The 110,066-nt window shown below is 43.0% G+C and overlaps 5 protein-coding genes and 1 long non-coding RNA gene across 10 annotated transcripts; 2 read left to right on the forward strand and 4 right to left on the reverse strand.

Annotated features, from left to right (window-relative positions):
* Positions 1 to 2,459: 2,459 nt before the first annotated feature.
* Positions 2,460 to 16,257, reverse strand: LOC123327482. Its single transcript, XR_006542204.1, has 2 exons — positions 16,124 to 16,257; positions 2,460 to 3,692 (listed from the first exon to the last, which is right to left on the reverse strand). It is a non-coding gene; the product is annotated as an uncharacterized LOC123327482 (long non-coding RNA).
* A 399-nt stretch (positions 16,258 to 16,656) lies between these two features.
* On the forward strand, positions 16,657 to 65,046 carry LOC6730588. 5 transcript variants are annotated; one of them, XM_016179379.3, is made up of 10 exons: positions 16,657 to 16,759; positions 18,099 to 18,462; positions 59,102 to 59,311; positions 59,465 to 60,415; positions 60,825 to 61,166; positions 61,456 to 62,141; positions 62,712 to 62,850; positions 63,292 to 63,416; positions 63,614 to 64,003; positions 64,910 to 65,046. In XM_016179379.3, the coding sequence occupies exons 3-10, from the start codon at positions 59,120 to 59,122 to the stop codon at positions 65,037 to 65,039; spliced, it is 2,955 nt and encodes a 984-aa protein (XP_016023030.1). In that variant the 5' UTR covers positions 16,657 to 16,759; positions 18,099 to 18,462; positions 59,102 to 59,119; the 3' UTR covers positions 65,040 to 65,046. The 5 variants fall into 5 exon arrangements, with proteins under 5 accessions (XP_016023030.1, XP_039154535.1, XP_039154536.1 ...); XM_039298601.2 differs by having other exon boundaries at positions 63,617 to 64,003; XM_016179380.3 differs by having other exon boundaries at positions 16,674 to 16,759; positions 18,380 to 18,462.
* Positions 43,522 to 45,855, reverse strand: LOC6730586 (formin-like protein 16). Its single transcript, XM_002077729.4, has 2 exons — positions 45,473 to 45,855; positions 43,522 to 45,410 (listed from the first exon to the last, which is right to left on the reverse strand). The coding sequence occupies exons 1-2, from the start codon at positions 45,651 to 45,653 to the stop codon at positions 43,615 to 43,617; spliced, it is 1,977 nt and encodes a 658-aa protein (XP_002077765.1). The 5' UTR covers positions 45,654 to 45,855; the 3' UTR covers positions 43,522 to 43,614.
* On the reverse strand, positions 53,356 to 69,717 carry LOC6730587 (rab3 GTPase-activating protein catalytic subunit). Its single transcript, XM_016179205.3, has 5 exons — positions 68,237 to 69,717; positions 67,972 to 68,144; positions 54,403 to 54,932; positions 54,109 to 54,338; positions 53,356 to 54,055 (listed from the first exon to the last, which is right to left on the reverse strand). The coding sequence occupies exons 1-5, from the start codon at positions 69,551 to 69,553 to the stop codon at positions 53,555 to 53,557; spliced, it is 2,751 nt and encodes a 916-aa protein (XP_016023032.1). The 5' UTR covers positions 69,554 to 69,717; the 3' UTR covers positions 53,356 to 53,554.
* A 140-nt stretch (positions 69,718 to 69,857) lies between these two features.
* On the forward strand, positions 69,858 to 71,064 carry LOC6730590 (myb/SANT-like DNA-binding domain-containing protein 4). The gene is made up of 2 exons (XM_002077733.4): positions 69,858 to 70,335; positions 70,497 to 71,064. The coding sequence occupies exons 1-2, from the start codon at positions 69,975 to 69,977 to the stop codon at positions 70,889 to 70,891; spliced, it is 756 nt and encodes a 251-aa protein (XP_002077769.1). The 5' UTR covers positions 69,858 to 69,974; the 3' UTR covers positions 70,892 to 71,064.
* Positions 71,065 to 71,170: 106 nt separating this feature from the next.
* On the reverse strand, positions 71,171 to 72,728 carry LOC6730591 (cytochrome b-c1 complex subunit Rieske, mitochondrial). Its single transcript, XM_016179204.3, has 3 exons — positions 72,530 to 72,728; positions 71,594 to 71,973; positions 71,171 to 71,465 (listed from the first exon to the last, which is right to left on the reverse strand). Exons 1-3 carry the CDS (start codon positions 72,621 to 72,623, stop codon positions 71,247 to 71,249), a joined length of 693 nt encoding a protein of 230 aa, XP_016023035.1. The 5' UTR covers positions 72,624 to 72,728; the 3' UTR covers positions 71,171 to 71,246.
* Positions 72,729 to 110,066: the final 37,338 nt, after the last annotated feature.

Genomic DNA, 110,066 nt, shown 5'->3' on the forward strand with positions numbered 1-110,066 from the left:
TAATTACTAATATTATTAGTTTAATCTTTTTGATAACAATGAGAGGGTTTTCTCATTTCAAGAACCTTGTATTGTTGTACACTTCAGGAGTACTATCCCAAATTCACATGCCATCCCTGGCCCCACAAATCACGCACAATCGCACACCAGCACGCCCAGACAGTCGCAAACACAGTCGGTGTAATCTAATTGCTGACATGGCCAGACGATGCCAGTGAATGGGCCGGCCAGATGACCAGTTGACCAGAAACCAGACCAGAATCGAGATGCCAGAACCCGCTCGAGCCATCAACGCTGCGATGGAGGAGCATTGGGAACGGAACGGGACCGACCGATCAGAACCGGATGATGGGGCTGGAATTATTGTCACCCGACCGCATTGCAATATGCGAAACGTGTTTCGAGCTGGAGGAGTTAGCTTTCGGTTGAAATGGACTCAACTTAATCCGAACGAGAACTGTGTCAATTCTGGATGCAAGAGAATTGAGATGGGTTAGGTTCTAGCTGCACTTTTAATGTTAATTTTAATGCGTGCAGGGAAAAGTTGCCGAGCACTTACCACTCAGCATTTACCACTTGGTAATTGCGAGTGGGTTGCGCTTTTACCGCGTGTGGGCTGCCGTTCATGAGCTGAATTTACTAGACCGCCCGTTCTATTTGTGTAAGGCAGCCCCTCCTCTTTAGCCTCTCCACTTTTAGTTAGTTAGTTAGTTAGCTGCCACAAGCACACACACACTCGCACAAAACGCTTAAATGCACTGCGACCCTGTTGACCTTGCCTGCATGTGGTTGGCATATATATAGGTACACATAGCTGCTGGCTCAACATTATCCGACCAACTCGATTCCAGTTGCCATCATCTCCTGGCTCTGGCTGGGAGGCGGAGGGCAAAGCAAAGTTAGTTACACTAACAGGTAATCATGTCACCACCCCAGGTGAGGAGCAAGTGCCGATGGGGAATTCAATATCAATTCCACTCCAGATCGCGTTATAGTACGATAACGAAAATCCAATTTCTGCTAAACATTCGCAGAATTCATTTACAATCTAATAAACTGTATTGCTGCAGAAATAAAAGAGCTAACTTGTATCATTTAAACTAGATTTTATTACACGCTCTGGGGATTGAATTGATAACCGTTTTAATTTAATTTAACAATCGGTTTTCGCAGCTAAATACGTTTATTAGCGGTTTAGCAGGACAAATAAGGGATTATTGAACAATGTGCTTGTGTTGAAAAATCATGTTGAATGATGCAAATATAATAAAATATGAATGCTGCCCATTAAAATAATAAATAGCTCAGGGTTGACCAAAATATACAGCAGATGCAATCAGCAGCTGATTTAAACTTTTCAACCACACTTTTGTCTGATGTAACCTTTGACTGATTTTGCCACAAATGCTCTCATATTTCTAAAAGTTCCATATATGCTGCCAACTCTCTGCGGAAAGTTTATTCTGGGATTTTGGCAACTAATGAGAAAGCTGCAACTGACTTGAGAGTTAGAGGCGTTACATGAACCACACAGGTTACTTAACAGTGGTAAAATGTTAATAATACTGAACATGTATCTAAACTTTTAAAATTATGCAGAATTTCGTTGGAGATTTGTGGGAAACTTTTCTACGCTTCTAGTAAAATGTCATAAGTGGTACTTGGATATAAATTTCAAGTTAAATCCTAATCGTATTTCTAGTTTGTTTACCTTTTTGAATTTCATTTCATACCAAGAACTCTCGATTCTGCTCCACCGAACCGACAGCCCCCACACTTTTGTCCCCAGTCTGCGGAATGTAACTCCCACACTTGTTTTAATGGCAATGCTTATTGCATTTTGTGCTTTACTTTTGCTTTCTCACTGAGGTAGGGCAGCAGATACAGATACTATATATATCCGAGATGCGAAAGAGCCAAGGCCCCGAGCTCATTACGGCAATGACAAATCAGTTTTCTTGTCAAACGCAACTATGATGTCAAGTGTGTCTGTGGGTTTTCCACTCGCTCGGTGTTTGTTTGTGTGCGGGTGGCGTTTCCAATTTTCCGGGCAAAGTCGCTGGCCAGTAGCGAAGGGCGGATTAGGATCGGGCTTAAGGATTCCAGGGTTGAGGACGTGTCCCAGTTCATTTCGTTTGTCTGGCGACATTTATGACACGCTGCCGGCTGCAGCTGAAGTTCCCAACAAATGCAATTTAAATTGAGGCATACCTCCGGTCAACACAATCAGCGTCGGGAAAGTTGGCATTACTTTCAGGATCAACTCGAGAAAATGCCACAATGCCAAACAGTTCAAAAGAGCAAGAAGTTAGTATTCATTTTCAATTAAGAGAGATGTATATAAATTTAATCACAAGACAACAACAGCTAGACAAAAATTAATGTGGGCAGCAAAAGAACTGGAACTTTGGAAAAATTTCAAAAAAATATGCTTCAGTCCTAATGCAAATTTCGCTTTCATTATATATTTATAAACTTCTCATTATTATAATTTAAATTCACTTGGCTAAGAAGCGCGAGTCTAATTGCACGACCCAGCTTTCCTCTGCTTTCCATTTCATTACAATTTCAATTTACTGGACAAAAGTCTCTGGCTGCCACTTCCAATTTATTTTACTTCTTTGTGGTCGCTCGCAAAATTTTCCATTTGATTTTCCTTCTTATTTACTGTGTTCTTCTTTTCCGCAACTTTTATTCGCATTGAAATGATTTTAATGACAGCAATTTGTGTTTCGAAATCGCGCAACATTAGCTTTGGAGCCCAGATATATGGCCGCGGGGGATGAGCCGGGGACTGGCGTTAAATGAACGTGTTTATAACGCTTAACTTTCAAATTAGGGCCAAAACAGGCCGCCGACATGAGGCGGAAGTTTCGATTTGCCGTCTGCGGCTAGCCGGAGGCCCCAAGAAATTGCGCGACGTCTTCGTTTCCGTCTGAGAGAAGGATAAAGGGCCAGAAAACCCCTCAACCGGGTCATTACGTCAGCAAAGTCTCCACCACTCCGCCATTATCAGCATTCAGCGGAATCCCCATCTAGTTGGCCATTATCCTCAGCCGAATTGTGGGTTAGTGGAACTCCGTCGGTTGAAAGAAATGCTTTGTGATTTCTCCCGCTCGTTATTATCACACTAAGATTTTGATTGATGAGATTTCGCAAAACGCCTGTCAGTCGGGGCACGTGACCCGCCCCGAAAATTTTTATGTGGGCCCCGAATTTGGCCAACGTTGGGGGAGTTGCGGCCAAAAGCCGCGGGCCTTGATTAGTTTTTTCTGGGCTTTTCCCTCTTAGTTTTGTCTGCCGGCAATGGGCGGCGTTTAAAGGCTGAAAGTGACGCGAACTTTTGGGCAGGTCTTTTATTTTCCCCACTTTGTCTTTCAAATGGCTTGGCAAGTGGGGAAAATTGCTTTTGTGGGATTGGGAACTCAAAGTCCATACAGCTTTCCAGCTCAGTTCGATGTTAGTCCCTTTAAGGGCCGGCGAAAAAGGGTTTTTCTTCATTTAGGGAAATATATTTGAGAAAGTTTTATCCAAAATTCGTTTGCTTAATTTTCAATACATTTCCCGAGTAATTTGTAAACAGTGCGGAGTTTAGCCAGCCATAAATTAGTAATGCAATTCTCACCCAGCCACAAATCCAGAAGTTTCCTGTTTGTTTGGCCATCAGTAGTGCTGTCTATTACGTCTGTCGGCTAAAAAACATAAAAACAATAAACAAGTTGCTACAACAGCAACACTTGTTGCCCCATCACGATGCCACACACAAGCCAAAAGGAAAACGAGGCTCGGGACACAGGTAAGTGGCAAAGTCAACACCGAAAAAGAGAGGTGAAAAAACAATTTTGCGATTATATTGTTCACGTGTTGCCAAATCCGCCCTGTTGCCGCCACAAAAATGTGCCCCCCATTTGGGAGTCTCTGCATCTGTTTTCATTTTGCCCACCTGCCTTTTTTGGTCATTTTACAAGCATTTTCCCATATTAAATCATAAAAGTATAAAGGTGAGATGTGCAAGTGGCGCGCGCGGTGCTTGTAATTTATTTGTACTGCTTTTTTATTCACTTTTTACCTCTATTATCATTTGCAGCACTCGTGTCTGTGGAGTACCGAATGTTTGAGTACCCTGTTTGCACTATTATAAAAGTATTATTAGGAAGGGCAATTTAATTTATGGTGTTTTAAAGGAGCCATAAAGGGGATATTTCCTTTCTATTCGAAATGTCAAATCTATAAAGTCTTTTGGGGTGTCCAATCTTCAGTTTATATTGCCGATGGGTGGACCGTTGCAAATTGCGCCAAGTGTTGCAAGAAGCTGAGTGATAATTTGCCATAAGTTGGTATGGCCATAACAATCACACTACCATCTCTCATTTTCCCAGTTTGTAATTTTTGAAGGTGGTGTCTGCCAGAAAAAAGACAAACGAAATATTACCATTTTTAATTCGCGTATGCTGCAATTTCTGTTGAATGCCTGATTTTGCAATCGAGATGCGTGTGAGCTAAATTATGCAGATATAAAAAGGAGAATCACCAGAATGATTAAATATAATTGCTGCATACATTACTGATTGAGGTTTATCATTTAAAGTTTTAAATCACGATTGGAACACAATTAATTGAATTTGTAATTAAATGAGTAACTTCTAAATTTAATTAAAACTCCCCAAAAAACCTATTACTTTACTTTATCTACTTGACACGCTTAAAGCATTTGATTCAAATATTATCGAATTTAATTTGTGAAATTTCTGCTCCTCGAGTGACATATTATCTAGTGCGAGCTTTGCATTTCAAATAGATTTCACTGAGGAAATATTTATTTATTTATTTATGTACACTCCATCGTGGAGCAGATGGCAACTGGAGCCAAGTCAGCTGCCCAACCCATCGGAAGATTTGTCCGGAGACAGGCAACGAGCTCCCAAAAAGGGAATTCAAGTGCCCACCCAACGCAGACTCATCAATGAAATAATTCAGTGGGCTCTTCGGTCAGCCACGCCCCTTTTGCCGTGGCACACTTAAGTTTGCCGAGGCTGTGCGTGGAAAATATACATTTGTTTTGCCTTCGGCGTTTCCCCTGCATTCATTTGTGTAATTGAACACCTTCGCGAATGGAGGAGTGGCCCGAAAGTGTGGGCTCCACAGTGAGATGTAGATGCAGATAGATTCGGATGGAGATTGAGATGGAGATGGCCCAACACTAATTATACAATTGCCGCGCAGAAACGGCGGCTGCTCCTCTTTTTGGCATGCGAATTAATTAAAGCGCTGGCCTTGAAGAATTTTGCATACCAAAGAGCCGGAGCTCTCCGGTTCACGGTGTGTTCTTGGTGGCTTTGAAATTCATCCCGAGTTCCCTGGTAGGCCTGCTCTGCGATTTGTCAAAACTGAAGTTGCCCCAGAGACCATTTCGAGTTTAATGACTTTGACAGCTAATAGCTCGCACTAATTGCTCCGATCTCTGACACGAAATAAACTTTAGCCAGACTTCAGCTTTGTGCAATGCGGCCAAAAATTAAATTACTTTAAGCAAATCGCCGTTTTCGTCACCCAACAAGCTGGAAAGTAAAGCCACGAAATACATAAAATGTTTGTGCAATAGTTAGTGAAATGCTTAGCACATTAGTTTGCTTAGTTTGGGCAGATGCTTTTGTAAGAGATTTCAGATAGTTTCAGATAGAGTTAGCCAGAATTCTCTAGTTCGTATCAATGGCTCAGTATGCCATATTCTCCAGAAATACAATGCACACCATCTATCTTGAAATCAGTATCCCACCGAGCTGCATAACGAAACCGACCAACTTTTATTTTTGGAACGTTTTTCCCCTTGTGGGCGACATTCCGTCTCTGGCTTAAACTGCCGGCTGTCAGTTGGCAGTTAGCAGGCAAATTGCGGTCTGGGCCAAGACGTTTGCTGGCTGGCTCTTGACGGTAATGATGACGCCTGGCTAAGAAAACAAAAAGCCAGACAAAGTAGTCAATGCTGATGTAGGTATACACCGAAAAAAATTCAAAGCAACTTTGACTGAGTACACTCTAATTATTAAATATTTTATATAACTTTAAATAAGTTGATTGAAAGTTAAATACCATAGAAATTTATGGGTTGGAGTAGATTTTTAGAAAAACACCTTGGTGGGTTTTTAGTGCACCAGTAACACACCCAAAATGGGCCCACAAACGACTGCTGCTGCTCCCCCAGAAGCTTCTTTGCTGACCTTTATAGGGGCGGCAGGGCGCGGGGGCGTGGCAGTGGCGCTTACTGCGCGTGCTTAAGTAATGAGACCCAAAAAAAAAAAAAAAGAAGAAGAGAACAAGGCTAACAAGAAGAAGAAGTCAACGACAATTAGAAGAAGACTAAGGCAGTCCGAATGACTCGAATCATTTGCCAGGGGGTGTGGCACTGATTGCGCTGACACGGGCATTACAAGGGGGCGTGGCATCCTGCCCCTAACAGCAGTGTAAGTGCATGTAAAGGTTAAGCTTTCAATTAACTCGAGTGCAGCTGCAAGCAAAAAAAAAAAACGGAAGAAAAGCCAGAAGACGCAAGCGATTCGAACTCAAAACTAACAAGGATAAAAAGGGGGAAGTGGCCAAAGAACTGCGGGAGGGCGAAAAATCATCAAACTGACCAAAGTAATAAAACGAAATGAAATGAAACGGAAATGAAACTTAACGGCTTCCAAGTAAACACACACACAACAGCCGAGAACAAACTTTTCACATACCGTTTCCATGCAACCGTTTCTCACTACCAATTTATGCTGCTGCCGCAAGTCGGAGGTGCTGTCGGGGTTCCTTAAGGTATTAAATCATTAAAAAATAAGTAACAGATTTTCTAGTATTCTATACTTTCAGAACAGTTTTCAAGAAAAGTGCATAATCATATATAGTTTTGTTTTTCAAACGAGTTCTTATTTAAACTCATTTCTTTCATTTTAAAAGTGCATATGCGGTATTAAATACTTTCTAGCCAAATTGGCATACCCGCTCTCGTGGCTTGCATTCCATCAGCTTCTTACCACTTTATGCGCGGGTGTGTGTGTGTGTGTATTGTGTTTGTGTAGGGCGCTAGTTAAACTTTATCGGGTCGAGAGGTCGGGGGAGGGTGAAGATACAGCGCCAAAGTTTGCGCTCAAAACAAGCAAGGATGCCCCTGCAATTGCCCGTCCCCCTCTTCATTTCGCATAAGTCCTCTTTGGGAGTTTTCGACTTCTCAAGTTCAGACTACTTTCCCCGTCTCGCTGGCGTTTAATGCCAAGTTTTATATTAGTAAGAAAAACAGAAGCATACATTGACTCGCTTTTTACTTTCGACTCCATTTTGCCATGTGTCCCCCATCCCCATCCCCTTCCCCTTCCCCTTCGCTACTCGCCTTGTCCAAGAGTCAAGTTAACTTTAGTTTATTTTATTCGATGCAGCACATATTTCGCTTCCTTGTTTTTCTTGCTCATAGTGTCTCTAGTTTGGCAAGAGTGCGTAAATTTGGTTGGCCAGTCCAAGTTGTGCCATATAAAGTTGCTAATGAATTGAAAGGTGCCACAAACTCGGCTGGAACAACATATAGTAAATAAATATACATATCCTAGCCTCGGGCCAAAACGGAACTGGTATTAAAAGTTTGAGAGGCAGTCAGCTCTGGGATAAGTTCACAAAGAACTTAATCGAATAAAGCTGAACGTTTTTAAAGTAAATGTATGTGAAGATTAAATAACTTAATTTCAATAATTTATATTAATCCACTAACGACAGCTAATGCAATAAACTCCCAATTATGGTCTATACTGGCATTTATCTCCGTCTATAAAAATTGATTTTCTCCATTTCATTTTCTATTTTGCATCACACAATCGACGAACCATTGTTAAATATGTGCTACACACAGCTAAAAATCAAATTAAATACATTATTAAATTAATTATTCAGTTTACCGAACAATGGCAATGTCATTTATTATGCAAATCGAATTTGTTGTAGACTGTTAGACAATGAAACTTCAAAGTCAACAAACTGACAAATGAAATTGGTTTTTAGCCCGGTGCATCCGGTTTTTCATCAAGCAAAATACACTGCAGAGGAAATGGGCTTTCGAGAAAATCGAGAAAATAGCGCCGAGTTTCCACAAGTAATAAAATTATTACAATTTGGCTTTAGAGTGTTGTAATGCCTGCAGCTGCCTGAAAAATGCTGGTTATATTTCGGCATTAACTGCTTGCTGACCATGTGTGTGTCTGGCCGAAAGCGAACTGAGAGCAAAAGTCAGTTTATGGCGCTAAATCCAGTGCACAATGCAGCCCCAAAGTACTGGCCATTACTTTGTGACGAGGGGTGTAGCCTTGGTGGCCAAGATTATAGCACACTTTAGAGGGCCGCAAGCTCATATTGCACTTAATAGCACATAAAACTAGAACGTGATAATGCAACGCACCAACCGAAAGTGGCCATAACGAGACCGAGATGAAGGCGAGACCAAAACAAACACTTGATAGGTGAGACAGGGAAGTCGGAGATAAAAATTCATGGGCACCGGAAGGTGTATTCCTGCGCATAATTGGGGTTATTAACATACAAGTTATGGCTTCCACCACCAGCTGTTTGGAGTAGATAAAAAGGAACAAACGCCGAAGGACTCGTTCCGTAAACAAGGACTTATAGAGCAGGATACGTAAGTGGGGATGCTACACTTTTATAAGGAGAACGAACTTTACAACAAAAATAAACCTTTTTTAATAGGTCCAATAACCTTTCGTTCCACTTATCAATGATACTCATCTAGCTTAACCCTTTAAGATTTCACTTACCAGCCATCAAGATATAGTGTTTGAGCTATCAATCCAGTTTTTTACACTCGTTTAATATACTCAAGTCAATCCTTATCAAAGCTCGACTTTGAAGCATCCACTCACTCTGATTAGTTTGCTCACAGTCCTTGGACAACCGGCAGCCACAAACAACATTTCGGAGTCCTTCAGGACATGCTTCTTCACCCAGTTGCGATACGAACCCCAAATATATTTATATCGCCCATCTATCATCGGTCGTAAGCCCTGAACTTTGGCCACAGCAACCACATCATTCATTATTTGGGGCGGACGCACTCGGGGGTGTCCTGTTTTTGCTTAATTGACAACTATTTCGCTTTTTTGCTGCGCCGGTGCTTAAAACTTCCACTGACATGTCGAATGTCAAAGTGTCCGAGCCTGAGTCTTGTGAGGGAAATATCGAAGCATCGGGCAAAAACAAGAGCTGGCAAAACAAATTGTCGGCCAGGAGCAACCGCAAGGAAATCGACGTAAACAAAGGGACGGAAATCCAAGACGCATTGCACACATCAGCAGTTCAAACAGAGCTCAATTGAGCGTGAATTATCGGCTGGAAGGGGCCCCCTATCCGGCCACGCCCACCATCAATCACGCCCACACATGGAGACGGGGGACTGGTAAATACACATACAAATTGGTCGTTTCGATTGAAATTTTTGCCACTTGCCGAGAGCAAAAGTTTTGCAAGCAAACAAAAGTGCCGAAATGACCGAAATCAAATCAATTTACGACTTGAAACCTGGTAAACATTTCACGCCACAACAATAGCCCCTGACCGACCGAGCGACCACCTATCCCCGAAAATTTAAAGAGCTCTGATTGTCAGTTAGTCACTCCATCGCAGTCATTCACTCATTCGTTCATTCACTCCGCCAGTCAGTCAGTCAGTCATTCGAACGATTTCCCCCCGAGCCACAGACACGAAAAGCATTTTACCACCCATGCGAGCACTTGTGTCCATCTTCGATTTTATTCCCTGCACCTCCCCCTGTTGTTCTTTTCGAGTGTCCACTGTGAAAGGGCTATAGCTTTTCCGCATGAGCTAAAAATGGTATAGATTTATGTCTGAAGTGGAGCGATTCTCCTAACTTTCTTTCACTTTCAAAACCATAAAGTTCAGTACAGAGATTACCATTTTCGTCAGATATTCCTTTTCAACGACTATTTAATCTGCTCATAAAATAGAAATCGGATTTTGGAGACCCTCTCAAAATCCAGGGCGCATAGAATGCCAACATCTCGCCAGCCCCCCGTTGCCCCCTCCATTGGGGTTTAATTTTTCAGGTTACAATACAGTTTTGTGGTCTAGCCCTCCATTGTTTCACCCAATTGCTTTTGGGTGCCCGGACTCAATCCCTTCGGAGAAATTTTCCGATGTGTGACAATAAAGTTCGGAGCAGTGGGAAAGTGGGGAAATTGGGGACTGTGTTGGAAATCCTTTAATTGACTTTGGGGTTTTGTCCCGAGCATTCGGAGAGGGAAGATGAGTGGCAACACGGTTTCTTTGTCGAATATCCATCGATGAGTCGTCACATGCTGCTGTTCAAACTTTGCCTTGATTTCATTTTTATTCCTCCACTCTTACTTTGTGCTTTGCCAGCGTTTTACTCAATTCCATTTTGCTTTTGCATAATCGATTAGCGGATCTCAGCCGGGCCCGTCAGCTTCCATGACACATGGAAATCAGCATCATCGAGGAGCTCGGCACCCACAACATCGCACAACAATCATCATTCCGCTCATCATACCATAATGACTGCGGTAAAAATCTATGCAAATTCCGGAATTGGGCAACATTCGTTGACAATTATAGATACGCACAGTGATGGGCTGCATTTGGGGGCTATAAAGATACAGCCTAGCGGAATCCGGCATGAGTGCGCCGAATTTGTATTGCGGGGTGTCGGGTCAAATACTCGTAGAACAATGGCAGCCACAAAATGTTTGATAAATTTGGTTCCTCATTGTTCGCCGGGATGCAAAGTGTGTGAAAATACAGCAAGGCTCGGCTATAATGAACCTAATTCATACGTTATTAACGCTAATTGCTTGTAGTTGAAATTGTTTAAATAAAGCTATGTTTTATGCTTGATTATTAAGTTGCATATATATTGGCTTTATATTTACAATATTTTCCATCCATATACATAACTCACTGTGTCATTTTTTCACCCACATATGCTTGCTTGGATGGGGCTTTCCTTTTCATGCCTTTTGTTTTCCACTCCCCCAACTTTGTTCAGGGTAGCTTTTATTTCTAGTTCAACCTTTTGTTTGGAATATGTGCCAAAGGGTTTCAGCTCTTGGCCCCTTAATTTATGGGGAACCGCCCCACTTTTCATGGCCCAAACGTGGAGAGGGTTTTTTGTTTGGCAAATTGTATGCCGGCCATTAGCCAGTTTGAATTATTGTTAGCTGTAGGGATAGGTAGTTCATTTTTGGTAAAATTGAGCAGACCTCTATATCAAGTCGACTTCACTTAGCGCTCAGATTTTGTCGGACTACTTACTTAAGTAACTTTGAGTTGGCTTCAATTCACAGTGTCTCAACTCAATTTACCGCTCTCTCCACTTAACATTGATTGAAAAATATTACCTAATTAAATTACAATTTAGTTTGAAATTCAAATTGATTCGCACTCCACTTAGTTGGACAGTTGCTTTGCATAATGTATTTATATTGCATCGCAATTGCTCAATTATGTATCCTGTTGGCTTGCAGTTTATTCATAATATTCGCATTAAATGTGACGAGGAAAAGCGAAGAACAAAAAGAAGCGGACCAATAATTTATGAACAAATAAAATACATTACCTGCGACAGGCGTTTCGCTTTCATTTCAATTGACATGAGGCAAAACGAAGTCACTTAAATCGCGTGTCCAACATTTAAATCAATTAAATTAAATGTGAGTGGTACACTGCATATCAGCGATGTAAGGCAAATGTTGCCAGTTTTTTAAACAAATCTGAAATGACAGTCAAAATTATAATGCCATTCAAATGTACATATATTTCCTTTGGCAACCAAACGAAGTGACATAAATTAGGAAATAAATGTGAGATGGTTTTGAAACGCACTGTATTTTCCTTGCAGCTGGAGAGCAGAAAATTGAAATCAAATCGTCCTGTGTCATTTGCAAAAATTAATAAATAAGTCACTTGAAATAATTTATATGTACACGCAAACATAAACACAAGCAGGCACGTGTGCCTACACATTAAATAAATATGCATTTAAATAAATAATTGGACAGGATTTGCGGCAATTTTTTTAAGCCATTTACCGTCCACTTTCTAAATATAATTGGCAAAATGTGTAATTTTAATGGCCAACTACTGTGTGAATATTTTTGCGGTTTGTTTAATTATATTTGCATTTCAACGGAAAATTCCGGACGTCATCTACGCAAATGTCAAATGGTTTTGTGGGCGGGGAAAATGCGAGGTAAATCAGAATTACTGCGAAAATGGCGCTAAAAAGTTGTCTGTTCAAATATGGTTTTACATTTTTATGCTCTCAACTGTGACAACATAGAGTGGAGTAAACAGACGTGAAAGTGCATTTAATAAAGCTGGTTAAGGCAAATAGATTTATAATGTTGAGGGTGCTTCGAATGCACCGAATTCCAAAGTTTTGGGTTTCTGCATCAATCATAATCATCGTGCCTCGCTTTTGTTTTGCGGCCACATAACCACATTAAACGAACGAGTCCTTCACAATGGTCAGCTCCCAAAGGACTCTGGCTGTTTTTCATTTCCACAGTCTTTCCTTTGTGCCCGCTGACAAATGATGCCAGTAAATGCAAGGATCCTGCAACCCAGCGGCAGGACCTTGATGCATGCCACTCAGTTCGCAGTGCGGCGCATGACATCAATATGCCTAATGAAGTGATGCATGCACGTCCTTACATCTGCGTCGGGATACTCCTGTTTTCGGCACTAATCCTACAACGGAGTCGCCAGACCAAAACTCAATCTGGGGCCGCGTGCATACTCGTATTTGTATGCGTTGCAAGCGCCGCCAATCCTTGCGTAATTCCAATAAGCTAAGGCTCGCTGGAACAAGCACACTGGTCACGAAAATAAATTCTACAATTTAAGAAATATTTGCAATTATGCAATTATATTATAAACTTAAAGGGTAAAGGGTAAGCAAAGAATAAACAAAGGTATATTTGCATATTCTTAGGGCTTTCCTAAAGGCTTATATTTGTGAATAGCCTCTCATAGATCCTATGCATTTCTTTCAGTGTAGCTGTGGACATGGTCCAGGATAATGAAATTGACCGCAACATTATTCGGGCGAGTGTTGCACGAGGCAGGTGGCAGTTGAGGGGGTTGAACTGGAATGGAGGGTTTCAGCAGGTGTAAGTGTAAGCTTATTGTGGGCTTCAACGGTGTGAGTGGCAGTGCGGGAAAAGGGGCGTGGCTGGGTAGAATTCCCAGCATGTTAAGTGCACAATGGTTTTCGGGTCCTTTGCGCCCCGCTCGACAGAGTTAACAATTTAATTGTCATGAAATATTCATTTTGCGGGAGTTGCGGACGGCCCCCTAACATGGAAATAGTTTTTGCAAGATATGTCAACCTCCTTCGTAAAATGGGGGGATTCGATTGTATTTCCTAATATACATAAAAATAATACATAAACAGTTGCTAAATGAAAATTTATCTGCATTCCAACAATTAAAATGTGTGGAAAACTTCTTTTCCAGCCGTAAGCTTAATGGTAAGAAAGAAATTCGCCCCAAAAAAGAAGGACCAAAAACCCCGGAACTTCTAAATCTCCCCTCTGGCTGGCATTACTCCCCATTAACTATTTAAGGCGTGACAATGCCATGTCCATAGTTGAATAGCCGAGGAGTCTTTAAAGTGACTTTGGGTCGCCATTTAAAACTTAGGACGGGCATTATCCTCCCCGCCCCCACTTTCCACCATTGTTGTTATTGCTGTTTATGGGGGCATGGGCGTGGGCGGGGGCGTGGCGTCTGCTTTGTTTGTCAAGCGATTAAGTTGTAATTATGCGACGGTACGTGTCCAAAGACTTGGAATGAGCCTTGGTTTCTGAATGTTCTTTCTTCCGACTTTTATTTGATGGTTGGGTTGTCCTTTCGGAAATAAATGGATGGGATTACGGACAGCGGGGCCTAATGAGTTGTCATTAATAGGTGTGGCGCTCGAATTCTGGTCCAGATGAACAGAGAAATGTTGAGTGCAATGAAATGAAGGTTCTCTAGAGTTCCTCAAGAGCCGAAGAGTGTAGAATGAGTACAGGGACAAAGAAAGACTTGTTAAATGCCAATTAAAATGGATGGAAAGAGAGAAAAGAGGGAAAATGGAAAATGCCACTGTCGACATGCATAAGTCAAAAATGGAAGGTAGGAACAAAAAACTGAAGGACAAGATACATGAAATCGAGCCAAGTTAGACAAAGGAAGGGTTCGGTAAAAAGAAGCCCAAAAAAAAAAATATAATAACGAAGAAAAACGAACTAAAACCGTTGGATCCAAAAAGTCAACGATAAGGAGACAAGAATAGTATCCAAACTAACCAAAGTGCCAAGTAAAAATGTAACCATCAATACAAACACAGAACTTACGTTAAACTTTATTTTCAGATTTTAAGGCTAAGCTGAAACTAAAAGTTCCAATTAAAAGTATAAATCAAAAGCATGTCAACAAATTAATTCAAAAAGGACTAAACAAAAGCGTAAGAGAGAAAAATAAACTTCCACAGCAACCTTGCAAATTAATGACAATTAAAATCATAGCATATCGTTTGGGTCTTTTGCAGATTGCTGTAAATTTCGTTTCCCATTTCCACCAAATAATGAATTATCTAACTAAAAGCCTTGGTGTAAATATTTAATATTTAAATCAACGCTGAAATCCGATTATCAATTATCCAAATTATTCACCTTTTAAACGACAAAATGCCGACTAAATAAATACGAGTATTTGCACCTAAATCAAATCAACCTGTCTCCTGTGCTTTAGATTATATGCTAAATAAATAATCCACCGGCTAATTAACATATGAAAATTTCCCTGATTATAGCAAGTATGATGATAATTTTAATGGCAGAATGAGAGCTGACCGGCTTTAAATTTCGAGTAAACAATTTGCGCAATTAAATATGAAATGTAAATACGAAATCAGCTTTATGTTGGCAGATTAGGAAAATTATTTAGGTCTTTGGGAGTGAGTGTTTTGGTCCCCGTCACGTTTGCCATATTAAGATATCGCTCCAGTCGTTTACATACATATTTAATGCGCTAATTTTTCAGCCATAATTTCCCAGAAAGAGAGGGGGCGACCGAGCACAACAGAGACGGCAACACACGTGCTGTTGGCATTTCCTGCCGGCGCTGCTCCTTCAGGCGGATATCCTTTTGTTGTCGAGCGCCTCCGACTTTTATCGCTGCTAATAGGCCACGTCACCTGCGAGGGAGCGGAAAGCAAAGATGAGCCCGAAAAGCGAGCAGAGGCCAAAAAAGACAATAAAAAGCGAAATGCAGCCTTGAGGCCTCCACTCAACAGCAGCCACAACTCACTCAGGCCAAAATAAGATAATCCCAGGCATAACAGCAGCAAAAGAGGAGAAAAGCCCCAAAGAAGCATAGTGACTACTCTATTTCGAAATGTAACGAAGATATATTTGTTTCCAAATAAAATAAGTATCTTTCTTCAATAATGCAGCATGTTAAGGATATGTTGGCATATAAAAAATCGCTGTATGCATGAAAACTGCGAGTTATGATTGGCATATTTGAAAAGTTTGCGAGTAAGAAAGTGTAAAGGAGGCAGTAAGGTGGTGGGCTTTAGTTTATGGAGAAACGCATTCGCATAACTTGCACATTCTCCGAAACTTGCTAAATCTTTGAAGCCCAACTCGAGCTGGCTGGTAACTGGAATCTGGTAACTGGGAACTGGGGGATTATTTCAGGTATTTCTGGGACTTTTCTTAACACTCAACTATTTAAAGCTGCAGAGATGCTCGTATATTGCCCCCACATAATTAGTTGCGCTTAAAGTTTGGTGCGTCGTTCCTGTTTTTTGTTGCCTTTTTAGTGGGTGCTCATTCCCCGAGAGGATGAGCATGTTTGGCATACATATATATAGGTCAGGGGGTAAGTTACGGTCTGCTTTTGATTTTACTTTTTATCTCGTTTCTGCGGTGCGTGGTCTCTGTTAACTGTCGGGCTTAGCAGCGCTGCAAACGTAAGCCGGTTGTTGCAGTGCCTGTTACGCCTACGATATTGGTTTGTGGTCTATGTTAGTTAACAGTGTTACGTTACTTACGATATTTGACAAAATAAGGAAGTCTATTATGTTACAGCTCACAAGCAGCATCAATAATTACTTGTTAAGGAATATTAAATAATACATTGTTTTTTTTAAATATTCTGTTCATAAGTTAACACTTGATGAGACACATTATTTTTTACAAATGACATTTATATCAAAAATTGCTGAGTAAACCGTACAGTTATTTGCTAATGACAGTGCTTGCGTTCGCTTTGCACAGTTTTGCTTCCTCTGGCCAAACTATTACCACTTGGGTAATTTAGTTAGCTAATTGGAAGCCAATAAATTGGCCTGCATGTCTGGCCAGTGAAGCAAGGCGAAAACGGAGTTTAAGCAAGGGTTTAATGCACCCCCGAAAAAAGCCGAAAATAACTAAACATTAACTTGGCATGCAAGCAATGCCAGTTAGCCAAGTTAGCAGAGGGTTAAAAGCCGGTTAACACTCCAAAAGCCGAAGTTTCTCTGCTGCGTCGCTGCTTTCGCTTCGTTCGGCGTCGCTGTTAAGCGCTAACATGGGCTGGAGCTCGATTTCAGAGCCCCGATTCTTGGCATTCAGTCACCTGTTAAGGCCCAAGCGCTACGAACGTCGACGGAGTTTTTCCGGGAAATCGCCAGAGGAAAATCACGAGAGTGCGTGTGTGTGATCTTATGTGTTGCTTGTGTTTGTGTTGATTTCTGCATGCTTTTCCGCTTATCATTTGCACTTGCGAGCATGCATTCTATGCCACCAAGAAAAAGAAAACACATCATTCCTGTTCGAAAACCAGTTCTGTATTATTTTGGCTTTGATTTGGCGGCGACGGCGAACAACGGTTTCCAGCTGGTCCAGAATTCCTGAACGCGCGCCGTGACGTCGCCGCGCTATATGTACTCCATACTGCACGGTGTGGATTTGGCCAAGAAGCGACTTTGGCCAAGTGGCTCGCCTCTATCAATAGAGCTTTTCATTTGGTTTACCGTTAGGCGGCGGGTCTAGCTGGTTGCTGTTGTTGTTGTTGCTCTCGAGTGGGCAGCGCCAGCGGAGCGTGGATCTTTGGGGTTTAGTTTAGAAAGCCGGAGAACCCAAGGCATCGCACCTCGTCTCTCCATCTTTGGATCTCGAGTAAATCGAGAAAAGTCGGGGGAGCCAGAAGCGGGAAAGAAAACCAAACCAGTAGGCAGTAAGACGGCAGAAGGCTTAATTAAATTTAAGGCGCACACTTATGGCCAGACTTCAGAGATTGACCGACTTCTGATGCCAACAAAAGTGTATGAAAGCCGTTAATTGATTTGTTTATTTGCTGTTTAAATTGTTGCGCAAAATTGGATAAATACTTCTGCCCGAAACGTAAATAAATCGAAATAACTTTGGCGGCTTGTTTGCATATAATTATGTGGCACAAACGGTTTTATACTCCTTCGTAATTGAATGTAAATTGGAAAAATGATTTGCAGCGTGGAAACAGTAAAAACTTTTCAAGAACACATATTTAAAAATTAACTTTGAAATTGTATATCGAATAGGTGAAATCCAAAATCAATTTAGCTTGTGGTGCAGTAATAAAAACATTTTATCAATTCACCTTTTCATATGAACTTAAATAATTGAGGTCGCTTTGCGTTTAAAATTTTCCCCATGACCAAGGAATTTCCTTTGATTAGATAAATTCGAGCCAAAAAAAATAATTGTGTTCACAAATAAAAGGCCAAAAAACTGGGCCGGAAATTACAAAGATTTTCGAATGCAATCATAATTATTACTCGTGGCATTCCAGCCGAATTTTCATTCTTTGGGAAAACCACACGAAAACATTCCAATGGCAAACAGGTTGCCACAAAGCCGAGAGCAGCAACAACATGGCCAAGAGGGAAAATCAAACACGTGCACAGAACGGAAAAGGTTAACAACACAACAAAAGTAAAAACAGCAAACAGCAGCGGTAACAGCATTACGTTTTTCCTTCTTTTTTCTTATTTTGACCAAACACAGGGAAATAAACCAAATTTTAAAACCGCGCGCTAACTTAAAAAAAGATTCGAATACAAAACGGGGGAAAATAAAAACGGATATAAAGGAATTTCAAGCGTTTGGCGTTTTGTCAACCAGTAAAGGGCCAAGTGACGAGCAAAAAAAAAACGAAAATATCGAGGGAGAGGCGCACAAGTGGCTGCAACAAAGGGCCCAAACCACCGAACCCGCGACCTCTGACACCCCAAAAAACAACAAAATATAAGAATATCTACCTTTTGGCCGGAAAACGCTTGTTTCAGCACGCGAGCAAGGGAGACGGGACGACTGCGAGGGAGGGAGACAGGGCCAGGAACAACAGCAACAAAAACAACAAAACAAACAGGTGAGAAGGAGACTTGCACGAATGAATGAATGAATGAATGAATGCCTGGGTGAGGGAATGAAGAATTGCAGGGGGGCGAGTCTGGCGAAGTGAATGAATAAAGGCCACAACTGAAAAACGGAGGCCAGTACAGTGATACCTCAACAAACACCAATTATATATTATTTTAGTTATAAAAAACATTGTATTAAGTAAATTTGAATGGTTAAAAAATATATCCAGTTATTTGTCACATATTAATTAAGATTTTATTTTCCAAAACTATAAAACTTTCCTTTGCTGTTGTACAAAACCAATATCAGCAAACCAAATCATCACATCGGTGCATTAACTTTCTAGCCACAAATTTAACTTAGCGAGTGCCCACTGTTTGTTAGTGCCAGTTGCGATACAGTGATTGAAACTGATAAAGAATAATAAAAAAGGCTTTCCTCATGCGCGAGGATTTTCCCAAACAATTCTTTCCCGCGGCGGTGGTTTTTCGTTTCACTTCGGAAGGCAGAGAAGCCTGCTCAATAAGCAATTAATATGCACAAGTGTCTGCCCGGCGAGTTTCCACCAAAATCTCCGAGAGGAAATGGGCCCGAGTCTCGACTGTGTGAAAATGGGGAAAGAAAGAAAAGCCGAGCCCAGCGTGGCACATTGTTTCGATTTCCACGCAGTGTTAAGAGCTTAATTTAATTCCGAAAAGGTTTTTCCACTTGATGAAAATTGAGTTTGGTTTTGTCGATGAAAAAAATCGGGCAAAGAAAAATCTTGGTAATGAAAATACAACACTGCCCTCTGATTCAATAATTAAATATATATTTTTAGTAATTTTATTAGTTCGTGTGTGTCGTCAAATTAACAAACATTTCTCCCTCAATTTGGGGAAATGGTTTACATGCTGCCTTCTACAATTCATTTTAATGCAAATCAGGTTCTATTATCTCAATTGAAAGTTGCCTTTGAGTAATTTGAGACCAAATTTGATTCTATGCTCGCCGGAGTCTTCCATTTTCGGCTTACCCCAGTCACGATTGCAACTTTAATCTACGGCAATTTATATTTGCTTTTGTTGGTACTAAACAAATTCAACCTGAAACACACACAGAACTATTTTGGCACAAAGGGACGTAGACGGTGGTTTTTCGGGGGGTTTCCTTAGAATCAACCATAAAAGTATGAAATAAATCAGAATATGCACAGAGCAATGATTTATCATTATTTGGATTCTGCAAATGCAATTTGACCCCCCTGCTCAACGAGCCCCTGACCTTGGTGAAAACTCTGCGTGAAGTTGCAAAGTAAAAATAACCGGGAAAAGTTGCAAAAAGCATCAGAAGGAATGCCAAAAATACGCAAAACAAAAGAACAACGAGCTCCCAAAAAGAAAAACACTCCTTCAGAAGTACAACGTATTGTTGTAGTCAACTCGATTCCGGCGAGACTCTTGTGAAATATCGCACTTTGCTTATAGAAATGGTTATCTGCGCTCGAAAAAGAAGTGAAGGAAAAGTACGAGTAAACAAAAACACAAACAGCGAGTAACAAAACGCATGGCAAACAAACTCGCACAGACAAAAGTAATGTGAAACACAATAAAAGTGTCTAACTGTAGGAAGAAATGAAAGTCAAAGAAGGGGACTAATATATATATATGTATGTATGTATATATATACCTTATATTGAAGAGAGGCAAGGCCCCCATTTCCGCCTTACTTCTCACAGCATCTTCGGCGGCTCTATTAGCGGCAATCGAGTTTGTATTCTCTTTCGTTGATCTTGATCGTGAACTCGAAAATATTAAGAAAATGTGTTAGAGCCGCGGCCAAGAATTCGAGAAAGGCGTGCGGGGAGCGGGGGATTTGGAGACTCGTGTCTGGGTTTTGAGAAGAAAGCGTGCAAATTATGGTTTCTAGGAAACTGGGTGCCTGACTGATGAAGACGGCCTAACACCACCTGTACCACCATATTCCGCAGGTACAGTGGTTGATATAGCAATTAATGGTTGAATTATTTTTTGATTGCTCGGTAATTATTTTACTGCTTTACAAAGTCTATAGATCAGTTCTTTACGCTTGGTTTGGATGGCTGGTTGAGCGAAAAATCAATTATTCGCACACACTTGCTCCTTGAATCTTATTCTATAATTTTGTAGGTGATGATGTTTCAAGAATCATAGTTTATTGGTAATAACTCACTTACGCCGGAAATTGATCCCACAATAGCATGTTCCTTATATACTGTTGAATCAGTAGTAATTTATAGTTGTAACTTACGCAGTGTAATAGCTTTCTTTATTTTCTTTGAACACTTTAATTTCCAACCATCCATCATATGGCTCCCCAGCACTCCAAGAACCTAACAATCCACCTATCTGCGAGTCAAGCTGTTTCCCCCAAAAGTCGTAAACCATTTCCTTTGGCCAACTTGGTGTTTGGGCCATCAAAGCCGCACAACCACTTCCTCGGATTCTTCCCACTGTCGGAGGGGTTCCCTCGCAGATAATTGAATTATGATCGAGGAGTGGGGCTTACTGGGCTAATGAACACAAGCTGAAGGGTAGTCGAGTGAGCCGAGAAGACAGGGCCCACATTGAGGTGATAATGATCCAAGTGTTCATTATGATAATAATGACTGTGCTGCCACTCAGAAGCGAATGGAAAATGTTTGAGAGAGATGAACGTGGAGAAGAAAATAAGAATGAGTCGCGGCAATGAACTCGAAAGCAGAAATGCAGACAAACTAACAAAAAGATGTGGTAGAAGAGGCATGCATAACTAAGTAACTGCCACAAACAGAGAAAGAGACGGCGAGCGGCTGAGTGAAAAAGAGGGCAACTGGGCGAGCGACTGAGATGGCAGGACACGCAGCATGCAGTTGCAGTTGTCAGTGCATCATTATCCAGCTGAGATTTTTGTTGGCCTATTAGAAGGATGGCCAGTGGCAAAAACTTTTCGAGTCTGCAGCTGCATAATAATGCTGGTCTACACTGGGCGAAATTTATATTGAAGTAATGTAAATACTATAAATACTAACTATTACTTGTTTCCTTGTCTCTGAGAGGCCATCTCAAACCATTAGTTTCTTTTATATAAGACTTCACTTGAAGATGCGGATGATAAGATAGCTATACATTTTCCCTCTGTGTGCCTTTAAGATCCATCGCCGTCATCTGTTTTTGACTCAAATGTAGTTGGCAGGAGGAAAAAAAGAGGAGTGCTATATAAAGAGAGAGGTCATTCATCCAGCGTTTATCACGTTATGCTATGCCTAACCCCCACCCCCCAGAGTTTATTAACATATTTTTCTTTCCCTTTCTAACCACCTGTTTTTTTGTTTGTTTGTTACCAAGTGTGGCTTTGGCCTTAGCTGTTGTGTATTTCTACTGTTTGTGTCTCTATCATATCTACCTTTTTCTGAGACTGTTTTTTCAGATTTTAGGCAATTATTTAAAGCACTTATGTTAGTTAAGAACCCAGAGATTTAAATGTTTCTTTTACTTCTTTATTATAATTGTTACTTGGAATCTTTGAACTTGCAGGGAAAGACTTTCCTATCAGTAGTTGCTTTGTCACTGTAAAGGGTATTCCCTTGGCCATTCCAGCAGTTGTCCTCCTTTATTCTGCGCCTTTTTTGTGCCCTCATTTCCTGGATGCGCCCACCACTTGGTGGCGGTTTGGAAAGTGGAAAAGTGGCAGGAGAGGTGGAAGCTGTCGGGAAAAGACCCCAACTTGGGTCCAGAATATCCCTGACCAAACTTCTCACTGTCGTTCCACGCTTCTTTTACTGCTGCCGGTGACGCTTGCTTTTATGCATGCCTGTTTTTCCTGCCGTTTCCTATTATTTCGCCTTTTTTGGCCTACGGTTTTGGCCAACAGGAAATAGCCGACATTAGACTGGGCTGGCACGTGTTTATGTTGCTTTGCTGTTATTTTATGCTCCACGCTGGGGCAGGAAATGCGACAGAAAAATGCATTTTCAGTCGCCATGGAATTTTCGCTCTTTTATTCGGGAAAAACTGTTGGCAGTTTCGCATCTGCTTCTGCTCCTAGTTCTCTAGATGGTTTTTTTCAGCACCCAGGGTTTTTTAAGCGATCTGTGTTTGGGTTGCTTTAGATTTCATTTCAATTTCGGTTTAATCCGGTGCAGAAATATATCTTTTATATGTGAACAGAACCGGAGGAAATTACGTTTTTATGCCTGAACTATAAAGCCAAAACAAACGAACGATTTAACTTATTTTTTTATTATTTTTCGAGCGAAATTGAAACTTTTATTGCCACTTCCACTATAATGCCGAACTAAACGATAATTTTACCCAAATAAATCTACTAAATAGTCTACTTAAACCCATTAAAGTCGAATAAGCAATGAATTTTTATATGAACTAAAAGTAAAATATCATCAGTGTCTCACATTTGAAGGAAAGCTTAATAAACGTTTTATAGTGGAGTAAGCTAAAACTAAATTTGTTTCCTGTTTTAATATCCAAAAAAACATTGTTATGTTTCGCCCTCACCCAAAATTTTGTCCAATCTTTTTATCATATTTCAAACCTCTCCACTCCTCCACTCATTAAAAGAAAACTCTGTCGCCGCTGGCTACTTCAAAAGTCACTCTTCCCGAAAAGTGCAGCTGCAGTCCATTTATCCGACCATCCATCTAGAATGCTGCAGGGCATTTTCCTTCATCGAGGTGAAGAAACGAAACGAAATGTGGAAACACGAAGAGCCAAATGAAAAACTTTGTAGCTTTGTTATCTGGTATCTGCCTTCTGGTTTCCAGCCACACTGTTTGTATTGTGGCTCATTTGCATTATTTTAATTCATTCCATTCGGGTAATCCCCAAAAGAAACTAAATAAAAGCTAAAATTGATGTTCTGTATCAATAGATCAGAATGAAAATGAAAATGGGGAAATGGTTACGGTTCTTGGGAGCAACCGTTATGCTGACTGCATACACTTAATTAATTTCCAAATAAAACGAGAAACGAGAAGAAAACCCACAAATTGAAGAGGGGCCAGCAGCAATCCATATGGCAAAACTTTCAACTTACAATTCAATTTATTTTTCAACAGGAATACAAGAAAGCCGAAAAAAGAACTAAAAGTAGAACAAGAAATAAGGAAGTGCAACAAAGGCGGCGATAGAGCAAAGGTAAAAAGACAAATTGCAACTTTTTGAGGCACAAAAATCACAGTTAGCAGATAGTTTTACCCTCAGTTTGCCCACCCACTTCCTCCAAGGACACACAAAAGCATAAGGAGAAACTTTGTCCTGCCGCCAGGACACTTGAAACAAATTGCAATTTGTGCCTTTGCCTACGAAGCGGGGTTAAATGGTTTTCCCTTAGCTTTTTGCGGCGTAGGATGACGTAGGATGTTCGCCGGGGTCTCCAGTGTTGCCTATAAATTAAGTGCAGCAATTAATAATTAAAAAAGCGTGTTAATTAGAGAGCCACACACAGAGTAGAACGCCAAAGGGGGCGGATGGTGGGGAAAGACACCACCGATGGAGCTCAAAATGTTTCGGCTAATTGCGATTTCAATTAGCCGTATTACGAAAATCCTTTTGGTCCACTCCATACAAACCAAATCGAATTTTAATGGTGGAAAATCGAGGTTAACAGTGCGTTATTACGTTAAGCTCTATAAATTAAAGATTTAAATTCGTTTACTAATAAATTAAACAAGTAAGCAAAGCAAACCTTAACTAACCCTCTAAGCCATAGTAAGTCAACCGTCTTGGTATGAAAATCGTGTGAATAAATTGAGCTTGTCACATCAGCAGAACTAACTGCCTTTGTTATGCTTACTTATCCATGTTCATCGCTTTGTCTACCCGCAAACAGTCCGTGGAATAAGTCCACCGTCACTGCCAATGCGCTCCAGCATTGGTTGAAGTTGGCTGGTAACTTTTGGCCAGCACTGTGCTGGGTGTTCTGTCATTAAGGTGGCCGTTGTGCTTCCGTTCGGTTAGTTCCCCCCACCCCCTCCCCTCTCTTGCACACCATTTCATCTCCAAAAACATTTTTCGCTGACAATTCGCTTGGCCAAGTTAACTGGGGAAATCCCCGCGCTCATATTTCATTTCATTGTGCGCCATTTCTCTGGATATGAATGCACCCAGACAGGAATGGCGACTGCTGACTGCTTAATATATCACCGGACTTTGCCAAATCTTTTATTACATAACTCGACTTAGATGTGGTCGGCAGCGGAAGAGAACCATTCCCCTATATATCTGATATCTAGAATGCCCCTCACGTTCGCGGCGTTGCCTAATTTAGTTATGCATCCAGGCACTACATCTATGTCCGCCCCCCGATTCATAACCATCCATCCACCCATTGATTATTCACAATCAATCAGCGTATTGAGTCGGCCAATTCCCGTTACGATCCCATTTCCCGTTGCGCCTCCGATTCTATTTCCATAGCCATATATATTGGAGACCTCAATTAGTCGGCCACGGATATTCTGTTCTTCGATTCGCCGAATTGCAATTGAATTTGGCTGTGCCAATTAGTTAATTAGCAGATAAGTGAAATAGAGGAGCCAAGTGATGAGAATGGCCAATGAATAAAAGGGGGGCTTATAAACTAACCCACAACTAAGAGGGGGTTCTGAGATAAAAGATTCAATAATGAATAAATATATATACTCTGTTCTGTTGATCAACTTTACAAATCATTAATATCAATATGAATGCACTTGCACATATTAAAAAGAGGCTCCTAATTAAATTGGTCAGAATTGGTTTAAGTAAGAATTGGCTTAAACTAATCTGCTTAGGCAAATAATTATTTTCAATTATGATGTGCGAAAGTGCTCGGCAAATTGCAGATTTGTTCGACAACCGTGTAGACCTGAATACAACTCAAACTGCATGCTGTGTTCATAAATCGAACCAACGACATTTAATCGAGAGCCAGAACACAACAATGCCCAAGGCAAATCGAAACAATCCCAACTGAATCGACGACTCAAACCGATTTCGATTCACAGACCGACACGCAAAATAAAACAAAGGCTAAGCGGCTTTGGCTGAACCCCAACCTGAAGTGCCTTGTGCAACGCTGCGTATGCGCAACAATTAAGTCAGCAATTCTCTGTGGCTTTTCGCATTTAATTTATTTCCTGGCTCACCTTGCCACATACTAGAGTCGAGCAAAAACCGACCGATTTTAATGAAGTACACATACCGAAAAGTTAGCAAATAAAACAACGCAGTCTCAGAACTAAACCAATTTAAATGGGTTTCGAAAAAAAGCCAACTGCCAGGAAAAATATGCGAGTCCAAATGACCCAAATGGAAAATCGCTGAAGGCAGCAGCAGCAGCAGCGAAAAGCCACAAAACATAGTTTCTAATGAGCCAAATTAAGCAAACGTCAAACAATTAAAGCGAGCCCAGCGAATGAGCGTGTAATTATTTTATAATTAAATTCCATTTAGCCAAGACTCGTGTCTCCGCGACCACGACAGTTGGCCCATGTTGGCCTGAAAATTTGTGTAAGCTCCTGTGTGTGTTAAGCGTTTGCAGCAGGTGCAACAGGTGTAAATTACGACAGAGGCGAAAATAAAAAAAAAGGGTGACAGCCAGTAATCGCTGCAATCAGATCGCAAAACAACAGCGAAAACAAAAGCAACTCCGAATCCGTTTCCGGCACTCAAAATTAGTGAATTTGTCAGCGGCAGTGGGTCAACAAAACGCCTTTTGGCCAGCACGTCAGACAAGGGTCACTAACTGGAAAAACTGCCAACGAGTTAGCTGGTTTTAGCAGGATATAGAAATAATATGGAAAATATTTAAAATTAACTTTAACTTTAATATTTAAAATTAAATTTAAATGGATTTTAACGTAAGCTCAGTCGTGCATGTCATATTCACGATACAAAAAAATAAACTTAAGAAGACCACATCTTAAAGTCAGGGATCATAGACGATCGATCGTGTCTCCAAAGACTGCCACGAATCGATGGGAAAATAGAAAATTTAAAATCAAAGTACTCTCCCCGGAAAGAGTAGAGAAATTAGTAGGCAGCCCGATACACTTGTTGTTTTCCCTCCGCCGTGTTTATTCTGAGTTGGCAAGACAAAGTTATAATTTGTGGTATTGTTATTCGCCGACTGGTTGGTGGTTGCCTGTATTGTTGCAATCGAAGCTGGCTAAAATTGGAGAAAGTCAGTCGAGTAATTTGGTCTTTTCGCAGTCGTTCGCATGCGTGCAGCGATTTTAGTTTTATTTTATTTCAGATATTTGCCGGCAGTTTTATTTGCACAGTTTTTTCGCTTTGGCTTGTGCCTTGTGGGAGGTGCTGGCACTCGATTGAGCCTTCTAGAGTGGAGTGAACTAGTTTCCATTTAATAGTTATAGCCCAAGAGCCACTGGCAAAGAGAGCATGAAATGTGCAACGAATTGTGGCAGCCGCACAAAAGATTTATTGAAGCCGCTGCTGCTGGTGCAGCTATTAACAAAATTACTTAACAAGCGGCCGAAAAACTGGAGGAAAATACCATATCCAGCAGCAGGAACTCCCTGAGTTATTGCCAGTCGGCTGAGTTTCGGTTTCGGCTTTGGCCAGTCCAAAAGGCCCAAAGGGTGGGCATTCTGCAACCGCAGGAAACGGGCGACAGGCAGCAGGCGACCTTGTGAGGCGGCGATATATTCTATTTAATTGCATTCGCGGTCCAGACCAAAGAAGCCCGCAAAGTCGGAGTCTCTAAGCCGCTGTCAGCATTTTGGGGGCTGGCAACTCGGATTCGCCTCCACATGTGCCCGAATTGCCAACTGCGGATGGAGAACTGCAAGGCACAACTCCCAGCACAATGTGGAGAATGTTAAGCCCCGGATTACAACGGACATCAAAAGTGGGCGGTGACCGGGCGCCTTGATTTATGATTGCGCAATAGAAAGATGGAGCGGCGCGCTCACATGTAGTGGGGCCCAAAGAAAAGTGTATTTAAGCCCTTTATGGAGTGCAATCCGGGGAGCTGCAAGTGGGGGGCTGGCCAAAAGAGGCCCTTAAAGGCCCGATGAATTCACAGATTAGATCTTGTAGTGCTGGCGAAATAACACGCAGTGGCTGATGGTTAGAAGGAATATGGATTTTACAGGACTGACACTTAAGAAGTAATAGTTGCGCATACCTAAATAAAACTCGGATTCCAATGCAACCTGTAACGTTAAGTGTCCCAAATCGACTTAAGTAGACCGGAAGCCCACAATTAAGCTCGTGCTTCTTCCTATTCCAAATTGAATACCCCCACCAATCTGTAAGTTCAATCGAATCCCCAGCAGATGGCCGGGCAAGGAACCCATTTCCTGCACCTTCATTGACCATTGATTGGAACTCAGCCGTCCATCGAATCCTCGACAGTCAGCCGCAGAATTGGTATCGCTAGCTCGCCTTTTCTATGTTATAAATTTTCGCTAACGACGCCCCTGGCACCGGGAGAAGTTGCTTTGTTTCGTGGCCATTTGCCACGTTTATCCCCCTCCCCCCTTTGGTTTTTCGGGATGGAGGCCACTATCGTCCAGTCGCAGCTTTGGACAGCAGCAGCAGCATTTAGCAGCAGATCCAATTGCGGTTGCCGCCTGCCAATCGGCAAAAGTTGACGACCGCAGCGCAGCTATTGAAAGGCAATGAAAACAACAAAATCACATCGGATGGATGCAGTGGAAAGGGGGGGATGCGCTGGCGAAGGACACTGGCTAGCAATGCAATTTGTTATTTTGAATTTAGCAATTTTGAGTCGCAACAATTTTTGTGCAGCAAAAGCAATCGGAAGCGGGGCACAAAGCCATGAATGCGCGCATCCAGTTTTCCCTTCTCTCTGTTTGCTGTTATTTAATTAAATGTTCCGCGAATTTTCGAGATCGAGCTGCGGAGGCTGGCAGTCGTGGGAATGGGCGTGGCAGCGGGTTTGGCAGCTCTATTATTAGCCACAAACAGCCGGGAATTCTTGTGATTATTGGTTCGATGGAAATGCAGAAATCATCATGCATTTCGCCCAACTATTTTTAGTGCCCATCATCATATTGCCTTCGCTTCACCGCCCCATTGCCACTCACCACTCACCTTTCCGAGTGTCCTTTTTCACTTCGTACTCCTTCAAGGACGAGGAGGCTGGAAAAATTTGAAAAATTCCCAAGTCAAGGGCTAAATAAACTTTGTCGCTCGGGTGAAAAGAGCAAAAGTGTTTGACAATCGGACACTGGGAAAAAAATATGAAACCATTTAGTTGGGTATTTCTCAGCCCTGAGGGTATTTACTATAAATTTAAAGCGCACTTAAACTTTTTATTTCGAATTTTATACGGCAGTTATCCGGACAATCATCTTGTGAAATGGATATCTTAAGTACCCAATTCTTGATTTTTACTCCCTGTGCAGTCGCATCTATCGCCTTTCCTGGCTCGCTATATATATAAATGTCTATCAATTTGAGCTGTTATCCTTGTGCATATCCTTTAGCCAAAGCTCACTGTCGGCAGCTTGTCTGCCCCGCCCCGTTTACCGCCCACTTACTGGCTGTCGTCTGTGCAGGAAATTTATTGAATTTAATATGCATATTGCACGAAAAATGTATGCATTTTCTTTTTTTTGTTTTTGCCATATGCCGGTAGCTCTCTTCTGGCAAGCACACTCTTACCCTTTTGTCATTAAGTGTTATGCAACGTCAAATTGTTTTTATTGTTGTTGTCATTTTGAGCCCAAGATGGAAATTTCAATTTGGATTTTTGATGGCAGAATTTTCAAGTGGAAAATGCTTCAATGGCTGGGTCCATTTTCATGCAGATTTCGGGACTATTCGAAAACTGAAAAAGTGAACAATGGAACTTTAGCATGTTTTTTTAGGAAAATTATCGAATATTTGAGATTCAATAATATCTATTTTAGTAACTAATATTTGGTATATGTATGTGTTTGAACATGCATTAATTTTCCTTTCATTTCTTTCTTTCTAGGTAAGCGCCTTTAAACAGACAGCACCACGTAAAAAACACAACAGGTAAACCCTCTAAGCAAGTCCATTAAATTTGAACCAAAATTTGGAGCCAATCTCCACACTGACCCCAACGTTGACCCACTGCGCTCCCAAAGAGATTTCAGCTAATTACGAGTGTGTGTCACTTTTACGAACGTCTCTCAAATGACCCATTAAGCTGGGCCATTAATTTTTAGCCCAATGACCCCGCTAAGACGGCGAAAAAATCGAGAAACCGAAGAGGAAAAACAAATTAAAATTACAAATATTCGAGCTACACACTAGAGAAACACTAAAATTGCGCATAAAACAAAATAAATAACCAATTAAGGAGCCGACGACGGGATGTCGGGAAAAGCGCCCCGGAAAATCGAGTGCGAAATTCATTAATTAGCCATAATGGTCGCCCAGCCGCAGGGGGCGTGGCATTTCAAGGGGCGAAAAATGGGGGGCGGACATGTCCATTCGCTATTGGCATATCAGAAACACATGTCGCTTGTCATGTGTGCCAAATGTGGCATGCAACATTTAACTGCAGAACAACAACAGAACAACAGAAGCTGCGTCAACGGCAACTGGCAAAATGGCAAATGGTAAAGTGGCAACAAAACAGAGCCATAAACGCGGCTAATTGCCAGAGGAATGCCGCCAGAAGGTCAGGTCATGTCACTGCGGAATGGCACTTGGGGATTCTGACTCGAATGCCGGGCGGCCAGTTACACTGGCAAAATAAAGTTATACACTACAATGAACTCTTTAACGATAAATACCTATAACTGGCCATAGCATATGGTTTCCAGCAAAATGGCTCCAATTGATCACTTAACACAAAGGTCTACAAAGTTAATCCATTTGAAATGCTTTTGATTTTCGCCCCATTTCGGCTACCTTTCCCCTCTTTTGTCGAGTGTAAAGCGGCCCGCTCATAAGTAATGTAGTTTGGTATGTGACACGGATTGGCAGATTCGACCGGCGTATGGCGCGTAAATTGGTGAAGAGCCCAGATTAACCGTTAATGGCCACGAGTGTTGGATGCCACGCTTTTTGATTTTGGGTATTTTGGGCATTTAGTTACGCTCAGCAACTTGATTGTTGGTCAGTTGCTCGTAGCTCTGGACCCAAACACATACGTGCACACCTAAATACAATGCCCCAACTCGATTGACTCGTTTTTTTCGGGTTTTCTTCAGTTCGAGTTGGCCAAGACATAATAACGATGTTTGATGATGCGGTAACTGAGATGAGGATGCCGTGCCGCCGTTTACTCCATTGGCAATTTGCCGATGTTTATATGCCTATTTGAGGCCGTTTTTCAACTTGGCTTCATTCTCCGATTCCGATTTCAATTGACTTGTTCAGCTTGCCATTGGAAATGCGAGTCGAATGTATAAACACAGTTGCTCCGTCTGCCTGGGGAAGATTGGCATTTGGAACTTGCAAGCCGACTGCACTTATTCCTGTGTATTTGGGACGCCAGGGACCCCAGAGGCCAACATATTCCGGAACGAAATGAGCTGGGGGAATGCAATTTATATGGACCTCATTAAGCAGCAATTGATATGGACAGCAGCAGAGGAATAAACAATTAGAATTAGAGGAACGTGGTCTAGAAATGAACGTCTCCTGGACATATTTAGTGCCTGGTAAATAAATAAATTGCAATAAACTTGGCTATAATGGTAGCTTGCACAACTACTATGCCTCGAAATGAAAATAGTAACCCCATGGTTAATTTCATTAAGATTGCAGACATTTCAACTTATAAATATCATATATGCCACTTTTTGTTGGCCACAAAGAACCTTAAAATAGCACAATAATATAAAGAACTTGTAGACATGCATAGCATTCCTTTTGCTCCTAACTGAAGTGAACAACGATTGATAAAGTGAATTATTCAGCTATATGCTGCTGATTTAATTTAGCCAGCTTGCCAACAACTTCGCTTACATCATCCAATCGATAGCCAAAAAGGGTTTCCAACACTTAATACAGACGCGACAGGAGTTACAACATACTCGTAAATAAATAACAAAGCCAAAGCAACGAAAATCCAAGCTGAAGTCATGCGTATTAAATACCATGGAAATCGAGAAAAAATCAACCAAAATCAAATGCAAGGGGAGCCAACAAAAAGGCTGAAATCGACCAGCACGAACTAAATTGCAGGCAATCATTTGGAAATTCAAAAGCAAGGCACTGAAAAGCTGAAATACTGAAAATTCCCGAAACAAACCAGTGTGTGCAGTCACGATTAAATGTTTATGTGTATGCACGACTATAACTAAGCGTAAACGGTTTCAGTTAGTGATTCATGTGGCTAAATAGAGCCATATTAAAGCCGACACATTTATCGCCATCGATATCTTTCACCGGCGAAATGGGGAAAAAAACTGTGCCACTTGTGTAATTATTCCATTTGACATGAGCCATTCGGCGGGGGACACTCTTTGATTTACGGCGATCAGCCATCGAACGAAATCAGTGCAGCTAACAGTGCAACCTGTTTGCGCCACGGAAAACAAGTCCCCAACTGCAGCGCAGCCTGAAAATTGGCCTGCAAATTGCCCCAGAACTCCCTCCTTGCCCCTCAAAATGTTTTTACTTCTTATGTGCCTGCACAGAAAGAAAAAAAAACATTATAAGTGCAAGCCTTTAATGTTTAAATAACATTTGACATACAAATGTTTCTTTGTGAATTATAAGTCAGCATCTGAACTCTCAAAAAGATAATAATCTGGTCATAACTGAACTTAAACGAGATACTTTAGATGGATTTTCTTCCGGTGCTCTCTTCCTGAACTTCCACAGCTGCCGACGGCGAACGGCACACTCGACGTTTTGGGCCATTGACAACGATTAAAAACAAGTTTCCCCCACCGGCCACGCCCTCTTGCGGCCGCCGCCCCCTTTTCGGGACCATGGGCACTGGCACTTGTCCACCCAAGTTCCACTCACTTGTTTGCTTAACCGTTCTCGGCCTCAGTCGACGTCGGCTGCATTACTGACCCACATACAAAAGACATTCAATCGAACTGTTTTCTTTTTATCCCTCTCTTTCTGCTCCAGCCTCTCCCCTTCCCGCTCGCACACTGCCCTCTCTCTCTTTTGATGGCCTTGAGTGGCCGGAGTATTATGGTTTTGATGGAGAGCTGAGCTCAAGTGGACCCAAAGAAGCACTTGGAGGGGCAGCTAAGGCACTCAAAAGATAACTTTATCTTTCCACAATTTAAAGTTTCTTGGGAAAATATCACTATTTTATGGAATTTATTCAGCTAATATAAGAGAGCAGAGGCAGAGGTTATGACCTCTCTTTATACTCAAATGCAGCTATGGACACACCACTTATTATTTAAGATTCAATTAATAGCCTCATGACCTTAGTGTTCTACAAATGTTAAATTGGTTTAATTACTCCTGAGTATTAAACGCTGTATAAGAGTATTTCCTATTCGTGTTACCTACATCACATCCTTTTTTCCTTTTACTCGTATAAATACACATTGAACTGTGCCGAACAGCATGTAAAAGGTGATGGGGATAGTCGGTGGCGACTGGCGAGTTTTGTCGTCATCAAACCGCGAGGTTTGCGTGTGTTTGTTAGTTGAGTGCATCTCCTCTGTGTGCGTTGCGAGTGTCCGTGATGATTTACCGTTGTGGCCTTCTCTATGCACACACATACACATCCATACACATGGCAATTCTGCCGCTGAAATAGAGCCAACTGCACAAGGGGTTTTGGCCAAAAGTGGGAGTCTGAGTCTGGTACCCATCCTGATTCCGATTCCGCTGACATTGCTGTTGTTGGCTGTGTGTGCCCATTTGAACGTTAGCTACACATAGTTGGCTTGTTAGCCAGTTGCAAAGAGTACGGTACTCGGGCTCTCGCTCAGGTGAGGAAAAAAGAGATCTAGCAAAAAAAGCGAGGAAAACCCGAACTCTCTGTAAAAGCAAGTGCAGAAATGTTTCAATTTGCAGCCGGAAAAAGAGTTCAAGGCATAATGGCTTAACTAGGGGGATATGTTCACCTTTATTCGTTTCAGACGCTTGCCGAGAGTGTTGATTCTTAAAAACATTAAATCTTGGTAACACGATTCTTAAAAGCTACCGGTTTGAACAAGCTTTTGAAACATTTATTTCAATATATATCCCTTATACCGAATTATGCATACCAAGTCCCAGTTGCTTACCATTTTAATACTCAGCTTGTAGCTTCTAGTCGGCCTCTGGTCACTCTAACTACTCCCTTATCCCACCTGAGACTCCCCTTTGGTCATTAGCTCATGTGAAAAATGCGCGTTGGCTTCCTCGAAATGATGGCGTTGGACCGTTTGGAGGCTGGAAACGACCGCAAGGGGAGCAGCCGCCCCTCTCTCAAAAGAGCAAGCTAGCGAAATGAATAAAATGGGAACACGCACAAACAAAACAAACACACACACACTTTAGCCGGGCCGTTGGATTCTCATGTGTTTGCCACGCCCACACAATACACCGGAGGGCGTAAACAATAGGTGAAAAGCCAAATGAAAAAAGTATGATGTGGATGATGATGTGAAGCCCGCAAGTCATCGCAGGTGAGGGATATATGCGAAAGTGGGGGCGTGGAAGGGGTCGGAGTGGCCCTAGTTGCAACTTGCAACATAAGTATTAGCTTCATTTTTGCAGCATTTAACTTGGCCCCCCGTCGCTCCCCACTCGTTGCCCCTGCGCCTTTGTAACTTTGTTTGCTGTTTTCTTCTTCTGCTGCTGCTACTGAACATTTTTTTGTGTGTGCTCTGCCGAGCCTCAAATGAATTGAATGTGAAAAATTTAAATGCAAACAGCCGCAGTCGACGCAGCAAAAAGAAGAAGCAGACGCAGCACTGAGAAAAAATTGAGTTCATTATTTGAAGTTTCAAATATAAAATAACTTATTTTATTCTGAGCGTTGTCAAGTGATAGTCGGGTCACACTGTAATCATTAATAAATTAATTATTTCTGATTGCAATTAGTTATTTGTTATCAATGAAATATTTTTCTATGGGTGGATGATAAGGAGTTCTATTTCTCACAGTGCAGCCTTCCCCTGTTTGCGTTTTCGCGGGGTAACCCCTTTTTTTCTGTGCTGTTTCTGCTTGCCTTGCATTACACACAAGTCGACAAGCCTTACCGCTCCTGCCAACCCCACTAAATCTCCCACTCAGCTCGGTCTAGCAAAGTTCATTGTACCATCTCGCTTAGTTGAAGAGTCTATGAGTCCAAAACAAACGATGCTTTTGATTGCCAACCAGTGGGTGGACTGAAGAGGGGCGGTGCTGTTTGCCAACGCCGCCAGAGATCGGGTCAAAGACTCGACTTTAGGCCTAAGTTGGGCCCTTTGGTTGCGAGCCAACGCAGTGCTCTGCATTTCGTGTTCCCATATTTGTTATGACTCTTTTATCTCTACGGAGGCAGGTGAGAAAACAGTGGGTAAAGTGATATTTAACCAACAGCACATAAAAAGATTTTATAAATTAATATCTAATAGTCCCAAGACAAAGTCGAAAGTATTATCTAAACACTTTCCTTGAGCGGCCCTTCATTTGCCAATCAAATTAGAGAAATCATTTTGAAGAAATCTTGTCTCCTCGTTGACAACTAAAGGTCTTTTCAAAGATCTTTTTCTGTGTTGCTCATTAAGAAGACATTTTTACGCTGAATAGATTTCATCTCGTTTCACCGCGCGAATCTGCAGAGCAAACATTTCAGGGCGAAGCTTTAGCACCTTCACAACGATATGCTTTTGAAAGATTTTTGCGAGACTTTCTCAAAGAATTGTGAGTGGGCAAACAGTTGGCCACGAAAATTAGCACTTGACGATGTCGACAAACAGCACAGAAGATCTGCAAATTAGCAAGTCGCATTCCACCCACTCAGCGGCAAGTGCGTAGCGTAATTACACATTTGTAGTTTACAAATGCGATTTCGCAAGGTTAAATGCAAGGATCCTATTTTGCATTTAAGCTACCTCTGCATGAGTGTGCTCCTATTTAGACTGACAACTGTTGGCAAATAATTCCCCCACCCAGTTAACGCAGCATCCCCCTTAGCCCACTAACCATATCCTCGAAACTCTGTTCATTATTCCGAGCACGCGTTCGCCATGAGTTTTGTGGCTGGGTTATCTGGGTGTCGTGCTCTAGTCCTCCCAGATAAGGACCCTCTTTCAGCCGCGTCCCTTTTGGCATATTTACTTTATTACAATGTGTGACCCCAGTGAAAACGCGACAGGATTCTTTTATGGGTCGCCAGTAGGCTATTCATAACTATTAAGGCAAATGCTGGCTTTTGAAAACTAAAAGATTTAGTGAAATCCCTGCGAAGTAAGAGCTACTTTGGTTTTTATTATGAATTCAGATTGATTTAGAAATTTAAATCTGAACTATATTTAGAAGTCTCCTTAAATGATGCTATTTTGTCTCGATATTTCTCAATTTCACAATGTACTTGTTAGTTTGCAGCTACGCTTGCATAACGCCATTTCCCTCTGCAGTTTTTTACGCAGGACATAAATAACGTATACGCCGCATTGGACAGTAACCTGCCTCTGCCTTTCTCCACCGCCACTCTCTACCCATCTGCTCCCCCTTCTCCACCATCTGCCGGCATGTTCCTTCAGTCATTTATCATTTTCCATGGCGTTGACACTTTCACTTGTTTCACACAATGAACTGAACCACAACAAGAAAACGAAACATGGAAAATAAAAACCAAAATGAACCATTGACAAGTCAATTTCGGTATGGGTCTCCGCCCAACCTGGAGCTCGTTATGGCCTGTCAAATTTATTAGTTTCAATATAATTTGACAAAGAGTAAATTTGTACGGTTACATTTACCCAGCTTGGCCCCAAAGGCAAACATTTATCAACGGTTTGGACCTCTTCTCGACTTGCTTTTGTTTCTGATGCTCTCTGCTGTACTATTTTCATTTTTAAAGGCTGGCTCTTTGCAGAAATTTATGTTTATTGCGCGATGGCCTTGGCCAGAAATTATCATAAATTGCACTGTCATTACAGCGGAAGCAACGAAAAAACGAGGCAAAATGGTACCATAAATATGAAAATACTGTTATTCTGCGTAATTGCGGCTTACTTTGGTTCATTTTCGGTTCACGGCAGTTCACCGCCGGATCACTGCGGTTCATTCCCAGTTCACTCCAGTTCATTTCACTGACACTCAGTGAAATTTTGATTTCATCTGCGAGCCGCGGCGGTAGAAAAACAAAAGTGTAGCAAAAAGATAGCAAAAGTGAAGTGAAGTCCATCTGCTCCGCTTTGTGTTTCTGCTATTTTCACTGCCTTCGCATCTTTTTTTTTACTTTGCTGTTACATTTTTGTAATGCTTTTTGATGTCTTCATTGTGCGAGCCCGCTCGCTTTTTTTATTGGGTTATTATTTTTATGTTACTGCTGAACTTAATTAACATTTGGCACGACTTTCAATGTCAATGGCAATCTCACTCGGCGCTGCCGCACAAATGCCAGCAAATTAGTTAATTTCTTTGATCGCCAGATAAAAGAAATACTTTGCACTAATGATCCGACATAAGTGCGGCAAATGATGAGAGAGTTGCAGGTTGAAGAAAGTGATTTGGGACATGCAGATACAAATTGCAGCAGCTTTTTCATCCCAAACTGCACAGGTGTGAATGAAGAGAGCTTGTGAGTGTGTTGAAATAGTTGTACATGTTAAATGTTCAAATAAAAGAATCAAGAAATAACGTTTTTTGTTTATTTATAAACAGCTGTTATTCTTGTGAATAGAATCATTAATTCAATTTCCTTGTCTTTGCATTAACTCAATTTGTTTCCTTGCTCCCTTCGCCCAATTTGTGTGTCACCGATGACACTTACATCAATGTACTTCAACGCATTTCAGAACCAATTTAGAAGCTGCTAGGCAGCCCGAAATCCTACAGCTTCCCCAACAAATGAACCCGAACGCATTTCCGACTCTAAAATATCTACGAACATACATGCTTTACATTTAACAAGCACTCAAGTCGAGCTGAAGCTTACGAGCCAATGCACTTAAGTTTATTTGCTTGGGGACAGCAGCCAGACCGAGAAGGAATAAAAAAAGAGTTGGGCTGTCGGATGAATAGATGGCGGGAAACCCCAAAATAGCAGCATCTGGAACATAACCCATTGGGCAACATCAGTCCGACTTGGCTACTTGTCATAAACACAAGCGGCAAGGTGCGGCCATTTGCTTACAACTCACTTGGCTGGTCACACTTCACACAGCTCGCATCTATAACCCTTTCTATCCGTATCTTCATCGTCTTGGCCCTTGAAGATACACGAGAGTCGCTTGAGTTCTCCCTCAAGGGATTTCACTCAACGGGCCGCATAATTTATAAGCCTTTTTTGCCGATGACTCGCATGATATTGATTAGTTGTCATTTGGCTTATTACCTGGGATGCTGACCTTGGCTCGTCTGCTGAGCCAATCGATAAAAAATCCAACACTCACGTTCCAAGCACTTCCTCAAACTATTTTGGCTACAGTCAGTGGCGATAACAATATTTCATTTCTATGAGCCATAAAGTGTGAATTTAAAATTAGCGGATAAGCATATGACTATCTTGTTAACAATACGACCATCTGTAACATTTCTCGATTTCCCATTTTTACATAGGATACTTCACTATTTCACCTTAACAGTCTGAAACGCACTGTACAAACATGTATATTGTGATCTGCCCACATATTTTCGGTTCGTCATCGAAACTGACCAGCATCACAGGTCTTCAAAGCCCCATCTTATTTATAAGCATGAACATCACATACCGGAATACGTGCCATATTTTAGTTGTCTGTTATTTATTTATTTTTTTTTTTTTTGGGCCTTTGGCATTTGGTCAACTTTTTAATCGGTTTTTGCGGCTTAATTAAATCAGGTTTTTTTCTCAGCTTCGGATACGTTATACGCTTCATTGTGAATGCTTTTCCATTAGCATATTTTTGTTTGTTTGCGACTTGCTCAACTCTTCGACATTAAAAGTTTCTGCGATTGCTGGCAAGTTTTTCCTTCGCCTTTTTATTAGAACTCCATGAGTTCCGATTGGGAAAAACTTTGTTGGCTTCGTTGCATAAACAGGAAATCGAATGCCGGAATGTCGATTCGATTGTTGGTAAACATAACAGTCTGTTATGATTATTTATCATTGCCTGATTTGCTGGAACAACATTTGTATTGTAATATTCTGATGCGGGTTTCTGGCTCTGCTGGTTAGATGTTCGCTTTATTTATAGACGCAGATGATTATGATTGTATTATGCATAATTTGGCACGGAACTGGTTAAATAAAGGAAATCGGACATCAAACAGTGATTGGCTCTAGATGTCTGAGGCCATCAAATGGCTTGCTCTGAAATGAAACTTAAACTTTTTGGGGGAACCTTAGCTTTTTATGGTTCCTTGTTGATTACTTTACTGTTATTTATGAGCGGCTATTCCATTGTAAGATTTTATTTGCATAAACTTTTACTTTTTTACAGACTACACAAATTGGGTCAGGTTTTAAACGGGTCGTTTCAAACTTGTTTCTATATTGTTCGTTCTGTTGTCATTAGTTATATATGCAAGCATATGCAATTAAGCAAATGATAGAATACATTCAGATGACTCTTTTATGTGGTGTAAAAACTATTTATTGTAAGTTGTTAATTTCCATGCATTTGAAATATTCGAGGCTCGATTTCCCCTGGAATCTAATTAGAGCAGCAGCAAAGTGCATCATCAATATATTATTCATTTATTCCGTTTTGGACAAAAGCTCTCTGGCGGAGCAAAAATAATACATCTTCTGTCACATACTGTATATCAATATAAATCATCTTCGGCTGTCCATGGCTGACATCAAATCTCTTAATGTATACAAATCATATTTTCCAATTCTATCGCTTGTAACCTTCAACTCCACCCAAAAATCAGAAATAACCCATTTTCCCCAGATCCCAATGGCATCGCCCAATTCACGTAGCAAATCACTTTACAACTGTCAGACAAACAATGCCAAGAGCTGATGGCCAAGAGAGGATTGAGCGGAAAGTGTTGGCCAAAATGGGCGAACGGGCTAGTTGGGGCAAGGGGCGTGGCAGATGAAAGATATCCTTCACCGGATGCTGTTCGGCATTTGACTTTATCACGCAAATTGATTGCTTTGACCCGAAACGATTGACGAAATTTGATTGATAACTTATTAAGTTGGCCATTGTCTGTGCGAGATGTGGGCGTGGCCCGCCCCTATCTAATTTTTGCATGCTGGCAAAAGTTTATGTGTTAGTCCGGCTCATTTTTTGAGTCACGCATCGGTGAATGGCTAATAAAGATAAATATACAAGATCCCAGATGGCAAAGGCAAAAGGCAGTCTCCCCCAATTCGCCACACTTTTATCTGCACTTGCCCAGCAGCAGGTTGCGGGCTGAAAAAATAACAAAAACACAGATTTAAATCCACGAATATATCACTTTTGTGCCGCCTCACATAAAAATATGTAAAAAAGTAAGACATGCAAGTTGGCTCGCTGAAATATTTTGTAAAAACAGCCCAAGGGCCAGACAAAACACCAGAGATGAGTGGCCTGAAGCCAATGAAATTATTGGCCGGTCCTGAACACCCAAAAAAGAAAAATAAACATCAGCGTCAACAGCAAAAAATGCTAATTCAAAACAAGCAGATTTTGCGGTTTATGCAAATGCATCTCAGACCAGAATAATACCCAAACAAGTCATAACAGCCACACAGATTCCACTCGTTTGTACAACTTTGTGTTTGAAGAATAAAAATAAATAAAGATTTGAAGTTCCTTGGGAGAAGTGCAGTCAAAATTGTATAAGCTGGCGTGCAGGTTTCCCAAAGTGCAGGCACTTTATGGTTACTCCTCAAAGTAAAGGTGGGTTTGGGCATTTAATTAAAGATTATATCCACATGCGTTTGCAATAAATCATACAGCTATCCTTTGTGTTAGGTAAGAGCTGTAAAAAATATACATATATTGGCAAGCAAATATAACAACATTTTGTAGAAAATACAAGAAACACAAACACACCGAAATCTATGATGCTCAGCTGCGTCAAACTGTGCAGTTCAAGGCTATTTCGTCTTAGCCCCAAGTCATTTTACTCTGGGCCAGAAAAAGTTGAAAATAGCAGGCCGAGATAATGCCGAAAATGCCTTTCTTTTCAACTACGACTTCTTCCACGTCTGCTGTTGGCCCTCTTATGTTTATTTAACACACTCGCACACACGCACATAAGGGCCAAAATGAGTTTGGGCCAAGAGCAATAATTCATTTTGACTTCCATTCTCGGCTGACTCTGATGGAAAACCTTTCTCCTCGTTCTATCGCCTCCAAATTGAATTCCAACTTAAACATCATTTGGCTATTTTGGAATGGAAACGATTTCGCACATGCCGGAGTGTTTGTGTTTGCTTATGTAAGCTGCCCTGCTGCGCTGCGATATTGATTACATTTTTCACCAGCTTTGAATATCTGTTCATTAGACTGGATTGATTTTTGGTAACATCTCACAATTTTTGTACACATTTATATTTTTTCCGATCTAATATTGTACATATACCAACGCTTAAAGTTAAGGATACAGAGATACTTAGTTATAACACTTTTATGTTGCTCTTTGACAGTTAGAATAGCAGTTCTCTTTTGGCCCTATGATATTTAACTTATCGACCAGTCAATTGTAAACTTTCCCCTTACCAATATTTGTACTTTTTTCTACTTTGCTCAACACACAATTGCTCAAATTATTTGTCTTTTTTATTTGTTTATCGCCATTTAGTTACAAAATAAGTTTTCTAAAATGCTGGAATTTTGTCACAAAACTTTTCCTACCATAGTTTAGTTGGTTTATGGGTGAGAAAAACCCGCAGAATGGAAATGCGGGTTGACTAGTATCAAAGTTCTTCTAAAGCTATTTGCCTGTAGAGCGTATGATAATCAATAAATTACAGGAACCCACCACCAATATTAATCACTAAAATCACTTACTTTAATCACTTACTTTATTTTCAGGTGAGACTGCAAACTTTTAAGCTGACAAGTCATTGGATCTTGGGAATACGCACAGAGATAACAGACTGCCGCAATCAAAGTTGGTTATGGGGTAAGTGAGACGTGGAAATTGGCTCAACAATTTGGCTCAAGCTCAACACTTTCCCGCCGCCACCCCCATTTTCCGCCCACTCCAAGTGTGACCTTCAAAGAGCGACAACAATGGCGCATCTTCTCCCATGTGCTTTTTACCCGGCGCGGTGTCTGCCTGCCTTTTTTTGGGTCATTTCCGCGATTTGGTTTTTAGCTTTTGCTTTCCACGATGTCGAGATCGAGAGACTTCCGTCTTAGCCTTGCACTCAGACCCCAATCTGAAGTGTTTACTGTTTACACTCGTTTTCGTTTAAATTTGCATTTTAATTTATTTGCCCGATGTCTTTGTTTTCCTCTCTGGTTGCCTGCACCTTTTCCTTTCTCGCCATCTCAGTTGACCATTGCACAATTCATGAAATTCCATTTGACGTTTTTGGAACTCTGCTTAAAACTTGGCTTAGAAGCACAGAGTGAGCATGCACCGCAACGGAATTTCCGTCACTGTGCAAGGTCATACTGTTTTCACAATCAAAATCGATGTCGCTTGCTTATAAGTATTTTTCAAAATTGTTTTCCATTGCTATATCTTAAACTCTGTAACTCCTAGTTTCTTTCTGTGTAATGCTTCTGTTACACTTAGTTATAACTATTTGCTGTTATTGCAGCCATTTGCCAACTGAGTCCATTTCTGTTTACATTTGGCCTTTTTCTGTCTTCCGGCTTCGCCCGTTTTACTTGCAATTTATGCACTGACCTGTTTCCATTAAAATTTCGTTGGCGTGGTGTCTCTTTTTCATTCTGCTCACATTGCTGTCTCTAATTAATTTCCACGTTCACTTATGAGGCTTTAATGGCGAGCACTTGTTTTTACCTTTTAAGGGAACTGAAAACATCAAACGAAAGTTGTTTGCTGTAGTTTGCTGGTATGCTAATATATACAGCTTATAAAATTATTTTTAGTATTTTTCATTGGGCGAAATAATATGACATGGAAAAAGTGTCAAAATCAACTCCCATTCGAATTTAAAAAAGTGATATGTAATTCGTTGTAATGATGCTTAAATATTACCAGTTTAATTGTTAATGTTCAGCATGTAAATGGCATCTGACTAATATGCTGAATAATTTAAAATTTATGCCGAAGGAAGTCCGCCCTTATTGTTAACATTTGAATAAAGGGTAAATGACAGTTCTGCCATATCTGCGGCACCATTTTTTTTTTTTTTTTTTGCATTTCTGTGATAGCCTTCGAACGAGCACTAAAAGCAATTTATTTATATTTATTCCTGGCCTGTTTTGCCACTGTTAGCTTGTTTCAATTTATGGCGAATTTATGCTTTTAATCGTTAGCCTATTAAACGCGCCCTGACAGTCCATTCAAATCATGCACTTAAAGCCCAGATCCAGGTTCAGAATGAACTTGCCCCGATGCGGGCAATAAAAAATGTTTATCAATCGCTGCCACAAGCACGCCTCGAATGCTGCAATGCGAAGCCAAATTTAAATGAGCCGCAAAGCGAAAATAAATGTTTAAAAATATATATCCCTGCCATGCACTTGCTGTAGGTAACTGCGTCAATTAAAAGCGGGCAGTTAAAAGTGCAATCAATGATTATTTCAAAGTGTCGCACACAGCCATGGAAACTTGGAAATTAATGCTCGTGGCCAAAAAGTCCATTAACATAAATCGCTTACAGTCAACATATTTTATTTAATTCTCTTATGGAATTATACGGTGATGCAATGAATATTAAAGTGAAGTGTTCTTGTGTATTCTGAGATTAAAATATGTGGACATGCGATCTAGAGCAAGGGAATCTGTGCATATTAATTATTTTTCCAGGCCGAGCCTTTGTAGCCAATATGGCAAGTACGTAGCGTGTCATTGTCAGAAGTACTTGTAGTTCATAAAGCTTATTGGTATTTCCAAAGAAAAATACAGATTGATAACATACAGAAAATCTATAATTTTGTCTAGTAGCCCAAAACAACGATCATATAATTACAATAGCTACAATCTATTAGGTGCAGTAGTCCCTCCTATGTCCAACCGCTGGTCTTCTTGGACAGAATGACCTTCTGCATGTGCTCATCCGCGGTGTGGGTGGTGTGGCTTCCGCCCGCGTGACGCGGAGTGCACTTGACCATGGGAACACCGGAGGCTCCTTTGGTCCACGCACTGGTGGAGTGCGGGAACTCGTCTTTGCGATAGTATCCCATGATGCCCGACTTGCGGATCTGACCCAGTTCGTAGGTGACAATGGGACCCAGGCCGGTGGAACCCTTCGCATTAGGCAGCGAGGGCACCTTGGATCGCTCCACAGTTCGCATTACGCAGGTGGTGTCGCAGGCCAAGCAGGCCAGATCCTGCATGACCTTGACTCTTCCGGCAGCTGCGGCACAGTCATCGTTGGTCATCTCCATGTACTTCTGGAGTGCCTCGGCTATGATCTGCACCCGCCGCTCGATCATCTCCCGGAAGTCCTTGAGACTCAGCTCCAATGCATCGATGCCCAGCGTCATTCGCAGATTGTCGATGATCTGCAGGACGTTTTTCTCGTTCAAACTGACAATGTGGCGCACTTCGCAGAACATCTGCTCCAACCTGGCCTTGTACTCCTCCAGTTGCTCCAGGGATACTTTCGTGGCCAACTGCTGGAAGTCCACCTTCTCGGCCAACAAAAGCTCCACCTCGGTCTTGTCAATCTTCACCTCATCCAAATGGGATGCCGATTTCTTCAGGACTTGTATCTGGTATACGCAGTCATTGAGGCGAGTCGACATGCTATTGGTAGCCTCCTTGTTGCTGGCCATGTAGAGCTTAATATCCCGCACTGTTTCCGATAGATCCTTCATCTGGTCCATCAGTCTCTGGGAGTCCTGTTTCAGCAAGGCTGCAGCGAGTTCATTAACTTTGTTGGTCAGCGCACAGAATTGCGACTTGAGGTCTAGAAGCTCAGTAAGCATTTTCTCCGGCGAATAGCAAAGGGGCTGTTCCAATTCAAGTTCCTCCTCTTCCTCAGGCTTCTCCACCTCTGTGGGCGCACTAGACTCCACTGGGACCTCCTCCTCTGACAGGCCCTCCTCTTCGACACCGTCCACTATGTCCCCACTCGACCAACTCACAGAAACCTCATCACCAGTCGTCACCATCAGGACCCTCAACTGCTTGGCTATGTGACGGAGTAACTTAAACCTCTGCGGGTTCGGCTTGCGATCGATCAGCAAGTGGGTCATATTGTTCACCTGCTCCATCGTGATCTTCAGCTGGCTGGTGAGATTGCTCACAAACTGCTGAACCTCCATGGTGGCCTGCTCCTTCTGCAGTTCAATCTTGGAGAGGCGTCTTTCGAGACGCAATAGATTATTGGTAAGAGATCCGTCCGTTTGACTGTGCGACTTGTCGCGACCGGAGGATCTCGAGGAGACCCGTGAGGCCTGCGGAGCCAGCTCCTCTCCCTTGGCCTCGGCAGGCACATCCATTGGTGCTTTTGAGGTATCTGCCTCGGGCTCAGAAGGAGGATGCTCCTCGGGAGCCGGAGTTGCAGATGGAGTTGGTTCGTGGTTGGAACCCACCGGTTCTGGAGTTGGTGCAGCAGCCTCCACAGGAGTTGCTTCTTCTGGGGCTGGCTCCTGTGGGGCAGGTTCCTCTGGAGCAGGCTCTGGAGCAGGTTCTGGAGCAGGCTCTGGTGCTGGCTCCGCTGCGGGAGGCTCTTCGACTGGCGCAGGTGGTGCCTCTGCCTCCTCGGCTGGTGGCTCTGCCGCCGGCTCGGCTGCTCCCTCCTCGGCATCCGCACCGGCGAAAAGACGGAACTTCGAGGTGTTACCCAAGGTCACTATTTAGGAAAACAAATACTAGTATCTCAGGTTCACTTAACAGGTTAACATTCCCACTCACGTAAACTGCTTTGCAAGCGCACATTGGCCACCATGTAGTCTTCCTGCTCGACAACCTCATCGAGGACCTCCAATCGCTGGGCAAAGCACGTGAGCAGGACATGCAAAGCGTAAAAGTTAACGTGTCCTGATTCCGGGGACCCAATGGCAACATCTATGAGTTCCTTATACGTAAAAGTCATTTCGTGTAAAAGTGCTCGAATTTAGTGGCAGTTCCTGCGAAATATTTGATAAATTTTTGTGCCACAAATGTAAAGCAATATCGAAAATGCAGAGTAAACCAAATGTGAACTGAACCGAACGAGCTTGTTTTGTGAATTAGAAAAGGAATTCAAAGTCTTGATGGAAAATTCACAGCCTCGTGTTTCGGACCAGTTACTCAAGGGAATTTAATGAAAAACATGACTGACTTCCGTCAAGTTAAGTGACACAAAAAACCAAATTAATATTTTAGCGAACCATTTTCCCATATCCAATCCATTAAGCAAAATGTTATAGCAGCGGTTATGGTAAACCGAAATTACTTGAATATTAAAGGAAATTTTGTTATTAATTATATTCGCTTAAATTGAGTTACTCAACTCCCTCAAACTGCGCACAAACGATTTAAATTATTCCTCATTGGCTCGGTGCGGGTAAATACAAAATCTGTTTTGCTCGAGCTCCGTTTTGTGGCTGCGAAAAATGCTCCACAGCTATTAGGGCTTAATTAATTTTTACACCATTTTGTGTTTAATATTTTCTTCCCTGGCAGTTATTATGATTGCGTTCGGTTAATGAACATCATCAACACCATTAAGTTTAATTTTATGAAGCGGCTTCTTCGCTTTTATTTTGATCCAGCAGCAACCGAGATGCAAAATGATTGCGGACTCCGAGTGAGGATGATGCAATTAAGTGGAATCGACGAGAAGTGTCTTTCGAGTCGTGATTGTTCGCAATCCGATTGAGAGACTTGGCCATTATTAATGTTTCAATTAGTATCCGAGGAGCCGAGAACGAACGGCTTCATACTAGCGAAGTCTGAGCACATTGGCTACCTTTCCAAGGACACCAGAAACCCGCAGACTTTGTGAGATAGTCAGGAGTGAAATCCCATTTGTCATGCTCGCATTGCAATCCACTCGACTTTTGCGATGTGCGGGGCAATCGGCGGCCCTCAAATTGGATGGTAGTCAATGTTTGTGGCCTCGTAAAATCTAATTTAAATGCAAACGCAAATGTCAAAATTGTAGAATTAAAAATCACATTCGGTTTGATTCGGGCAGACAGACGAACCAGCATCCAGCTCAACTATTGCTCATGGGGACTGTCTGTAGCAGCAAGCGGTAGACGGGGCGTATACGCAACATATTTTCAGCAAACTGTCACATCGCGTATACGCAATCAGTCGGCAGTCAGTCAACAGGATGCCACATATTGGTAAAAATTCACACGGATAGTAAAGTCTAAAAAAAAAATAAGAAGGCATGAAGGGAAATCTAAAAAGCGTCGCTGGAAGAGATACCCTTCAGTAAAACTTAGGTAAAAACTAAATAGGCTTCAGTATTACATTGTATTACAAGTTGGTCTGAGCATTGATTTGATAAATTTATGACATGCTCTTTAAGCATTCATTAACTCCTGCATACCCGCCGTCCAGCAGGGTATTGTAAAAAAAATAACGCAAATCCCTGGTTATCTGCGAGATGCGTTTGAAAGGTTTTTACATCAAACGTCAACTATGTTGATTGAACTGCCTGAAAGCTGTACACCTCTCATTCTCATCCCCTGATCCAGGATACATGTACCCGGTAACCCATTTGGGTGGCCATCAAAAATAACAAATTTTCACCAATGGCAAGCTAAATTTCATCAATATCAAATGCTGAGCGACCAAAAAAGTCTCAGACAAATATTGAAAAATACTAAAAAGTGTCAGGTTTTGGGTGTCATCGGATTATAAGCTTCATGATGTCGGACAACCGGTTTAAAGTTGAGAAGTTATAAATAAATTTTTAAGCGAATATCTCATGGTTACTGCAAATATTTCATTACAAATTGAAATTCGAAAAGTTTCATTTATGTGCCATGCGGTTTGTGTGCTTAAAATGTATACCTTTAATTTATGCGCAGACATCGAGCGACAGGAAGGCAGCCAAAATTGCAGCTCGGGTCGCAAAAAGAGTTGGCAAAGAGTCCAGACAGACATTCTCATTCTCATACACACACACACACGCACGCCGTTGCACAGGAAACGGAAACGGAAATATGCGCAATTTCTCAACAAGACAGTGTCTGCAGCTAAAACAAAAAGGGAGCTAAAGCGCCAGAACAGGAACTTCTCCTTGTCATTTTCATTTCTTCAACTTTCCTCAGAAACGGCAGAAGTTTTCCTCACTGTTTGAGTTCGCCTCAAATGTTTCTTTGTCTTGAGCGCATTTTTAATATCAAACAGGATTTGCCGAATGGAAAGTAAGTCATAGAGAAACTTTATATAATTATGCAAGTGTCTGATAAAACTGTTGGAAGTGTGTGCCGGCAATTTATGCATAATTAAAACTTGAATTTGCGGTTTTCGAGCTGGCGCTGCGTTGGAGTGTACTTTTCGAATACTTTTTTAAATGAGTTCGGAAACTGTTTTGTTGACTCTGATTAAGATTTAAAATTTTCCATTAGCTTCATTCAATTTAACCATCAATTGCATCGCATGGAAAGTCTTTTCGTAAATCGCTCTCAATTGTTTGCCCTTCCACTTGAGCAAATTAATTGGATTTGTCAATGGCACTTGGCCGGGGTGTGTGATTTTATGCTTTTGTCAGCCAAGTAAAATTTTGCCTTTTAAGCATTTGTGCAATAAATAAACTGAGAATCATATCTTGTCAATTATTGTGCAGCCAAGACTTTTCTTCGGCAAAGCGATGAGCAATTAGAGATGATTTGCCAACATTTGCATTTGGCACTTGGGTCAAATGCACAATGAAGAAGTTAATTCCCGCTCTGCCTCCACGTTTTCCCCAGCTTCTTCCATCCATACAATGGGTCATAAAGCCAAGTCAAGCGATTTGCTCGCAGCAAGTAGCCAAAAGCAGAAGCACAGCGAAACCAAGAGCAAAAGCAACTCCAAGCTGCCGGGAATCTCAGTTGGTGGCGAACAATGGACGGCGATAAATGGCAAGTCGCAATAACATTAACCGTTAGCCAGGCCCTCCCCCCATTTCCTCCTCTTCTTCTTCTACTTCGAGCCAAAAATGCCCAGCTGACCCAATTCGAATCGAGGCGCGTTCCCAGCTAACTCTCGACTTCAACTCTTTCAAACGGATCGGATTCAATCGCCGCAGCAACAACAGCGCCTATTCCATTTTGTCTCTGCTCCCATATTTGGAGCAGGCGCACACACACACACTCTCAGAATGTTGGGGAGACAGTACACTGAGAGAAACTATAGGAGGATATGAAGAAAAGATTAGAGCATGTTATATTACTATGCTCTCAGCTTAAGCAACTCAGCGCATATCAATGAAAATAAAATATATTTAAGAGTACTTTTGGCCACATTAAATTTTTTTGAATCTGAATCAGTTTTCTCCTTGTGTAGTGTTGTATGCCCATGCTGGCACTTATTCCACATTGTCTGCCCCCCACACACTCCCCTCGTCCCCTTGCCCACTGTTTGTGTGGCAAGCCGCTGACGTAATTTACTTGAACATCGCCAAATGCATTTCCTATTAGAGATGGCCAAGTGTCTCTGGCAAACTGGCAGTAAGGTGCGTTCGTCGTTACGCAAAAACTCAAATGGCAAAACTGAAAATGGGTCAGTGATGGAACGAGTTATGATGAGCTCGTTTTGCGGTAAGTGGGTTACACTACTGTCTTACTGTGATTAATTGGATGATTTAATCTTAGTGTGCTGTTTCATCTAATAAAATATCGTAGTATCAGAATATCTATATGCATAATGTAATATAAATAATATGTTAATGACTTCTATTTGATTCCCATCGCTGTTGCAGAGCAGCAATGTTCAAGTAGCCGAAAATCTGACCGCAGTTAACTTGGCGCAAATGTTTGCCCCGTTCCTTCGGCCAACAGTGCGTATGTGTGATGTTGAGCAAGTACATACGTATCTATATTTGTCCACTGCCTTTGCGGTTGTTGTTGCTGTTCGGCTCTTCCAATTGGATTTCCAATTCCGTTGACCAACTTTTTCGTTGAGTTCTAGGCCCGGGCCGTTTTAGCCTTAACTTCTGCTTTCTGCTTGCCAATTTAATTAGCCATTAAAAATGAAGATGTCGTGCGTTTAAGCGGCAGCGAAATCAACGGCCACGCGCCGTATATTTTCCATAAATATTTTGTCTGTTCCGCCGGCACACATTTACAATATTTTTATCATTAAAAAAGAGATGCCCGTCGTGGCGGATAATTTATATTTATGCCGCATCGGTCGGATGGCAGCGAAATTTACGCAGATTTCTTTGTGCCTCCGCTCGACACTTAAATTTATTTATGCTGATATGTGAGATTCGCTTCATCATCATTTCTCCGCCTCCCGAGTATCTGCCACTTAACACCTTTCTGGCAGCATCTGCCGCCGCACCCAGCCACGTTAATAAATGTCGGCCCCTCAGCCTCCGGACTTCTGGTGCTGGCCCCATCATCCAGCACCCATCTTCATCCCATTTTCCTGCCATGGCAACCTCCTGACAGATGGGTTGATCTGCGTGGCCTTAACTTCGCCCTCGGTCTGTCTGCCAAGGAACTGGCGAAACTGGAGGCGATATTACAAAGTTTTTAAAGCTTTAAGCCGGGCGAACGGTGCCCATCCAAATTGCAAATATTTGCTCCGGGCGGGGGAGGGAGAGGAAGAGCAACCAAACAAACAAGGTTTACAAGACTCATATCAATAATCCCATTTTGGCAGATTCTCTGGGTTTCACTTGAGAAACTGGAAAATCGGCTGAGCGAGGAAGAAGTAATGTTTCGCCAGCAGTCAAGCCAAATTAAATTTGTTTGCCACTTGCACCGACATGACAGCAGGATAATTCAGCGCAAGATTGAAAGGCCTCGAAGTTTTCATTAATAAATTTATATTTAATAAACTGTATAAATACAATTACTACGAAATAATATCCAAAGCAGTCCGTCAAATGAAAAAATTTTGGTTAAACTACAAGTCATTTAAGTTAAGGTCACCTAATGAAGCGGATGTTGCTTTAAAAATATTAGCAGTCAATATGTACATTTTTGATAGCCCAACCCTGATTTACATATTCCCATATAAAGAAATGATTTCATTGGAGCCACAAAAAATGTACGAAGGCGTCTCCATCAGCAACCCACACAGAAAATTTCCATTGTTCAGCATACATCATTACGTTATATGGTATATACAAAGATCCATCAGAGTGGCTAATTGCTGGCAAACAATTGGCATCTTCAATTACAATTATTTGCCATCACTTTGCAGGGCTCAAGTGGCAATAGTCTGGCTGAAAACGTGAAAATACGGGTGCAGGTGGGCCACTTGAGTCTGCCTACGAGTATTCATAATTTAAGCCCATCTCCTTACTTATGCATACGACAACAGGTAAATTTGTAATAAGCCGCTTAAGACGCGTGCTCCCCCAGATTGCAGTCACATATTCACGAATTTACATACTACATATGAGTATAAACAGGTGAGATGACAGAAAAATATGAAAGAAGACTTCTTGTAATCCCAACCGCCTTCACCAGAATTCGCCTGATTTAAGCGTAATTTTCCATTTAATATGAGATTTTCCTGCAGTTCCTATGGGGCTTATGAGGTAAGATGCTCTCGTTTGGGGAAAAGGATATCTGTGGAAAACGAGAGCTCCCACTCAACATAATACTCAGATAAAATCCATTTAATGAGTCTTTAATTATTTGCATCTTCAGAAATTCCAATATAAGAGTATTTGGAGTTCCCGCAGTTGGTGTCTCCTATATTTTCCAATGCGCTTTTCTTTTTATTACTTACTTTTAATTATTGAGTGGTGAAACTTATAATCCCCCTCAGTTTTTCGGTTTTTTCCGTTCGTTTTCGTTTTCAGCAATGAATATGCAAATTTGTGCAGCTTAGCGGCCTCGTGGATGGTGGATGGGGCTGGGCTTACTTTGCTGGCTTCCCATGGATATCCCACTATGCCCTATTATTATTTAAGGTCTCTGGCACTTGGCAAGGCCTTTGCATATTTTATTATGAATTTAAGAGGGAATTTCGAGCTGAATTACGGACTGTGGGCGGGGCAGTGGACGAGTGCTTATCACTGCAGTTTGTTGGCTGAATAATTCATGTACCGGAGGGCAGTGCAATCGCCCCTTTCTGGGAAAAGGACTTTTATGATTTTTATACTCCGATTTCCTCCATTTCATTCCGTTTCCCAGTAGAAGTTCAATGGAAAATTGAAAATCTCAACGAGCGACTGAGTGTGTGTGTGTGTGTGGGCTGCTATAATTCAATTTGCTGAGCAAAATAGTAAAAAAGTGGAAAATAGAAAAAGTTTCATTAAAATTCAACTGCATCAGCAAGATTGTAACATCCACACAGACAAACGAAGGTGGACCACAAAACCGCCAGCAAATCAATTGGAAGCGAACTCCACTTTTCACTCGCCCTTCGAATTCGACCATTTCATGCCAAATTGAATGCAAGAATTTAATTAAGCTCGCTCTGCCTTTTTTTCCCATATTATTTTATTGCACATAAACAGAGCACATATCCATATCCCGGCTGCCTGTATGAATATCATTTGCAATATGTTTGCCTTACTTTTGTATGCACAATTTGTTCTTTGATTTATTGAATGGCCACTAGCTATGAATCCGCAAAAGCAGCCAACAATAAATTCATCGAGTTGGTCCTTCGGCGGTTCGACTAATGGCGTCATAAAACCATTTGCAAGGTGTCACTGCCACAAATAGCGAAATGGATCCAAGCGATTCTGTTGGCCAAGGGAATCTGATGTATCCACAAAAGGCAAGAATAGCTTTCACCTTGATATCAGATGTTGCTAATAAAAATCAGCCGTCCTTGAAATTACTTCCTGACTTGGCAGTCTTAGGCATTTTCCAGAAATAACTACTTAATCTGCATCCACACTATTCCCAACAAGTCTAAGCCTTTAAATGGAATGTGTGGAAGCCGGTTAGTGTGGCACTAACATCCAGCAGATGCCCTGCATTTGAGCACCGGGCCAAGTGCAGCGAAATGCCTGGCACTCACATAATTCCTGCCCTCAAATGCAGTTAATACAAATTAATTTTACACTCTTACATTTTCGGTTGGCCAAAGAGGCGAGAAATGGTAGTTTTTGCAATGGCAATGGGGGGTAGTGGGTGGGCAGTGGAATAGTGGTGCTGGAAACATTGTTGCCAGCTTTATGAGGCAACAACAGGCACAACAACCGACATGTACACAAAACAATTATTGCCCGTAGGTAATTTAGTGGAGAAAACATTACCAGCAAACCCGAGGAGCAAACGAGCCCGGTAGAGAAATGTTTCATGTCTGCCAGGTCCCTCGATGCCACCTCTTTCTCCAGCGATTTCTGGCCCTCCTCCTATTTCTTCTTGGCTGAAGTGTGCGCTTAAAATAATTCCAGTTAAACATGGCCCACAATTTGCTTATGGCCCCGACCGGCATTTCCTCGCAATTCGGGAATTGCCTGGCCAAAGTTTGCTGGTCTAGGAAAAGTAGCAGAAGAGCTTTCCTCGCTTTCCTGGCCTGTCATTCAAGCGGAGTTTCCATGCGGATTTCTTTTGGCCCCAAGACTTGCGGCTGCAGAAGTGATTATGTGATTATATGAGGCCAAGATCTCAGAGGGCAATTCCCTGAAAAGATGGAGCTAAGAGATTGGTAGGAAATGTTGTTCAACAATGTGCTTGATTTTCTGTACGTTTATTTCTTTACATAGCACCAATAACACCAATTTGAGTAGCATGATTATTACTAAAATATAATATTTTGTGTAGAGTTACAAGATGAAAATGCATGCCCATTTCATCTATTCTGCTTTTTATAATTGTGAGAATGTCTAATTTGATTAGATTTATATAACTTAACTACTTTATATGTTTTGACTTAAACAAACGCCGTACTTTCTGTAAACGCTCCACAAAGTCTCAGCTTCTCCCCGGTTACAATGGCCCTCATGAACTGTGGGCCCAAATATAGACCCTTCTCTGTGGTCTTCGTGTCCCCATCCAACCGAATGATGTAATCCTTGCTTATTAGCCGCTCCGCCATGTCCTCCTCTAGTTTGGGTATGAGTATGTCATACAAAGTGCCATCGCCAGCTGCAGTCAGTCTTCGATTTACAATAGTGCAACAGTTGTCATTGCGAAGGATCTCCTCGAACTGAAGTTTCACTTGCTGAAGGGAGCTTCTTTTCGGATATCCCGATAGCTGTTCGAAGCACTTGAACTGGTAGAACCGACGCTCCAATTCGGCCAGGTCATCCAATAAGGGTTTTACTGACGGAAGTTCATCCGATTGGGATCGTGAGAGACGGCACAGATCGCTGAGAAGTTTCTCGATCTGGGGGCTGAACAAATCTTCCAGTTTGGCATTGCTTAGAATGTCCTGCAAATATTTGCTATTAACAAAGAATCTTTAAAAAGTTCCAAGTTACTTACAGCTAGTTTTAGTATTGCTGAATGCAGTAGGGGAATTATGGTCAGATTGTAAATCTCATGCATTTTTCGGGTCTCCAAATAGTGAAGAACTTTCAGAGCTTCGTTGGTGTCGTCGAATAGCCTTTTTTGCCTGCTAACTGGAACGGCTTGAGCCTGTTCCCAGACCTTCTGCCAGGTGTTGCCCTCAGTGGTCATCCGAATACTAAGTTGATGCTTCACCTGGCCCAGTTCTTTAATAAAATAAGTTATTGAGAATGATAAATGATTCATCCTTATCAAATGTTAATCACGTACCATCAGTGACCTCCTCCCAGTCTTTGGGGCTGTACCAGCGTATAAAGTCCTCCATGATGCCCCTGGGATTGGCGGCCTTGAAGGCTTCCATATCGGACAGCAATGAAGTACACATCATTTGGGTGGTTAGGCCCGAACCGGGTCCCAGCTTAAGCATAACTTCGGCGTCGTCCTGCAGCTGATCCTCGGTCTTTGGGACGGGCTCCTGGGTATCTGGGATATACAGATATTCATCGGGCTCATCCAGCAATCGCTCGTTGTTCAAACGCCTGAGGCGACCCTCGGGTTTCAGACTAAGAACTGCTTTTGTGGGTGAGCCCGCACCGGCAGTCAGATCGTCGCAGTCAAAGAACTCGCCCTCGTCGTCGTCCTCATCCTCTTCCTCCTCGGAACTGGCTTTTCCCACCATTCCCTCGGATTTTCTTTTGCTATTCGCCTCCCGTTGCACGCGACGCTCCACGCAAACGTTGAGCATCTGTAGTTTCTGGTGGAGGAGGCAGGTGCGCGTGTCGGGAAAGCCAGCGGAAATTCTGGGGGAAATCCAGTGAATTCGAAGGTGTTAGCATGTTGAGAACAACAACGGAGGTGTTGATACATTCACTTAATTAATTAGGTTTGTGCCGTTTGGTTTCGTTTATGTGCCTTATTGGATTCTTTCCTTCATAGATATTTAACTTTAAAAAAATTCTTCTTCTGTGATTGCTTTAGTGCGGAATAAAGTGGTGTGCAGCATTTATAATCTTAACTTCGCTTCTTCCTCGAATCACAGTGCTCAAGTTTAAGATTTCATCGTCTTAATTTATGCTCCAACCTTTTCATGGCTGGGCCAAATCTTCCACCGCCTTGTGGGCATATCAGTCACATTCTTGGGGCCAATCTCAGTCGCCGTGACAATAAACCCGACAAAGGCGGCCAAAAGCGAGCTCTCTGGGCCAAGTCGCCACGCATACATCAGGGCAAACTATGGGAGGGTCCCACGTACAGACACATACGAGTATCTATCCCCTCCTGGTAAACCAATTGATATTCACGCTCATCATGGCTGTCAACGCGTGCGTGGCCCTCTGGTCTTGCATAGCCAATAAGCCCGAGAAGTGGAGGTGACTCAGTCCCCAGAGTTCGGTGAACTCTTGGAGCAGAGTAGGTTTGGGCTCGGCAACATGGGTCCCCTTAATGTAGGGGGAAGTGAGTTATTTGGACCAGGACAGTGGCTGCCTGTTGGGCAACCGAAAAAGGGGAGCCCTGCAGCTCATGCAGCTCCTGCACTTGGCATTTGCATAAAAGTTGCCTTATTAGTGGCTGCGTGGACAGCTGCAGCGCAGGAGCAGCTGCTTAAAAGGTTTTTAAAGTGGCTAAAATTGCACTCAACTTGGCAGCAGGCGACCGAGCAAGCTAGCTGACAAATGGCTCTTGGCTTTTATTGACCCAATGTTGGCCACTTGACAATGCCCCGCTCTCTAGGCATTTGGCCACCTCCTCGACACGCTTATTTTGGCTGCACTGAAATAGGAACATCAAGTGTGCTCCAAGTCATTAATTCTATGTCTATTTCTGCCCGGTTCCCCACCATCATCATCGTCCTGGGGGCTGCCCCAATAAACTAGCCCGAGTTACGTTTATTTTTGTGTGGCCAACAGAACAATTCAGTCGGCTTCAATGGCCAAAAGGATAAGCTGCGGTTAAATGGCAATTGTTTTTTGGCCTCAGAGCCAAAATGGAATACTAAAGCCGGAATATTTAAAAGGGGATTTTGTCAGGGGATTTTCGAGGAATTTATGGGATAATTTAAGCGCTCAGAAGTGCGACAACTTAACTGTATCAATTATTTAATAATTTAAAGTGATTTATTATCCTAAACAAATTAGTTGAACTCAAAGCTGCGAGACCTTTTCAAGGGATTGCAACCCTTTCGACGCCGCGGCGAAAGTTAATTCTCTCCTGCAAATGCAAAATTAATATGCCCCGAAACGGCTTCAAACTTCATCGGTTCAAGCTCAAAAAGCAACCCAGTTCATGGGGCTGCTCTCGACTTAATTCCTGTGGCCAAGCTGACCCAAAAAATTATCGGCCCACGCACTCACACCTGGCCAGCACACCAATCCGACCCGAAAACCAGCCGGTGCTATATATAATCCCATCTATATATAAACTTTTCAATTGACAACTTTTTCTGGCGAGAGCACGGAACACAAAAAACAAACTCACTTTTTCCAACCTCAGAAATTCTAATCCACTTAAATGCTTAACAGCATTATGTGACCTTAAGCCCACAGCCGCCCCCGAGCCACGCCCACAAGAAGAATGCCCGGCTTTTGGTGAATAAAACTTCAATTAAAACATTTTTGCGCCTAGAGCTGTGCGATGGGACCAGAAGATTGCCCAACTTGGCCCGAAAGGCAGGTGGATGAAAAAATCTAGCCAAACAGAAACAGAGAGGAAAAAATTAACCGCTCGACCATTGTCTAAAAATGCAAATTTGCCAACCGGCGACCGCCGAAAATAAAAAAGAGTGAATAATTATGCGGTCACAACAAAAGAAACAGCCACCGAGTGAGAGGAATAGGAAAATCATTTGCACCTCTCAAGTTTTTCGGTTGAGCGGACAAAAAGGTGCAATTTCTGAAATACCCTGGACTGGCCTGAGTTAAATCATAAATATATATTTAAACTATAAATATAATAATGATATACAAAGGTTGGAGGAAGTTTTCAATACAAGTTTTAAGTTGAAGTTCTTGTCTTCTGATTAGATTTCATCCGCATTTAAATAGCCCAACCTTTCAATTGTAAAATTTAATTTAAGTTGTCTTTTTTGAGTTGGACTGCAACTGTGCTCCATTCGATTTTCATTTATCCAGTCGCACTGCATTGCCTCCTTTGTTTTCCCGCTGCAATTTTCGCACTTTCCGCGCATTAAAAAATTTAGTGATGCAATTAATACGCAGAAGAAAACAACAAAAGGCGACGCGTCTCTCGAATGAAAGAAAGGGAATAAAATGGTGCAAGAATTTTTTAATTAAATTTGCGGCCAGACAGCTGAGTGAGAAATGAGAAATGGGAAAGAGCCGGACGAGTGGGGCTAGTGCACAGTGGAGCTTGAAATATATTTCAGCCCGCTCCTTTTTTGCGGATTTAGCCACGTAATGCAATTTATAAGTTGAATTAAGGAAGAGACAGAGCCCAGCAAAAACCCCCAATTGCCATGAAAAATGAAGTCAGGCGCAGCGGACAATTGAAACATCAACCTCAAGAGCCGCCGCCGCCCGCGGGGATGTATCTCATGGATTTCGGATTTGGGGGCTCGGGTTTCGGATTCAGGGAGGCGTGACACAGCTGCCGAGATGGAGGAAAAACTATCAATCAAAAGACAAAATGTTGATTATTATTTGGAATGCAGCGGAGCGTGCAGTTTAATTATTACTCTGCGGTTTATCCGCCAGTTGCAGAGGAGCGAAAAGTGGACGGGGTACTTTAATTTGCAATCGAGTAACATCTCCATAAACTTCGGCTTTGATTTGAAATTATACGGGAAATCTGTACTGTAAATCTATTTGATTTGATTGATTAGGGCACGAAAACGATGCACAATTTTTCTGCGTTTCATGATTTCCTCTAATTTGATTAATATATTTTGCATTTTTAAACTCACTCAATCAACATTGATTTGGCCATGGAAGAATGGCAGGCAGTTCATTCACCTGTGCCTGTCCATCTGAAATTTCTGCTTGAAATCACATAATATAACAATGATCTGCGGAATAAAAACTGTCTCAGACAATAACAAGCGAAAGAGGAGAAAACTGTGTGTCATCATAACTCATGATTATGCAAAAAGGTCAACAGCTTCTCTGCTGACCCTTAACTCATCGTCCATTGTTTACTTTTGAGGGGTTCAAAAGGGGTTAAAGGCGAAAAATGCTTGGGTGGTGTTAAGGGGGCAGCATCACGTGCTTGGCTTTTTTATGATGCGGCCAAATTAAATTAAATGGCCAACAAAAAGCTGCGCCGCGCAACACTTTTTTATTTGGAGCGTTTGGCGGCGGTTCCCTTTTTGAAAAGGAGTCCCCAAAGGGATGCAAAGGATTTACTTTCGCTACGTCTTGCTTACCCTGTTTTTTATGCCTATTTTATGGCCGAAAGCGGAGCGGGAAAGGCCAACTGAAGCACCTCGTTTGACAGGCGCAGCCAGGCAGACTGGCAAATTAATCAAAACTAAACAGCCCCAAGGATCAGATCACTGGAATGGGCTGCGATGGGATGGCATAGGATGGGGCTCCTCTTTCACGCACTGTTTGCTGTCTAACGAGCATGAAAATGAAATTGAAAGTAGCCTGCCAAAACTGATTGATTAAGCTTGCCCACTTGCACTTCCCATGCAGTGAGAAAAACATCACAAGTCATTTGTGTGCTAGTAAAATAATGTATGTGCTATCTATATAAATGGTTTGAACATTTATTGAGATTGCTTTGCATTTCTTTCTGTGTACACTTCTACTCGTAGACACTTACCCCAATGCCAATCCTTGACCAACTGACCAGTGAAAGACACTAGAAAAGAGGGGGCGATTTGCCTGCCAGGCGACAGTATTAATTGGGTAATTTATTGCCGGACTGGCCCAGACAACCTTCACTTTTTCACTGAGCCCCAGCAGGATTCAGTCTCTCTAACTGAGCGCCGTCTTCTCCCATTTACTTGCAGCTCTATGCCGGCACCAAGATGAGACCAGGCCGAACGACAACAGCTTTACCAGCAGCGACCACGCCCCTGCTCCTGCTACTCCCACTTATCCTGGGCAGGCTCCACGTGGCCCACGCCCAGTGTCCTTGGCAGCGGGATGTGCCCGACCTGCAGACGAGCTGCATCTGCGCCTACAACCTGGGCAGGGAGCTATCCGTGCAATGCGATCAGGTGAGAGTTGATTTCTCATTCTATACTACAATAGTATGCAAACCTAATCTGGTGCGGAATCCAAGTAGATCTTTAAGTCCGGTTAAATTCCTTCTTTTGGGCCAACAATACTTAAGTGGTTGGTTGTACAACCTTTTAATCCCTCTTATCCAGGTGGACTTTTCGCAACTCCTGGATGCGATGAACACCCACGCCCGCCTGCAACCCGTGGATTTGCTGTACGTGAACAACTCCACGATTTCCGAGCTGCCCAACGCCGTTTTCAGCAATTTGAGCCTGCACAATGTGCAGCTCTCGAGCTGCGGCATCCAGAGAATTGCGACGGGTGCCTTCAAGGGCCAGGAGTCGGTGCTGCGGAATCTCAATCTGCAGGATAATCTGCTGGCCGACGTGCCGGTGGAGGCGCTCAAGGTCCTGGGCAAGCTGAACCTGCTGGATTTGTCAAAAAATCAGCTCAGTCACATTCCCGACGACGCCTTTGTGGGTCTGACAAAGCTCTCCACCCTCAAACTGAACGATAACAATGTCACCCTGGCCAGCAATGCATTTAGGGGGCTGGAGCAGAGCCTGAAGAACCTGAATCTGAAGGGCACGAAGCAGCGGAAGGTGCCGGAAAGTATTAGGGGCCTGAAGAGCCTGGCCTTCCTCGATCTCTCCCAGAATGGCATCAAAGAACTGCCGGGAGCGGGCGGAATCCGGGTCTTTGACGGTCTGGACGCACTGACTGCCCTGAATCTGGAGAGGAATCTCATCCAGAGCATCGGTGAAACGGCATTTGCCGGCGTGCGAAAAACACTAAGCTCGCTGAGTTTGCTCAACAACCTGCTGGCCGAATTTCCCATCGGAGCCGTGCACTCGCTGAAGGAGCTGCGTGTCCTGGACATTGGATTCAATCTGCTGACCAGCCTGCCGGAGGCCGCCTTCCGGGGCAATCCGGGCATCACCCTGCTGGCCCTGGACGGAAATCCACTGAGCAGCGTGCCCGAAGGCGCCTTCGCCCACCTGAATGCCACACTCCGCGGACTCTCCCTCGGAGGCAGGTTCCTCCACTGCGACTGCAAGCTGCGATGGGTGGCCGAGTGGATTCGAAATGGCGACTTGCAGGTGAGTGCATCCTTTTAAAATCGAATGCAATCCGAAATTGTAACTAGATGCCAGACAAATCCTTTCAAATTAACTCCGACCAATCTTCAATTTGCTGAAATACCAAACTCTTGAAAGCTATCAACTTCTGAACAAATATTTAATGGAATATTTTACCGGGCCTTCTTACATAATTCAATGACTTCAACTTGTTTCAATTTGATACAAAAATTTCTTTAATAAATATCAACGACCAATTCCAGCATCCGTAGTTCCCACAGTCCTTTTTTTTTGGTTTCCTCGATAAAACTTGTTGTCAAATGGACCATTTCCGATTGGATCTTTTTGCAAACTTGCCAACGTTCGTTTCATTAACTGTGTTTTGGTCTGGTTTGCTTTGCACACCCAACACCACCCCGCATGGCCTTAGGTTACATCGCGCGAACGGAATCCCCAGTTCTGTGGCACCCCACCTCGCTTCCGGGACCGAGGCTTCTACTCCATTCAGCCGGAGGAGCTGAGCTGCCCGGACATTGCCGATGCGGCCCTACGTGGACCCGTCGGCCTGGCCGATAACCTGAAGCCCACCCTGCCCTCGTCGCCCGACTCCGTGGAATATGAAACGGGCACGGGCACGGGAACGGGTACAGTGGGCACTGGCACCGCTGCCTCTGCTCCGGTGACCAGCAGTGTGAGCACCTCCACCTCGACGACAACACCCACAACAACCACAACGACAACCACAGCGGAGCCAACAACCAGGAGGAGCACGGTGAGTGGGCAGGTGATAAAACCGGGCGGCATCGTTAAGTTAACAATTGCGGGAAAATAAAATGCAAATAAAAGAAAGGGGGTAGTATATCATGGTGGCATAAAGTGTCCGTACATTTGCGGTTCCTCGGCGACACTTTGTCAAATAAATCAAGAGACATTATTCGCACTGGGTTGATGGGTCCAGTGCTTAAAGTACTCTTAAAATAAACATACATATTTGATTGAGCTTTGAACTTTTGAATTCTCACATATGATATCTATACATTTTCCCATACTAACTCCAACAGACTCGTCCTCCGACCAAGTCAACTACAGCGATATCGGCCACCACAGCCTCGCCAGCTTCCAATCCCCCGGTGAATGGAACGGGCACAGTTCAGGCCACCTCCATCACGACGAGCAGCAGCTCCTCCTCCTCATCCTCCACGTCCACGGGTCACGGCAACGGCAAGCAGGCGCCGGGATGGCGCCAAGGAGTGACCAATGGCAATGGCAATAGTGGAGTAGGAGGAGCAGGAGGTCTGCACAAGCCGCAGAGGCCACCACTTGTCCTGGGCTATCCACCGCAGAGGGGCACTCGCATCGACGATGCCAACGAAGTGCAGGTGAAGCACGCCTTCCGCCAGGATAGCTCCGTGATCATCCAGTGGGACTCGGACACGGCGAATATCCTGGGATTCCGCGTGGTCTACCGCCTGTTCGGCGAGAAGGCCTTCAAGCAGGGACCTCCGCTGGAGTCCAGCGAGCGCGAGTTCAAGATCAAGAATGTCCCCGCCCAGGAGTGCATCATCGTGTGCGTCATCTCGCTGGAGGAGCTCCACGTGACCCCGGAAACGGTTCCCTACCAGCAGTGCCGCGAAGTGAGGACTGTCGCCTCGCAGGCCTCCAACATGGACAAGATAACGATAGCGGCCAGTGCGGCCATTTGTGGCACCATCATTGTGGCCGTGATAGTCTTCATCGCTGCCAGCAGGTGGGTTTCCTCTGTACTTTGAATACTCCTTCTCCCCTTGCTTCCCTGCCAACCAAAGAGTTATTACCCAACAACTGAGCCACTTTGCTGTGCAAAGTGGCTGGCTGATTTATCGCAGGTCCTTAAGTCGTTGCCACTTTCCTATACAGTATACAGTGTATTCTTGCTCCATCGCCCTGCGTGGAATTTGTTACGCTCTATATAGTATCTTTGCACTTCATCATCTTTCGGTGCAACCCATTGTACTCTGCCAAAGGTTATTGTAATTAGCTTAGGAAGGTTGTTAAGATTATCATTGGCTTAACTTGCAAGAAAAACAAGGCTTATGTCAAACACACATATGCCCTCATAAATTTGGAGGAACTATGATGGTTTCTTTTGTTTCATATATGTTATCTACACTTTAGTTATGTGAAATGTAGTTTAATATGCCAAATCGCCGTTTAGAACTGTTAAACGCTTCTCAACTAATTCTGCCGAGATAAATGATGCGATTACTTGTTTGGCAGGGTATTTAGGACCCCCACTTCTTGCCGAGACTCATCCTTGCTCCGTTTGTTTCTTTTTCAGACGCTCCCGCAAGCTGCAGAGCAGCCAGCAGAAGAGTCCGCTGCCAATTGGAGGTCTGCCCGTTAATTGCTGCGGTCCGACCGGTTCACCGGGACCACTTGGCTCCATTGCAACGCTATCGGCATTTAACAATCACAAGGTGAGTAGAAACCCCAACCTCCGCCCTCTGGGCCTCCACTTGGCTTAGCTCGAGGAGGAGCTTGCCAAGAAATTGTTGCCACTTCTGGCTCCCGGCTGGCTGGCCAACTAAATAGCTGGCTGGCTGGCTGACTTTCTGTCCGGACTGGCGGGTAGCTCGCTATCTTGGATGGGGAACTTAGTCCATGACTACGGGAAATTGGCAGTAACGCGATTTGATGACTGTTGATTGTGTTTATGGGGGGCAGCACATTAAGTGGAGCGCGGCTCAGATAAATAATGCGAGCGAAAAAGTATTTCAGATTGGCAATCTTCCGTTTTCGCTTTTTGGCAAGGCTGCTTTCAAAATAATTAAGTATGAGAAGGTGGGAAAATCGGTAGATGAGTGGGGAAATGGAAAGTTCTAAAGACTTAAGTCTAAGCTTCGAAATCTGCTTTTCAGGAATGGGACCAAGTGTCGGCGTACAGTGGACGCTCGATACCGCGGCCGCGCATATATCCCGTAGAGCAGCCGGATGACATGAGGAGCCACTTCTCCGGAATGCCCGGCAAGGTGGGCAAGTCAAGGTGAGTCGACTTTTCAACCTTCTGCAATCCGCGGCGAACCAAACATTTGCTTGCCCTGCATTCCGAGCCTGCTGCATTATTTACACTTATTATTTATTTCGTTCGTTCGATTCCATTGTTTCATTGTTTGATTATGCATTACACACATGCCCACGCCCAAAAACCACAACCACACACCCACTCACACGCAACTACAGTAGATCCCTGGCGGACGGACAGTCGCAGCACAGTTTCTCGAACAACTCGCACCGCGGCTACCTGGGCAGCGCCTTCCCCTCGAACCTGGTGAACTCCCGGCCGGAGCTGCGCCAATCCCGCCAGTCCCTGGCCGCCGCCTCGGAGCGCATGTCCCGTGCCTCCTACGCGGGATCCATTCACGGCGGCAACGGAGGAGGCGGTGGCCTGGGCGGAAACGGAGGCGGCGGAGGCAACGGGCTGCCCGTGAGCAGCCTGATGGCCATGAGCGGAATGGTGGGCGGCGGCGGACCGGCCAGCATCGCCTCCAGCGCCCGGCGATCGCGACCGCGCTCCAGATCCCGCGAGCAGCTGAACACCACCCACATACATAACCATCGACCGGGAAGTCGGTAAGTAGAGCACACAGCTCCCAAAGAGTCGAGATAAACAAACTAATTAAATGGAGCTCACACCCACTAAGAGATCGTCGTAAAACGCTAATCACGGATTACAAATCACACACCCCAACAATTCAAACACTTTCAATTCTTTCTTTTATGTTTCTGGTTTGCGACTTTTGCGTTGAAAGTTTCTTAATTCAATGGCTTTCGTTGGTCGTCATTTTAATTAGCTTTTTTATGATTGGGGTGGAACCGTCTCCTAAAATTTCAATGCCAAATTTAATCGCGAGTTTCACAGAAGTCGTGAGAAAAATAGCCAGATATTGATTAATGAGCCAGTTGTTTATCAAACACCTTCGATTCGTGTGCGCTGTTTCACACTTCACCTTGAACTTAGAGGATGACTACATCTAGATACTTTTTGATTGATGAATTCTTCTTGAATTCTCAGTTTTGCTTACTAATAACTTGTTCAGTCTGAGTACAAAATACCCTATGTACTGACTTATTTCACATTGATTAACTTGGCTAACTTTTCCAAGCCCGAACTGAAACACTTTCGAACTGCTTCCTCGCTTTACTTTCAGCCTTGATTGGCAACTATCCATCGCCGCAATCAAATCGCATCAAACTTTCATTGATGTGTACAAAAATTCTGTAACTACAGTGTGTACATGCATTCCTTTCACCACTAACTACTAACCCAAAGGCCCCCTTCCCCCCAGCCCCACTGTATAAATTTCCACTGATTCCATTAATTTTAATTGCGTTTCGCTTCGATTCGAGCATTTTTACTGTTTTGCCGCACAAACGCATTGGGCAATGCGTCAGTGTTGCACGAGTGAATCTCTGATATAATCGATACCAACTACCAACCAACCGTCTGGTTGGCTGGCTCTTTGGATTGCTTTGCAGATACTCGCAGGCGGGATCGACGCACACGCTGAACAACTACTGCGATACATCGGACAACTGGACGGATCACGACATGGACATCTATATGGCCCGCAATCCGACGACGCGCAACGGTTTAGTGCCATTATGAGGGCGACTCACGTTGTCCTGATATTTCAATGTTGTATTAAACTGGGACGGCATCTTCTGACAATATCTGACGCCGACCATTGAGGGGCACGAGGGCAGGGGGCGTGGTCGGCGTCAGCAACAGCAGCAGCAGCAGCAACAACATCAGCAACTGCAACATCAGCAGCATCAATTGCAACAGTTGAGGAACGAGCGACATCAACAACGACACAGAAACAATCAGCAATGGGAGCAGCCATATCAGCCAGCACAGCAGCAACATCAACGATTACAATACTATATGCCGCAGACGGAGCGCTGCACCTCGCCCCCCGACGTGGTGCCCCGAGCAGCCAATTTCCATAATAGCAACACCATCAGTACTGGCCGCAATGACAACAGCAACAGCCACGGCAGCAGCAGCAGCAACACATCCAGCAGCAGCAACATCGCCCAGCAGCAGCAGACGCCGCTGGCTGCGATGACAGCAGCGCTGGGAGATGCAACTGCAGCAGCAACAGCAGCAGCAGCAGCCGCATCAGCCAGTGGCATCGTTGTCGAGAACTATTTTAACGAATATGAACGTCAGGAAATCATCTATCATCATCCCACAAGCAGGCGGAGCAGCAGCAGCAACAGCAGCAGCAGTAGCAACAGTGCGGCTGCAACACGCCACGTTCCCCGCAGCAACGCCTTCCGTTTACAGCTACCCGCAATGGCAACGGCCACGACTAACAATATTTTATATAATATCAGTAATAAGCATGGTGCAACCGGCCACAACGGCAGCATCGGCAATTATAAGGCGCATACGTTTAGTGATAGCTGTAATTGTACATGTAATTGTAGTCTAAGCGAGGAGGAGGAGATAAGCCAGGAGACAGCCGCAGTGACAGCAGCAGCTGGGGAGGATGGGGAGCAGGCGGGCTCATCCTTGGCCAGCACCTCAGTGTCGAGCATAGAGCAAGTGCAGCAGGGGCAGGAAGTGTCCTTGTCTCTGAACTTGACATTGGCTGATGCTGCTGCGGGGGCAGATGCTGCTGTGGATGCGGCAGACGCATCTGCAGACAGGGCCGAGCTGTGAGTGCAGCTCCTTGATGCCGCTGTTGTCACGGGGCCTCTTGGAATTCTAAGATCTGCATAATGCATTATAAGGACACGGCAGACGTGGAGGTGTAGTACAGAGGATAGATATTTTTATACGCTGTTTAGAGTGCAATAACACAACTTTCCCCAGTTCTTTCCGCAGCAATCGAGGAACTATAGTACATCTTAAGTCAATATGGTACTAAACCCCACTTAATAGCTATTAAACTAACTAATGACTAGCGCGTAAGGAGGCGGGGTCGTTGGGCGCTGGGATAGACAGGCATAGAAGTCGCTGAGAGAGCACAAAAGCAATATGTACATAGTCTAGAATGAGCAACAGCCAGTCCTATAAGGTGTAGTTAAGCCGAACGTAATTCAAAGTTTAAAGGTTTTCAAGGTAGTTAAGAGCCAAATAACCAATTGCAGTAGGTCAAATTAACTTTTCACACACTTTCAAGCATTCCCACAACACTCTCTAGTCTCGAACTCTTATCACTTATCATTTCTCTCAATTCATTTACTTTCACACTATGTTCGTCTGTCCCAGCCCCGAGCTAATCACCCATTCCAGTAGTTTTGAAGCAACCAAACCATTTACTGCCTTTAGTTTAACTCACATTGAAGTCAGTTTAGATTCAGCTTCAGTTTCAGTTCGAAATCGATTTTAAGTCTTGTCTTGTTTTTATTTCGTTTGTACAGAAGCTTCAATCGAATATTTGCGTGCTAAGTTCTGTCTTATGTTTATGCTTTCTACTTTCAGTAAGATTTTAATAAAATAATATATTACACTTCTTTGGTTTTATTCACACTTTTTGGTTTGTATTGCTTGCTAGTCGAGCGCCTGTATATGGATGTATATAGAAATTTGTAGGCTTAAGCGTTTGAAACGATTTGGGTTCATCATTATCATAGCCTTACCATTATCATTGTCGTTGGAGGGACGCGTCCGGACAAACAGTCCGGTCCAGTCCGGGCGAAACACAGTTGACAGTTAACAATATTTAGTGCCCGTGGGCGGGGCTCCCGCTGGGAGCCACAACAAGTCCATGTCTGGCACTAGATACTTAGTGCAGTAAGCTAATATCTACTCTATACTCTACACACTAGCCCTAAGGACCAGTTGTAGGCGAGGCTTTGAGCATTAGACCAGTAAGCACAATTTAGGTGGAAAACGGGAGCAATTATTTAGAACAGAAGTAAGCAAATACTCCAATAAACCTAGGCAATAAATTCAGAGAAGAACAAACTAAATATGTTTCCGTTGAATGTTTCACTTTAAAGCAAGCCAATGAGAAGTAGAGGAACCAATATCCGCAATTAGCCTAAGAAACTTTAAATCAAATTAGTGTTAGCAATTACAATTTAATTCAACTGCCTTAGCACACTGAGAAAAATGAAGAACGAAACGGGAGGAGAGCACGTGCTTAAATTTAGTTTAGCTGCACTGGAAGATAAATGGCAACCGAGCGATGAGCAATATTAACGATAATCGGTGACACCAAAACTGCCAGCCACAAAAATATATATGTACATCCTCCAACTAGGAGAACAGTGGAGCACTTCACCCAAAAGGAGATCCTCTCTAGCATAACACTGAAAACGAAGACACCAACCGATTTTGAGGAGATAACACCACCAATTCAACGCAGTTAGAGTTATAGTACACGATCCCATATTAAATGTGCGTTATACTGTTAAATGTAAATCCAATTCAAGTGTTAACTTTGCGGCTTCACAGATTAGCAACTAAATTTACTAGACAATTTACGAAACGTTTCGTTTTTGGTCCTTAGTTCGTACGCATCAAGTTCCGAATAAAGCATATTTTTGTTACTATCTGTCGGCTGACATGGCGTTTTACTTACCCGGGCACTGTGAGCGAGTTATCCCACAGCAAACGGAGCTGGCGGGTGAAGGCCGCCCACACCTGGGCCATGCCCTCGACGCTGCCCAGGTGGGCGTGGCAGGTGGCCAGCAGGCAGCTGAGGCGACAGACCAACGAATCGGGAACAGCACTCTTAATCCGCATGGGGTCGAACTGAAAAATGGCAAAAATGAGGTAAGATGTATAGTTTCTCTACAAAATGATTATTGGATTGCTAGACTAGAATTTCTGGGAGCTACACTCACCTTATCCGTAAAATTCTTTTTGGCGTAGGGGAACAACGCCATCTCGGGATGCATATCGGGGAACAGATACGCCAAGAGCTCACTCAACTCGCTTTCGGTCATGGGACCAGGTAGTCGCTTAGTTAATCCCGCCTGCGCCGGCAACTCAAAGCTGCGTTCCCTACGCTTGGTCAGCTTGTGCTCCGTGATGCGATCCAAGGGATTGGACGCGGCCTCTGCTCCGCTGCTAGTGCCGGAGAAGTTTCTGCCCACAAAGGACTCCAGGGACCTGGTAACCTCTGCCACCGATTGGTAATCCCTCAGGCAGCAGGAGAGATAGGAAGAGGCCTCAACCGAAAGGTAGATCTTACCCAGCGGAGCTTTGGTGGGCACAAAGTCGCTCCTCTGTTCGCTATCGAAGGCCACGTGCTCGGACAATTCTGGCCAGGTGTAGACCAGGTAGATTTCCGTGCGGGACTCTGGCTTATAGCCATGTGGGAGGGCACAGAACTGCTGTATTTCCAGGTGCGACACTTCTCCATCCACTACGATATCCTCGGAGCTGAGGCCGTGGTCGAAGGGCACGTACATGGGCATACGGATGCGCATGGTGTCCAGAGCGTAGGTGGTGCACACTGAGATCATCGCCGCCTGGGAGTAGGAAGTAGGTACCTTTTCCCTGAACAGGGTAAGCAGACCCATCAGAAACCGACATTCTGGCGGGGCTTTCTCTAGTCCAATCAGCCTGAAATTGGTCCTCAGAGCAGGCGCCAGGGCCACGCCCGTGAAGTAATTCCATTTGGGATCGTAGATCTGGACGAAGATGGGCACCACGCTCTGAACTTCGGCAGAAACAACAGCGACGGCGCTCAGGAAGAAGTTGAACTCCGAGGTGGACTTCATGTAGTTGAGAGTGGGATTCACGGGGTGCAGGACAATGAACCTCCTTAGCCCGTAGATCCTGGCCAGAATGTGCAGCTCCTGTGAGCTTCTTATTGGAGGACCAAAGCTATTCCCAGTCGACATGAGATCATGGTGGCAACTGGTGCGTTGCAGGCAGGTGCTCTCCTTGGCCTCCGCTCTGGCGAGTTCCTCATCCTCCAGGATGGCCTGGTGATACTCCACCTCAATGCCATTCCTCAACATGTCCAGCCTTTCCCGCTCCACCTTCCAATTGCAGCTGAAGATTTCTTCGGATTTGAGATTTCTGGTCTCGGAATCCGCCGATACGTCCCATTTCTGGAGGATCTCGCCCAGCTGGGCATTGAACACCTCCCAGTCGGAATCCGCACTAAAGTTCTCCCGGTAAAACTCGTTATCGTCGATTTCTTCGGCCATTTTACAGGAATTTTAACGCGTAAACAAAAGACAACAAACTTAAATCGTAGACAACAATGGACAGCGTTGCCAGAGCGTTGTGGTCGTCCATCAGCTGATTGTAAGGGCTTCCATCGGAAAGAGTGTTGGAAATGAGCCAAGTTATTGTTATTTACTTAAACTTAAAAAAAACTTAACATCTTATTTGATTTAAGTTGCCTGAAATAGGTTTTAAGTTGGTAAGTGTGCTGCAGTGATTCATTAATTATTTTGATGGAGTTAAGTATTTTTCCTAACAGACCGCCGAATTTAAAACTTTTCTTGTCATCCATCCCTGCCTAACATCAAACGATCTGGCAACGCACGACTGGCAACCAAACAGCTTTTTGTTTATCAAACTGTTTATTTTGTCTTTGCGAAGGGAAATTGAATTATTTACGCAATGCTTGCGACCAAGCGAGTAAGGGCCCGTGCGAAGAACTTCACCATCGAGGAGGAGGAGATCCTGGAGAACCTGATCCTGGCGCACCGCGACGTGATCCGCAACAAGCAGAAGGATCCAGCCATTTGGCGAAAGAAATCGGAGGCGTGGAAGCAAATTGAGGCGGACTTCGCCATTCAGACCGGAGTGGAGCGTTCTTGGCAGGCTCTGCGGGAGAAGTACACCAACAACCTGCGGCTGATGCGAAAGAACGGAACACTGAGTGACGAGGAGGCAAAAATTGACAATGCGCCAGATTCGGGGCAGAATTTGTCCATTTCGGGAGTTTCTTCGCTGGCTGCAGGTGCTGACAATGAAGAAAGTGAGTAAAGGATGACCGGATCACATGGTAGTTGACTAGATTATAAGCCTTTTCCACAGATCATCTGTACACGATGACATTTGTACCTCAATAATCTTACCATGATAGGTTCTTCTACAGCGTTGTCTTCATCTTTGATAAACTCTAAAAACATCTTGCAGGTAGTGCCTATTTCGAACCAGAGTTCAGCCGAAAAAGCCTCAGTAGCGACTCTACCGAACATAAGATCGTGCCAAGTAACTCAAGCTATGCAGTTGACAGACCAACCTACTCAGCTCTGAATGCAAATGACGGGTCAGTCGGTGTGAGCTCAGAAGAGGATGCCGCCAATATCCTGCAGGATGAAAAAGTCGCTCTGATCAGGCTGCAGCAGGAGTTCTACCGATGCGAAAACGCCCGGGCAGCCGAGAAGCACAAGCTTGAGATGGAGAAGCAGAAATACGAGCTGGAGCAGCGAAAGGTGGAGCTGGGGAATATGCGCCTGAAAAACGAACTTCTCGAAGCGGAAATACTCGAAAAACAACGTAAAGTCGGGCCAAGCAACGCTTCATCCTAAGGAGTTGCTAGCTAGGATAATTTAATTAATTCCTGTCCTTATAATGTCAGTGCTCTTCAGTAATTACTATAGTTCAGTTAAGGGAAACATAATCGAAAGAAACTCATGATTTCAAACCAGAAGCAAACATTTACATCTTCAAAAGATTTAATAATGTCTGTCACAATTCTAAACATTCGTCTACAATTTAACAAGTAAGCTGGATTTAGGCGGCTGCACTTAAGCCCTTCACATTTATTCCTCCTCAGTTCGAATGAATTGCTCGTTTATGCTCGGTCGTTCTGTTTGGTTGTATTTATTAATTTACATCGATCCATTCACTATGCAGTTGGGGGCTTAAACGATAACAGCTCCTCTAGCCGACCACGAGGAGACCCTCGTTGGGGAACTCGTGGGTGGGCACCTCCAAGTTGAGGGGCGCGGGTCCCTTGCGGATCCTTCCGGAGGCGTCGTAGTGGGAGCCGTGGCAGGGGCAGTAGTAGCCACCCCAGTCGCCGGCGTTCGCGATGGGCACACAGCCCAGATGCGTGCACACTCCGATGACCACCAGCCACTCGGGCTTGATCACACGTTGCTATAGGAGAAATGAAGAAAGGAGCATGAGCGAACTTCCCAAAGGTTATGGAATTTAAATAGAGTGGGCTGACTTCAATGGCTGGCTTAGAGAAAGCCATTCGAGCCGACCCACTCCACGGTACCTACATCATCAGCCTCCGGATCGCGCAGCGTGGATGTGGGCACATTTCGCTCGGTCTCGATTTCCGCGGCCGTGCGGTGGCGGATGAACAGGGGCTTTCCGCGCCACTTGAAGGTAACCGACTTGCCCTCCGGGATGTCGGACAGTTTGATCTCGATCTTGGCCATGGCCAGCACTTCGGCGGAGGCGCTCATCGATCCAATGAAGGTGTTGACCAGGCCCTTGGCCGCATAGGCACCTCCCACGGCTCCGGCGCCGACCATCAAGTAGGAGAAGGCCTTGCGCTCCTCGGCGGTGTCGTTGCGACGACGGCTGTCCTTCACGGAGTCCCGACGGTATGCCGAGAAGTCCGGCACCTGCAGGTCGGTGTGTGCCTGGCGGTTGGCTGGAAGGAAAGAGGGAATCATTAGTTATCCATTGATCGAAGTGCAGAGGTTCTAAAGATCCTTGTGATTGTTTGCAGAGCGGTGTTTCTGGTACGGTAATAGATTTTCTGTGGTGGGCAGTGAAGAGTGTAAACAACATTGTTTTGGGGTTGTCAAGGCTGAAGGTATAGCCTTATAGCCGACACGGGGCATCTTGGGCCAAGTTGGGATAACTTGGCGTCCCTTGAAGACAGAGGTGCCAAACTTCGCATGATGGTATCCCTGGTCCCAGAGGTAGTACATTCCAAGTTTGGCAGGAACCGAAGGACTATATCCACCAGGTCCGATGTAAATTGCAGGTTCGCTTGTGAGCCAGTGATTGTTGTTATTGTACGAGGTTATGTTGAAATTACGTAAGGAAATTTGCCAAATCGCCGTGAAGCCGAGTGCAAATCGTGTCCTGGCGGCATTTCCAAGCTTTTATTCAACTTTTTCCGCCTATTTCCCGATCCATTCATTATGTAATGGTTGTGTTTTCAGCTGGCAGCTCCATGAATTCGCCTCGCAGAGCCTTACCCATCGAGTTGACGGCCACGCCGCTCGCCTTCAATCCCGTGGAGAGGACCTGGGCTCCGCCTCTGACGTAAGCACGCGACACGGCGTTCATCATTTTGTATGTTTTCCTATCAAATTAAATGATCACGAAAATTTCGACGTTTGTCGTTTTCGTCTGAGAACAAGTGTGACCGCACTCAAGTGATCGAAAAATACCATACAGCCTGCAAATAATACCACAATATACCAGTATAGTTCAGAGGATTACCAGGGCTAAGGCATCATTTTAGTGCTGCCAGCTGCATGCATTCTCAGAGTTGCCACTACGACTGCTCAATGTCAGGAGCTGGCTGCTATTACAGCTCAGTAACGGTTTTTCAAATTGGTTTATAAAATATTAAATCATTTTTGGAACAGAGTATTGTAGTTTATTAAACCACCCCGCAGTGCATAAAAGCTCTTATCTTAATTTGAATTGATATGCATTTCACATTGAATGGATAATCCTGCGTCGAATTAAATTGCATTTGTTTCACCTTGCCATTCAATCCTTCATCCCCTTTCGCTTTCCCTCAAAAGGTGAGGAGGCTCAGCTTCCACCCTTCGCATTCAAGTGCAAACTACCTTTCTTTTCAATTGGGAACTGCAGTGGCATAGACTTAGCCCAGATGAAAAGGGGTTTCCATTGCAAACCGGTTGGTCAACGCACCACCGAGTGGAGAACAAAAGACGAGGTCCAACCACCGAACGGACTTTCACTATCCAGTTTTTCCACTGCACTTTTCCATTTTCCCCCGGGCAGCATCATTATGATGTCATTGATTGGACTCGGCTGGATGTTTCCTATTTTATTCGGGGTGGTTTCTCTCAGCCTAATTAATAAGCTGAGCTCCTGAATTGGAGATGTGCCTCGGGTGATCTCATCCAACGCATAAAATGGCAATAAAAACTGCATAAAAAACAGCCGATGTAGGGGAATTTGTTATGCGCATAAAAGTTGGCCGGCCGAAATTTGGCCAAACTTTAAAACCAAAAAAGCGGCCGTGGCAGCGGGGAAAACTCTCCCGCAGCCGGCTGAAATGTAATTCCTCTGGCGCCAGTCCTGTGATTATCGAAAGTAGTTCTTTTTGATGTCGAAACTTTGCTGCCACCCACTCCGCTCCTGTTTTCTCTGGCTAGGTGGCAAGTGAAAGTGGGCCCGAAAGTGCTCCCCTCCTCGCTCCGCTGCGATGTGTTCATCTATTTCCCAGCCGGAGGAGGAAAATCTGCGCACATAACGGCGCCTCTATGTACTTGGCCCAGAACACGCACACATACAAAGTGGGTTCCTACGGAAAAGTGCGTAAAATTTTGCCAAAAACAAACTTCAAAATGTAGTTGGGATATAGACAGGGGGATACTCTATATCTACATCAAAGTTACTGCATTTTTGTGCGGAAATGAGATTTATTTATTTATTGCATTTGAATATCAAGGATACAAACAGTAACCACTTGTTACTGTCCAACATATAGTGTAGAGGCCAATGTTGGCCAACTGACAGTGTAGAGGCCTGAAAAGTTGAAACTATTCCGCGTAGGCGACGTGGCAACGGCATCTGCCCTTTCCCTGAATTTTGCGCATCCACCCACCGAATTTCCTAGCCACCGCAACGCCCCTAACTTCAAAACTCGACCGCATCCCCACTCCGACTTAACTCTTGTCAAGCTTCGACTGCGTTACACTTTTCAGCAACTTTTACATGGGAAACTGGCGCCAACTACAACAGCAGCAGCAGCAGTAGCAACAACAAAGTTTCAACCCTGCCCCAGGGCAGCCCCCTTACTACTCCCTGCCCCGCCCCTTGCCGCTCATCCCCCCACTCTCCACCCCCTTTTCACCCATTTCTGTGCGGCGTGTGCAGCGTTGCGGCTGCGGCAGCAACAACATCAGTATAGCAGTAGCAAGCGGCGAAGTACACTCGAAAAATTATTGTTTAGCTTGAAAAATAAGATATTTACTTTTCCGAAAGTTTAGCTTAGTTATTATTAACTTTTAAGCTGCACCCCATGTGCTATTCTAGAATTATGAATGGTGCGTGTCATATATTGTTTATTTTCAAATACTTTTAGCTGTGTAGGCGACGACATAGCCTGCTTATCGCAACATCAGCCAAGCATAAAGCTGAGCCCACCCAGAGTAGCGCCACCCCTTGGAAAAGTTGAAAGTGGAAAATTGTGCGTGGCAGGCAAAAGTTTCTGAGGTTCCCTGGCTGACTGACAGTCCTTCGCAGATGCGGAGGCGCCGCCACGCCCACTGCTATCCTGCTATCCTGCCATGCCATACCCCTTCCCTGCGCCGACTTTACCCATTTACGAAAACGAAAATTAAATGAACAGAATCATCTGTGCAGCATCAGCGAGGCGAAGGAGCCGCAAGGAGCTCCTGAAATTGCGGAGGACTGCCGCATGTGCAGCGGTGCTTGGATCCGAGAATTTGGCACAGCTGGCGGTCATTTATGGGCCCATCTTGCCGACTTCCTTGCCCGCATCCTCTCCGGCCTGGTTTTGCATTTGAAATGATTACTTTCGAGCCTACGGCTTCCGTTTCTTGGCCAAAAGAGGCTCAAGTCGCCCATTTTTGGCCAGTCGGATTAGGTGACCATGACAATGGGCAGTGCTTTGTTTTCATATTTTATTATTGGCCGTGCCGGCCACGCCATGGCCACGCCATGGCTTTCAGGCGTGGGGGTAATGATCCTTCATCGGATATTTTAAGCAATCCATCACCTTTCTTGGAACACGCCGCTGGTATTAAATAGAAAGGTATTTCCATATTTAAACAGCATAGGTAGATAGATAGATTATTGACTATATTTTTAGTTCAGTTCTGAAATGGTATAACATTTAAAGAAGGAGTTCCTTACTAAGAATTTTAACCCAATTTCCTAGAATTAAGTCAACGCTATAAGTTTATATCCGTATTCACTTCCGATCCCTACCCATATGGCCAGTTCAATCTATATCCTTTTTATCTTCTTCTCGGCTTGAAAGTTTGTCAACAACTCTCGCGTTGCCGCTGGCTAAGTAGAAAGACCAAAGTTCCGAAGGCAGGATACGTTTTTATTGTGGGTTTAAGCGCGAGTGAAACCTGCCCTAAATTCGACCAAGCGGCTTAAATGAAAAAAGCAAGGAAACGCGAGGAGAAGCGGGCCAAGTCGTGTGGCACGCGCAGCAGGAAGCATCCTGGAGGAAAGGCAGGGGAATAAAAAGGAAACGACTACGTTGCGTTTTCCCCAACCGACGGAGGACGCCGTTCCTCTTGCGAAGGCGCAGCACGCATAAATCTACGGGCCCAAATTACATTATTTTGTCATTTTGCTTGGGCGGGCAGGCGGCTCCCTCGGCGTTTTGCTCGGCCCTCGACTGCAGTGTCCTGTTTTGGTGTCCTGCCTGCCATCGCCCGCCAGGCACATAAAACTCTGTCAAAAATAAACTTTCAAGAACGCGCACAGCAACAACAAAATGCAAAAGCTCTGGGGCAAAAGTTTTTCCAAAACAAAAAAGCAAAGGAAGCCGCCAAGTACATTATATGCAAGCAGCAAGTGGGGGCTGGCTTTATAGATGGATGGCGGTGGGGGTCCCGTCCCTCGACTTTTTCGCCTTCGGTGTCGGCGGAAAGTGAAAGTAAGTAAGTAAATGCACGACGCCGACTGCGCTGCTCGCCAGCCCCACCCCCCATGCTTTTCTTTGGCACCCAACTCACCCTGCAGGCAGCCAAGGACATTGTGGCCATTAAAAATGTAGCAGCGAAAGCTTCGGCAGCCAACTTTTCTTGAGACAACTGCAACTTCTCTCGCTCTCTCCCTCACTCGCGCGCTCCGTCTCTCTTGCTCGCTCTTCGCATTTCTGCATTGTTTATAACTATTTCGGGGCAATGCGCCTGCGCTGGCGCTCTCGGCTTTCACTTTCCTCGGTCGCCTTGTCCTTTGCCTTTGACTTCAACTTTCACTTTCACCCTGAAAGTTCGCCGACATGGCTGCCTCTCTTTCTCTGCGCCACGCTCCGTCTCTCTCTCTCTCCCTCTCGCTCTCGCTGTGGCAACTTCCTGTGCGGGCTTCCGGTTTTGTTTTCACAACTGATAAGGCCTCCTGCCGGCGCTTTGGTCCTTCGAGCCGCACCTCCCCGAAAAGTATGCTACGCGCGCTCTCTCTTGATTTTTCCAAGGCGACCAGCAGGCGCCACTCTGCTCCTGCTCCTGCTCCCGCCGCTGCTTCTTCTTCGGGCTGTTATTATGGCTGTGCGTTGCAAGGATCAAGGACGTTCAAGAAAATCCACGGCCAAGAACGAAAACAAAAACAAACCCAAAAAGGAAAAGCAAAGCCAAGGCAAAGTAAATAGAAAAAAATGCAGGGCGCTCGCGTTCGTGCGAATGTTTTTGGAGTTTTCTGGGGAGGATGACTTTGACACGGGTTGCCGGGTTTGAGTGGGGGACTTAGCACACCCCCCACCCCCTCGAGCCCCCACCGAAAATGTTTTTTTCGGCTGCAGCTTTTATGTACTTGGAAATACATATATTTCGGCCAGATGTGCGTGCGCCGGCGCCTATATAAAACTTTCTTTTGGCGGCGGCAAGGAAAGAGGCCATTTTAGGGTGTACTTTTCGGGGGGACATGGAATTTACTGCAGTCCTTTATGGGCGAAAAGCCAGAGGGGGAACGGGGAATGAAGCGGGGAGCGGAAAAGTGGGTGGCAGGATAACTCCCAGCCATTAGCACAGTCGACCACTCGCTGCGTTTGTGATTTTGGCGCCTTTGTGCGTGTGCAGCGGTTGAATTGGGGCTAAGGAATGGGGCAGAAACGGAGATGGGGCAACGGCAAGATGGGCTGCTAGGAAAAGGGAAATGGAAAGTGGGGGGAAATGTGGGTGGATGGGGGGATTGTACAGTGACAGAATGTAATTTGATATATTTTCGTGTAGGCATTTCCGATGCGTAATGGCCTGGGCTATAGTGAAAAAATGTCGGATTACTTAAGGCTTAATCGATAGTTAATAAGCTGAGTGGGAGTCGAGGTGCTTTCCCAATGGCACATTTAAATTTAAATATTTTAGAGTAATTCAGATAATAATCGCAACTGTAAAATTACAATTTTCACTGGGCTAAGATACAAAGTTTCCAAATTGGTTTTCTTTTGCCTGCTAAGTATTATTTTGTAGAAACTTCGCCTGGCAGTAGGCAAGATATTGATCATATTGATCACATATTTTTTTTGCAGTGTATCACGCATATTTTCTTCAGTGCTATGTGAGTGACGTTGCCTCCACTGCGGTTTTTCTTGGTTGGGTTGCTCTATGTGGCACATGCCATGTAGCGCCGGGAGTAGGAGTTGTGGTGGTTGTGGTACATAGAAGTTCGGGTTCCATGGTCCTCCAACTGCCAACTGCCAACTGCCTACACCCACTTCCCTTCCTTTTCTTTTCTTTTCCTTTCCTTTTTCTTGTTCGTGTTGCAGGCCAGCTATTCAACAAAGTGCGTAGTTGGCCGTCTTTGTTGTTTCCTCTGCTGGAAATGCAAGAAAAGCGAAAACATTTTCCCCGGCCCACGGCTTTCTTTTTGTTGGCATTTTCCGCCTTCGGCTGTTTTTCGCCTTTATCAATGTGGGTCGCCTGCTGCTTCTTGCCTGTGTTTTCCTCATCTTCTCAGGCTTTTCCTGCAGTGCATAGTTGAAAGTGTGATTGTGTGCGTTAGTTTAAAGTTTTTCCTGGCTTGGGCTGGAAAATGGGTAGATGTTTGGTGTGTTGAATTTTCCGAGTTGCGGCCGGAGCCTTCTTTTTTTACATCTTTTTCTGGTTTCCGAGAAGCGCTGAAAATTCTCTTTGAGGTTTGAGGTTTTATGTTGTCAGTTCTCCCTCATCTACTTCCGTTTCCTCTGCACCGCCATCTTTGCTTTTTTCCAAACAGTTTCTACGGTTTTCTAATAAAGTGCCTTCCTTGCGGCCAAGCGGAATGAGTTGTAGGCTTGGTTAACTCGAAAATTAATTGCAATTTTAAAGCTTTAATGCTAGCTGAGCTAGGGCAGCTCCACTAAATTGATGTAGGAAATAATGTGATTTTAAAGTTTACTTAAATGTGCCTAAATAGTTAATGGAACATGGTTATGTTCTTTATATAGTGAGTTAAATATTTATGTGCTATACTTTTTAATTAATTTAAATTAATTTAATGGTTCTACTTGTACAACTATGCATTTTGCCTCTGGCATTCCCTGTTACCCCCTTCTGCCAACTGACAACCCGACAGTTCAGCTTTTCCCGACTTTCCACTTTCAGTTTCACGTAAAATGTCAATCACAACGCTGCCTGCTGTCTTTTGCCCCTTTCCCCCTTTTGATCGCAACCCTTCCATCTGCGAAACCGAGGACAATTAAAAAACCGTCAGGATTAAATGTATTTGTAATTATATATTAGCTGAAAACGCTCTGCGAGTTTCCCGCAGTCTTCGCTCTTCCTTTCGCTTTTCCCTCGAGCTTTGATGCTGCGACTCAGGTTGTTGTTGCTGCTGCTGCTGTAATTGCTCTTGGGCTGATAACAAACACCAACACAACTGCAGACGCACAGACACATAGAAAATCCCACTGCCATGTACAAGTTTTTGGGCTTATATAATCGCAGCCAGGGGAGGGACGCAGACAGGAAACACAAGGAGCAGCAGAGCCGGCTTGCATTGACAAGACAGTGCACTGAGAGAAATAACTCTTGTACATACATAGTTTAATAGTAAAATGTGTAATTTAATACTTCCACAAAAAAAACAAACCAATATTAAAGTAACTTAACAAATGCAAATGTGTTGTAAAGAGTTTCTTAAGTTTAATAGTTATTTATGCATACTTTTTCTCTCAGTGCAGGGTGCTCAGCCTACGCACAGGCACAGCAACATGGAAACTCACACAGATGCAGAGTAATTATGTTTCCCAGCAGCTCCTTACCCCGCCCCCACTCACTCCCCCTCACTTGGATCCTTGGTATTTTTAGTTGGGCCGCCTTGTTTTCAGTGCATATCCCCATCTCTTTCTCCGGCCGTCTCTCTCGCTCCCACTGGCCATCGACAACGGGCTGCGGCTCAATTGAAATTTGAGGATTTTTGTCTCAGTGCCCTAATTAATTTTACGTACCATGAAAATCATTGTTTGTAGCTTTTGTTTCTATTTCGTTGTTGTCCTTTGTTGTGTTGTGCGTAGAGTACAAGGACATGATGCAGAGTTGAATGTGTGCGTCTGTATTTGGGAGTGTGAGTATACCACCAAAGAAGGTCAAGGGTTACGAGTCCTGTAGTTTTGCACCCATATATGCTATATAATAATATTAATATGACAATGCCTTGCGGATTTGTTTTAATCGACGCACTGATTCCCTGTCTTTTATCTCCTCCACTGATTTGTATTGTTCAATGATCATGATGCTTTCTAATCCTCCCTTTGTTTTCCTTCAATGCGAACTTCCTTCAATCACTTTTTGTTTGATTCCTTTTCCCAAACACAGTCCAACTCCTGTTGAATATTCATTTGGTGCATTTGCATTTTCAGCACCCTAAAACACACTGTTTCACAGATTTGGCCAGAAAACAGAGCTCCAAATCTGGAATGCCGAGGCGGTGGCCCCTCTACTTTGGTTTTTCCCTTTGGCTGGCCACATCTCGTTGCTTGGGAAACTCGAGAAAATTGGGTTATGCCTTTGTTGCCGCTGTCGTTTTGCCCGCTTTTCTTTTCCCTCACCTGAAGCTCGCCGTAGCTCGGTTTCCACGTTTTTTCTCCAAGGTAATTAAATGCTGGCCGGCTGGACCGCAGTTACCAAGGTGGAAAACGAAAGGGGGTGGAAAATGGAAAGGGGGTGGTGTTTGGGGACTGCTAATCAGCAATCCCAGTCGATCTGGTTTCGCCTTTCGGCGGCTGAGCGGCTGAGTGGGTGGTTGGGTGGTGGAAATTATGCAAATACCCAGCGACGGTGTAAATTTTCTATAATAAGGAATGTGGAAAGTGTTTTTTCATTGCTGCATTTGGGAAATATGTTCCCGGTCACAGCGAAATTTTAATTAAAACTTGGCGGCCTCCAGACTTGAGCTGCATTACAGATTAAGTTTGGATTTTATATATTTCAATTAAATTCACAAGCTTCGTTGTTGGCTTCTTTGATTAGTTCTCCTCAGATGTCGCTCCTTCCTCCATTTTTGAGCACTTTCTATGACAACCACATTTTTGTGGCCATTCAGGTGGATGTCCTGCTTTCAATAGCTTTCCTTTTAAGGTTAGAACTCTGAATTTAATATACTTTGATACAAGGAAGCTGTTGAGAGAGCTGGTCACACTGAGCGGTTGTTTATAGTTTTTGTCTGTGAATTTCACTTTAAATTTAATTCGCAAACCTGCATTCGTAGCTGTGCAAAACAGCACGCATTCTAACATTTGGACTCTGCCTTGCAGAGTCGGCATGTGAACATCAACAAAGAACGGTGGATAAGGTGCAAAAAAAAACTTGCATTCTCTGGCCATTGGGCCCCTCACCACGTGGCAGCCGCACAAGGGAGGCAACAAGCAACGTACTTATTAGAAAAAAAAAAAAAAAATAAATAAATAGACCGGATTAGTAACTGTAAAATGGATACGAACAACGAAACTTCTAACTCTCAGCTTAGAAATAAGCCGATTGATTATGAAGAAATGCGGCAAGTAGCTGGTAAGTCTCCACTGGATATCAGGATGGAATTATTGAATCAACGCTCTTCTGTTAACCTAAGCACAATAACTACGACGATAACATTTACAAGTGCAACTTGCAATACTACATCTACAACAACTGCAGCAATCAGTAGGCCGAGCTCCAGAGAAAAAGCTGCTACTAGATTGTCTGATGCGCAAAAACTTCTGACGAAAGAGAGGAAGAGGAAGACCAATTTAACACCCAACCATAGCTCTAAACGAGCTGTCAGAGACGCGAAGCTGGAGCCATATCCAGCCATAAATAGTAATTCAAACTCAAACAATAGGTTTGCCATGCTAGACATGGAATTGGACGAAACCAGTGATGGCATAGAAACTCCACAAGTTTGTCATGATGTCGCATCCACCTCGTGTGCATCGGCTGCTCCGAATATTCCTAATGATGACTGTGTACCAAATGTGACATCCAATAGCCCACAACAGTATACTGATAAGCAGAATTCTTATAAACAATCAAAACCACCGCAAATAGTACTGAGCCTTACCAATCTTAATGATCTCTATGAGCTCATTACGGAGGTCACTAGCCTAGATAATTTAACAGTTAAAGTCAATCAAGGGGAAACAGTGAGAATATTACCCAAAGACTCTGATACTTACAGAGCTATTGTTAATCTTTTTGATAATTCGGGAATTGAATTCCATACGTACCAAATGAAGGAAGAGAAGCCTCACAGAATAGTTGTTAAGGGACTACACCATAGCACCCTAACCTACGAAATTATCGACAACTTTAAAACATATGGCTTTGATGTTCTACAAGTACACAACCCAAGATCCAGGAGAAATAGAGAAGAAAAACTTAATATATTCTTCATTAATATAAAGACCTGTGCAAAAATTAATGACATATACGATATTAACACAATATGCCGACAGAAAGTGCGGATAGAAAGAATGCGTAAATCATCTGAAATTGCACAATGCATACGTTGTCAGGAATTCGGCCACACAGCTAAATACTGTCGTCGTCATCCCAACTGTGCTCGATGTGGTGAAAATCACTTAACCAAGCTATGCGTACTTCCCAATGATCAACAGCCTATCTGTATACACTGTGGAGGAAATCACACGGCAAGTTACAAGGGTTGCCAGTTTTACCAGGAGTATCTTCGACGATCAATGGGCACTGTAAAGAAGCAACAACCTAAGCAAGCCAAGTTTGATAAAAGTGCAACAAACCAACAACAACCCCAGCAAAAACAGCAGCATGCAATAGCTAGCACTCCCAAAGATCATACTGGGAGCTTGTCCTACGCAGATATTGCAAGAAATGGCAATACAACAGCCCAGCCTCGTCTACATAATGTACAATTAAAGGGAACTAATATTAAGCAGCAACACCCGCTTGACGTTCAGTCAATATTGGCACAGCAACAGGAACAATTTATGAAGTGGCAGCAACAGCTTCAACAGCAACAACAGCAGCAATTCCTATCGTGGCTACAGCAGCAGCAACAGGAGCAACAACAACAAAACAAGTTGAATAGTCAACGACTCGAAAGGCTGGAAAAAATTGTTTTTGAAATGGCCAATATGCTGAAGCAACGGACCGGGGATACATCGGCTCCCCAACTCCATAGTAACGCTTTACCATCGCAATGAACCCTCTGAAGATTCTTATCTGGAATGTAAATGGTATTTCAGGTAAAGCCAGAGAAGTAGAGCTCTTCGCACACAACAACGGCATTGACATTCTTCTCCTAAACGAGATCAGACTCAACAGAGGGAACACAGTTAAGATATATGGATACAGCTTTTATCCCGCATACAAACCTTCAAGCCATAATCACGGAATGGGAGGAGCAGCAGTACTGGTGAGAAGTTCTCTTCGTCATTTCCCGCAAAGAGTTATTGAAACGAGAACTATTCAGATGTCTTCAGTCAAGGTCTCCACCGGGCTGGGAGATATGGAATTTAGCGCGATTTACTGTCCACCAAGAAATAGAATTGAGGAAAGGCACTTCAGTGACATACTTGTCTCTTGTGGACAAAGGTATTTCGTTGGTGGGGACTGGAACGCCCGACATTGGCTATGGGGTGACACGTACAATTCACCCAGAGGTCGAGAACTAGCAGAAGCCATTTCAGCCAGAGGGGCTTATATCCTTGCAACAGGTTCACCAACTAGATACCCACATGTGCCCAGTCACAGACCTACCTGCATTGATTTTGCTGTGTACCATGGGATAAACTTAGACAGAACTAGTATTTCTGAAAATTGGGATCTAGACTCCGATCATGTAGCCCTTGTGGCTACTCTACAAACAGAAGGTGCCTATGTTAGACCATGCTCTCGGTTAATAAACAGCAGAACTGATCTCCTTGTTTTCAGACAACATCTGGAAAACTCTCTCCAATTAAATACGGTTCTGAGCTCTAAGGAAGACATCGAGAACGCAGTAGACAGTCTAACGCAAAATATACATAGAGCCGCTTCTGCTTCTACGCCGTCTGAGCCCGAGATACGCCCCAGAAGTTATGGTATTGTTCTAACAAGAGAGGCCAGAGAACTTATCAGAACTAAGAGACGCCTTCGAAGAAGAGCAATTCGAACTCAGGATCCATGGGACAGAATCTTGTGGAACCGAGCAGCAAAGCAACTCAAAGTCGTCTTAAGGGAACTCAGAAGTGATTTCTTTGAGCAAAAATTATCCTCCATGGACTACACCGTTGATGCAAACTATTCGCTGTGGAAGTGCACAAAAGCCCTTAAACGACAACCACTTCGATGGGTACCCGTACGCTGTCCAGGTGGGGAATTTGCAAAAACTGAAGTGGAACAGGCTAATGCATTCGGCTTCCACCTAGAGGATCGCTTCACTCCTTACGACTTCGCCACGACAGAACAAATAAGAGAGACTCACCAGTACCTACAAATGCCATTGCAGATGTCTTGGCCTATTAAGCCAATAAGGATAGAAGAAATCCTTGAAATAATTAAATTACTGCCGAAGCATAAAGCTCCAGGAATTGACAGGATTTGTCATGCCACGCTAAAGGTTTTACCTATAAAAGCGATAATATATATAGCACTAATCTTTAATGCTATTTTAAGGATCCAAGTGTTCCCAAGACAGTGGAAAATGGCTGCTATTTTGATGATCCACAAGCCTGGAAAGCCGGAAGATGATCCTGAGTCGTATCGGCCTATAAGCCTCTTACCCTCACTTTCTAAATTATGGGAGAGACTTATTGCCAATCGGATAAACGACATTATAAGACAAGGCAATATCTTGCCGGATCATCAATTTGGATTTCGAAAGGGACACGGAACTATTGAACAGGTCCACAGACTGGTGAAACACATACTACAGGCTTTTGACGACTGCGAGTACTCCAACGCCGTCTTTATAGATATGCAACAAGCCTTCGACAAAGTATGGCATGTTGGATTATTATGCAAGATAAAGACCCTTCTACCTGCGCCCTACTTCTGTATTTTAAAGTCATATCTAGAAGAAAGACAATTTAAAATCACGGTGAGAAATAGCTACTCCTCTATATACCCAATGAGAGCTGGAGTCCCTCAGGGCAGTGTTCTCGGACCGCTACTGTATTCCTTGTACACTGCTGATATCCCTTGCCCGAGTTTCGAACACATGGCAGCACCGAACAGGACTCTTATTGCAACCTATGCAGATGACATCGCAGTTGTATATAACTCTAGGGACAGCAGAGAGGCAGCTAACGGACTACAAGAATATATTAATGCTCTGGCAGCCTGGTGTAAACGGTGGAACCTAAAAATAAACCCACTGAAAACAACAAACCCGTGCTTCACGTTAAAAACGCTTATCCCAAACACCCCTCCAATTCGGCTAGAAGGAGTTACCCTGAATCAGCCCCTGCAAGCAACATATCTAGGTATCACCCTGGATAAACGGCTCACCTTTGGGCCGCATCTAAAAAACATAGTAAAAAAATGTGGCCACAGATCACAACAGCTGAGATGGCTCATGAATAGAAGGAGCACTCTTTCGATGAGGTGCAAAAGAGCTGTGTATGCGCACTGTATCGTACCGATATGGTTATACGGGATCCAGATTTGGGGAATTGCAGCCAAATCGAATTATAATCGTATCCAGGTGATGCAAAATCGCGCATTACGACAAATAACCAACTGCCCCTGGTATGTACGTAACTCTACACTCCATAAAGACCTCAATATTCACACAGTTGAGTCACAAATTGGGAGACATACAAGTCGATATAGTGACAGATTACTGAGCCATAGCAGTCTTCTTGCAAGACGTCTCATCCCCGCTCGACCTCTAAGAAGACTTAAACGGCAAGGCTTCGCCAAGACAATTGGGCAGCAGTAAAAACTCTTCATTTATGTTCCTACTCCACTTATTTTATTTTATAGTGTTTGGTAATTGATAAGAATACTTCTCCACACTGTGATGTTAAGATACAATATTATGATGTACGGATTCTTCACTTAATAAATATTAATAAAAAAAAAAAAAAAAAAAAAATATACTTTGATTATCCTTAACTTTGCTCACAACATTCCACTGCAGCATCCATGATTTATTTAATATCCGCATTGTTTCCTCGCTCCTTTGGTTGCTTGTCGCTGTGACCATTAAATTAATTGCAATTTATCGATTTCCAAATTGCAATCTCAACGGGCCATAAAAAATATCTGCCCGTATGAGTCTCCACCCAAACTCCATCGCATATCATCACGCAAAATGCCGCAGCACGACCAGATAAAGGACGAAAAAAAGCAGAGCAAAGGGGATTGGGCAGGAAAAAGGACGAGCGGCTACGAAGCTAGGATTCGAACTGGGACTGGGTCAGGATTCGGGTGCGGGTGGCTTTTTGCCGGCGGCCCCAATGCGTTGCATCCACATCCACATGGCAGCTGGAAAAAGTCGCGGCCTCTGGTGTATAGAAATAAATTGTTGGTCCATGCTGCAGGGGGAGCAAACAGACACTGCGTATACGTAATGTGAAAGGAGTGGTTGGAGGGGAAGCAAATCGAAGGCGGGGCAAAGTGGAGCTAACGAAAATTGGAGTTACTACACCTGAACATCTATAGACCATCGATATAACATATTTATTGGATTAGCACTAGTTAAATGTTTATAAATTTATAAATAATTACTTATTTCTTAAATTAAAATGTATATTATAATCCATCAAGGGGTAACTTTTCTGTCGTTACACTTCTTGTTTGCATACAGCGTTTGCCTGCTGGTCAACAGGCAGCCAGGGCAATAATGAAAAATATATGTGAGCACCATTAAAATACATCAGATAGGCATAGATCACATGCTCAGCGGGTCGTCCTGCCTGCGTGCGTGTGTGTGTGTGTGCGTGTGTATACTTGTATGCTTGTGTGTGTGAGGGAGGTCCTGCTGCTGGTCATTTGCTTGCCACATGCATTGGCATTGCTGCTGTTGTTATTGCGTTATCTCTGCTGTCACAGCAACGTCAGCCGACGTCCGTCCGTCCTCGTTTTTTTCGAGTGTCTCCCCGTGTGTGTGTGTGTGTGACACCCTCATGTGAGTGCGTGTGTATATGTGAGGGGGTGGAGAATGTGGCAGTTGGAGCTAGCTGGGTTAGCTATACATGCAGGCCGAAGTGGAAGGCTCGTTAGTTAGATGTGAGATGGCTTCAATGTAACTTTAATAAGGTCTTCCCAGGATTAAGGTTTAACCCAAATGTGCTATCCTATTATTAGATACGTTACTTCCTTTCCTTTAAATTCACATTAAAAATGGCTTAGAGCTTGAAAGCTTATAAATCTGATTTCTAGACTAAACTTGGATGCTGTAGATTAATATAAAGATGTTTAACTTAACATCCACATTCAGCGAGAAGTGTACTTCTGCTCACTAAGAGTTATCAGCTTGCATTTGCACTCAATATGTCTCTGAAATCCCTTAAACTGCCAATGGCCATTTCGTGAGAACACAGCCCATTGGCAGACAAATTTAAGTAGCTTATTCCATTCCCCTCCAATTTAAACTTGTTTCAAGGCAGCGAAGCCAAGCTCAAGGGCCACTCGACGTGTCCTACTTGTTACCAAGCGAAGAAGCCAACGGAAGGGGAGCCGTAAACCTCTGGCCAGGAGCAACTTTAGTTCGCATGTGTTGTGGTCTTCCATCACCCAGGGAGAAGGGGATGCCAGAAAAAAATGAGGCACGGGAGCTGCGATGGCTGAGGCCCATCAAGTATGCGCACTGTTGGCCCTGCCAACCGAAACGAACGAAACCTACGGAAAAGAGCAAAAAGTGAGCTACGGGCAAGTAGCCGTTGTGTTGTGGAAAGTGCCACGTTACTTGGCCCAAACCTTTTGCCATCCCTACCCAAGTTTTCACCATTTTTTTCTTCGCCTCAACCAAGTGCGTGTGTCTGCATTGTAAAAACTTTTAATGGCCAAAACAGCCAGAGCACTCCTCACTCGAATCCACGTCTGCTTTTTGGACCCCTGGGCTGCTGCATATGTGAACCACAGGTGCTTGGGCCCAAAAGCCCCATCTCCGTTTTCTGGTTTAATATTTCGGCAACAACTTTACAGCTGTTACCTCGATTCCCGACCATAATCATTAACATTACTGCCCAGATTGCTGAGGGGAATCGCTGGCATTGGGCCTCATATTTTCCAGCTCCTTTCCCCCTTGGCAACTTTTCCGTTCGGCGCCCAATGCATTTTCAATATACAGTTGACAACGTCGACAATTTATTTGTGCTGGGCCCATAAATCAAAAATGCGTAAAAATTTTTACGTCGTACGCATCGGACAGGATGGGGCACGCCCACAAGCACCCGCCCCTCCCCGGGAACCAAACAAAAATAAGAAAAAGTGTGTATATAGGGGAAGGCCCATTATCATCATCAACAGTCAGCAAAATGGCCCGGGCGGAGGTGGACTTTTTGGGAAGGGACAGGGGCAGCAGGAGCAGGAATAGCAACAAGCAGGCGCACCTGAAACTCACAGCTCACCCAGCGAGGGCTGTCACTAAAGTTTGGAAAACTGTCCATATTGCAACAAACATTTCAAATAGAAGGTTGTCAGATGTTGCCGTACTTAGATCATTTTTCTAAATAAGCCAAGTGGAGTCACACAGCTGACAATCGAAATCTCATAACTTACCAAGCAGCCCTCGCAGTGCCACCCCTTTTTGTGAATATTTTCGGCAACAACGTTGCAATAACAACGCACACACACAGAAGCACAGCCAAGCGACTGCCAGGAGCAGCAGAAGCTGCAAGGAAGCCAAGCAACGAGGACGATGTTGTATTTGGGGTTGGGGTTGAAGAAGGAGGGCGGGGGCGTGGCCAGGCGGCGGGTGAAAGCAGAAAGCAGAAGGGCAAGGGCCCCAAAGGTGCGTACAATCATTTTATTGATTTATATGCCGAAGCTATTACAACTGACATTCGAATTTTCCAACCAACTTTGGATGGTTGGGGGGCGTCTGAAAATGGCAAGGGGAGCAGCAAAAGTTGCGTGTGGCAAGTAGCAACCCGAAAATGCCCGAAAATCGCCCGTTGTTGCTGCTTCTGCTGACGATTCCAGAGCTGCCCGAGCTGCTTTTGTTTTTGCATTATTGAGGCGGACTCGTGGCCGAAAGTCCGTGTTGCCCCGGCAACGTGCAACATCTTCGCAGAGGCAAGAAACGATGAGGACGCAGCAGCAGCAGCAAGACAGCAGCAAGACAGCCGCAAAAAGCAGGAAAAGTGGCAGCAGCAGCCGAAGACATGGCACTGGCAGCTTCTTTATATACCACCCCCTCCAGGGGCCGCCCACCACCCCCTATTTTCTTTATGTGTAGCACACTTTTAGGCGAGGCCTTTGTCTTTTTAGTTTACTTACTCCTGACAGGAGCGGCGGCCGGATGGTAGGCGTTCTCGCCAGGATGCGAAGGCGGGAAAGCGGGCAGAATCCCGAGTCCTGACAGCCTGACAGCCCACTCGTTACTTTGACAACAACTACCCACGCCACTTGAGAAGCAGCAGAAGCCACTCGACTCCTCCACTTCATCCCCCAGCTTTTCGTATCCCACAGATACTTTTGCGCGCTGCGCTTTTGCACTTTCACTTTCGTTTTCATTCTCCGCCTTCGCTATGTACTCGCAATAAGGAAAATCAATTTCCCCCCGCCCCTTGCTTTGCACTCCAACAATGTCACTGGGCCAAAAATTAATTAAGGTCGCTGAAGGGAAAGTATCTCCATCCCATTTACCCACTTTCCAACTGCCTCTGTGTGCGCGAGCTCTAATTAAAATTTATATATTTATGTATGCGCGATAAGTTTTTAGTGGCTTACTGCGACTTTGACTTCTTCTTGCTCCAGACGAAGAATTCCTGAAATTGACAGCGGACGACAGGCGGCATGCGAGTGTGGAAATCCAGAATCAAAGTGAAATAGCTCTGCATATTTCCCAATCAATTAGAGAAAGATTTTCGGGGGAAAGGAAATTTATGTTTAAATAGTGGGAAATCAGGTATGAAGATGTATGAAGAAATCCATATATAACTCCTTTAAGAAATGAAGCTGAATCCCTTGGCATTATGATATATTTCCTAATTAATTAAGAACCGATTTCCCAAATGCGATAATCTCTAATCCCAAAAGTTCGAATCACGACCAGAAGGCCCAAGTGAAATCTCAGCCCCAACAACTTGCTAACCTCGCCCGAAAACACATAAAACTGTCGTGAAACAAATATGACAAATTTTTAGCAAATTGTGAGCCAATTCGAGATATTAATTACATACATCGTTAATTTGTGGCATTACAAGCACGACAGCTACAACAACAAAAGCGGTGAAGGGTGCCAACCCTTAGAGAAAAATAGTGAAACAGGGGGAAAATCCATGGCACAGTTTCCCATTGCCACCGTAAACACAACACAACTCCAGCTGGAAAGTAGTGAAAGTAACAAGCAGGGAAAACTTTCTGGCACACTTTGTACACACACACGGGTGTATTGCGAAAAGAAGACACTCTTATCCTGGCAAAATTGGGATAAAGGACCAAACACGCGTTCGTGTGTGTGTGTTTGTGGGTGAAAAAAGCGTTCGAAATAAAGAGGATAAACATGTTGAAATTTATTATATTTAGTTGTAAATATGGGTGTGCGTGCAACCCCCCGAAAATCCCATCGCAGTTGGTCTGGCGTTAAATGAGATATTTAAGTCATTCGGATGCTGTTGGCTGATAAGCAAATTCAGGTCAAGCCTTTTTGCCCTTCTATTCCAGTGGGTGTGGGTGTGTGTGTACATGGCCCAAAGTAGGTGAATAATAATGGGCCAGGTCTGTTTATAATTTGTTTTTATTTCGGTCAGCAAAAAGTTTAATTTGGCCCCGCATGCTGCATACATTCTGCAAAATGAAAGGATAATTACGTGCTTAAAGTAAAAGTTTGATTATGTAGTAGGTTCTTTTCAGTTTTTGGGGTATTCCGGATTTAAAAATAAGTTTTGATTGCTTGTTGGTTAGTGTAATCAATCTGCTAGGGTGTATAAAATATTGTAGCATACTTTTTGGATCGAAAAACTTAACGAAGAGTCTGAAACTTTAATCTAAAGAGCTATTAAGATTATTACATATTAAAAAAAATTATAAATAATATATATATAAAATTTATTAGGATTATCTGTAGCTTATATATACTATTTTCCCATATATATCGTATTAGTTATAAATTTGACTTTTAAATCTACAAACTCACACTTGTACCCTTTTTGTATCTAGTATATAGAACCTCTAATTGCATACAATTACCCCCAATTTATCGCTATCTGCCCGCTTGTCTGCCGTGCGTCTCTGGTAACTCAGCCTATAAAAAAGGCTAATATATGTCAAACCGAACCAAGTCAGAAACAACACCAAAAACTAGATAAAAATACCCAGCAGATGACATTCGCCAACTAGCATACGCATAGTTGGTCGGTGGCCAGACCTAGACTAACATAATTATCATCACAGATTATATAGAATCAGCCACACGCTTCGCCAGCCAGCCCAAAAAAAAAAGAATAGTAAAAAAGCTAAACAAACTATGAGAACACACATATGTACATTTGTGCACACATGGACACACATGCGTTTGCCCGAGAAATACGAAATCGTTGTAGTTGTCTGCGAAATAGAACGCACGATCGGCCAGATAAGATTCGGTTCTATAGAGTGGGCTTGCTTTTACTACTGAGCTTATATGGGGAGCCACGAAGAGACGAAGAGAGACATACATACAGACATAAGTAGTCCCCAAGCTTCGATCAATCCGAAGGTTCCTAAGATACACTGAGAAAAATACAACTTAAATTGATATAGTTCTTAATATCATATACAACATATAGTCCAATTATGATACACAAATATTTTGTATCTTTTAATCCACTTGTATTTCATAGTTAGCATTTTCCATAGATCAAAATCTATCTATCAATGGGTAACTTTCGGCGTTTGCTGCTATCTTTATCGCACCCCCTCTCTCTACACTTCCCGAAATATTTGTGCGTGTTCTTATCTAGAATTACACACATGAACAGTATATAGTTCTGCCTGCCAACAATAGTTAGTGCTAATTTTTTGTAGTTTTCTGTCTGCCTTTTTGGTTGTTTTCCGTTTAATGGCTCATACCTTGAACTTCACCGAATTTTGCCATTTGTTTTGAACACTCGCACAATTTGTTGTTGCTGCTAATTTGCTCGTTTTTCGCACTTTTCGCATTTCTATTTCGCGAACGCTGATAGTTTGTTATTGTTTGGCTCCCCATGCGTGGGGGTGTGCGAATTTGTTATTGTTTTTCACCCCGTCTGGATCGTAATAAATTTCGTTGCTGGTGCGAAATAGTTTTGGATGATTTATGCCGGGTAGTTGCCCCCGTTTGGAAAAGGGGAATACGCTGACTCATAATACAATCTACACTTAATACAATCTAAATCTTAGTTTATTTTCCATTCCTATACAGATGCTGTTGCAGCTCAAAGATGCTAGATTTGAGCTAAGAACTCACCTTAAAAGTGCCATATTTAATATGTCTCATTAACTAGCACAGATCTTACAGCAAATATGTGTTTCGCGGTAATAAATCCTGAGCTAGCGACTAGTTGGCCCCGGAAAGCATATTAAAATCGAGCTACAACTAATTCCGAGAACCGAAAGTGTTCTTACTACCCCGATTCTGGATTCTTGGAGCTCTAACTCAGCCGCAGGGCAAATAAAAAAATAAAAAGCGGCCATAAATAGTCAAAAGGAATGGCCGCACGAAAAATGCGTATATATTTGCATTGAAAATGTTGACCATCCAGCTCTCCCTCTCCTTCTGCCGCGACCATCCCTCTCTTTCGCTCCATCTGATATGCGTGTGTGTGTGAGCGTTTCTTATTTTTTGCGTGCACCCCAAAATTTCGAGGCCCAAAAAAAAAAACAGCAAAGTCCGGCGAGAACTCTGCGTCCAAATAAATTATGTTATTTTTGTGCAAGTTTTTTTGGACTTGGGACGTTGCGTTTGGCGTGAATGAACTTTTCAAGGTGAAACTAGAAAGAATAGTCAAAGTGAAAATAAAGAGAACGTCGGCAGAGGCAACTTGCAAAAAAATAAGAGAACAGGAACTTCTGTGCGTGTGTGTGTGTGTGTTTGCTTCGGTGCGTTTGCAGTGGTGTGTGTGTGTGTGTGTGCTGGGGAGCGTGTGATTGGGATTGAATCAACAACAACAGTGCCCACACGCATGTGAGCGGTTCCAAATGCACAGCTAGAAATAATATCAAGCAATAGAAACTGAACTATAAAATCAAGATATAACTATAGCTATTTAATGAGGCGATTATTGTGAACTCTTCAGGAATGGATAGTACTTTTAAGTTTCTCAACACTTGCAACACATGGCGTATGATTAATTTTCGCTAGACCACACTGCGTATGATTTATTTTTCAGTGCGTTGATGTTCCGTCTTCTTTTCTGTTGGCGATTATAAAGAAGAGTCATCGCTTGCAAGTTGATGGAGGATGGAGGATGGAAGACGGTGGAGACCACGCACAGAGCAGCAAGAATAGAGAATTGGAATGGTTCGGACTCGCTTCGCTTCGTTTGGCTTTGGCTTGTTATTCTTATGGTTTTAAAGTCATTTTTGTGGGCTCTGTTGTTTCTGCGTTTATTCTTGGACCGGTGCTGCCCCATTCTCCAACGCCCGATCCCCCCTGACCCTCATCCACATTTTCTGCGATTTCAAGCCCCAACAGCAGCGAAAGATTCTGGTTTGTAAATTGAAAATCATTCAACTTTAAAATCGGGAGATAATTGTAAATGTCAGTAAATCAATGCAGAAAACTTTAAAGCATTCAGTAAAATCCTAAGTTATTAGTTTATGGTAAAAAATTTTAATTAATTTTTCATGAATATATTTCATTGCTGATGCTACTAATGATATAATTTGCTTCATTTCCAAAAATATTCATTAATTTGAAATTGCGTTCAATGAGTTTTTGAGCCTCGCCACTCGAGAACAGCCGAAATTGAGAAAATGGCGGTGCCCACGCATCTGAGACTTCCTATAAACGCCACTTTTTCGATTCGCTGCCTGTCAATTTGGCAGCGTAAAAAACTTTTGGTTAATTAATTGCCCAACAGCCGAAAGAACCGAGCGCAGCAACAAAGTCTATTCAAACTTCACGCACTTTCGAGTATCGAAAGGCCCCGATTGTAGTTGGTATGCATAGAGTGGAATGATCGGCTGTGGTTTTCAAGGTTATCGCATTTCGGACCCAAACTCGTCTTCTTGGGCTAGGCCTATAGTTCTAATAGAACCACTTGGCTATATGCAAATGAGTCGGATTTGTGTGCAGTGTAGGGGGAAATGTTAATAAGCATGCTTTGGGAACTCAAAAGTATATTTAAGCAGAATTATGGCTTATATTTTATAAAAGTAAATGTTGTATAGAAGAACTAATTATTTGAAGTTCGAGCAATTTTGATTTTAATTCAAGAAAGAGGAACTTCACGATGTTTTTAGCGATGCTTAAAGGCAGGAAAAAAGTATTTTGCATAAATGTGCGTGAAGTCATCTGCGGCCACAAGTTTATTGTTTTTCTTATTGTTTTTGTGGGCGTCGCACACAAATTGAAATTTATGCCTTGCTAATAGCCTCCGAATGAATCTATCTGCATAATGAGAGGCATTAATTGAATGCCTGTTGAACGTCGAGTGTTGCAAGAACTTTTTGAATAACATTAGAACAGCAGAGTGAAATGAAGAAATCCATAACATACTTTAGATGAAAATGCTCAGTCAATGCTCGTTAATATCATGATAGGAATACTCTTTCCTAAGTGTAGAGTATCTGCAAAAATATCGCGGAATGAGCACAAGCGAAAAGAAATGAGAAAGAACTCGCTTTTGGAAAGGAAGTGCTCTAATGCCGATTGGTGCAGGCCAGCAACAAAGTTGGCGAACCCACGTCGACTATAACTATATACTCGTACATATACATATGCACAGATATAGAGAGATATGGCCACACACACTTGTGCACACACATGTGCTGGATTTCTGGGCAAGTCAATGAACTCGCCTATGCACGATGCGGTAATTTGCGGCTATGCTTTCGCGAATTTCGCACCGAGCATTATCTTTGCCGGCGCCGATTTATTATTGCCGTTTTTTGTGGCGCTACTTCGGTCAGAGTGCAATGACTGCTGACACAGCGAATACGATGCTCAACATAAATTAGTATTTTGACACGAGCGTGGGAGACAATAAATTTCAATTAATAGTGGCACAAGCACCTCAGAACTACTGCTCTATAAATCAGGGAATTGCTGCAAAATGGATCATGGAAAAGTGACAGTTTGACTGTGCTCTCCATTATCATTGGCGCAGTTCAGGGGAGCAACTAATTTAAAAATACCCCTTTAACTGCCTCAGATATAAACACACCTATAGATCTTATATTCGTATTCGCCGCCGTTTTGTGTGCGTGCGAAAAGTAAAATTAGAATTTATGTGCGTACGCCGCGAATGGCTAATCATAACAAAGAACCTGAGTAAAAGTTGTTTTCTATTTCTACACACTCCCTTTCGCCCTCACCCCCATTTCCCCCGCTTTATCGCACTCTTTCTTTCTATCGCTACCTCAACATGGAACTGGGGGCCTCCGCGGTTCCCCAAGGTCACGGGTGGAAACTTGGCGAGCATTAAATCATTTTCGATCTACATTAATGTCGGAAGTCTTAAATATTTGGATATTTCGACTTTAATCTACACAGATCTGCAATAAAGCACACTAAAGAGGTCTATTAGCTTGTGATAGGTTATATTGATACTGATAATAAATTAATTTTATTAAGTTATTTTTCTTGTTTCGTACTAATCTAATACTCGTATTAATTTCCCTAAAACTTACTAGTTCTTTCTTTTAACCCATTCCCGCTGACTATTCTCCACTCCCTTCATAGTTTCTTCATTGTGCGTCTTTCAAATGCAAAAAACTTGTTCAGCTCGGACTTTGATGAATAGCAAGCGATTGTAGTGCGTTCGTTGCCCATCGCGGCTATTATTCATGCTAGCCTCCCACATTTTCCAAGCCAAATCAAATACACTTCTCTGCCAATTTGAATTCGAGTTTTTGGAGGCGAGAAGACAAAAGTCACAGAAACCAAAGTGCAGAGTGCGTGCCAAGAAAAAAAGGCGATGAACGAGTTTCGGGGGATTTACAAAAGTTGAAGGTGTGTGAATGGCGATGTAAAAGCATACATCAAGTAATGTACAGACTATAATACAAGTAACGAAAATAATCTATATATAAAATGTATGGACGTAAATATTACATAAAAAGAGTTCATTCCAACCACAGCCATAGTATTACTCTATCCCCATAAGCAGACTACGATAGATGAATGTCCCTAGTTGCCTCTAGCGAAGCTCCACTGTACCCTCAGCTTTGTTGCTGGCGGCATGGCGTCGCCGAAATGCGTGTATTGCATCATCAAATTTAGAAAAACAAATCCCGCACACCACGAAAGAAGTGAACCGCTCACGCACACAGCGAACAGCCAGAACTTGCCGAAGGCGTTCGGCACTAAGCAAAAACACTTCGGCTTTCGTGCGTTTTCGTTGCGCTTTTGCTGCTTTTATTTATTGCTTTCTGTGCGTCTGTGTGCGTGCGCGTGTTGCGTATTTATGCTGATCATGGGTGGAATTTTTTTCATACATTTTGCACCAACACAGAGGCAGAACTTTTGCCGCGCTTAATTGCGCTGCGTCGCCTACTGACTTTTTCTCTTTCTTGCCGCTTGTATTTTGCCTTTTTTCCTGATGGTTCTATGCTTTGTTGTTGGGTTTCTTCGAGCATTAGAAAGTGCAATAACCTCGTGGCGAAATTTCGGCACTCGAGCAGTCAGCGCTTGACATTTGGCCAAGTGGCTCGGTTTTTTACCGCACTACTCTGCTAATTTGTGTGTGCAGCCAACGCGGCGTATGAGTAATTTTTGGAGAAGCCAATCGATTTGCACGCACAATGTAAGTTTTCCTTTAAGTTGAATTCGTTTCTTCAAATAATGTGAAATCCTCACTGTATTGTCCCATCAACATGCCGTTCAACCAGTCGTATGCGTGATATCAATGCCACTCCTTTTGCGCCATCACTCATACGACATGTGTAACAGCGACTTATCGCTAACAATGCAGGGAGTTAAGTTTTAATCACTGTAGACCAATCTTTCCGTGAATAGTTCATGCCAAACGCATAGAACATCGCAATTTGTTTTGAAAATGAGCTCACTCCCATTCGTTTTTAGCAGCACGCATTCATCACCGTCACATGATGCCCAGCCGAAAAAACCGAAATCATAGTCCCCCTTCATTTTTCACTCCCTTGCACGAATTTGGAGTTGGAACCCGGCAACCATTTTGCACTGTACGAAAAAAGAGCAATAGCTGATATTTGGCTCCCAAGTTGTTTACGAAAGTGCGTGTGAAGGGAAGGCAATGAGAATTATTCCAGTAAACAACAACTGTTGGGGGGAACAAAGCAATATCTGCTACCTGCAGCGTCCCACACACACACACAGACAAACTACCTGTCATTATTATTTGCGGCAGATTCTGCATACCCTGTAATCCGCGCCATGGAGAGTTACTTCGATTCTCAGTTTGTTGCTCCCCCCTAAAAAAATTAAACATAATTTGTGTATATACTTTGATATATATATACTTCTAACACTTAACCCATATAAAAATAGATTGGTTTAATTATTTTTTTTATTGAAAATACTATTACAAATAACGTCATATCTATGGTACTTCAGATTCGAGCAGTCCTTATATGTATTTGCCTACGATTTGTGTAGTGTTCCTTCATTTTGGCATATTCTATGGCGTTTCCCGTATCTTTTTGCTGCTCTATGACATTTCGCTGTTTTTATTGCTGTTTCTTTCGCCTGCTCTCCACGCACTGCGAGTGAAGAATCGAAAATGCGAAAAGGCTCAATTAAATTGTTGTTATTTCATCTGCTGCTGCTGACAGCAGCAACAAAAACTCAAACGCAAATGTACGCAACAACAAAACGAATGAAATTGCCTCTATCGCATTTTCAAAGTCAGTAACCCCCCAACCTTGGAACTTCTGCGAGGCCATAGTGCGTGTGATCCATGATCCGCGTGTGCGTCGCTGCTTTTTGATAGTGGAGCGCAGCGGGGTGCCAAAGCCAAAGTAATGATGAATATATATACTATACATATGTAAGCAGCCATTCCTGTGTTAGTCGAACGGATCTGGATAAGCCGGAAATCGCAAATCGGTTTCGAGTTTATACCAGCAATTATCGGGCTGCAACTTACATAGAAATTGCTGAGTTCCATAAACATTCGAAGTGTACGGGTTATAGAAGCCCAAATCACATTAAATTTCCCATGATTAATCCTTACGCACGTGTGCCTTTTTTCATGACTAATTCGTTTAACTGTTTTTCTAACACTTCCGATATTCAAATGCTTGTTTTTCGATTTTCAATTAGCCAAGTGTGCAAAGTGCGTAAGCTGCATAGAAAAAAGTGTTGGAAAAAGATGACAGAAATGCGTGCCTCAAATGACAGCTGTCATATCTGTTCGTTGGTTTTTGATTAATGCTTTTTCCGTTTTCATTTTGCAATACTTTGTCGCATATTTTTAAACGACTATTTTTAGCAAACTGCCTAAGTGGCAGACACAACTGACAAAATATTAGAAGAATAGAGGATAGTGTTTGTCTATTGGGGGGTCTAGATCTGTTTATTTTGAAATATGCGTGTGACATATATCAAAAAATTTGTCAAGATGCTTTGTTTTTTATATTTCTGAGTGCACGGAAACTGTTTCTATTATTTATTTTTTATTAAGATATTTTTTATATATTATTTCCCAGAATGTTATACTTTAATAGTTTTCTATAATCACTGACGCATTTGCCTACCTGTGGATACGCATTGTATTTTAGCAATTAAACATCTCAGTGGTAATCAAAATCTGTGGCGGGTGTGCCAAAAATCTCGGAGTGAATTGAAAAGGGTTTCGGGCAGGGGAAACCCACAAGATGTGAGAGCAAGGTGTGGGTGGAATTAGAGGCTCACACACAAGGCTCTTTCGACTCTTTCATAAAACTTAATTACATATTCACACTTGCCTTTTGCTTTGCACACTTTTGTAGGTGTGACGAGCACGCGATTTTCCGTCTTTTCCCCTTTTTTGACAGACATGAATCCCATTTTTGAGCTTCTGTTTCGCGGCTACTTCACTTCGACTTTGATTTGTTGAGCTCCGCTTTGGACAACGACATTTAATGGTGACAAATGTACGGGTATATATGCTCGTATTTATATTCATGTGCGTGGGCGGATTTCTTCAACGGCCGGGGCCTTCGTGTCTTGGCCCGGCCAAAATGCATTGTTTTGGCCCTCTTGCTCCCGGCTTTTGTTTACGGCTTAATTACGGGCCCACTAATTACGGGTCGAGTGTCTGCCTGAGTTATGGCTTTTTGATTTACAGTTGACAGTGGTGATGGAGTCGCGAAAAGGGCGCGTTCTCAGTTGGGGCTTCTAGATTAGCTTTCAGCGCTCGAGTGGCAATCATAAAGTCTCGGGAAAATCTGAAGAACTTAATGGGGTGATAAGGCAAATTAGGAAATATATAGCCTATTTTATCTATTTTAAGGAGTTGCTTAAAATGTATTCAGCGAACTCTAAGATAAATCATAAAGCTGATAATAGCTAATCAAGATTACAACCGATCTAATGATCTTCTAACGATTCTTTGGCCATAAAATCCCTATAAAAACTGACCTTGCATTGGAAATATTTGTAAAGTGACTTCATCGATGTTTGGAGCTGCAAGTTTGCTTGTTGCCTTTGTGTTTGTTCGCCGAGTCGCTGTAAACGCAGCTAGAAATGGAAACCGACAACGGAGTGACCTTGAACACCAACACACACACACACGCACACCAAAACACATGGGCACGAGCGTTTTTCTTAAGGGCCCCAAATCTATAGCTCGCCCTCTCGCTCTCGCTCACCAAGTGCCATACAAAGGTGCCCTTCGCAGCGGAAATTCAACAACGAAATAAAATCAACAGAAACAATCGACAGTGTGGAGTATTTGTTGTTGTAGCCATGCTATCAATGCGTATATCAATTAAATTTATTGTTGTAGTTGCTGGAGACCTTAGCCCTTCAATAAATGAGTGTGAGTGTGTGTGTGAGTGTGTCTTATTTTCAATTCGAACCTACTCATTTCCGCACTCGGCAACGAACACGTTTTCAAACACGATCTTTTGTTGTGCGAGATTAGAGCCGTTGAAAAATTATCAACACAATATTTAATAATTTTCGATGGATTTTCTGTTGGAAAAATGACTTGCTGAGAAATCGTTTGACCTGCCAAGGCCAAAATGGGCAAACTGTAATCTATCTTGGGCATGAGAACCTTTAATCTGATACATATCTAAGTGGGATTTAATACTAATGATAGTGATAATGGCAAACTACGATCAATAGATACAGATGTTTCAGCTAGAGAACTAGTGATCAGAACCACTAAATTGGAAGTTAAATTTTTGTATTCCCACTTTAGCATGCATAACCATTTTAAATAGCTGTCTAAAACGAGGAAAGTGAAGCATTTTCCATAATTTCCTTGGGAGCCCAAACAGCTGACCGGGGAACGCCTCAAAATTATTTCGTTACCAACATTCGTGGCGTGCAGTGATTTTGAGCTGTTAAAATATTTAAATTGAGCCGTAAACTTGTAACCTGTCGGCTGTTTTCAAGGTTGCCACTCGATTGGCCTCTTGATGGCTTTTGGATTCGATTTGTGACCTCTGGCGATGCAGGGCCATTGAAAAACCGTTGGAATGCCCGATGCACGTGAGTCGTTTTTTATTTTCGGGTGTTCAGATATCAATATCCGAACCTCAACTAATGCGCCATTCGATTAACTGAAGCTATTGTTTGGCCGACTTTTATGATCTCATGCATCTCATTACACGATTTATGACTGAGGAAGGGAATTCACAAGATTTTATTAGCTTGTAATTAGACTTGTAAGATTTAGTTTGTAATAATATGATTTGTTGATTAGAAAGAAAAAATATTATTCAGAACTGTGTTCCATAATGCGAAGTGCACTACCTTCAACCTTTTATTAACTGAATAATTAGAATTTTAAATGAACCCCAGACCTGAGTGCTCATATTTTCAGTTTTCCATTCCAATTAAAAGCCAGAATTGAAATCGTAATTAACCCCAGCATATATATATTTCCAAATGTGCCTTTGTAAGCGAACATATTAATGACATGGCTAATTGGATAGGGTATATATCATACGATATGCGTTGTTTTAAGTATATATATTCATCCATAGTTAATGGCAGGCGAAGTATATAGTTTGCAGTGCAAATACAAATCAGTTGCGTAAATAATGCGTATCGCTGCGAACTTCCCCGAACAAAAAAGGCTAGAAAAACTAGCTGTTTGGGCATTTATAAATTACAGTCGGTCGCCAGCAAAACCAAGAGCATTAGGCATTTTGATTAGCAGCTGCAAAAACTACACAAAAAAAGAAAAAATAAAAATGTGTATGTGTGCGGGCAAGAGTCAACGAAAAATGCGTAAACGCACTAACCAAAAGCCGACGAAAAAAGCGACTGAAATCCATTCGACGATGCGATGCGTATGGCCCTGAACATAACCTTGAGTTGGGCTGACTTATGGTTGTTGTAGGTGTAGTTTGTTGTTGCTCTTTTATTTAAAGATTCGTTAATTTTTGTTCATAAGTTTTTTTCGAGCTTTTGTCGAACCAAATGCGTTAGAGCGGCATGGCGGCGAGTGAAAAATGCGTTACGCACATGAGCAACGCACACACACAGCCGTGCACTCGACTGTGAGATAGAGGCGACTCACACAGATACTGAGCACCAGCACAGATACATTTAACAGCCGAACAAATAGCAGCACAACAAAAAAGTGTGGCTAGATGACCGATCCAATGCGCTTCGATATATGATCTTCCATTAAAAACGAATCATTATTTGTTTAATAATAATTTAAAAACATCAGATAACAACTATTTGTAAGTCAAGTTCTCAATTTGTATCTAAGAGTATCCTTTAATATACCATCGATTAAAACTATTTGTAAGGTCAAGTTCTTAATTTTGTATCTACGATTATCCTTTAAAACTTCTAAATACTTTTGTTAAGCAATCTAAATTGCACTAAATTGAAAATATTTCCATTTATTTTCTCTAACATATGATCTAATATTCCCAAAAGTTTTTGAGAAGCCCATCTGTAAGGCCGCCAAAGCCGAATTTTCGGACTAGAAGCCTATGAGAGATCTACGAAAGTGAGGCGCAAAAGCGAGACGCGAATGACGAGGGGGCAGAAGAGAGAAGACAAAAGACAGAAGACTGGGCACAACGAAATCGAAATCTTTTGCCGAGCGCATAAAATTCTGCGTGCGGTTTTTCAGCTGCTCCTCGGGCTCAAAGTCTTCCTCTTCCAGCTGTTTGTTCGACCTGAGTTTTGGGTTTTAGGCCTGAAAAATACAGCACTGAGGCCCCAAAAACCAGAAATACATTTTTCGTTCAAACATTTGTGTTGCCAAGCGTCAGTGAGTTTGTCTATCTATGCGAGGGGCCTGAAATCAGTTGGCTTTTTGTGGGCCCGAAGACTTTATGATTGTTGTATTTGGTTAACACAACACGCATTTTGTGCGTAAGGTCGTCGCAGCTTCAGCGTACAATAACCGGTAATTATACAGCAAAATACATACATACACACGCATCTAGTTGGTTGCGTATGACTGTGCGCTGCAAACTTTGGGCCTGAGAAAATCTCGAAAGTCATCAGCACATAAATCTCTCGCCATTTCCGCATTTCAATTGGCCGCAGATTTGCCATCTTAATTTTTGTTTCAAATTATTGTCCCGGAAGATTTTGAATTTCCAACGTTCGCAACTTATTCGAGCTGCAAACCAACTCAACGAATGCGCAGCGCGCTTTGTTTCGTTGAACCTGACGAAACGCGCTGCACTCTCAGATACTTTTGTTCTCTACTGAAATTTATTTGAATTTCAAAGATCTTTAAGCGTTATTTTATAAAATTGACTCTTGTGTTCAACTCCACTCCCCTCCCTTTAAAGTAAATCCCAACACAGAGTCCATTTCATTATCCTTATTGATCAACTGACATTTTGTGCTCCTCTTTTTTGGGGGGATAAGTTTCTATCCGTTGCCCCTGCTGTTTGTAGATGTCATTGGCATTATTAGGGCGACAATTTGCGAGGGGATGGACTCGAGAATGGGGCCAAGTTGGTCCAGAAAGTACTTAGTGTATTGGCAACCATAACTGCGCCCCTCCCCCAAGAAAGCGAGCTTCCAATTGAAATAAAGACTTTTGTGTCCCTCTGGTTTATTTTGCCATTGACTTTCGCTTCCTGCCTTTGGCGGTCACTGGGAAATGTGTGCCACATGTTAATGTCTTTGTGCCAGGACTTCCGCCAGGACTTCTGCCAGGACCCGAGATCCTTGAGAACTGTCAGCTCAACTTTTGCCTCTGACAGCCTTGTTTTATTGCCATTTTATATTTTTGACATTTATTGGCAAGTTGTTTTTTGAAGTGTCCCCTCACCGAATGGAAACTTTTAAAAAATATCCCGGGTGGAGAGGTTGGCTCCTCATCTCAGTTGATTGTTTTATTGCGCTCGAATGGCTTAGGACTCAAGGAAGCATTTACGAACTTTAAGTCCTCTTAATTCTATAAAACTAAGAGTATATTTAATTGCAATGATTAATTTTAGTAGCATAGCTCGATATTAAATTGAAGTTGTTCTTTTTCCAAAATCATCTTCAAGTGGTGTGACTTTAATTTGCACCCAAATGTATCTCAGCTTTATGGCCCATCTAATTTACTCTCCTTGAGTTCAAGCCATCCCTTTCAAGAGCAGTTCCTTCGACTTACCCCAAAATAGGACTGGTATCTCTATCAGTCTGCTGGCATCGAGTCTGGGCCTCCAAATTTTCCCGTGCAGTTGGCTTGCGATATATTTTTTTGGTTTTGGCCTTTCGCTTATCAATTTAATGGCCAACTGGCGTCAACGGGGCAGGCCCAAAAGCAGTCGGCTGCGAGAAAATCTCCCACAAATGTCACAAACAGAACTTGAGGGCAATGTCAAAGGACACAGTGCACCACAGACACAGATATATATGCGAAGTATGTGTGAGTTAACCATTAAACCCCCCGAACCACGGATGCCGAAAGTTGCCAGCGTCGCCAGAATGCAATAACATTGTCTGGGGCCCGGAAAAGTGGGCGAAAAACAAGTCAAAGATTAAAAACAAGCGCATGAAAAAGAAGGAGCCCACAGAAATGTATATAAACTACACAGATGAGATTTGTGCTGTGTTATTTTTATGGGCCGTCAGTAGGCGCCAGGATTCCTGCTTCCTATAGCTTCCTCTATACTTCTAGGCCTGATAGTTCCTCAGCTCCTCCTAGTATGCCCAGCGAAATACTGCGATGGGTTTTGGCCCAAGTCAGCGATTTTCTCCTTCACTTGCACATTTCTTCCTTCTGATTGGATTGGTTTTCAGTCTGGATTGGATGGCCTGGCTCTTCCTTTCCCTTTCAGTGGCTTGTTTTTCACATCATTTGCTTGTTTTCTGCTGGGAGCCGAGCTAATTTGAATGAATTTGTTTCTAGCCGGAACATAAATATCGCGTTTTTCATAACTTTATTATTATTATATTTTTGTTTGCCGGAATTCGGAACGGGAGCATAGCTTTTATAATCGTTAAATGTTCTATTTAACAGGCAGGAAGCAGCAAGCGAAAAACCCATAAAATATTATGTAAAGATAGATATAAAACTATTGAATAGGAACGAACAAGTATTTGGAATTTTATATTTCGAATTTTGATTATTGAAATAATAATTACAAGTTGCCCTAACTAATACCTTAAGAACCTATTTCAAGTTATTTCAATCGTTATCTTATCAATAAACCGATTAAAATCTAATTTCGATTACCTTTTACGATAATGTGCCACCAATACGCAAAGTTAATACTATCTTTTGGCATTGGGAACTACTTTTTACCAGCTGGCAATCAGCTAAAATGACTATTATCCCAATGCCACACCTCCTTTGAACGAAAATGATGAGGCACGACAACAAAAAATTGTAAATGAAAACGCAATTTTCCTATAAAAACATCCATTGAGCGCCGGCCAAACCCCGAAAACGCAGCCAATAATTAAATTATTTAATTTTTGTAATGAACTTTTATTTCAATTGTGCGCATTAACGCAGAAGGAGGCAACAAGAATGGCGAATTATGCCCTGCATGTTGCCCCAAAAATTTCCATTAAAATGCAATAAAAATGGAGGGTGGCGTAGAAAGGACAAACTAACTACATTCGAGCCACACAAAAACTTATGTGAAAATAATAAAATTAAAAGGAAATTTTCCGTGGGCTGGCCGCCGTTCCACACGGCGTATGTGTGCCTTGATTTTGAATGCCATTTGGCCATTAACTAATAATGCCGAGAAGGAGGAGGAGCGGGCGGATGTCCTGCAGCAGCAGGTGACCTGCGTGCTCACACAAAGAATTATATTACGTATACGCCGCCTTGGTCTCGGTTTTGTTGGGGCTTTGATTATAGTTTCTGTGCCCGTTTTGTGGGCGCAGTCACATATGTGCACGTACTAGGAAAACCTCTAGCTGAATGCTTGATATATGATTTCGTAAATTAAGAGATTTTTTACGCACTACTAGCGTTGAAGTGGGCATATTGACTGCGACAATCACTGGGTAAATGCAGTACATTCGAGAAAAATTTAAAGCACGTTGGTGCTGTTTTAGAAATTAGTCAGAAATCAATTGTTAATTAATTCCTTGAATTTATTTTGTTTTAATAAAAATATGAAATAATTGTATGTTTCATAGGAATTTTGTTCTTATGCTTACTGATTAGTTAGCACACTTTTGTTTAAAGAGCAACATAAATTCGATTTCATAGGTCTGCATGCGTTTTGTCCCCACTTGTTTGATTTATTATTACAATAGTTTTTACGCAAATTTTCCACATTTCATAAGCCACCTTCCTAGAAATGCAAATTAGTATAATTATGTTATACTTTCCGCGTCGCGTGAACTAAACCCCAAAAAAGTTATGAGGAGCCGATGAAAGGTGGTCAAGGAGTGCAGCTGGCTCACACACCCTTTTTTTGGGTGTGATTTATGGGTTTTCTATGCCTTACAGCCTTTTTGATTAATTGCCATCTGACCGCAGAAAACAACGACCAGAAGTAGTAAAATGCAAAATGGCCAGGCCCAGGCGAATGTAATTGTGGAACTTGTCTTGTAATCAAAACTGAAATTACAAAACTGGCTACATTTCCGGCATTTACAAGTCAGGCAGAATGACCTACCCCATGTAGCCCAAAAGAGCAGGGAAACATCGCGAACTGGCACAAAACGATGGACAACTGGCAGCCGCGGTGGCAACAACAATGGATCATTAATCCAAATGCTGCCTGGACCAGTTCTTGGGCTCCAAACTTACAACAAAGCCAGAGAGCCAAGCCAAAACGCAGAAGCCAGCCGCATGGAGATCGCAGCAGGCAGAACGCACAGTCGAGGGTCGAAAAATAGGGCAAGAAGGAAATAGTACAGCGGGTTATAGAATAAATCATAGGATTTATTCTTCAATAGTTGAACAGTTGAAGAAAGATATAAAAGAGATTAAGATGGTGATTGATGCAAAAATAAGTAATTCAAAAAAAAATTTACTTCAATTTAAAAATCAGATAATAAATTTTAATTTTGTTCTATAAGTTTTTTATAAAGTATTTTCAAGGCACCCCTACTTGAACATATAATTATGTGCATCACTGTGAGCATGGCCTTTGAGCATAGACCCCCCACCATAGCCACCCCGCTCCCCTGGCCCAAAATTAATGCGCACGCATTCCAAGCCTGTGCTTTGCTGCTGTTGCTATTCTGCTTTGTGCTGCTGCCATTGCTGTTGCTTTTGCTTTGTGCTTTTGTGCTGACATTCGCTGCGATGAGGTAATCGGCAAAGTGCGTGCGTGTGCGTGCGGATGCGTGTGCGAGAGTGGGAGCGGGAGCGCGAGTGCGTGGAAAGAGTGCGGCTCTCGTTGCACGCGCCAAAAATCCAACGCACCCTCTCTTTCCCCCCAACGCCCCGTCCCGCTCGCTCCCCAGCAGATTATACGGCCCTTTGACATCCCATAAATTTTATGTCCACGCGGCTCGTCGACAAAGATTAACAAAAAATAAAGGCAACAAAAATAGCAACAAGCAGCTACAACAATTTCCAAGATTTTGTTTTTCTACAATGTCGAAAACGTGTTTGTTTTTTTTTTTTATATTTTGGGTTTAACACTATTTTTGCATTGCGGGAAATTCTGTTTAAGTTTTGCTTTCGGATCTGATCACACATCTCGTTATGTTTTTGGAGATCGCCCCATTAAATATTCCATTCTTTTTACGGCGAATTATATTAGTTTGCTGTTTGCCCGACTGAAATCTCAATAAAGTATTTGATAAATGATTTTTAAATACCAATCGATGAGGCACTAATTTGTTTAATCGATTAAGTTGTAAATTTCTGCCGATCAAGAGATCGAGCCATTTTTATTGGCCATTTATTTAGAGCTTTAAATACTCTTATTAATACAAGTATTAAATTTAAAAAAAAAAAGATCGAATTTCAATTTTTTTGCTATTTTTAAGTAATTGAATAAGATTTGCATTAGCAGATGAAGTTAAATTTTACATATTTTCGCTTGCGATCCATCGCCATTTTTGCGCATCCAATAAGAATCGCTTGTTGTTGCTAAAAAATTGCAAAAGCTTGTTCTCACACAGATACAACGGCACACCAATACACACGAGCGATCAGTGCGAAACACACAGATGCAATTCCGGCAGAGATAAGAGGGTCAGAAAGAGATAGCGGGTGTGTGCAAAAATTGCAATGCTACCGGCCTCTATAGCCATCCCTTTTCAACTCGCGCAGATCACTGCGAAAAGAATAACCAAAGTAATTACCTACAAATTGACAGACATATGATAGAAATAGTGTGTTTTTTTTTACTTACTCGAGGCATGTAATAGACAAAATGATTGATTAACTGGAGCCCAAGGGCTACAGTATCTTTGGGATGCTCAAATACGCAAAAATACATGTATCTCGAGTTCTGCGCTCGCCAAAAGTCATTAATTTGCAATTAGTTCGCTGGCGTAAACTGTGCACGCGTGGGAATCGAAATTGCCTGCGATTTTCCCCAGTCGCGGCGAAACTTTTACTCAATTTTCGGGGGTCTCCACCCCAGAAAGTATTAAAATGAGCCAGGTTCAGCGGGGGACGCACTAGAAATTGGTTAATCATATAGTGCGTGAAAAATTAATAAAGCAATTTACTCAGTGGGCTGAGTTAAACTTTTCTCAAAGTGGAAGTCACTTAAAAAGGTGCCATTTCATAAATTCATTACTTTAACTTTAATTTATTTATTTCGTTATATGATAGGTACTTTAACCATAGGAAAATGTATTTAAATATGGTATAAAATTCTTGCAAATAGTAGATAATTATTAAAACAATATTACTGTTTGCCCGATTTCCCAACTGTGCTGGAAACTACAGCATTTTCCGAATTTGCGTAAGAGCATGCAAATAATGTCTTTCTCAGCGAGATTTCCCTGCCCGATTTTAATATTCACGATTGCCTTTTGCCGTATGATTGCCCCCTGACCCCTGCCGCAAGAACCCCTCGCCAATATCCTAAGTATCTGACACACAATTGAATTCTTCCGGTTGCTGTTGCAAGCAAAAAACTTTACGTCATCCACAAAACAATCCCCCCACCCCCCTGCGAGACCGAAGACCCGGCAATTTGGCCCAACATTTACAATTCATGCATAATAAACAAATAAAGAAAATGTTGAGAATTGCCTATGAACATTTGTGTGCTGTCTTTGATTCGGAATTTCTGTTTTCCTCGGCTGCTCGCGTTTTGTGCCCATTAAATTGTGCAATTCTTTTTAACTTTTCTTGTGCATAAAATAAATATAAATAAAGGGAGCGGGGAGGGGAGGGAAGGGAAAAACAAAAACAGCCGAAAAGCAAAGTGGAAAACCTTTGACAATTGTGGCTGCTAAGTTGTTATTCGCTTTTCCTCCGTATTATGCGAATTTTCTTGTTTTGGCCGCTTTGGGTTTTTAGTTAATTTAATTTATGGTTAATTGGGTTGAAGGTCCTTGTTTTCGGCCACATAATGTGATTTTATTATGAAGTGACAAGCCTGAGAGGATTTTCTTTCTGCTTTTAGCGGATTTGGAAAAGTGTTTTCTTTTCTGAGGGGAGGCGAGCATAAGGGAAACTTTCCACGAAGAGTGCAGTTTTTAGATGTTATGTTTTATTTATTACTTTGATAATATTATTATTATTTTTAGGACTACTAATAGTCCAATAATTGTGTTGATTTCCCTGCCAATTACCATTAACACATCCAATTGAATAGCTTTTCCCGCTGAAATATGCCTCTTACATAACTCGCTCAGTGGTTGCACACAGCAGCAGACATATCGCCATGGATTGATAGATTGCATTCAGAACGTTGCCCAACGCGCCCAGTGGGAGGCAAGGGCAGCCAGAAGGAAAACAACAATCGGAGCGAAGATCAAAGGGAGAACAGCCAGTCGAGCAACATCATCATCATCATCATCAGCAGCAACTGAGGCAGCTGAGGCAGCGCCATCGTTGCAACATCCATCGAATGAAGAACACACGCACTCACATGTGGATTATATGCAAGTGACCCAATTTTCCACTCACCGAAAACGACATCACCGAAAAACCAGAAGCGAACTACGAAATTTGTTGTTCGAGTTGTGCGTTAGAATTGCATTTGAACAAGGGGAGGAAGTGAGAAAGGTAGCACAAGTTGACTGCAGCAGTCGCAAGCGATCAAACTGGGGGTACAGTGTGTGCAGCCTAAGAAGAACGAAGGGAATATTATTGTTAACTGAATGTGTTGAAATGCATGCTGTAGTAAGCTTAAGTATTGCTTCAAATATCATTTATGATTAGAATCAAGGTATTTCTTCTACAGCACTATAATTCCCAACAAGTTGCCTCGATGGACAGAGCTTTAAACGAAATCTTTTTGATAAAACTGTTGTGATCTATAACCCTTATCTAGTTACTCGAAAACCACTGTGCCCGAGTTCTGATTTGCATGCACCACCACTTGGGAACTCACCTCTGCACCACCCTGC

Source organism: Drosophila simulans, chromosome 2L (genome assembly GCF_016746395.2).
Source record: "Drosophila simulans strain w501 chromosome 2L, Prin_Dsim_3.1, whole genome shotgun sequence".
Lineage (NCBI taxonomy): Eukaryota > Metazoa > Arthropoda > Insecta > Diptera > Drosophilidae > Drosophila > Drosophila simulans.

Bases quoted from the DNA above. Each gene is read 5' to 3' on its own strand.
- LOC6730586 (XM_002077729.4), bottom strand. From the start codon at position 45,653: ATGACTTTTACGTATAAGGAACTCATAGATGTTGCCATTGGGTCCCCG. The intron at 45,411-45,472 runs GTGAGTGGGAAT...TTTCCTAAATAG, and splicing joins GCGCTTGCAAAGCAGTTTAC to TGACCTTGGGTAACACCTCG.
- LOC6730588 (XM_016179379.3), top strand. From the start codon at position 59,120: ATGAGACCAGGCCGAACGACAACAGCTTTACCAGCAGCGACCACGCCC. The intron at 59,312-59,464 runs GTGAGAGTTGAT...CCTCTTATCCAG, and splicing joins TATCCGTGCAATGCGATCAG to GTGGACTTTTCGCAACTCCT. The intron at 61,167-61,455 runs GTGAGTGGGCAG...TAACTCCAACAG, and splicing joins CAACAACCAGGAGGAGCACG to ACTCGTCCTCCGACCAAGTC.
- LOC6730587 (XM_016179205.3), bottom strand. From the start codon at position 69,553: ATGGCCGAAGAAATCGACGATAACGAGTTTTACCGGGAGAACTTTAGT. The intron at 54,339-54,402 runs GTACGTGATTAA...ATTTTATTAAAG, and splicing joins CTGGGAGGAGGTCACTGATG to AACTGGGCCAGGTGAAGCAT. The intron at 54,056-54,108 runs GTAAGTAACTTG...AAATATTTGCAG, and splicing joins CAGCAATACTAAAACTAGCT to GACATTCTAAGCAATGCCAA.
- LOC6730590 (XM_002077733.4), top strand. From the start codon at position 69,975: ATGCTTGCGACCAAGCGAGTAAGGGCCCGTGCGAAGAACTTCACCATC. The intron at 70,336-70,496 runs GTGAGTAAAGGA...AACATCTTGCAG, and splicing joins AGGTGCTGACAATGAAGAAA to GTAGTGCCTATTTCGAACCA.
- LOC6730591 (XM_016179204.3), bottom strand. From the start codon at position 72,623: ATGATGAACGCCGTGTCGCGTGCTTACGTCAGAGGCGGAGCCCAGGTC. The intron at 71,974-72,529 runs GTAAGGCTCTGC...CTTTCCTTCCAG, and splicing joins CGTGGCCGTCAACTCGATGG to CCAACCGCCAGGCACACACC. The intron at 71,466-71,593 runs GTAGGTACCGTG...TTTCTCCTATAG, and splicing joins GCGATCCGGAGGCTGATGAT to CAACGTGTGATCAAGCCCGA.